Source organism: Panthera tigris, chromosome D3 (genome assembly GCF_018350195.1).
Source record: "Panthera tigris isolate Pti1 chromosome D3, P.tigris_Pti1_mat1.1, whole genome shotgun sequence".
Taxonomy (NCBI): domain Eukaryota; kingdom Metazoa; phylum Chordata; class Mammalia; order Carnivora; family Felidae; genus Panthera; species Panthera tigris.
The window spans coordinates 23,445,316-23,588,379 of NC_056671.1; the positions used below are offsets into that span (position 1 = coordinate 23,445,316).

The 143,064-nt window shown below is 46.5% G+C and overlaps 3 protein-coding genes across 11 annotated transcripts in view; 2 read left to right on the top strand and 1 right to left on the bottom strand.

Annotated features, from left to right (window-relative positions):
- Positions 1 to 12,032: 12,032 nt before the first annotated feature.
- On the bottom strand, positions 12,033 to 91,917 carry NF2 (neurofibromin 2). 5 transcript variants are annotated; one of them, XM_042961584.1, is made up of 17 exons: positions 91,337 to 91,899; positions 64,033 to 64,158; positions 61,978 to 62,100; positions 59,901 to 59,984; positions 51,738 to 51,806; positions 50,808 to 50,890; positions 48,882 to 48,957; positions 44,183 to 44,317; positions 41,055 to 41,129; positions 38,219 to 38,332; positions 35,579 to 35,701; positions 34,694 to 34,911; positions 33,254 to 33,359; positions 29,232 to 29,359; positions 26,840 to 27,005; positions 25,377 to 25,421; positions 12,033 to 14,987 (listed from the first exon to the last, which is right to left on the bottom strand). In XM_042961584.1, exons 1-16 carry the CDS (start codon positions 91,448 to 91,450, stop codon positions 25,386 to 25,388), a joined length of 1,776 nt encoding a protein of 591 aa, XP_042817518.1. In that variant the 5' UTR covers positions 91,451 to 91,899; the 3' UTR covers positions 12,033 to 14,987; positions 25,377 to 25,385. The 5 variants fall into 5 exon arrangements, 4 of the variants coding, with proteins under 4 accessions (XP_042817518.1, XP_042817520.1, XP_042817517.1 ...); XM_042961586.1 differs by lacking the exon at positions 64,033 to 64,158 and having other exon boundaries at positions 91,337 to 91,898; XM_042961583.1 differs by lacking the exon at positions 25,377 to 25,421 and having other exon boundaries at positions 91,337 to 91,896.
- Positions 91,918 to 110,734: 18,817 nt separating this feature from the next.
- On the top strand, positions 110,735 to 127,326 carry NIPSNAP1 (nipsnap homolog 1). The gene is made up of 10 exons (XM_042962748.1): positions 110,735 to 110,858; positions 117,445 to 117,572; positions 117,770 to 117,815; positions 118,076 to 118,170; positions 122,068 to 122,138; positions 122,286 to 122,426; positions 122,747 to 122,778; positions 123,120 to 123,214; positions 124,367 to 124,450; positions 126,158 to 127,326. Exons 1-10 carry the CDS (start codon positions 110,767 to 110,769, stop codon positions 126,220 to 126,222), a joined length of 849 nt encoding a protein of 282 aa, XP_042818682.1. The 5' UTR covers positions 110,735 to 110,766; the 3' UTR covers positions 126,223 to 127,326.
- Positions 127,327 to 128,193: 867 nt separating this feature from the next.
- Positions 128,194 to 143,064, top strand: part of THOC5 (THO complex 5) — a 31,308-nt gene continuing 16,437 nt past the window's right edge. The window contains exons 1-9 of one of the 5 annotated variants that reach the window (XM_042962322.1): positions 128,194 to 128,250; positions 130,408 to 130,536; positions 132,258 to 132,401; positions 133,436 to 133,549; positions 133,688 to 133,785; positions 135,795 to 135,941; positions 137,312 to 137,426; positions 141,129 to 141,261; positions 141,983 to 142,015. In XM_042962322.1, the coding sequence (XP_042818256.1) occupies positions 130,441 to 130,536; positions 132,258 to 132,401; positions 133,436 to 133,549; positions 133,688 to 133,785; positions 135,795 to 135,941; positions 137,312 to 137,426; positions 141,129 to 141,261; positions 141,983 to 142,015 (880 nt within the window). In that variant the 5' untranslated portion in view covers positions 128,194 to 128,250; positions 130,408 to 130,440. The other 4 variants (XM_042962320.1, XM_015537667.2, XM_042962321.1 and 1 more) reach the window with 4 other exon arrangements.

A 143,064-nucleotide genomic window follows, 5' to 3' on the forward strand; every position in this document is an offset into this window, starting at 1 on the left:
CTGGGCCTGCCAGGAAGTGACAGCAGATGGATGGGCAGTGCCGAAGGGTGGGCTCAGAGCCAGGAGCAGAGAGCAGAGAGGGGGGAGGTGCCTGGCTCCAGAGAAAGCCATTCCCGGAATGCCACCCTCCCTGACCGAGGGCAGGACGGGGAGTACCAGAGTAGTCTCAGACATGGCTCCCACACAATGGCCCTGAGTGTGAGGAAGTGGAGGGAGCTGGGGGGCTCTTGGCTCCTCAGGGCATCTCTCCAGGCCTCAACTTCCTCATCTGTAAAATGGCAATGATGCACCCACTGGGAGGTGGCAGGAAGGGTCAACTGAGAGAATGCACAGCAAGCAGAGTCCCCAGACTCAGGGGTGCTCGAATCACCAACCTTCAGCCTTGTTAGGCTTGGTGCTGGCCAGGGAGGGGTGGTCCCTAAAATTCTGCTTCCTTCTTCCTGTATCTCCCCACCTGACCCCCTCCCCCATCTTCCCTCTCCTGGCCTTTGGGAGAATCGCACATCCAGCGATCGACCGGCAAAATTCTGTTTGACCTCACTCCCATTTTCCAGAGGGGAAAACTGAGGTCTTGAGAGAAGAACCTGCTCAAGGTTAGTTAGGAGGACTTGTAAGACCCCTCGTGGTGATTGTTGAAAGAAGTGCCTTCCCCACTGTGGACCCGGGAGGGTGGGGAGTGGGGGACCCATGCAGCTGCCTAGCAGGGGGACAGTGCTGGGCACGGGGAAGGGGACTGGGGGACAGGGGTGCAATGCGGTTGCTTCGGCCAAGTCAGGATGCGCCAGACACCGCCATGGGCTCTGTCTGCGTCCAAGGAGACCAGGACACCAGGCGGGCGGACGGCATGTCCTTGCTGGCTGGTCCTGGAGGAGGGATGGGGAGTAGGGGGGAGGGTCATTCTGGGAACCGGGGCTGCCTGCAGGGCCAGGCGGCGTCTCCTGGCATCTGTTCACCTGCCCTGCTCCCCAGAGGAGCACGGACTTCACGTGGGTCTCCCAACGGCTATGGGCATGTGACGCAGATGTACACAGACAGGCCTGGTGGATGTGTGAGGGGGTGTGGGCGTGCACGGGTGCATGTGGGCATGTCAGACCTGGTGTGTGCACATGTGTGGAGGCTGATATGCACATGTAGAGGTCTTAACGCCTGGGCCCCAAGAACCCAGGGCCAGGGCAGAGCAGTGTGGGCACTGCACTCATCTATGTGGGCAGTGCACTTTGCACATGTGGGCCTCTCTGTACACTCGGGCATAGATGAGATGTTGACATATGTCAGTGGGTATGAGGAAAGACATGTGCTCAGTCAACACCCACCAGGTCCTATACAAGCTCGGTCTCAGCTTTAATCAAAAGGAATCGTGTCGGGGCGCCTGGGTGGCTCAGTCAGTTAAGAGTCTGACTTTGGCTCAGGTCATGATCTCACGGTTGGTGAGTTCGAGCTCCGTTGGGCTCTGTCTGTGCTGACAACTCGGAGACTAGAGCCTGCTTCGGATTCTGTGTCTCCCTCTCTTTGTCCTTCCCCAGCTTGTGCTTGTGCTCCCTCTCTGTGTCTCTCTCTCAATAATAAATAAATAAACAAAAAAATTATATATATAAAAAAGGGACAGTGTTGGCCCCCCATTGTCAGTGGGGAAACTGAGGCGGCTGCCTGCCTAAGGCTACCAGGATTCCTGCCTGTAAATCCAAGAGAACACCCCCTGCCCTGTCCACCTCACAAGGTGGGACACGAGTTTGGCCCTGAAGAAAGGCTCTGCCCAGATCACAGGCCCTATTCTGGAATGTTAGGCTTGCTCTGGACTTGTTCTTCTGCGTAGTGACAGGGTGGGATCATGGAATCCCAGGGTTGGATGGGCCTTTAGGGTCACTTGGGGCAGCCCCCTGCTGCTAACTGGGGGACTGATGGCCAGTACCCTTGTGAAGGAGGGAGCCCCAGCTGGAGGGCCTCACTGCCCCCTCCTTGGGGCCTGCTTCCTCACCTATAGAATAGAGCAGCCTCCCCAGCTCCTCTGTGGCCAGGGGACAGGTAAGGGGAGGAGGAAGGGCTGCTGGAGGGCTAAGACCCAAGGTCAGCTCAGGGACGAGGCGGTGGTCCCAGCGTGCTCTCCTGCCAGTCTGGGAGGGGAGATGAGCCGGGGGTTGTGGGGAGAGGGAGGCTGAAGGGATCTGAGGCAGGGAGACGGGCCTTCCAGTTCAGTTAGTGAAGGGATTTGTCATTTTAATGATGTGATATTTCTTGCCTGGCTCCGGTCTGTGGCAGCATGAAGGGGACAGCTGCCTCCCTGAATGAGGTGGTGCCTGTGCTGGTGGAGGGTGTCCTCAGCACCCGGCCAGGCTGAGTCTGGGGACAAGGCCTGGAGGCCGGGGTTTTGGGGACCACTGGCCATCATGCAACTGCATCTCTAGTCCAGCTCTGCCTCTCCCTCCTTGCGTGACCTTGGACGAGTCCTTCCCCAAACTGAGGCTCAGTATCATCTGTGAAGTGGGGCTAATGCCATCACCCTGGCTGTTGGCTCTGGCATCTTTCACATCCTCCCCTTTGCTGTCTCTTCCAGTCCCACCACCGGGACCCTCTCTTCTGCTCCTGAATTTCTGCAGACCCTCAGCAGGCCCCCTCCTTCCAGGCAACAGGGTCTTTTGGAAGTGCTGACCTGACTCTGGCTCCTTATCACTCCGCCTCCCCTGGCCCCCTGCCCCCATCCCAGCTCCAGGCCGTAAGTGTCCTGAACTTGTCCCAGCTGCTTGAGCATGTCTTGCCCTTCCTCGCTTCCAGGACTTTATAGAAGCTGCTGCCTCTGCCATCACCCTGGTCCCTCAGGTCTGGCCAGAGGCCTCCTCTGGCCCTCATAGCCACCCTTTATTTGCCCCCCGACCACATTTTGTTACATTGGAGGGTGACAGCTGGTTTCCCGGTTTGTCTCACTTGCTCTGTGTTCCAGCACATCGTAGGCCCTAGGTGTGTGATTGTTGAATGACCGAACGAGGGGCTGCAGAGCTGCCCTCCTGACCCTGGCGTGCAGCAGCGGGGATGTGGGTGGCGGCTGCAGTTAGGGTGGCCCAGTGGGTGGCCTATCCATCAGCCTGGCGCTGCGCCTGACCAGATGGAGCTAAGCCCCTGGGGAAGGGAGAGGAAGGAAAGATCCATCACCCAACCGGTTGGTCTGCGGGTGTGTGGGTGTGTCGCACCTGCCCCCAACGAGATCCTCATTCATCATGCTGTCCCTGGGATGCTGGGATGGGAAGAGCAGGCGGCAACCCCTCTGGCAGCCCCTGTGGGGCCCGAAACTTCAGGAAGTCTGCAGCTCTCTCATGCTCAGTAGGGGGGGAGGGGGAGGAATTGAAGTCTGGAGGATGGTGGCAGGAATTAAAAGTGGGGACTCTGGGGGTGCCTGGGTGGTTCAGTCGGTTAAGCGGCCGACTTCAGCTCAGGTCATGATCTCGCGGTCCGTGGGTTCGAGCCCCGCGTCGGGCTCTGTGCTGACAGCTCAGAGCCTGGAGCCTGTTTCAGATTCTGTGTCTCCCTCTCTCTGACCCTCCCCTGTTCATGCTCTGTCTCTCCCTGTCTCAAAAATAAATAAAACATTTAAAAAAAAATAAAAAAAAAAAGTGGGGACTTTGGGGCCAGACCAACCAGTGTTTGAGTGACAGCTCTGGGACTCACTTCTGTGACCCTGGGTAAGTCTCTGGCTTCTGGGAGCCAGTGTCTTCATCCATAAAACGGGGACACAGCCGTGCCCTCTCACCCAGAAGAGGATTCATGGAGACGAGGCTCCGTGCGCTCCTTCCGTGGCCCCTGCTCCTCCAGCTGGCAGGGGAGGAGGAGGCAGCAGGGGCTGCCAGTGGTAGGGCCAGCGGATTCAGGGGGTACTGGCTCATTGTCTGGGCATTAGGGGGAAGGAGACGTTGATGGATGCTCCTCTGGGCCAGAGGGGCTGGGGGAGGGTGTGGCTGAGTGATGACCAGGCCCCTGGTGATTACAGCTCAGCTGACCCAACCAGCTGGCGGGGGGGGGGGGGGGGGGTTGGGGGGGGGGTTGGGGGGGTGGTTGGGGGGGGGACATCACACCCCAGACTCTCTCCCAGCAGGAAGTCAAGGCGTCCCCCCTCAGCATTTTAATTATAAAAGCAAACACTTTCTGAGCTAGCATTTCACCCAAATGCTAGCACAATAGCCTAGGGAGTGGAGTAAGATCCTGGGGGCATTAAGATCCTCACGCCACGGAGGGGGAAACAGAGACCCTTTCTTGCATTCAGCAAATACGTACTGAGCACCTACCTACTCAGTGCCAGACTCTGTGCCGGGCATGGGGAAATCAGACAAGAAGGTTTGGGCTGCCTGCTTTCCCCAGATACTCTGGAAGTTGCAGGTGGATCAGGACTGAGTTTTGCACCCAACGTGCTGCATAAACAAGGATATGTCACCATAGCATCCCTTCGGGGAGTGCATGTTCCCTGGCAGTCACGGGGCACACTCGGTGCCAGGCCCAGTGCTGGGCACTGAAGGTGCATTGTCTCATTTACTCATCCAAGGCAGACATCAGTGACTCCATTTTCTAGCTTCAAGAAACGCTAAGCGCTAAGGTGACTGGCTTGGAGACCCCCAGCTGGGAACAGGCCGAGCCCACATGTACGTCCAGGACTTGTGCTCTTTCCACCTTCACAGGGCCACATATCCTGGCTGGGTGTGGTTCAATGAGGAGCTGCCAAGCTGGGGGCTCAGGAATGAATGGGCACATGTACCCCAGCGGAGCTAAGCCCAACCCAGAATCCCCAATTCCTCCTGTGCTGCAGGGGCGAGGGCCAGGGCTAGAGCCTCTCCTCCCAGAATCTGATCCCTTCCTCAGACAGCCCCTCCCACACCTGTCCTGCCCTGGGCTTGGTCCCACTGCGGAGCCCCCTCAGAAGGTCTGTGGCTACCCGCAGGTAATGTAAGGGTGGGGGTGGGGGGGGCTTTGTTTCATCCACTCTGAGCTGGGCCAGAGGGAGAGACTCTCCTCTGAAGCTGAGAAGCAGAACGATCCCAGGCAGAGAGGTAGGATGGGCACTCCTGAGCCTCAGTCTCCCACCAGCTCACATGAGGGCAGTGGGACGGCACGGGGGGGCTCTCGTGGGGCCTCGAGATGCCACCAGATAAGGATCTACCTGGGAGGTGCCGCCACGAATGGGGCCCTGGTGTGTATTGTGGTGAATGCGGCCCTCCTGGGGCCGCTGAGGATCAAAGAGAGAGACCAAGTATGCCAAGGCAAACATCACTGCTATTATTTTCACACTCCTTAGTGCCTGGTCAGAGCAGGAAGTTCAGGGGACTTTGTGGCCCCGACCCCAGGCAGACAGGGTTGGTGCTGGGGTGGGGTGCTAGAGCCTGCTCTCCTGAGCCAGGCCTGGTACTGGACTGGCCAGAGCAAGCTGGGGGGCTCAGGGAGGGGCAGTGCTTGGCCTATGCTGACCTACCCAGTGGAGCAGAGCCGGCTGTAATGAAGTGGGTTAGCCCCAGGCTGGTACTGATTTCATGTTTCAGTGGCCACTTCCCAGCTGGTAAATGTCACTGGAGAGAGTAGCCGTGGCACCTGGCATGGGCCCAGTCGAGGGTAGGGGCGGGCAGGCTGCCAGAGGGGCTGGGGATGCCCATGGAATGCTGACGCTGGCTCAGGGTTCCCAGACCCTCCAGACACTCCCCACCCCCAAGTCCCAAGGGGTTGTGCCAGCCAGCTGCAGCTGTCACCCACTCAGGGACATTTGCAACCACCAGCCCCTCTCCGGCTGTCAATCCACAAAGGCTTGAGCCCCAGTGTTGGGAGGTCTCTGCACACCATGGGCTACATCCCACCCCTCTTTTCATTGGAGTAAGTTCAGGATGGTCTGGAGGGAGGCACAGCTTCCCAGGGCACACAAGTGGGAGGCTGAGCTCTGGGAGATCCCCTCCTGGCCCAGGACAGCCCCTGCTGCCCTGAGCTGTCTCCTTTGATAACTGAGTCAGGAACAAGCTAATAGCTATAACGGCACAGCGGCCGGCCTTGTTTAATAAACTCTCACTGCGGCAGGCTCTGGCTCAGAACCTGGTATCTTGTGACCCCATTCATTCCCCCATGATCACCCTGTGGTCAGTGGGAGCTGATTCCATCATGCAGGAGAGGAGCGTGAGGGTGGAGAGACCAAGCCCTCTCCTCCAGGCAGTACTGGAAGCAGGACGCCCCCACCCCTACTCCAGCTCTGCTGTGCCACCTACAGTCCTCAAGGGACCCTGTCTCTGTTCAGCTCCCCACCCCAGAGGAGATGGGGCCTGGCCCACCTGTCTGCCCTGCATCTGCCTCCCCTTCCCCAACTCCTGGGATTGCCAGGAAGCAGGAGGTGGGGTGGGGGGTAGTCTGGGGGTGTGGCCATTCCTCTGTTCATCTTGGACTCTCAGCAGCCCTCAGCCTTCGAATCTGGGCCCATGAGTGCTGTGGGGAGGGAGACGGGGGGCGCATGTCCATTCTAGGTCTGGACTTGGGTAGGCGCTGGGCCTCCTGAAAGACTAGGAAGCAAGAAGGGCCGAGGGCAGGTGTGTCACTGCTCACTGTTCCCTCCCCTGTGCCCTCTTTCTCTCCTGCAACCTCCTTCTGAAGACCAAGATCTGCCCAACCCACACCCAACCTAGACTCAACATCTCCTAGGTGTAACCACCCTAAGTGGCATGGATGAGCTACTGGCTGACAGGACGTGCGGTGGCTGATGCCAGTCCTGCTGCTGGAGGGTCTGGAGCAGTGCCCCTGGGGCAGACACACAGCAGCCCCTGAGCCAGGCCTGCCTATAATGCTGTGACTCTCACAGAGTGACTGCTGGGGCCCCTCAGCCCTGTGGGAGCCATCCCCGAATTCTCTGCATCTCCTGGCCCCCACGGCTGCCCAAGGAGCTCCCTGAGGTGGGCCGCATCTATGCAACCACTGCCTTACCGGGCCTCTCCACAGCCGGGACAGGCCACAGCAGAGATTGGCAAATGGGGGTCCTGGGTTTGGGCTGGGGAGGGGGCTGTCTCTGGAGCCGGATGGCCTCTAGGAACAGCGGGCAGCTCACAGGCCTGCCTTGTTGGGAAAAGATGCTCCCCCTTCTCGCGTTTGCTGGGATGTTCCTACGTGGGGCGGGGAGCCCTGGCATCCCCAGCCACTCTCCCCCTTCCACAGGAAAGAGGAGGGAGGAGAGAAAAGCCGTATTAATAAAAGAATAGGATACTGCGACTAACTCCGCAGCGTGTGCAGCTCAGAATAGCAATGTGCTTTCTCAAGGCAAACAGAACTCCCCAGGTGTTAATGCAAATTCACTCCAGTTAAGATGAAAGAGGGTTGTTTCCCCCGTTGCTGGCTAATATGAAGGACTTAATAGATTCAGCTTCAGGAACTTCAGGCTGGGAGCAGGAGGCTGGGGGAGGGATGTAGGCGTGGGCAAAGAAGGGAGGTCCCCACGGGGCTTCGGGGCAGAGCAGCCGCCACGGTGCAATGGTGAGGCTCCTGCCACCTCATCCTCTCCCCGGGGCACTGCTCGAGAGGATGCAGCAGGAAAGCCCAGGGTGGCGATGCCAGCCCCGTCCTGGTGCCCACGGCCTGCCCTTCACGTTAACTCATGTGTTGGCACCACCACTGGCCGCTCCATCATTTGTGCCAGAGGAGCGTGGGGGCTAAGAGAAGGGACAGGACGGACCTGGCTGTCTGTGCTGGGCACCTGGTTCACCCAGGTCTTGGCCAGCGGCCCATGGCTGCTGGGCTCCCTGCGGGGTGAAACTGGTTTGACAGGGCGTTGGGGAGACCAGCCTGAGGAATTCCTTTAGAAACATATTCAAGAGGCGCCTGGGTGGCTCAGTCAGCGAAGCATCTGACTCTTAATCTCTGATCAGGTCATGATCTCACAGTTCATGAGTTCAAGCCCTGCATTGGGCTCCACGCTGACACTGTGGAGCCTGCTAGAGATTCTCTCTCTCCCTTTCTCTCTGCCTCTCCCCAACTCGTTCTCCCTCCCTCTCTCTCTGTCTCTAAATAAATAAATAATCTTAAAAAAAATAGAAACAGGATATTCGGAGACGATTGGAACAAGAAAGGGCCTCAGAGTTCCTCTTGTCCAAACCTGACCTTTTATAGCCAAGAACTTGGAAGCCCAGAAAGTGGAGAGACTTACTCAAGGCTGCCCAGCTGCAAGCAGACAACCTCTGAGGGACCAGACTCCAAGGCCTGCTCTCCTGAAGTGCAGGCTGGGAGCCTGAGTGGTCCTCTGTGGGACACAGTCTGGGTGGCTCTGCCAGCCACAGGCCCCTTTATCCCATGGGAGGAGAGGTAGTGCCCTTCTCCAGCCCGGGGTCCCTGGGTTAAGCTGCCTAACCCAGATCAAGCCCAATTGGCTCACCTATTTCCCCCAGAATTATCCTCCTTTGAAAACTGCCCAGGGTCGCAGCTGGGCCAGTCCAGGGAGGATGGGGTGGGGGACATCACGCACTGCACGGGGCTGCCTGCAGCAGGGGTCCTGGGAAGGTGTCTCTGGGCTCAGCTGGGGACAAAGGGAGTCTTCAGGGAGATCCAGGGGGACAGTGGGTGGGAGCGAGGCTACCCCCACGGATCCACTTCTACTTGTCTGAATTTCACTCCAGTCTCTCAGGGCAAATGGCACAGTAGGTGCTCCTAAGGAGACACCTCCGCAGCCTTCTTCCCTTTTGTTTACTGACTTAATTCCTTCAGATCAAAGACTGCCCCTTCCTCCCCTAGCAGGCAGGCGGGGGAATTACATTATTTATATTGGAAATGGGCAAGACTCCATGGGGACTTCTTCCTTATGCCTGATAAGAGAAAATTAGGTCACTGTCATGCCTCCCTGGTGTCTGAGGTTGGGTTTTTACAGCCCAGGCACCCACAGGCTCGGGAAGAGCTCCAGGTGCAGAGCTAGCACTGCCCACCCAGCCCCTCTCCCACCCTGAGCCTCCAGTAAATTATTGACCGGAGCAGCGGGTATTAATGTGACAAATCCAGAACATCCTTTCCATGCAGCCCCAGCCTGGGTTATCTATCATCTCTGGGGCTTTGCAGCTGGCACTGGACAAACACAGCGAGGACAAACAGGCCACATGCAGGTTCATTAAGCTCCCGGTGCAGGTGGAGGGATGGGGCCCACGTGGGGGCCGCCAGTGGGCTTGACCCTTCTGAGCCGGGGCTTCCTCTGGGTCACCACTGCTCTTTTTCTCTGCCTCCTCCCGCGCTGCCCACCCCTACCCCCACAAAGAAGCAGCCAGATAAAGAGCCACCTTCACCAAGTGGCACTGTGCTTAGAGCTCTCTTATCAATCCCCACAAAACCCTTGCCTCAGGTCACAGGGCTGGCAAGTCGCTGAGGAGGGATTTGAACCCAGGTCTGAGTTCCAAGTCAGAAAGGACTGAAGCCTTCAGCTGTGTGGTCTCCTTAGCCTTCTCCACGGCTGGGTGGAAGGAAAAAAATTGGTTTCTTCACGCGTGCCGTTCCTATTGCTCGTGAATAATGGCGATACTGCCACGTCTCCTCACCCCTTTTTTCTTAGAAATCAGAGTACTTTTTGCATCTGTTCCTCGCGTTATTCTGACAACACCCCAGAGGTACCCAGAGACATTCTTGTCCACCCTCTTTTCAGAGAGGGGAGCAAAGCGTCTGGCCCTGCAGGAAAGGGGGAGCCAGGAGCGAGCGTGCGGCTTAGTGGAGGGCGAGGCAGGCTCTTGCTGCTCTGACTGCGGCACTCTTCAAGAGATGTCTTGATTTCTTCGGCTCACAGGCAACATGCCAGGTGCTATTCTGGGGCTATGGCCCCAGTGAGACGGGCATCAAGTGGGAACCGGGAGAGAACACGGCGAGGGTTCCTCTCTGAGTGAGTCAATTCAGGTGCTCGCAGTGCTGATGAAGAGCCCTGAGCCGGCTCCCCGTAAGCGAGCTCCGGACTCCCCACCAGAGCCGGGACTGTGGCCGCAGCAACCTGTCATAATGCAGTAATGACAGGCTGCCAGGGAGCCCCGTCGCGGCCAAGAGGGGAGCGGAGCCCTTGGTATCTCTGGCCTGGGCTGTCTGAGGGGAAGACACCGGATATGCAGATGGCTCAACTTTCTCTTCCTCAGACGTGCAAGAAATTGGATTCGACACAGTTGCACCAATACCTTTCCACCCAGAGTCCTACTGCTAGGATTCATCCTTCTCCGTGGGTGGCTCCCTATCCATTCCTCCAAAGCAAAGGCTTCTGAGGTGGGCAGCCCTGGGAACAGCTGCCAGGCACTCAGCTCTCAGGCGACGACCAAACGCAAAGGACCAAGTGCTGGCAGGGAGGTCAGAAGGAGCCGCTCAGGGACCCCATGGGACCAGGCTGCAAATGCTAACATTAAGCATGCAGGTCTGGCCAGCAGCTTTGGGTTTACAGCACCATCAAAACAAATTTCAAAAAAGCAGAGAACTCAACTGGTCTCCTCGATACCAAAATACCAGGCAACATTATTGGTTCTAACCCCACTTGATGGAGACCTTGGGATCTGTATGAACGTATTCGTATCTTTTGGCAGTCAGTGGTTGGTTTTAAAAAGTCAGGTAAAAATATTGTCTGGGCATCTTCAAGTGATCAGTATTTATGAATTACTTTCTCTGGCTCACACTACATAGGAATTTCCAATCACTGAAGATAACATAATCTACATTTTTTAAAAAAGTTTATTTATTTTGAGAGAGAGCACAAGCACGAGCAGGGGAGGGGCAGAGAGGGAGGAGAGAGAGAGAATCCCAAGCAGGCCCCGCACTGACAGCGCAGAGCCCGATGGAGCTCAAACTCACAGACCGTGAGATCATGACCTGAGCCGAAACCAGGAGTCAGGATGCTTAACCAACTGAGCCACCCAGGCACCCCCATAATCTACATTTTTAAGAAATGAAGCAGCTTCATATTATTTATCTAATAGTCTAATTAGTTACCAATTCTATAAATTGAAAACTAACAAAATATTGCCTATAAAATGTTGCAATTTAAAAAAATTTTTTTTGCTAATGGTTATTTTTTTGAGAGCGAGTTTCGCAAGCAGGGTAGGGGGAGAGAGAGAGGGAGACCCAGAATTCAGAGTAGGCTCCATCCAGGCTCTGAGCTGTCAGCACACAGCCTGATGCGGGACTCGAACCCATAAACTGTGAGATTATGACCTGAGCTGAAGTCAGATGCTTAACTGAGCCACCCAGGTGCCTCAAATTTTGCAATTTTCTAACTTTACAATTTCAAACATATCTTTCCAAAATATATAAAAAAAAAACTGTATTTACCTCCGACTCCTGGAAATTTTTGTGTATTCTGATAGGTTATTTTCGTGATTGGCCTGTACAATGGAGACCTGAAATGTATTCTGACTCGTGGCAGGCAGCACTGTGGTCCCTGAGAAGTCCTGATAACACATTGTGCCACTGGAATCTTTCATTTTGGGCTGCATGATTTGAGATAGAATTATCCTATAGTAGTTGTGGTCTTAAAGGATTTTTATTGATTGAAAAAATAGAAACAGAACAAAAAAACGTAAGCTCCACAGCAATGCTTCCCAACCCCAAGTGTGAGTCGTGTGGCCCTGTGGCAATAGCTGGCCTCATCTGTCCCACAGCCAGTGCCCAGCACCCTGTTGGCTCTGCAAGCCCCCCCCCTTCCAGAGCCCAGAACAGGGACACCTGGAAGCAGAGGCACCTTGAAGGGTTGCCTGGTCCAGCACCCTAGTTTTCTGGTCTGGAATTGAGGACAGGCAGGGGGTGTGGAGAGTAAACTGGCACTGGGACCCTGTCCAGGGACTGCTCCATGACCCTGAGTGCCCACAGGACAAAGGAAGAGCGTTCCCAGGTGAAGGTAGAGTAAGGGGTACTGTCATCGGCCTGGAAAAGGTGATCCTTCTATCACCAGTGACACGGGGCCGGAGTTGGGGTGCTGGGCAGTCAGGGAGGGTGGAGGTCCCGTCTCCTCAGAGCCCCCAAGAGTCGGCCCTACCACCCAGCCCAGCTTGCCGCCTCAGTGACTAGGGCATCAAGCAAACCAAGGAAGCCCAAGACACTTTTGACAGCTTAGAATTTTTATTAAAACAATCATTTAAATTACAACAATCCCCGGAATAGAAAATAGCCTTCCATGGTCTGGCCCTGACAGGAGGCAAGACCCAGGCCCCACTGGAACAAGTGAGGTTTGACATCTTTGAAAACGGATGGAGCTTCTCTGGAAGCCCACGAGGGGCTTGCCTGGCCCCAGGGCAGCTGGAAGAGGCTGTCTCCCCACTGAGGTGGACCCTCCGGGGGCTGCAAGGCCCTAGCCCTGTCAGCGAGCAACACTTAGTCCTGGTTGTCAGACTCTGGATTTGCTGTTTTGATTTGAAAGAGAAAAGAGGGAGAGAGAAGCTTGTCCCCAAGCTTACAAAACAGTCACTTAAGAAGTGTTATGTAATGCCATGGGGTATTGTCTAGCGGGGCCTGGTGGGTACATGAATAACTGAGCTGATGTCACAGGTCAGAGCGCTGCTGGGGCTGAGGTGGGGCCTCGGTCAGGGCGAACGGTCAGGTCTGTCTGTGTAGACAGAACCGCTAAGGGCCAACACCCCAGCCTTACGGAGTGTCACCAGCTGGGCAGCCCAAGAACCATCAGAAGCGCTTGTAATGAAATAATTGTGGCCAGGCCATGCCCTCAGTGGAGGCTTCCTGACTTGATAAGCTCCCATGCCCTAAAAATGTTCGCTTGAAAAGAACACAGTCACCTGAGCCTCGGCACAAGTCCCTGAAAACCAAGCTCCTCTTTTATTCTGTTTCCTTCCACTGTGGCGCAGGACTTTTCTAAAGGCCACCATCCTCTCCGCCTACCCGTCTTTGGGAGGTACGCGCCAGCTCCCGCCTCCAAGGAGAGCTGAAGTGTTCCTGGAGGAGCGAGGCTCTGCTGGCCCTCCTGAGTCGGCTCTCGGGCCCGACGGTGCTCCTGCCACAGCTCAGATGCCAGCTGGCTCCCTCGTGGCCACATGGCTCGGCATTTCCCGGACTTGGAACACACACACAGCAGTTAAATAATAAAAAAAAAACAAAGCCCGACAACATTTATATAAACCACCACCATGCTCCTGTGCCCACAGCCACTGTTACAGATTAAATTTACAGGTCAGGAGGAAAGTAACTCGTCATGGAAATTCAGGGATGGGTGGTGTGCCTGGGGAGACAAAGCCTCAACACAAGAGCCAGGCCCTACATTACAGATGCCTTAGGACTCCCCTCACTGTGACTGCATCTCAGGGGAAGAGGCTTTTGAGGGACAGGGAGACATAAGGAAACTCTCTCAGCCACAGCCATCTACACTGAGCATCCAGATGTGGAGTCCCACCCTGTATATCCTAAGGGGTTTGAGTGACACACAGGGCTGGCTTCCTCAGGGCAAGGGGGCCCAAAAGGGGGTTGGCCAGCCCGGGACACCGTTAGGTCAGCCTGACCGTGGAAAAAAGGCAGGATCTCCGTGAGCTTCTGAGTTTCTCAAAACCACATAGGATTGCCAGAGACACCTCTGCTCTCAGGACATCTCCAGGCCCTCACGTGTCCTCACTTAATAAGCCTCTTTTCACTGGTTCTGACTTTATCTCCTGCTCTGCATAACAGCCCCACTGGAAGGATCCGAATGGCTGGCAGGTCACAGCAGCACCACCAAACCATGGAGAAAAGGAAGGGCAAGAAAGTGGCCCCAAACGAAGGAGCGTGGTGCTATGGGAGTGGCTCCGTGACCCGCTGCCGCCCGAGTGGAAGGGGGCTGTGCACCAGCAGGTGCAGAGCACCAATGGTGAGTGGACACCTGGCTTGTGCATCTGGCTTGTGCTGGGAGGGGCACACGGGACCCCACATGGCCCAAGGGGGAAAAAAAATAAAGGGCTGTCTGCCCCTAAAGGGCAACACCCAAAGGAGGCCCAGTACAGTCAAGGCTAAGGAAGGGCTTGCTGGCATATGGCCCAGGAGGAAAGGTGATTCAGGCAGCAACACAGACTGAGGCCACAGTGAGAAGTACCTGTGGGGCCACAGAGTCCCAGCCAGGCTACCAGGTGCTGACTACAGCGTGACCGGGGAGTCCCCCCGTGGCCCGCCACAGGCAGGAGAGACTAAGGCTGAAGGGCGGGGAGAAAGACACGCAGCTCCTACCTGCCTCTCGAACCCTGGTCTGTGGTGGCAAGAGGAAGACAGCGAGTGTTCTGTATGGAGCAGATTCCTACTCAGTTCTGTTGGGCCCCCGGCCCCTCTGCTGGCAGCTGACCCCTCATCACAGCTCCTGCCTAAAGTCCTCCCCTAGTCACAGCTGCCTTTCCCATTCTCCACCAGCTGGCAGCCAGAGCGCAGCCTCAGGCTGGGGGGGGGGGGTGGGGGTGGGGGTGGGGGTGGTGTGGGCTGAGGACACATCGCGTGGCTTGTCAGGAGCCACAGGCCAGCTCACCGACGATATGTAGCAGGCAGGCTGGCAGGCAGGCCGCTCTGGGCCTGCGCTCGGGTGGGCCACACTTCTTTGCATGCCAGTTCCTCACCAGTGGAGGAGATGAACGTTCTGGAGCCAGGGTGGGGTGGGGGCGGTGGCACCAGGCTCCCTGTCTCCAGGGCTCCTGCACACTTCACTCCCCGGGGCTCGGGAGGTCAGCACTGGACAGTGAGACACAGACCCCAGGGTGCCTTTGACAAAGGAAGTTTGGAACCCCACATTAGATGAGGAAAGACAAATACTTCTTTAAAATGTTTAAAATGAACTAGAACCCCACGAGAGAGCTCTCTGCAGGTCACATTTCAAGGCAATTGCACATGAAGGGGGCTGGGCTCTCCACTCAGCTGGGAAAAGTTCCAGAGCTCCCATGGAAGCCCCCAGCCAGCCCACCTATGATGACTCCCACGGTGTCTGACCCATCCCTCTGGTGCCGGGAGCAGCAGGTGTGGCAGATCCTGGGCTGGCTGGGCACCTGCTAGAGCTCTTCAAAGAAGGCCACTCGGGACTTGGCGCTCTGCAAGGTGAGCTGCAAGGAAGCAGAGAAGAAGTTGAAGGGCGCTGGATTTCTGCTTTTATGACAGGTGCCATCCTGCCTTGGGGACTAACCTCAGGGCTGGTTTGGAGTGGAAGGGAAGGCTGCTCAGATAGATGTTCAAGGAGCTGGCGGCCAATCCCAAATAAGTTTCCAGATTTGCCCAAGAACTCAAATTAGGAAGTGACAAATGAGGACATGCCAGGAGGGATGGCTGGTGGACAGAAGCATGTCAGCAGGAAAATCTCATCAACATCATCTTTTCACAGAGGGCAGGAGCTCCCTGGACACTATAAGAGATTCTCACATTCTCGTCTACGAGAGTGTCTAAGATGCTTCTGTGGGGCTCCGTCTGCAGTGGCGCCAGCCTGGGATGCTCGTCCTCTCCAGGGCTCAGAGGACCGGCTTGGCAACACAAGTCTCAGGCAAGGCAGGCCTGTGTCAGACAAGGAGGGGAGTGTCCCTCCCACTCCTGGCTCCCCAGGTGGCCCTATAGCAGACTTGCCCATGACCTGGCAGCTCACAGGGGGTTTGCATCTACAAGCTGGGAGGCAATGAGCTTTCTGGTTGGGGCTGGTTCGGGCAAGGGGGGCAGTCCCCAAGGGGCAGTCCTCTGTCTGGAAACTTAAGGCCTTCCCAGGAAGGATGCTGCCCTAAGAAGCACAGGGCTGGGAAGATGCAGACAGACAGGATCAGGGGTTGAGCTCTTGGCATGGTAGAAAAGGCACTAGAATCTGTGACCGTCCGGAATTGCTGAACCCTCAGCCCCTGAGACTCTGTAGGCCACTTCCCAGGATCTCCCCAAACAGAAGCATCTGGCACGGACACTTTCCAGCACCTGCTCCCCCTCCGGAAATCACCAGTTTGGGTGAGACTGTGTATTCCACATCCAGCTCCTGGACTTCGTAAAGGAGGGTTTTCAGGGAAGGTGGACACAGAGCACATAGTGTTCATCTTCATATCCCCCAAACCCACTTAGCTTACTGCTTCACACCTAGTAGCAGCTCAAACAATGTTTGTTGAATGAGTAAGATGTAGGCTCTTAAGGAAATGGTGTGATGCATGGGAAAGGCAAGAGCTCCACACGAGGCTAAGAAGGCCCGGACACTAATTCTTTTCTGTCACCAGCTCGCTGTGTGGCCTCAGTGGACACCCTTGACTTCTCTGAGCCTCTTTCCTCTGGAGTTAAACCATGGAAGTGGGTTGGATGGTCTGGCCCATTCCCTGGACCTCTGGCAGTCTCTAAATCTGAAAAGTCCTTGGCACCATCTTGCCTCTCTAAAGGGTGGGGGAGGGAAGCTCAAAACCAATCCCTTCTCCATCAAACACAGGCGGCGTCAGTGTGCTCAAATGAGACAGCTTGAGAGCTGGCTCTTTAAACCCTGCCAAATCTTGTGGCCTTGAAGTTCCTGACTAACAAGCTGAGTGCAGGGACGCGTCTGGGCTGTCAGTGGAACCAATTTCAGAAGCCCTCTGGAAAGCCCAGCTCTAATGGGAATGGAGAGAGCTTTCATTTCTTTGCTTAAATGGAACTCCCTCTAGAAGGGAGCCAAGTCTGGATGGGTTTCTCCCTAAATGCAGTCAGAGGAGAACGGCTGCGGGTTATGTGCTCTGTGATAATGGGACTCATGATGTTAACCAGGAAAGAAAGAGAACCTAAGAATCACTGAGACAAAATCCTCTTGCTGGAGAGTTTAAATCAAAAGGTGTGAAACCCAATGTCTCCACTTAGATTTCTTCCACGCTCTCGGAGAAGACCTCTGGCTGGCTCCTCGGGGGGACGAGGCACCAACAGGGGACAGGGAGATGCCCACAGCCCTTCCACACACTGAGTCACAGACAGCTCCAGCCAGGCTGTCTGACCTAAGGCCGCTGACCAGTTGGATGGTCCTGGGCAGGTCACTCACTCACTGTGGCCTCAGTTCCCTACGGTGAAGCGGGCCAATGGCACCCCTTCCTCACAGGGGGACACGCAGGGTAACTGGGAAGCACTGTGAAGCAGTCAGCACCATGCCTGATGCTCACGGAGAACCCAACAGCTGTTAGCACCAATCGCAGCATCACATTTCTTCCCCTAACCCCAGCTTTGGCTCCTCTCCTTCCAGTGGGGGCGCAGGGCAGAGTGTAGGCTAGAGGGGGTACAGAAGGCAGGGGCATGCACTGTGCTGGCCTTCGTGGCCTCCAAGGCAGGGCGAGAGGATGGCCCCGAGAGGCCTGGCCACTTCCCCAGGCAGGAAGCCCAGGCTGTGGGGGCCTCTGAGAGCCTTCTGCCCATTTGTACAGTGTTGGCTCCAAGAATTCCTGGATCCTCTACCCAAGCTGCGTGCTGGCTGTCCCCTCGAGGTGCCAGGGGAAGGTTTTGGCAGCTCTGGCAGTGCCAGATTCCAGTTATTCAAGCATGTGTTTGTTGGGATGCAAAGCCCTCTTCGGGTGGGCAAGATGCTTCCCTGGATCCCCACCCCACCCCACGCTGCACGACAGGGGCTCAGCCTGACCTCTTATCTCACAAGAGCACAAGTGGTACCCCAGCCCGAGGAAAGGTTTGGAGCAAAGTCAAATACTCTGGCCATGTAGAAGTAGGAAAGCACCGCAGACATGTGGCCTCGGCAAGAGGAAAGAGTACCACAATCCTCCATAAGGCACCAGGCTGCTACAGGAACAGGCAGACCCACCAGACAGAGGTGGATGACGTGACCGTGGACGCTGAGGACACTGGGAGCCTCCCGCTGTGGCTCACAGGCGGATCTGGCTACCACTGCCCCTGCCTTTTACCTTTACTGTGTAATTCCTGGCGGTCCTAATTCCATTAGGGACCCTGCTGTCAGGGGAAATTATTGCACAAGTGCACTGTCTGCGGCTGGAACCCTTCCAGTTCCCACCATGGCCTCTGCCTGCTCCCCCCTTCAGCAGCATCCTTTATCTTAGATATCAAGATGTCCTCCTCTGGAGCCAGCCAGCTCTCCCTGTGCTCGTGCAGGAAGGCGGGTGGGGGAAGCAGGCAGTGAGAGGAGGGTCTGCACTGGGCGAGAACTCAGAAACCCAGGGGCAGAGGTCAGGAGGACCCCCAGGGCACTGCCAATAGCATCTGTCAAGCTGCCTTCAGCCTGGCTCCTCTCACCTGTGGGATCTGTCACCACCTGCTGTTTCTAGAAAGCTCACTAACTGTCACAGTTACAGTACAGCTACAGGCAGGGGTATTCCTAAGAGAGAAGGGGAAGGCTCAGAGGAAATGGCACAAAGCGAGCCCTTCATAAAACAAACTGGCTCTGTGGGTCTTTGTGTGCTCATGAAAATCAGCTAACAAGTGTCCTGGTTTCCCTGCCGCCCTCCCATGCTTTAAGGTGTACGAACCCGTGTCAGTGTTTGGTCTGCCTTCTTGCTCAGCGACAGGCCCGGCTATCTGCTCACAGCACAGCAAAGGTGCCATGGAGATGGCCTGACGAAGGCCCTCACCTCCTGCAGGTCACACTGTGAGAACTGAAGCCAGTCTCCCCAGTCCCCCCCACCCCCCAACCCTGCACTCTGTTTGATGATCGACAATGACAATAACCCTCTGCTCCCTCTGGCCCGACTTGCCGGGTGGGGGAGGCAGCACCTCTGGGAACAAAGGGGAATTCCCTGAGGGCACATGGTGTGGGGTCCTACACTGCCATGGTGGGGGGGGGGGGACTACACTGCCATGGCCTATCTCCAAGCTTGTCGGAGAAAAGGTCTCCTCTGAATTTAAGTAGGTGGTGAAGCGAAAAAGCCTGGGACGTGGAGAGACAAGCAGGGCCTTGCAGACAATGGCTACATCATTCTGGGACCTGCTGAATCTGGTCCACCTTTCTGATTCCTTCTAAGGACAAACAGCTAGAGCTCTGCCTGGACACGACTAGTGACTGTGTCTGCCACGCACCGCTCAAAACTCACACTGAATCCAGACAAGGGCCAACCCTGGGGCTCCCGGCAGTCCCGCCAGCTCCTTCGGGAAGCCATAAACCACAGAGGCCCTGCACAAAGCCTCCATCCTGCAGTGCTCTTGCCAGTTCCCTAAAGATGACTAAAAGAACATGAAGTTTCCTCACCAGGCACTGGGCTGACCCGCTTCTCTCTTCCAGCTGTCTCTTCACATCTGATTAAAATCAGCCGTGTGAATAATACAGGAGGAATTAAGTTCTCTCTTGACTGAACCGGCTGTTCAAGTCTGTCACTAATCCAATTCCTTTCTGAGGAGACAAACTTCCTTTGCTTTCTCTGCTGCAGATCTATACAGCTTGGTCTTTATCTTACGAGGGGCTCCGATCCACCTGTTGGGCCTGGCCCCTTCATCCTGCCCAGCATCAACAGCCACAAGCCTGGCAGTCACCTCTCCTCCTGCGCATTTGTCCATCAAACTGCCAGTTGTCTGTGACAGCCACCAGGCTGTGAAAGGGCAGGAGAGAGAGCTACTTGGCAGAGCTACACCTCTTCGAGCTATCACAACTGTGTGTGGTGTGACCACATGGGCACATCCATCCAATCTCAACCAGTTCAGATCCGGGAGACATATCTGTCTCCTTAAAAAGGCAGGAGGCTGGCTCCTCTCAAGCCTACACAGGACCTAACCCAGGCCTGCACGCCATACGCAGGTTCAACCGGCTCCTGCTCACTGGGCAAGCGTTTCAGGCAGCCCATCAAGACACAACGATCTGGCACCTGCCCAGTCCTAAGAAATGGCTCCAGGGTCTAGAGACAGCAAGCCTGGAAGGCACCTGTGACAAGCACCAGGTTCCCCAATCCCTCCCAGCTGGGGGGCAGTGGGGAATGTGGCCAGCTACAAAGGATCCTCCAGCATCATTCTCAAGAGTGCCCCCTGCTGGAAAAAGACAGCACCAGGCTGGCTGCCAACTCTCCTTCCAGCTCTCCTCTAAAAGTCCTTTTGGGGGAATCATTTCCCAAAGTGATGGGAGGGTAACTAAATGTATTCCGGCACAGAGCCTGCAGCAGCAAGGCTGCTTGATTAAGAATGAATTACACTTTCATCAGCACATAGAGAAAATTGATTCACAAGGCCGCATTGTGATAATCTTGTTCCTAAAGCAAAAAGGGGTGGCGTGGGGGTGGGCAGGACACAGAGCCACTTGGGCTATCAATGACAAGAGAAAGGAAGCTCTACAATTAAGCTGGGAGAACAAAACTAATCAGAGCGCCAGGATTCCTCCAACTAGTCTCTGGGGGCCTTGCCTCAATCCACTCATCCCGAGGGAGGAGAAAGGAAGGTGGGAGGGGGGCCGTCTAATTCATTTTAAACAATAAGACCCACAGTGCTGAACCCATTTTAGATACTAACCTAATAACTCCAGGCGCTGAGACTGCTTGTCCCATAAAAATGCAGCGGAATTGAAATGCAAGCCCTAAAATCATGTTACACCTCCTTTCCGCCACTACATATCAAAAATGAAGGAGCGGGGGAGGGCACGGATTCAAAAGGACATGCGGATTCTCTGGCACTGGGATCCACCAGGAGAAAGCCAACTCTGGAGCAGAAAGGTGACAGCCAAATCAGCAGCAGCAAATTCCAACATAATCTTTGGTTTAGGGTGTGATCAACATCCCCCCTTCCAAATCAGAGCCAAGGAGGGGGCAGGCCAGTGAAGGGGGATAGTTGCTGTACACTGGCCAGATTAAGCCCTTCTGCCGTCTTGCTAGTGACGGCTTGCACCCAAATGCCATCTGGTGATGTGTACGCGGAGAGAGCTGTGCGCACACTTATCCCTAAGCAGGGGTGGGAGGAAAGGCCAAGTCCATCCCAATTAATGAACTCAATTCAGGGAAAGCCCAGAGGGTCTCTTTTGTATATTAATCTTTTAGGGACCTAAAGTAGGAAGATGCCTGGCAACTGGTGTGTGCCTGTGTCTTGAGCTGCCCGTGAGATGCTGGCAGGGGCCTTTGCTACTCCGTCCTTCTACCTGGAAAATGGACTAATCAGTCTGATTCACTTCACTGGGCAGGTAGAGACGAACTCATAGCTACAGAGTTCTCTGAGCACTGAGTACCTTAGCAAAAAGGTGCAGACACGCTGATGTCATTTTCAAATTGCCAATATCAGAAGGGAAATCACAGCAAGGATCATAAGAACAGAACCTCGAGCCCGCAGAATGAGTTTGCATCCCATCTCTTCCCTCCCACTGTTGCAGTAACAAATCAGGTGCCGGAGGAAGGTTGCACTGAAACACATCTTCAGTGCTGAGGGACCAAATGGGATGTTTTACTGCATCAAATAAGGCCCAATAATGTCCCCAGGCACTTCCAAATGGTTGTAAAACATCCTAAGAGGGCAAAGCAGGTTTTGTACGATCTTCAACGCCTCCCCAAAGGGCAACTGCTTGACTGGGTAAAGTCTCCCAACCAAGAAGAGGAACTAGGTCGTGGTCTTTCGGAAAAGAGGCTGGCAGAATCTTCTATCTAGAGAGCTACCAGAAACAAGCAAGAGAATGGTAAGCCCTCCCCAGTTGAGAGGCACCTGGACATCTAGCTGGTGCACGTGTTAAGGTAAGAGTGGCCTTCGGGGATGAGCCCAGGCATCGCATCCAGGAAGAGCAGGCTCCCGGAGACCAGGCTGTGCTTCCCAATGCTTTCGCTGTGCTTCCCACAGAGCAGGGAAGAGTTCGTCATTGCAATCTCTTCCACGAGTTTGCTATCCACACCTGAGTGCTGCTGCTCCTTGCTAATCCTTGCTCCCACCCCACTCCCATTCCCCCGTTCTTCTCCTCCCCCCTCCTGCCTCTGCCACCCTTCAACAGCAACAAAAGAAAGGTTCTGGAGCTGGGAGCCAGTGCACGCTGCCTTTAAGTCAGGGCAGAGGATGCCGCACCAGACGATGCCCAGTTTCCAAAGCAGGCAGAGCCAACTGCCAGCTCAGGTCCAGTGACCAGGGTCATGGAAGGGCTGAACACATTAACCACACACAAGCATCAGAAACTAACCAGAGCCCTCTTTGAGGCGGGCGACCAGAGGTCACCAGGGAGGCTCTGGCCATTGGTTTTAATTGTGGGAGAAGCCTTTCATGCATACTCAATCCTGCCCTGTGATTTATCACTTCCCTGGTGTTCTAAGTGTTCTACTTCACTTCGCCAGCCCTGCATCTCCAAGGGGAGTCAGTGCAAATTGAAGATGACATTGGACTTTTATGTCTTCTGGATCCAAGCGGCAGCTAGAGCTTCAGAGAACTGTCAAGGCTACTCATTCCTGTTCCTCCACCAGCGGAAACCACAGCTGGACCTTGATGGCTCAAACCATTTACTAATAAAATAAACTTTCTAAGCTCCACGATCCTCATGATTTGTCCTCTGTCGATTTCCCTTGAAACCCTGTGCTCCCCTGGAGATCATGGGCACAAAAATGATGACAAGTTTGCTGGCACTCAGACCAGCTCAGGATGGGGGAGTGAAAGCTGTCCCCTGAGAGGGGATGAGAGCAAGACCCCGAAATGTACAAGCTCTGGCACTGCATCTTCACCTCCAAAGTGTGCAGCATAGCCGGCCACAGCTCACCTCCTCGGCACTGTGGCTCTGAAGCCCACGGCACCTGTGTCCCCTTCACTCCAGCCTCACTGCCGGACCTCACTCCCTCACTCAAAAGACTCGGAGGCCAGAAGTATGTGTTGCTGTCGCTCCCCCTGAGAATGAAATGAATCTAGGTTCTTAAGAGCGACTCTTGACAACTAGGTGCCACTCTGAGTCACATGCAAATGCCAAACCAGCTGCACTGATTATCAATGGCGGGGGGGGGGGGGGGTAGCGCAGTGGAAATGTGGGCAGTTAAGATTGGCAGGAGGAACAAAATATACCCTTGCAAACTCAAATCGGATAGCAAAGGAACCAGTGATGTTAATTCTGGCTTTTTCAAAGTTTTTACCTCCAAACTCATGGAAACTCTTTGCTGAGCTCTTCCTGTGTAAAAGAGGTGTGTTACCTCTTTTAATCCTCCTAACAATCCTGGGGGTTAAGAACTGTTTTGTTCACTTTTTACAGGTGAGGACACTGGGCATTAAGAGAAAGTAAGAGTTACAGAGAAAACGAGCAGCAGAGTAGTGGTAACCTCGGTTAGCCAGACGGGACAGCCTCTTGGCATTCCCAAGGGAACATGATAACTAAGCCCTGAACCCAAGGGTAATCCCTGGAATTAGCTTAAGTGACAGTACTGTGGAGAGGACACTGGGACCTCACAGTGAGGCAGGAAAGTACTGAAGGTGAGGAGAAGGAACATGCCTGCGTTGTGGGAGGTAGGTAGAACCATTCTTTTCTTGAAGAAATCTATGATCAGAAAACATTAACAAAACAAAAATCAATGCAGCCTGGTTTGAACCAAGATTAATGGGCTCTCAGGACACTGGAAGCTCTCCAGGTCACCACCAGTCTCTGCATTTCTCGTCCTAGACTTTGTAGATGGAGCTCTGACCTTCACACTCTAGGTGCCCAAACTTCCAAAGCCCACAGTGGTGTTTCTCTTTACTAGGCTTACTTTGGCCCAGACTACAGTAGGCACAGCCCCAGGGCTACCCCAGCACAGGCAGGTGGCTACTCTTCATGCTTAGTCACTAGCTCCAGGGACCAGCAAAGTCCAGAAAATGGAAAGAGAATCAAACGTGAAGTGTAGCAAAAACTGCCACTATTTAATCTAGTAATGCTGAGATAAGTCCAGCTATTATTAAAAGCCAAGCCCATTCTTCTGTTAACCCTTGAGTAATCAGAATTCTTGATTAACTGGAATCTGGCAGCCTGCTTTGAAAACAAGTTCACATCAAGACATTAAAAAAAAAAAAAAAAAAAAAAAAGACTTCTGTAAATGTCCTCGGAACAGTACAAATCTGACTGCAAATCAAACCTCATTTGTCTATAATAAGAGCTCAGTGAGAACTGGCGGTCAAAATCAGGTCCCTGAAGAATCGAAACATTCTGAATCATTACAGAAAAAGACAGATGAAATCGTATCAAGGTGGAATGGTATGGTCATATGCAGGAATGCCTGACAGCACAGGCTGACACAAAAAGGGATTTTTCTGCTGGACCCTGTGCTAGTCACAAAGTCCAGGAAACCAAAGTGGATCCACCCCAGGGTCCTCTGGGCACCGTGGGGTCACCACTTGGACAGATGATCCCCCTGGCCTGCCCAACTCCAGCGTTGGTCATACTGCACTGCTCAGAGCACGCGCTGCTTGGTGTCAGGGCGTTTGATGCCAATGTGTGGTATGAAAGCTGAAGAAATAGGAGCCCGCTAAATAAAAGTGTCACACACAAATTGGGGTTCATGCTATGGGCTCTTGGAACCACTGACAGACAGAATCCATCTTATAATGAGATCCATCTGGGACTTTAATAGCTAACCTCTCTTGCTTGGATAACAACCACAAATAAGGTCTATCTTATGCCAGATCTCACTTTTTGGTAGAAAGCTTCCAGTGAGCTTATTTTATTCTAACAGCAGAAACTGTGGCGAGGACACCAAAGGACACATCCTACGCGACTGTCAGGTGTCGGTGGGCCCACTGGCTGGCATACCGCTAGGGATTAGGTAAGGAGCAGAGGCAGGATGTTATGTTATTACTGGGCATAATAAATTCTCCCTGCTGCCGAGGCATGTTGGGAGGATGATGAACTATCGCAGAAGGAAAGCAGCAATCATTCCATTAATTCACTCAACAACCACTGACTGCTCATCTATTGGGTGCCAGCGACTGTCCCAATGTGAGTTCATGCTGACCACAACTCTGCCCCAGGCTGTGGAGGAGCTGAGCAGAGACAGTCTTCAGAGCACCGACAGACAGATAGATGGTGGTCCACTTAGATGGGCTACAGATCAGACTGCTGTACTGTTGGTTTGCTTGACTTGGAAAGAAAGTGGATGTGTACAGAAAGGGGAGGCTCTAAAGGCAAATGAGTGAGTGAGGACAGCCCCTTCATTCTGCGACCAGGTACGACCATGGGTCTTCAGAAGCTGTCACCACATGAAAGGTCTTGATCTTGAGTTAAAGACACCCAGATCTATCCCATTTCCATGCTAGAGCTATTTATCTAAGGACTATGCCACTGAGACAAAAGATTTTAGACAGACCTCACTGGACGAGAAGCCATGACCATCCCCAGCCCAACGATGACACAAAATGTGATGGACAGCTGGTCCTACAGCCCCATGACATGCTCTTCAGAACGAGGCAGCCTTCTGAACCCCCGGAGGTTGGTCTGGCCCCACAGGGCGGACGCCTGCTCTCAGACTCAAAGCATGCTGCGGCCAGTACCCAGTGCCACCTGCCCTCGGGAGGGCTCAGCATGGCCCAGGGACAGAGACAGGCAAGCTCATGCATGGGTTAGTATCACAGAGGGTAGTACCATCACCACATACAGAGTACCTGGGATAACCTACTTTGAGGGCTCAAATGCAGATAGGTCTTCTGCCTTGGGCTTGAGGCTAAACCAGCAAAATAAAATGAAGAAAAACAAAAACATACCCTGTGATATCAACAAATGCCACATGTGCCATTTGCAAAATGCTCAGACAGGCCTGAAATGGTGACAAGTGACTTCATTTATTTGTTTTTATGGCCTGGAAACAGGTCCCTCCGGCTTTCCTGAGGGCCTGGCTCACGGCAGCAACAGCAAAGACGAGACCTTTCAGTGTGCCCAGATGAGGAGCCTGGGGACAGGAGCGGGGGTTGGGGGTGGGGTGCCTGAGGAAGCTCCTTTGAGGGCTGACTGGCTCCCTGGCCCAGTCATCATTTTGCCTCTCGGCTCACTGGCTGAGGCCTCACTTTAGCTCCCCTTTCACTAACTGTTCAATAATTTAGTTTTGGAAGTGAAACCCAGTAAATAACGGAAGCCAGAGGGAAGAAGAATGTGGAATGGGGAAAGGCCTTTCCTTTTCAGCTATGCTATTAAGAGGAATTCTCTACCCGGTGCCAATACTAACTGGAGTACAGAGAAGGAATTTGAGGCTCCCGACTGTACCCATTAGCACTGGCAAGTAGCTATAGAACCCTTGGAGTTTTCAGATGCAGCTTAACTACTGAAAACAGATATTCCTTAACCTGGGAGACCACGCTAAAGAATAAGGTAAAGAGTAAAAAATTAAACTTAGGTAAACCATCATGATCTAAACTCAATGAACAGTCTCATCTTAATGACACCTCTTTTACAGGTATTAGCCTGATCCTGGGCTATAAGTCAGGAACAAACCAGCAGGAGGGGCCGTTTGTGCTTTGTCTGAGAGAGAAGCACACTCTTGGGCTGATATTTATGGAATTTAACCTTCTCTAAAACCTGAACGCTCAAAATATCAGTAGAGAACAATTTGAAACTGATAGCAACATAAATGAAGTTTCATCTTTTAAAACATTAAGGTTCTTCTAGACACTTCCTTTTAAGTATGAAAAACGTTAAAAATTCAGAATTTGGTTTTTTTAAAGTAAGAACAGGATTTTTTAAATAGTCCTTGCCACTTAATAACCCAAAAAGACTAGAGGGAGAGTCCATTCTCAAAAGCCTCTGTTTCATTTTGCTTTCTCATGAAGTAAGGCAGCTCCCTGGGCAGAACTCCCCTTGGCTTAAAAGACAGAATCGCTTTAATGCTAAATGATGGATCAAAACCTGTCTCGTAACAGTGATTCATTTCATCAGAGCTTTTAACACAGGCTCCCCTTCCATCAAGCCAATGGGTTCACAGTCACTGGCGGATTAAATTCCCTTTCTGGCGTGAGTTAAAAAATTTCCTCAACTAAGTATGTATAAAAAATGATAACAGTCTAATGACTTGGCTACTCAGGAAACCAGATGCCAACCTCCATTTCATTAATGACTGTCCTGATCAGTGAAAGACGGGAGACTCGGTACCTTTTTGATGGTGTTGTGCTTGCTGCTGGTGCCACCCCGGTCAGAGTTCTCGTTGTGCAGAATATCCAAGGCTGTCTCCCTCTCTTTGAGTTTCAAGGCCTCAATCTCAGTCTTGAGTTCATTGAGCTGCTCCTGTAAATGCTTGCTCTTCTCCATGTACTCCACTCTGCCAGCAAGAGGACACGGTATATCATGGCTTTGGCAACAGTGAGACATGGGATCTAGGGTCTGCAGCCTGGATGGAGTTCATCACATCTCTGCTCAGACACTCCCAGGCCGTGGGAGCCTGGGCCAATCACTAAACAGGTCTGAATCTGTTTCCTTGGCCATGAGATTGGGCTAATGATCACAGGGCTGTGGTCAGAATTAAGCAAAATAAAGGGTAGGAAAGCCCTCTGGTAAACTGTCTGAAAGCGCTCTACAAATACCAGTTACAGTAGATAGTTTTTAATTCCGCACAAGCAACAACACATGAATCAAGACTCCTGACATCCAAAACATCTCCTCGTCTTGGCCCTTCTTGGTTAAGTGATTCTATTCAAGTGACCTCTTCTGCTAGGCCGTGGCCACATCCCTACTTGTTTTGGGACATCATCTCCTAAACAGAATGGAAGCTTGCTCAGCCAATATCAGGAAGAAAAAGATTCCCACCACCACCTGCAGGTAGATACACTGTATCTACAATGGTGAAAATCTGGAAATCATTCTCAAAGTGTCCAACTATAATGTCATGGCCAGGCAAATCATGCAATATAAATGCTAATTCTGTAGTGATTCCCATGGCTAGTATATGGAGTCTGTCATGTGATGGTAATGTCACATGCATGGGTGATAAGAAAATACAAACTATAAAAAAGCAGAACACGGAACAGGATGTAGCCTCTTCCTGATCACAACCACGAAATGCTTACTATGCCTGGTCAATGGAGAAAGACTTGAAGATGAACTTGGACAGCAGATACCACGGAGAGGCTCGTGGTTGCTCACCCCAAGCTCCAAAGAGGCACTGTCCCGAGAGAGCTCTTCCAAGGATACTGTACAAGGTGAAAGCACAAACCCTCAGATGGGCTTGGAGCTGAATCCCGGTTCTGTCCCTCATCAGCTGTGTGATGCTGGGTGAGTTCGTTAAACACTCCAGATCTGTGTTCTCATTTATAAATGGCACACTAAAACCTACCTCTGATGTCAGTTTGAGGCTAGTTAGTGGGAATGAAATGAGCCAAAGCTAAAAAGCCCAGACATGGGGCACCTGAGGGGCTCAGTTGGTTAAGCATACGACTTCGGCTCAGGTCATGATCTTGCGGTTCAGGAGTTCGAGCCCTCCATCGGGCTCTGTGCTGACAGCTCAGAGCCTGGAGCCTGCTTCAGGTTCTTTGCCTCCTTCTCTCTCTGCCCCTCCCTGGCTCATGCTCTGTCTCTCTCTCAAAAATAAATAAACATTAAAAAGGCCCAGGGGGGCACCTGGTGGCTCAGTTGGTTAAGTGTGGGATTTCAACTCAGGTCATGATCTCACAGTTTCTGAGTTCAAGCTCTGCATTGGGCTCTGTGCTGACAGCTCAGAGCCTGGAGGCTGCTTCAGATTCTGTGTCTCCCCTTGTCTCTGCCCTTTCCCCACTTGCACTCTGTCTCTGTCTCTCTCTCCCTCTCTCTCTCTCTCTCTCAAAAATAAATAAACATTTAAAAAAAAAAAAAAAAAAAAGACTGGACACCGATGCACCCAGCAGCTTTTGTGATGGTTCTCCAGTAAGCTGTGGCACGAGTGGCCAATTGATCTGTGGTTGGGAATCCGGAGGAACCTCAGTTAGATTTCTTCTTTCCCCCTCAGCTCCACTTCCACCAACCATGAAAGGAAGGAGGAGAGAGCACAGCAGAAGCTGTTGTGAACAGGGCATGTGGGGGTTCAGCTCAGGGCTGCCCCGGACAGCAGGGCCGGCCTGACCTGGATGTTTGCCTTCCTCGGCCTCGAGCCTGAGTTTCTTCTCTGACCCTTGTTCTAGACATGGGAAGTGCCGCAGATCTCAGCTGCCAGAGGACACAACTAGGAAGCATGTTCTGTTACCGTGTTAGAACACTATCACGTGCTCTATCGCCACGTGAACAGCAGTCTGACTGACTCAGAGTTCCCGGAAAACCAGTCTGAGACTGTAGGTGAGGTTTTGAGCCCTGTAAACTCCAGGTCACCAATCAAGTATCATTGTTATCCTGGAAGACTGGACGCTGGTGTGACGTCCTTCAGTTCTGATGAGGAAATTCTTCCTCCAGAGGATGGGAACAGAGCAAATCCTGCAGGGGCTAGTGACAGATGCTTGTGATAACCCTCCACTTTTTCCAAGCCCAGATGGCCCCACTCTAGCTCACTGGCTGGGGTCACGGAAGTCAGGAAACTACGTACTTTTCTTTCTCTATCTCCATGGAAAGCCGCTTCATGTCAGTATCCTTGAAGTCGAAAGACAGGCTGTCACCAATGAGGTTGAAGCTTGGCATGTCAGGAGGCAATGGCGCTGGAATTGGGTTCATGGGCTATGAATGAGAAATGTCTGGTTAGGAGGTTCGGGTTCTATGGGAACAGGGGGCACTGCTGTGTTAACCACTGATCCTCCAGCAGCCACAGAAACGGGCACACAGCTCAGGCCCGGCCTCCCAGCACCACCATGGCCTCATGTTACCCCAGTCTCTCCTGTTCCCCATCTACCCACACTGGCTGCTCCCAGGTGACTGGCTCCAAAGACTACAAATCCAGACAAATCATTCCTCTTCCCTCGAACCTTTGCCAGCTTTTCACGCTCAGCCAAATTAAACACTACTCCCACTCACTTCTCTGTTGAGGAAGCCCTCAAGCCCCAGGCTAGAAGCTGGAGATGCAGAGAACAAGACAGGGTCCCTGGCTCTGAGCAGCTGACAGTATTGTTCAGTAAACAAAGGTGCTTACAGATCATCCCGGTTAAGTAAGGTAGACACTACAGCCAGGGAGTGAACAGAGGCTGGGGAGCTGGAGAAGGTGTGCCAGAAGAGATCCTGCTTCTGTTGGCAGCAGAGGATATGACAGAGGAAAAGACATGCCAGGCAAGAGGCACGGCACTGGGCAGGGCAGAGCATGCTTGGCGAGAAAGCCGAGGGTCTGCGGCACCGGTGTGGTGAGGTGGGTGGGGGGCCGGGACTAGACCATAGAGGGCTGCCCTGCAGGCTGAGGGGTTTGGATTTGGAAGACAGAGCCAGAGCAGGGCTTGAAGCAGACGGCAAAGCAATTAGATTTGAGGACTTTCTCATCCCAGAACAAAGGGTCACCTCAAATATGGCCCCGATCTACTTCTCCTGTGTTTCCTACTGTTTGCCCTATTGGATCGTGAACATCACTGTTTCTGCTCCTTTGCTTAAACTATTCCTTTTGCTACACGCCACCTCACTTTCAAGGCCCTTGTCAAATACTAGGATTTCTCACCAAAGCCTTTCTAGATCCCTCTTGGCCAGATGGCAACTCTTTTCTTTGCTATACATGGTGCTTCTGGTTCTGTGGTGGCACTTCCCTAACTCCACCCTGTAAAAAATCCCTTTTGGCTGTGTCTTCTTCTTTTACTGTTGGCAAGTTTCCTAAGGGCAGGATCTGCCTCTCTTTCACCCTTGGATCCTTGGCTGAGTCTGGGACAGCGTCTGGGAAAGAGCAGAGGCCCAGAGCGCTCATCTGAGACGATGACAGGCTTGAGGCAGACTGTCTGCGTGGGTGTTGAAGGTGGTGCTGAGAGGGGGCTTCTGGGGTACTAGAACATTCTGTTTTCTGATTTGGGTGCTGGGTGCATTGGTGTGTTGAGTTTGCGAGAATGCATCAAGCTGTACAGTTATAATTTGGGGCACTTCCCTGTATGGATGTTATACCTCATCAAAATCTCCAAAAAGACGGGCGCTGAGTGCTGCACTGTGGGTGAGAACAGACACTGGGACAACCTCTGTGGAAAGCATCTCAATGGAAAACCTGACCCCACGGTTCTATTTATGACAATTTATTCTACCAGTACATTCACCGTATGTGCAAAGATTTATGCTCAGGGATATTTTCTGCAGTTTTGTTCACAACTGCAGATGAAAACAAACTAAATACCCATCCATAGGGGATTGCTTAGATGAATTACAATCCATCCATACCATGAAATATGAGTAAAAGGCTGATATGAATGAGCTCCTCCAGGACTTATTTATTTACTGTTTGAAGAGCACATGAAGTTTGCTCCAGTGTCTCTCCTTCCTTCCTTCCTTCCTTCCTTCCTCCCTCCTTCCCTTCCTTCCTCCTTTCCTACCTTCCTTCCTCCCTCCCTTCCTCCTTTCCTTTCCTTCCTTCCCTCCTTCCTCCCTCCTTTCCTTCCTTCCTTCCTCCCTCCTTTCCTTCCTTCCTTTCTTTCCTTCCTTCCTCCCTCCCTCCTTTCCTTCCTTCCTTTATTTTCTTCCTTCCTTTCTCCCTCCCTCCCTCCTATCCATCCATCCTTCCTTCCTTCCTTCCTTCCTTCCTTCCTTCCTTCCTTCCTTCCCTCCCTCCCTCCCTCCCTCCCTCCCTCCCTCCCTTTGTTTCTACCTACCTACATAACTACCTACCCATCTATTTTTAGACCAAGAGTTGCATGCTCTACCTACTGAGCTAGCCAGGCTACCCCATTCCAGTATATATTTTAAAATCACTCGTATCTCAGGTGCCCAGCCCAGATGAGCCCTCAGACGACTCCAGTCCTGGCTGCTGTCTGCGACTGCCTCAGAGATTCTGAGGAAGGACCATCAGCCCAATCAATGCACCAAGCCATGAGAGAGAATAACAAATGGCTGTTTTGAGCTATATGGCTGGCTTGGGGGGTGGCCTGTCACATAGTAATAGATAACCAGAACAGATGACAATAGGAAACCGCTCACGTTTCCCTCCACCTCAAACCCTGGGCAGCTTACGCCGCTGTGCCCTGTGTGCCTCCTGGCTGCATGCCTTGTGAGTGTGCAGTGCACACACTGTGCCATGTGCACATCTGTGCACTGGCTGCGAATACCCTACAGTCTCTTTCTCGCCTGGCTAGCTCCTCCTTACCCTTTGAGAGCCAGCTCAGGCACGATCCTATGCCTCTCCTGCCCCTACAAGCTGGGCTATGTTCCCCTCCAGGCCTCTGTGCACCCTATCTGTATATAGACTCTGCATCTGCCTGGCATTATTATTTTTTTTAAGTTTATTTATTTACTTGGGAGAGACAGAGGCAGTGTGAGTAGGGGAAGGGCAGAGAGATAGAGAAAGGGAGAGAAAGAACCCCAAGCAAGCTCCATGCTGCCAGTGCAGAGCCCAGTGCGGGGCATGAACCCACAAAACTGTGAGATCGTGACCTGAGCTGAAACCAAGAGTTGGACACTTAATCAACTGAACTATCCAGGTGCATGGTATTATATGGAACAGAACAGTTTGCTGAACTGAATGCACAGAGGAAGGGAAGGGAAGAGGCTTGTCTACTCATGGTGTGACCCTGTTTAATTGAAGTCTGCCTCCTTGTCCCAAAATTGAGTTTGGAAAATGGTTCTTACATGGCCATAGTTTACCCTGAGGTATACGGTACTCCTGCCCAGAACTGCAATGATGGTATACGTTACACAAAGGTAGTTGAAGATTACATTCAGCTTGGCATCAAGAAGCTACCGTCTCAGGTGCCTGGGTGGCATCTGTCTACAGCCCAGGTCATGATCTCACAGGTTGTGAGTTCGAGTCCCACATCGGGTGAGCTCGAGCCCCGCTTCAGGTGAGCTCGTGCCCCACTTCGGGTGAACATGAGCCTCACTTTAGGTAAAACATGAGTGCCAAGTGAGCCCCACTTCTCTCTCTCTCTGCCCCCTGCTCACTTGCAACCTTGCTCTCTCAAAAAAAAAAGAAGAAGAAGAAGAAGAAGAAGAAGAAGAAGAAGCCATCACCTCTTAAAAATAATTTGGGACTATATTACTTAGAATAATAAAAACATGGGTGCCTGGGTGGCTCAGTCGGTTAAGCATCCAACTTCGGTTCAGGTCATGATCTCACGGCTCATGAGTTCAAGCCCCAGGTTGGGCTCTGTGCTGACAGCTTAGAGTCTGGAGCCTGCCTCAGATTCTATCTCCCTCTCTCTCTCTCTGCCCCTCCCCTGCTTTTGTTCATTCTCTCTCAGAAATAATAAATGAACTTAAAAAAAAAAAAGACGAAGAAAAACATTTCAGAGCTAGGAAAGGCCCCATTGCCTGCTATCCAGGCAACCAGAGAGGTGACCAGTCCAAGGCCAATGGCAGACCAGGCATTCTGCCCCTTCCCCAGCTGCAGGCCCTCTGCATCATTCATTCTGCTGTGGCACCACCAGCGGAACTGAAGGGCTGGAGGGAAGAGAAAGCTACAAGGTCTGAAGCAGCTGCAGGCTGGCAGCTCCCAGCCAGGCTCACCGGGTATGTGGGCTTGGTGGTGATTTCCAGGAGCTTTTGCTTCGCTCTTCGCTCTGCCTCGCGGGCTTCCTGCAGGTCCTGCTTCAGCTGATCTGCCTCCTTGGCCCTGCAAGGAAAGGAGGAGATGTCAGGTCCATGAAGGTGACAGGTAGAAGAAAGACAGCCCTCTTCCCCACAGTCCCCCTGGAGAGGAGCGACCTGAGTTAACCCTGATGATGGCACCAGATCAGGCAAACAAGGCCAGTGGGGGGTGGGGTGGGGTGGGGGGGACACTGACATGAACATCAGAACTTCCAAAGCAAGGATAACATTCCTGAGTACTGTTCACTGCAATGGTAAATCTAAATGGGAAGGGCAGGGAAGCTGCTGGGAAGGAGTCAAGTTCAAACCTTTGCAATTGGTAGAGGGAGAGGAGAGGGGGAGGGGCCAACAGCTTCCTCTGCTTAACTTGTGGGTGAGAGTGAGCTAGGCAAAGGTACAGTGCATGAATCAAAGATCTTATATCGGATCACGAAGGACAGGATGAGAGAGAATCGATTCTTCACAGCCCCCAAGGAAAACGACTGCAGGCCCAGGGCCAACCTCAGGCAAGGTGAGCAGCAACGCTGAGGTCTTCGTGCCTCACCCTGCAAGACACAGGACCCAGGGACCAGGCCCAACATCGGTCTTGGGGGAAGTGACCCACACACAGAAAGAAAGGGGCCCGAGACAGGGCAGGAAACAAAGATCCATATTCCCAGAACGACATGCAGAAAGCGGAGAGGAAACTGTAGTGAATGCACCTTGGTAGCAAAAAGCCAAATTCAAGTGTTCTAAGTCAATAGAGCCAAATGCTGTGGGGAATGTGCCAGTGTTTATCTGAAGGCTGCAGGACCAGAACAATCCAGAGGCTAGAATACTCTTGGAAAAGTGGAGACTACAGTTCCATCCTGGCCCTCCCCTCCTATCTGCCTCGGGAGCCTTAGCACCAAGAATGGCTGAAGGGAAGCGGGTTCCTCATTACCACGTTAAAGGTAAATAGCTGCTCTCTCCCCACATGTCCCCTAAATGAAAAGGGAAAAGAACCACATTTTTTAAGCTTACGAAGAGCCTCCTTACAGCTCCTCAGCTAAAAGTGGTCTGCAGACGTGCTTGATGGCATTCCTGCAAACATGGCTATCAGAGGGACGGCGGTTTATCACAGACACAAGCATGACCAGAGGTCCACTCGACTAGAGAACCGTGTTCCTGAGCCCTTCCACTAATCCCAGCCCCCAAAGCCCACACCGGCTTAAGTACCAGTCCTCACCAACCTGTCAAGGGAGGAGCCTCCCCCCACCCCACCATCCTAGAAGTTGAAGCAGCTTGTGGACAAGTGCGGTCAAGCTCTGCCTCAGGGCCAGTTTACGACTGAACAGCCCCTCGCCTGGGCCCCAGTGCCCTGGACTCCCCACCTCTAACCTCCTCTCCGATTCCTCAGCCATCTTCAGCGCCAGCACCTCAGCCTCCAGCACCTTCTGCTCCATCAGGCGCTTCTCTTCCTCCGTCCGAATGGCTGTGGCCTTGATGCGCTGCATTTCCTGTTCGGCCTCCGCGGCCTTCTGCGCCAGGAGTTTTGCCTCCTCCTCAGTGATTTGGGCCTTTTCCGCCAACAGGTCAGCCGTTTCCTCGGACCGCATCTGGAGAGAAGGGTGCTATCAGCTGGGATGGGGATCGATCACATGCCTGTCATCCCTCCCAGATGTGGCCTCAGAAATTCAGGTCAGCAGGAACCAGAGCGTCAGACTCCCCGGGGCCCTGCCACTGAATGCCCCATCAGATGACACTTTGGCAAGGGCCAGACGGCCACACCCTCAACTTTTCAGAAAGTCCCACCCATGGGGAACAACAAGAAAGCACCTTTTTGAGTACCACTTGAACCAAGGCTTTTCCCTTTAAATGCGTGGTTCAAACCAGTGGGAGACAGGTAACAATGTTTTTGATTGTCACAAATCAAGGGTAAGGTGGTGCTAGTGGCATCTAGTGGGTAGGGGTCAGGGACACTGCTAACCATCCTACGAGGCACAGGACAACTTTCATCACAGAGGGTGATCTGACCCCCGGGGCAGGCAGAGAGGCCCTGCTTTAAAGGCGCCCCGGGGAAAATGGGGCTTGGCCACACATGATCTCCTGCCAACATGGGTGGAAAGAAAAGGCACCGGTTTTTTTTTTGTTTTTTTGTTTTTTTTAGCTGAAATGTCAAAGCAAATGTTACTTATCTGTGGTCCTCAGGAGGCCTACCTAATTCCCAAAACCCAAGGGAATCCCCGTGTAGCCTCCTGGGACCCAGACTCCCCCAGAAATCACCAGTGCTTCGTTGGCCATTGTTGCTTCTTCTTTCATCTGCAGCAGCCTCCTCTCCAACTCATCCCTTGTGCGCTCAGCCTCCTCCCTCATCTGCTTCTCTCGAGCGAGGCGCTGCCGCTCCATCTGGGGGGTGGGGGAGGGGGAACAAGAGTCATGGGGCTCACGACCTACACTGCCACAAGGGTCCTAGAACGCCCAGTGTCCAGAGATGCCCAGGGAGACCCTCTTCGTCCCTTTACTTTAGAGGTTGGCAGTGTCATTCTTGTCACCTACCACCCTCTGTCCTTCAAAACCAGCTGGAGAATCAAAAGCTGTGTCCCTTGAAAAACCATCTAGGGGTGAGGGAACAAACAAAACAACAAAAAAGCCAGCCCTGCCAAGTCTACCTGGATCGAAGGAGGCATTCTTACACAGTGTGCTGAAATGGCTACCCTGCCGATATCCCTTTTTGTTGGAAGACCTCACGTGGCTCCGCCCAGCAGCGGACAGGATGCAATGCAGATTCCTTCTCCCTGAGATGGAGCCCCAGAAACAGACAGCTTTCTTCTGGTTGGACGAGCCACCTCACCATTTCTCACCCACACGACCCCTCCCACATCTCTAATTTCATCCACAATCACTCCTGCCTCTGACCCACAGGGAAGATGGAATCGTGTAGTTCACACATTGTGTTTCACAGGGGGAAGCCACAGCCCCACGGTACAGGCTCCCAGACTCACGCAGAGGCAGCTCCCGGCCAGGCCTGCAACAGGAGGGAGCCGAGCGGGGAACACAGCCCCCTGTCCTTAAGGCACTGGTACAAAGCTGCCGCCACCTCCCATGCCTTCTGGATCACTGTGTTAATTGGGCCACATGCAGAGCTTAATAAGGGGAACAAGCACAGGACAAGTGCTATTCTCTGTGATCCTAGGGTATTAACTGAGTTCAGAAAGCAGAAGCCAGAAGTGACCACTGCACTATTTTCTTCCTTAAATAGAGCACATTTAATTACTTCTTGCTTCAATTTTCTCCCAAACCCAAGATTTTTAAGATTGCTGCCTTTTGTAAATACTGAGCCAAAAAAAAAAGGCATTGGGCCTCGAAGGAATAATGCAAAGACAAGCAATAAAATACTGTAAATTCTTCTCTAATTTTTCCCTTGCAGGTCAGTGAAAAGCTTGGCCAGTTTGTTCTCTAATTTCCACTGCATTACAAATTTCCATTAGGTGGATTACTGTATCTCTATTATTCTCCCCTTGACAAAAGCCCAGGCAACCACCTTCCATTCCCAGCACTGCACTTCCCCCTAGACCTCCACCCAATAATAAGGGACCTCTTGTTTGCAAGGTGGTTTAAGTTCACAAAGGCTTTCAGGTGCAATGTGTCCTTTGATCTGAGACAGAGAAGGCATACCATTAGCTCCACTTAACAGATGAGAAAACTGAGATCTGGAAGATAAGTCAGCTACTAATGTCACATACTAACTTTCACATCTGGTTCCAAGGTCAGTGTCTATACTACTGGGCCATGGAGCCCGCCTGCAGGTGCCAGGCCCCTGCCTCTGCTGTTCCACAGACAGTGCAGGTGTGGGGTGTATGCACGCTCTTCTCTGCCACAATCTCGAGGCCTACACACTCATTGCCGTCTTCAGATCTCTCACTTCTAAGCTTTGCTCAGCTGAAAAGAGGTCAAAGAAGGCTCTTCCTGAAGTTGCCACTTAGACCGTGCTGGCTCAGGAGCATTTCTTTGTCCAACAAAACCCATTCCACCAGCCTGGCCGCCAAAGCATCCCAAATAGCACATCTATAGTATGCCATCTCAGAGAGCAAAGAGATGGGAGCCCTAAAAGCATGCTGGATCAAACTGGGCATTTCATTGTAAATCTCAGGGCAGGGAGCCAGCCTCGCCAGACTACCCACATCAGAGAGCTGCGCACAGACTAATGATTACTGCTCCGAGCCTGTGAGTCCTGCGGGCAGCTGACTGCAGCTGCTGCTACTCTGTCTAGGAGTTAGTCCAAAGCCACAGTGGATATTCTCAGCAGCGAGGCTCAGATTAGTTGTGTGGATTTTGGTGAGCCGAGATAGTTTATGAGTAGAAAACAATGATGCGGACTGTCCAGTCTGCTGATAAGCTCTCCTGGCACCTCCCACCACAGGCAATATGCCGCCTGGGCTGACCCGTGGTGGGGAAATGTGGCCGAAGTCTAATTAGCATTCCCACGGTAAGCATGAGATGCTGTCATGCATTCTATCACCTTCTAATTAGAAAAGGACAAGGCTGGGCAAAGGAGACCGGCAGGCAAAAAAAAAAAAAAAAAAAAAGCGAGTTAGCTAGGTGGATGGATGGATGGATGGATGGATGGACAGACAGACAGACCCAGGCTTGACTATCTCTTCCCAAACCTGCATTACTCCCACTTCACTTAAGTGGGGAAATAACTAGAGATGTTTCTTTTGTATATGCTTTTAGAATTTATTCCTCATTTCCAGAGCAGACACCACACCAGCTGGGCATTGGCCAGTAAAGATCCAACAGGGATAAAATAAAAGAAGGTATGTCCATTGCCAAATGACACCTGTCAGCCTACGACTGCTCCTTACCTCCCAAGCCAAGACCAAGAAGCAGTGACAACAGTGGTTCAGACATGGTCTTTCTCACCTGTTTTCTAGCCTTCTCCTCCCTGGCCTGGGCTTTCATCTGCTGAACTTCCAAAGAATCAGCCTTCCTTCTCCTCATAAAAAGGTCATGGTTCCCAATACAGAGCTGGAGAATCTGTGGCCATGGAAGCAGGAGAAATGTTAAACCCCCAAATGTACTTCACTGCCTACCAGCTCACCAGGGCTACAGCATCTTTGTCTAAGGGCTCTTGGGGGCAGCAGGAAACCTAAAGAGCAAAGCACAGAGTGAAACAGCAAGGCCTTCCCTGCTAATGGCCTCCAGTATGCCAGGGGGCAAAAGTCACAGGTGAAGGGAGGTGCGTCTTCTGGATGCATCTTATTCTCCTAGGATGTGGCACTATAGGGGCACCTGGGTGGCTCAGTTGGTTAAGTGTCCAACTCTTGGTTTCAGCTCAGGTCATGATCTCATGAATCAAGTGATCAAGCCCTGCATCAGGCTCTGCGCTGACAGTGCTGAGTCTGCTTGGGATTCTCTCTGCCCCTCTCTCTAAATAAGTAAATAAATAGATAAATAAATAAATAAGAATTTAAGATGTGGCACTACAGATGAGGGAGGATAGGAAAGTTCATTCAATAGGGATAACAGGTTATTCACGTGAAAAAACTATAAGCTGAGGGCAGCTGGCTGGCTCAGTAGGTGGAGCATGCTACTCTTGATCTTGGGGTCATGAATTTGAGCCCCATGTTAGGTGTAGAGATTACTTTAAAAAACAAACAAAAAAAACAACAAAAAACACAAGAAGCTGAAGAAGCTGGATCCCTCCTTTACACCACACACAAAATCAACACCAGAAGGATTAAAGACTTAAATACGAAGATTGAACCCTTGAAATCTCTAGAAAAGAATATAGAAGAATATCTTTTTTTAAGTTTATTTATTTTGAGAGAGAGAGAACCGCAAGCAGGCCCCATGCTGTCAGCACAGAGCCCGACACAGGGCTCGAACTCAGGAACCATGAGATCATGACCTGAGCCGAAATCAAGCCTAGAAGAATATCTTTATGATCAGAGGATAAGGAAAGATGTCAAACAAAACACAAAGAGCACAAATGATTAAGGAAAAGATGTATACATTTGTCTATGTTAAAATCCAGCATTCTTTGTTTGTTAAGACATTAAAAAGGAGGAAAAATAAGCCACAAGCTGAGAGATGATATAATCAATAAAGAATACAAACAACCCAGAGAAAAATGGCCAAAGGACATGAAATAAGTATTTGACAAAAGAGACAAAAAGCCTGGCCAAAAAATATACAAAAAGATGTTCAACTTCATTAGTAAATATAAAGATGCTCATTAATATAATACTGAGAAACCATTTCATATGCACAACATATGTCAAACAAATTTTAAAGGCTGATATTATAAGTGCAGAAGACATAAAGCAAAAGGAAGTCACACCCACTGCACTGCATCTGTAAATTAATTCATCTCCTTTGGAAAACAACATGGCTTAATCTTGAATTTGGACATACACTACAGCCCTGCACTTGTACTCTTAAGTAGATACTCTCTAGAGAAACTATTGCCCATGTGCAGCAGGACGCAGGTACAAGAATGTTTCTAACAGCTTTGTTAAAATGGCAGAGAAGTAGAAAGCACTTCATTATTCACTAATAGGAAAATGACATATATATGGGGTATATGGGGGGGGGGGGAAGAGAGGGGGAGGGAGACATATATATGTATCATTGTGTGGATATATGTATATATGTGTACATTTATCTGCACACAATGGAATACTATACAGCAGTGAAAATAAAGGGATCATCTCTTTAAGCATCAAACATAGACACATCTCAGAAAATAATGTACAAAAAAAGTGACAAAAGAGCATAGACAGTTGACAGCACTTATGTCAAAAGTACACAAAATTTAACAGTACATTCATTTTTCTGTATAGGAAATAAAGTTCTGAGGAAAAGCGAGCGAATAATGAGCACCCAGCTCAGAATGGTGATTTCCCTCAGGGAGGAGGATGGGGGAAACCAGCAGGGTGCTAACATGGGGGGGTTTAATAGTATCGGAGTGTGTGGTTTCTTAAAGCTGGGTAGTGGGTGTGTAGTTTTTTTTTTTTTTTAATGTTTATTTATTTTTGAGAGAGAGCACAGCAGGGGAAGGGTATAGAGAGAGGGGGACAGAGGATCCAAAGCAGGCTCTGCACTGACAGCAGTGAGCCCGATGTGGGGGTTTTGAACTCATGAACTGTGAGATCATGATCTAAGCCACTGAGCCACCCAGACACCAACTGAGCCACCCAGACACCCCACATAGCTATTTATTTTTGTCACTCTTTATATTTTATTTTTTTTAATGTTTATTTTTGAGAGAAAGAAAGAGACAGAGTGTGAGCCAGAGAGGGGCAGAGAGACAGGGAGACACAGAATCCAAAGCAGGCTCCAGGCTCCAGGCTCCAGGCTCCAGGCTCCAAGCTGTCAGCACAGAGCCCAACATGGGGCTCGAACTCACAAACTGCGAGATCACAACCTGAGCCAAAGTCGGACGCTTAACTGACTGAGCCACCCAGGTGCCCCTTTTTGTCACTCTTTATACCTTCTATACACATTATACTTATCCTTTTATATATATTAGTTATCTCCATAAAAATACTTTTTAAAAATTCCACATCACAAAATTTAGGTTTGACTTGTTAGGTTAAGCTAAAGAGAAGAGTCTTTCAAGTCTATCGGCAAAGTGTGTAGCAAGTGAGCTACCTATCATTCTATACCTCACAAGAGGTCACTCTCTCAAAAAAAGGCGCTCAGTTTCTTAGAAAAACTACAGTTATTAGTAACAAAAACTAGGATCTCAACTTACCAGCTTATTAACACGAAGCTTTGAGGAGTTAAATTTAAAGACATCGATTTTCTTATCCAGTGGTTTAATAGTAAACTGAAAGAAAGAAGCAGAAAAAGTTTCAGTCTGACAACATAAAGTGTTAGCACCAACCAGGAAATTCCACAAAAGCAGCAACCACACTGTCAAAGATCCAGCACAAGATCCAGCCTTGTCCTGGCTTCTGGCGCCCGGGGACTAACCCACTGTGATTTAGAAACAGCTGAGGGCATGGAGTCTGGGGCTGTGGAAGGTCAGGATCCTGGAAGGGGTGCTGTCGGCACCATCTCAGGCTTGGAAACCTGAACTATGGACCCCTGATGGGCCCGACCATGAGGCCAACGCTGGGAAGCCCACTGCAGCATCCCAGGCCCAGTTCTGCCTTCAGGAAGCTCACAACCTAGCTGGAACTAGACTCATGACTCAACTGCTACTTAAGAAATTACATCATCTCTTAGCGCCTCATCGGGTGGCAAAAATCACAAATGTCGTGGGGATTCAGAGTAGATCTACCATAAGTAGGCGGGAACTTCAGTTGGTCATAGACAAAGAGAATATGATAGAGGATCTAAAAGATTGGGTGGAGGGCTATTTAGGACAGGGCAAGCGACAGAAATGAGGCAGAGATAGAGAAATGAGCAGACTGTGTGTGTGTGTGTGTGTGTGTGTGTGTGTGTGTGTGTGTGTGTGTGTGCGTTTGACGCGCGTTTGACGTTATTAGCTCTCTGATGACTAAGATGATATCACGGGCTCATACTGGGAGGAAGGCAGGGGTGGGCTGGGGGTGGACAGTTGGAGGGGTTTGGGTTTGATGTGACAGCATACAGGTCGTCACCACAGGTTTCTGAACGTGGGGATTATCAGATGAAAGCTGTTAATAAAAGGAATAAAGTGCGAAGAAGAGACCGTGGTAGCAGAGGGAAACTGCTCTCGAAATCAAAGGGGAGTGATAAGGACAGGGTGGTAGCTAAGTAGGAGATCCCAGGGCCAGACCACAGGCAGGGAAGCATATAAAGGACAAATGGCAATTGCTGTTCTCAACCACTCCTGATTAGACCGGACAGATCCTCCATTTCAAAGAAGCACTTAAAAAATGGATATCTATTCCCGAGAAAGCCGTGCTAAGCAGATAAATACATCTGGGAAGATGTATTTTTGGGTATTTCTTTTGCATATTATACTGTCCAAGGAAGGAGGGGTTAGCATACTGAGGACAGAAAACGATCCTTTGGTTAGCTTTTGGTCAAGCTAACTTAGAAGCACTATTGCTCTTGTGTAGGCTGCTATTCGTGAATTTCTTGAGCTTATTTTTGGCTTTGAAGTCAAACCCCGGAGCCGTCAGTGGGAAACCACAAACAGTGGGGAAACCACAGGCTTTGCCGGGACGCGCGCAAAGAATCAATGGATCACTTAAAATAAACCAACATTTCTGTTTTGACAGCACGGCTGTCATGCATAACTACTAAGACTACTTCCTATTATGTCAAGTCAGCTTGAGGTCCTCTTACTGCACGAAGTTATTGACATGATGGAACATGATGGTGCCCTGCCCCCGGAGAGGGTATATTAGAGTTTATTGTGTCAGGCTATACTAGGGGAGACTTTAATCCTGGGTTCTGTGAAGAACGAGTGTTTTGGGAGCCTTTAGCACACAAATGTGTGGATATGCAGTAAACAGACTTTATGAAATTAGAGATGAAAAACCACCGTGCCGTAGCATACCTACTACTTTAAGTCATGTGGGGCTTTCAATTTAAGTATTTTAAAAAAGCAATAGTTAAATGCTCCTTTTCTGAGCTACTTAACAAAAAATTTCAGAGCCAGAATGTTTTGAATTAAGAAGCTCAATCTGTCTCATCAAGCATGGCCGAGTAGATCTCAACCACGTATTGGAAACCAGGAGCCTGGTGTTCCCTTTCTCAAGTTGCTACGAGGGAAGGGAAAACAGGAAATCTGCTCAGGGTGGGGGCTCTGCAGGCAGCAACACGAGCCGTCACTGTTCCTCATTCCACACTCAGCGTCCCAGCTGTGTGTCACTGAGCACCATCCAGGCCTACTGCCCTCTGCCCAGTACCCTGTGCTCTCAGGACTCCTACTCAGCGCCCTGCATCGGAAAAGTGCCCCCAGGGCTATGGCTTTGGTGAACATGGAGCTCAGCCCCTGCTATTCCCTTCACCAATCACCAAGTCGCCTGATCCCTCCACATCTTCACTTCCTGATGTGACACAGATACCCCAAACCCGGCCCCTACTCTTGCAGCATGTTCTTAGGAGGAGAAATCAGAGTCGGGCTGAGAGCGCTTATGAAAGCAGAAAAGCACCGGATCATTATCACGTGTGTCATCAGTCCCTTGCGCTACAGGCCTGTCTCACAGCAGTCCGGTCCTTGCTGGACTGTAACTTCCCTGAAGGTCGAGACTGGCTTTTCTACATCTTTGTTTCCCCTACGAAAACTAACACAAAGCAGATGCTTGATAATGCCTTTAAAATTAACAGAGAACAAACGAGTGAATGAACAAACCTAAGATTACAGTGTTTGGGAAAGATCACCATCCGGTATAGGAACATCTGACTTCTAACTTAAGTGCTCAGCCAAGTTATTCAAACTTAATTACTTTTGAATTCTCATAAGCAGTTAGCCTGATATTCTTATTTATATCCTCACAGAGAGACAGAAAGAGGTACACATACGTATATATACATGTGGGGATAAATACTTAGATAGATATCCCCACCCTACGTATCAAGCACTAGACACCGAGAGAGGGTTTAATGTATACCACACTGAAAAACACAAACAGAATTTCTCACCAGAAATGGAAAGGCAAGTAATAAGACAAGGTTACTTTCTGGTTGGTTTACTGTTCTTTGGGGTTTAGTCTTGACAAGTTGAGCTTCCCAGCCTCTTGTTGGTCAGCAGGGGGGGTTTAGTGATGCTACTTGAAAATAGGATGCCAATACTGCTCTGTAAACAGGAAACAACAACCAAAAACGCAAAGCCTGGGGAGTAAAGGATTTTACTGATAGCAAGGAGAAGTCCAGGGAGGAGGAGAGATGGGGACAGGCTGGCAGCTGGGCTGCTGGCATGTCTGCATGCGGGGCCTGTCCTACCTCCTTGTCGCTGTACGAGATGTTTCTGATTTCATTCCACGGGAAGGAGATCTTGGGGGTCAGCCTGTTCTCAGGGTCATAGATGTGAAGCCCCAGAGCATCCACTCCAAGCAGCAACTCTGTGCCCTTTTTATTCTGTGGAGTCAACAAAGATCAGCCACCGTCAGCTCCAGCAGACGTGTGAGATTTTATTCAACTTCCCAAAGAACCTGGCACATGCTGTTACATCTGACGAGTTCCAACAGGTCCCAACAGAAGTCACAGCTGCTGTGTAACCCAGGGGGCTCCAGCTTCCTGAATTGGGGCAGGCAGAGGCAAAATACCATCCTCATGACTCAGTGTCCCCCAGAGGGATCACTGGGGGCTTCTGTCACTGGCTTGATGGCTAAAGTAGCAGCAATCTAAGCACTGTTACCTCCAATTAAATACAGTAGTAGCCCCACACCCACCCCTTATCTGTGGTTTTGCTTTCCACAGTTTCAGTTACCCCAGTCTAGAAGCAGATGATCCTCCTTCTGAACTACTGTCAGGTCAACAGGAGCCTAACGCTACATAATAACACCTACGTGATCCACCTCACTTCATCTCATCATGCAGACATTTAAGCCTCTCGCATCATCACCAGAAGGGTGAGCACAGTCCAATAAGATGTTCTGAGAGAGAACACATTCAAATAACTTTTATTATAGTATATTGTTATAACTGTTCTTTTTTATTGTTAGTGTTGTTAATCTCTTACACCTTGAGCCTAATTTATAAGTTAAAATTATCATAGGTATGTCTATACAAGAAAAAAATATAGTATAGATAGGGTTTGGTACTATCCATGGTTTTAGGCATCCACGGGGGCTTTTGGAAAAGTACTCCTATGGATAATGGGGAACTACTAGAACTAGGTTATCACAGAGGTAGAATAAAAACCCATAGGATTAAACATTAAAAGAAAAGGTAGGGGGCGCCTGGGTGGCTCAGTCGGTTGAGCATCCGACTTTGGCTCAGGTCATGATCTCACGGTCTGTGAGTTCGAGCCCCGCGTCGGGCTCTGTGCTGACAGCTCAGAGCCTGCAGCCTGCTTGGGATTCTGTGTCTTCCTCTCTCTCTGCCCCTCCCCTGCTCATGCTCTCTCTCTGTCAAAAATAAATAAACATTTAAAAAAAAATTTTAAAGAAAGAAAAGGTAGTTGTACTCCCAGAAAGAAAATTCTAAGTGCTAGGATCAAATGGTTTTATTTTATGTTAAAATGTAGTCTCAACATGATAAAGCAAATATAGTCAAATGTTATAGAATCTAGACAGTGGGTATCTATGGGTATTTGTTATAAAATTTTTTCAATTTTCTTATATGTCTGAAAATTTTTATAATAGAACACTGGAAAAAAATACTCCAAAGTGAACTATATATAAATTATACCTCAATAAAGCTGTTTGAAAATGTGATGGTACATATGTTGGTTGGCAGGCAGAGCAGACAGAAGGCAAGTGTCCTGGGCCTCCATGTCACTGACCCAGCAGTGGGCCTGGGGTTACATCTTCAGGCTGCAGATCCATCCACCTGTGCTGTGTGGTCTGGCCCTTGTGTGGTGGTGGAAGGAAGCTCCCTGCACAAGGACCTAAAGCACCTGACCCCTTGCTGACAAGAAGGAAATTGAACCAGACTCAAAGGCAGGAAAACAGATCTGCAGAGTGAGAAGGTGCTCGGACTGTGATGAGAAGGACCAATCTAACAGCAGGTGTCAGATGGACAAGTGAGCTCTCCAAGATAAATCTTTTTACTCCTTCTAACACCCCAAAGTCAGGAGCTGTCACTAAACCAGGAGAGAGATCCCTCGTCTGCAAAGCTATTAAAACTACTACATTAACACAGTGAGGCTTTGTACTTTTAAGAGCTGTAGTACATTCTGGAAAACGAGATACTTCATTATATTTGTGACTTTTAAGTTTATTTTTGAGATAGAGATAGCGCACACACATGAGCAGGGGAGGGGCGGCGGGGGGTGGCGGACAGAGGATCCAAAGCGAGCTCCGTGCTGACAGCAGAGATGCAGGGCTTGAACTCATGAACCATGAGCTCATGACCTGAACTGAAGCCAGATGCTCAACCAACTGAACCACACAGGTGCCCCTGTGACTATTTCCTTTAAATTAAATTAAATTAAAAAAAAAAAAGGATTCTACCCTCTGCTTCCTATCATGATGCCAACATTCCTAGGGAAAAAAACAGAGAGGTGCGACTCAAGCAGTCCCTTTTAAATTGTTTTAAGCACATATCTTCCTTAGTTGATGGTGAAATTACAAAAACTTGGACACAAATAATACTAACATATCCATTAGCTTTGTCTACTGCATTATACAAAACATATACACATACAAAATAGTGTATTTTGGTCTGATTGCTACAGAAATATTCCCGGGCACCTGGGTGGCTCAGTGGATTAAGCATCTGACTTTGGCTCAGGTCATGATCTCACAGTTCATGACTTTGAGTCCTGCAATGGGTGAGCTCGAGCCCCACTCTGGGTGAGCCCTGCTTCTCTCTCACCTTTCTCTCAATGCTGCTGGTGGGATTCTCTCTCTCCCCTCTCTCTCTCTCCGCCCCTCACTCACTTACACACTCTCTCTCTCAAAAAAAAAAAAAAAAAAAAAAGAGAAGAGAGAAAGAAAAAAGAAATATTCCCTAATGAGAAACTAGTTTTTAAGGATTGTAAAACACTACTTTTTTAGAATCTAGATGGTGGGCATATGGGGCAAGAGGAAAGATGTTGCCAAAACCACAGAAATGTGTTAAATTAGTCTGACCTTAAAGAAACCAGACAATTGGGGCACTTGGGTAGTGCAGTGGGTTAGGCATCTGACTCTTGACCTTGGCTCAGGTCATGATCTCATGGCTCATGAGTTCAAGCCCCACAGTGGGCTCTGTACTGATGGTACAGAGCCTGCTTGGCGTTCTGTCTCTCCTCCCTGTGCCCCGCCTCCCCGTTGCTTGCACACACACAATCTCTCTCTCTCTCTCTCTCTCTCTCTCTCTCTCTCAATAAATAAAATTAAAAATTAAAAAAAGAAAGGAACCAGACAGTTAGCAAATACAAATTAATAAAACTTTAGAAAATAACCTCGGGGCACCTGGCTAGTTCAGTCAGGAGAGCATGTGACTCCTGAGCCCAGGATAGTGAGTTCAAGCTTCATGTTGGGTATAGAGCTTACTTAAAAAACATATATATATAGGGTGCCTACATGGCTCAGTTGGTTAAGTGTCAGGCTCTTGACTTTGGCTCAGGTCATGATCTCACAGTTCATGAGTTCAATTCCCACATCGAGCTCTGCACCGACAGCAAAGAGCCTGTTTGGGATTCTCTCTCTCTCCCTCTCTCTCATGTGCTCTGTTTCTCTCTCTCTCTCAAAATAAATAAACTTAAAAAAGAAAAAGAAAATAACCTTTTGCATGATTATAGAAAATCTTTTAGGTACTTGTTTGCTATACGAAATAACATAACTTGCCAGTGTAATTTTATGTAGTGAAATCCATTAAAAATCAGTATTTAGAAAACAAATCAGGTAGAAAGCTATCCTAAATTACTTAAAGATTTTATTTTTAAGTACTCTCTATGCCCAATGTGGGGCTCAAACTCACAACCCCAAGATCAAGAGCCACATGCTCTGCTGACTGAGCCAGCCAGGCCACCCCATATCCTAAATTACTTAAAATATAATACAGTTTACCCAAATTTCATATAAAATTTATAAGAACCCTGAAAAGGAAAGCAAACCATAACTCCAATAAGGGACGCCTAAGTGGCTCAGTCAGTTAAGGGCTCTTGATTTCAGCTCAGGTCACGATCTTGCGGTTCATGAGTTCAAGCCCCTCAAGCCCCTCGTTGAGTTGTTGAGTCGAGTCTCGGGATTCTCTGTCCCAGTCTGCCTGCCCCTCCCCTGCTTGCGTTCGCTCACGCTCTTGCTCTCTCTCTCACTCTCTCTCTCAAAAGGAATAAATACAGATTTAAAAAACACCATAACTATAATAATAAAGGTGGACCACTATGGATGGTTATTTTAACATCTACTTATCTGTAGTTTGGAACCAGCAATGGAATACTAGAGCCAATCGCATGAATTCCTTTGGAAGGAGCTCCTAGATGCTGCACCAGCAGCAGAACCTTGGGAGAAAGATGCTCAAGAGGCCCACCCAGCCAGGACTGAAAACAAAAGCCTCTGGTGCAGAAGCAGTGGGTTCCCAGGGGACAGCAGTGGGACTATTAATGGTCTGAAGAGAAAACCAATTAGCCTGCTAGAGAGAACAAGAGTCCCACCCAAACAAATCAGTAATCTATAAAAGCAGCTTTACTCTCCTTGTGCCTTGGGGGAAGAAAGTATTTACAGGTGCTCCCTGTGGGCCAGATCTCACAGAGCCAGAAATAATCAAACATTACACTCAGAGCATTCAAACAGGTTTCTGCTGAGCAGAGCCCAGGACCAGGCCCAAGTCCCCCGGGGGCTCAACTGACACTTAACTACGGAGGATCTAATTGAAGTCCAGAAATAGAAAATGAGGCTATAAGACCCTCTCCTCTTCCTCTTCCCTTCTCCTCCAGTGAACCATTAAAGAGTCTGCTATCCTGGAATAAGGAAATAACCCATTTTCGAAAGCAGTCTGCCCCTGATTCAGCCTGTTTATACACAGGGAAGTCAAAGAGGATTCAACACACCCGGATTGCAAAGTAGTTCACACCGTACATCTCCAGGTCCTGAGCTATCTTCAAATATTCCATTTCAGCTTCATCCCTGTGAAGAGAATGAGAGACACTGTCACCGGAACTAAGTGAGAAAACAGAGGGCGGGCACACGCCACCCTGAGCATTGGAACCTGCCAGAAGATGTCAGTCAGAGCAGATACCAGCAAGGCTCTTCCCAGCCCTGAGTCTATTAAACGCACCGAGGTCAAGCAGAATTTCCCGGCCTCATAAAAGCCAGAGAACAGATTCATTACAGTGTCTCTTGGCTTCAATTTCACGCTTTGCCCTTGATAAATAATGATACCCGTCTCAAGGAATTCAAGAAAAGCATGTGGTATGTTATCTTCTTCCCTCAAATGGATTTGGATATGCAAATTTGATTTAAGTTGTTGCTTTATCTGGTTGTGAACTTTTTTCACCTACAAGGTTTTGGTATTGAAACAATTCTCTCGGCAACCTACCGGAGAGCTACCTTCCTGATTTTATTTCTGTGGGTGTTGTCAGAGATTAGGTCAAGAGCTATCGGGGCTGTAAAACCCAACCAAGGTCACCTACTTCTAAGCTAGGAGTCAGATTAAGATCTTAAAGCAATGACTTGCAGGAAACTCCCAAATAGGTACGATATTGAAATATTTTAACTAGGTCTCCCTATGACCTTGCCTCTTCCCTCTCTCCAATCTCAAAATGCTCTCAAATGGAATTTTAAAAATTCAACCTGAGAGAACACACAGTGTTGGCAAGCACGTGGAACAACTAGAAACACACACACTGCTGATGTAAATTGGTACAAACAATTACCTTGGAAAATCGTTTGATGTCATTTGTAATAGCGAAAAACCAAGAGACAGCCCAACATACCCAACATCCACCAATAGTGCAATGGGGAATTCATGCTTTAATAACATAGTGGAGTTCTGCACAGCAATGAAAATGAAACTGTTACTGCTATTACACACCACAAACCAATTCTCACCATATGATTCTGGGTAAAAGAAGTGAGACACAAAAAATAGGGACTCTCCGATTGCATGCAAGTAAAATTTAAAACATGCACTGCTACTCCATCGTCAGGAGAGTGGTTAGCTGTGGGGAGGAAGGATGGGGAGTGATGGGGGGGTGGTCACGTGCTATCTCATCACCTGGTATTACACAGTGTTTTCACTTTGTGGTAATTCATTGAGTGGTACGTTTAAGACTTGCCCACTTTTCAGTATACATGGTATTAAAAAAAGAGCACGCTAGGAAGTTGATTTGAAGAGGACAATATTTTAAAGACTAATGAAAAGATGATCAATTCCTACAGTGATCAGGGAAATGCTAATGAGTACTTAAGATACATGTCTCCTCTTTTAGATTACAAAAATTAGATGGATAAAAATGAGTGGTGGGGAGAGAAACGAGGCGGGGAGAGACGTGCACACACTGCTGGTAGGCAGGTAAACAGGTCCGGCCTTTGCGGAGGGCGATTTAGCGGCACCTGTCAGAACACAAAATGCTCATATCCTTGGACTCAGCAACTCTTGCAAAGAATGTATCCTCAGAACTGCTCATATAATTATATAACAACATTAGGCTGTACATTGCAGAAAGTGAAAATCTATAGCCACTCCAAATGTCATCAGTAGGGAAATGGACACAAAAGCTACAGAATATCCATACATTATAATCCTTAACGTGAAACCTAAATTGCCAATGAGTGCAGTGGGCCTGTACATCTGGACAGGCTGTATTCATGCACTAGAAGAAGCACACACAACACTGAAGACCAGCTACTCCCAGCGCTCCCTTTTTCTATATACCTCAGTACTGGATTTTGTTCAACGAGCGTGTCCTAATTTCATAGTTCTTAAAAAAAAAAAGTCCATACGGAAATGTAAACCGATAATGAAGCAGCCTCACCTGGCTCGGCCTCGGTGCTCCGCGTACCAGGCTGTAATTCTCTCCTCCCACATTTCTGGAGTCATTTGATACAGATTTATTACCTACCAAAAAGTAGAGCAAAATAAAAAACCCACATACAAAGAAAGTTTTGGTATTGTATGCCATTTTCATAATTGTGCATCATTTTTACAAAATAGCAAAGCTATTTTTAAAAAGCCACATACAGGGAGCCAGTCACACGGCACAGAGGTGGTGCGCACAGACAAGCACCATTCAGTTTGAGTCACAACTCAGAAGGGTGCACCATTACTCAGGCGTAGGTGCACCCCTCACCCAGCTGCCGTCCCTCTTTCCTGGGCTGCACGTCCCAGAGGGAGGAGCTCAGTTGGGTCGGCCAGGGCTAAGCTGTGTGTGCTGCTGCCTCTGCCTGCACAAAAGCCATCAAAGGAGCAGGGAAAGTCAGGTAAAGGTGAGAATCGGGCCTTTATTACACATGACAAATGAGTGGAGCTATAAAGCCGGGAGCAGCAAAAGGGAGGGAGGGCCTGCTTCCGTGGCTAATGAACAAGATGAACAACACTGAGGATTAAAAACTACAATGTCCACCCCAATTCATCTCTATCCACCCTGCCCAGCTGCAAATAGCTCAGCTCCCTGAGCTGAACACACACTGCTCCACACACCTCCCTGGGAATCGCTGGTGCTCACCCACCTTGAAGGAAACAAACACTTACAGCCCTGGCAACCGCAAATGAATTCCACGAACCTTGGCTTTTTAATATTCTTAACAGAGATTCAACATTCTTTACTCATCAAGATTGATCACAAAATATTTATTTAAATGTTTTTGTCATGTACTTCCAATATTCCTTCAAGCCTCCCAGTTGGCTTTATCACAGAGCACATCTCTGCTGTGTCTTCCCAAATAGGGGATTGATTTCTTCTTACCCTTTTTGGAAGCAATTCTTCTTGGGCCAAAAATCCCCGCTTGTGAACAGAGGGGTCATAGTCACCATACTGGAAGAAGAAGAAAGGAGAGCAAGCGATTGAGATTCTAGAGACAACTGCCATTTCTGAATGGAGCCTGACTCTGTCTTATCCCCTCCCAGCTCCGGGAGCAATTCAGTTTCAATTCAGTTCTGATGCCAAGTCAAGATTTCTACCTTGCTAGTTTGTTACCCTTGAATGAAAATACAAAGCTGATTATATCTATGAACAGAGTTGTATAATCCCGTGAGGGATGGATGGGTAATGTGCTAATAAGAATGTGACATTTGTATGGAAATGTAGCCGTGTTTTCTAACCCAAAGAAAGCAGTCACTACCAAACATTAGCTTTTGAAAGGAAACAACAAAACACAACTGTGAAAGTTGTAATTAACAACGTGTGATAAGAGTCTTACCTACAAATCCTTCTAAGTGGCTGGTAATTGGAGACAATTGCTAGGTTGGGAGCTGGGAATAACGCAGGCAATAGTTCCAATACCTTTCATTCAAGGCTCTGAAAAGTGCTTTGGAGAAATCTGATGCCAAGGCTGTCATTCCCATTGTACAGACAAAGAAATGAGTAATAGGTTAACTGATTTTCTTAAAGCTGCAGAGCAAGTCATTAATGGGGCCAGAAATGCATTTTAATGTATTTATTTAGGGACAATAACTTGGAAATTTATGTTCTGATTTAAGAATGAATATCCCTTTCTTTCCAATGTTCATCAGCAACTTTAAGTTGTATCTCATCCCATGCCTGCTAAAAAAGCACCATGAATTGGGGCTCACTCAGTTAAACATCTGACTCTTGATTTCAGCTCAGGTCATGATCTCGTGGTTCATGAGTTGGAACCCCACGATGGGCTCCGTACTGACAGTGTGGAGCCTGCTTGGGATACTCACTCTCTCTCTCTCTCTCTCTCTCTCAAAATAAAATAAACTTTATTTTTAAAAAACACCATAAATTAATGTCTTTTAAGAATCTCATCATTATCTTGCAAATAGTAGAATTGTACTGAGTTTTTTGAGCGTTTTTAAAGGAATTAATTTGTCAAATTAAACATTTAAAATATGCCAGTTTTTGTACCCCTGTCTTCATTTAAAAAAAACTTAAAGGAACCTGGCTTCTCTCGATCTCCTAAAGGCCTGAGGATGTGATGAGTGAGTAACTGGACTGAGTTTTAAGGGCACTCTCTCGGGAGGCAGCCGCAGAGCACAGGTAAGAGCCTGGCTCTGGAAGCAAGCAGCTAAAAATTCAAACCCAGCTCTTCCACTTATTAGCCGTGACCTTGGGAATTTTGTGTCTTGGTTTTCTCATCTGTTAAATAGGGATAATAGCAGTATTTGTCTTATAGGACTTTTATGGGGATTAAATGAAATAATACCCATACAAAATTTTTTAATGTTTATATATTTTTGAAGGAGAGAGAGACAAGAGTGTGAGCAGGGGAGTGGCAGAGAGAGAGAGGGAGACACAGAATCCAAAGCAGGCTCCAGGCTCTGTGCTGTCAGAGCCCAACTCGGGGCTTGAACTCACGAACTACGAGATCAGAACCTCAGCCTAAGTGGGATGCTTAACCAAATGAGCCACCCAGGCGCCCCACCTCTCTGATTTTTGAAGGGGTTGGATGCTAAAGCAAGCCCTGTTAGTCGCATTTGCAGACCTCTTAATGGTGCTGACCAAACTCTAAATGCCGAAGTAAGCAGATATGCAAAGTTAAAGTTGTAAATTCAGGTTCCAAAGGCTTGTAAGATTAACGACCCACATTACCATACTGAGCTCCCAGCTACTTCAGTGATCAAATATGTTACACATTTGAGCAATGCAGAGGCAGCAAAGACCCTGCTTAAAGAACTTCACCGCTGGACTAACTCCACCTACAACATTAAAGCCACCTTGATACGTGTGCCTGCTCTTAAATGTCTCTTCAAAAAACAAAAGAAGAAGAAAACCCTTAAGTTGTGGCAGTTAGTGAATATAAAGGAAAGTCATACCACTCCATAGATGGAGATGGCTGTTCCTCATCCTTTTATGTACGGATGCATTCTGGTAACAAAACCAGGAGTGGATTTACTTTGAAACTAATGAATATTGGGTTCAGGTCTCTCTGCACCTGTGTGGGCCTGAACTAATTTTGTACTCAAAATTTGGTATTCTAGCATTAAAAAGAAGCCCCTAAATTATATAAACTTCAGGCTCCACAAAACCTGGATCCACCCCTGATATGAACCAACTGAATTTAAATACAAGAAGGGAATTCACCATTTAGAGGACTCTTGAAGTCAATCCTTAGGTTAAACAGAGGCTCTTTCTGGATATGAAATACTAGCCTCTGCCTATATACATGGGAAATTCGACCAAATGCTCTGAACAGGATTTCACAAAACAGATTTGGTCAATACATACACAGAATGAATAGATTCCTTACCAAAACATCGGTCACTATATTCAAGGTGGATTAAAGGCTCAAACCCATAAATGAAAATCCATAAAAATACCAGAATAAAATGTAGGACATGTGCAGAACAACAGTTGGTGAGGCCATTCTAAAAGTCACCCAAAACATAAAAAGATTGACAAGTCTGATAGATTAAAAAAAAAAAAAAAAAGATAAAAGGTCAACACCCATAATATATGGAGCTCCTATAAATCAATTAGAAAAAGATAAACAATACAGTAGAAAAATGGGCAAGCTGTAAACACTTGATTCACAGAGGAAAGAAATACAAATGGCCAATAAATCTATGAAAAGATTCTCAGCTCCATGGTAATCAGGAAACAAAAACTTAAAAACAAAAAACACCTATTTTTCTGTCAGATTAGCAAAAAATTAAAAGACTGATAGCATCCACTATTGATGAGGATGTTGAAAAACAGGTATTCTCACACACTGTTCTTTTTCTTAAAAAATTTTGTAATGTTTGTTTATTTTTGAGAGAGAGTGCATGTAAGTGGGGCAGGGGCAGAGAGAGAGGAGGACAGAGGATCCAAAGCAGGCTCTGTGCTGACAGCAGTGAGCCCAAGGCAGGGCTCAAACTCCAGAACCATGAGATTGTGACCTGAACTGAAGTCAGATGTTCGACCTACTGAGTCATCCAGATGCCCCTCACACACTGTTCTTAAAAGTTAAATTAGGACAAGACTTTTGGAGGACAATTTGGCCATACATATTTAATGTTTTTTATTCTGATAGATTTATATACCTAAAATTCACCATCTTAAGCATACAATTCAGTGGTTTTTAGTATATTCAGAATGTTGTACACCCATCACCACAATCTAATTCCAGAATATTTCCATCATCCCAAAAAGAAATCCATACCCATTAGCAGTTAAGTCCTAATTTCCTCTTCCTTCTAGCCCCTAGCAACCACTAAATCTACTTTCTGTCTCTATGGATTTGCCTATTCTGGACATTTCATATAAGTGGAATCACACAATAGGCAGGCTTTTGTGTCCAGCTTCTTTCACTTGGCATTATTTAAATTTTAAAGATTCTTATCCTTCAGCCCAGTTATGCCATTTCTTGGTATTTATCCTAGTGAAAGATTGTTCATATGTGCCCAAAGAGGCATATTCAAAGATGTTCACTGCATTCGTTTAAATAATAGAAAAACAAACCTACATATCTACCAATAAAGACATATTGAAGTAATCCACAGTCCCTCCTTTTCAGGAAATACTGTTCAGTAGTTTAAAAATGAAGCGGGAAGGGGTGAGTGGGTGGCAGTCGGTGGAGCATCTGACTTCGGCTCAGGTCATGATCTCACAGTTCATGAGTTCAAGCCCCACGTCACACTCTGTGCTGACAGCTCAGAGTCTGAAGGCTGCTTTGGATTCTGTTTCTCCCTCTTTCTGCCCCTCCCCTGCTGGCACTCTGCCTTTCTGTGTCTCTCAAAAATGAATAAACATTAAAAATCAGGTGGGACGAGGGGTGCCTGGGTGGCTCAGTCGGTTAAGCATCTGACTTCAGGTCATGATCTCACACCTTGTGAATTCGAGCCTCACATCAGACTCTGTGTGGACAGCTCAGAGCCTGGAGCCTGCTTCAGATTCTGTGTCTCCCTCTCTCTCTGCCCTTCCCCTGCTCATGCTCTGTCTCTCAAAAAAATTTTTTTTTAATTAAAAAAAAAATGAAGTGGGACGATCTGTTCTGATAGTTTTAAGTAAAAAGGGCATGGTGTACAGGAGGTCCTCTGGGGTAGCCACCTAGAAGGGGAATTTCGGGGAAGGGGTACCCCCTCACCTGATGGGCTCCTATCACATCCATTGCTCTACAGAGGTCATTCCAATTCACAGTCCCTTTCTGCCCGTATGTGAGCTCAGACAACACTTCTCTCCTATTTACTAATCGTTGTCAACCTTCTGGGTTTGAAATGGCATGTTAGCGTTGCTTTTTTTTCTTGATTACTACTGAGATTGAACATCTTTTTCTATTTACTGACCATTCTCATGTTCTCCTCCATAAAGTATGTATGCCCTTTGTATCTATTTTTCTGCTATCTTTTTCTCATACACTCAAGAGTTCTTTATGTTCAGGGATAGATCTACAATTCTGCTTGTAGAAATCTACCTTAAGAGGTGGAAACTTTAAAAAAAAAAAGAGGTGGAAACTTTTGCACATGTACATGAAGATTCATATAAAAGGATCTTCAGTAAAACACTATTGATAACGAACGGAAGGGGGAAAAGAGAAACTAAACCTACCTCTCCCTTAGAAGGGGGATGGATCAATGAATTAGGTTTACTCATCAATGGCCACCATACAGCAATTAGGACCAACAAGCTACATCTACACATACAACATGATACATCTCAAAATCAATGTTGAGTGGGGAAAAAACATCAATGTGTAAAAGTATAAGCCACAAAAGGGGGGCGGTGTGTGAAGGACAACATCATTTATATTCACCTTTTGCCTCTTTGACATTTTCAAGTTGGTCTCCTCCCATCCAACTGACTACTGCCCCAGGTGTGAGCCTCAGAGCCTCTCCCCAGGATGACCACCACAGCCTTCTAACAGGTCTCCCTGCTTCCAAGCCTGCCTCACTCCAATATGGCCTTCACATAGCCACCAAAGGATCTATCTAAAATATAAACCCTTCACTGGCTCTGTACCACCCACACAATAAAGTCAAGACCCTTTCTGATCTGGCATCCTACAGACATACCCCTCCAGCGTCAACTCTTGCTACTTTCCACCTACACTGTACATATACCCAACTCAATTGCCTTTTGGCACTCTTTTTCCCTAACTGACATCAAAGAGTACCAAGAAACGGTAAGCCTCCTCTCCCACCATCCATTTCTCTTTCTGAACACTAGGAGTCTGCAGGCCAGCACTGCAAGACTGGTAAATTACATACCACGATCTCCCAAAGTCATTTTTAATAAGAACACATTTCAAACACCAAGTTGTCAGTATAGAATCCAACAGGTGGCTTAAAACATTGCAAGATGGTTTGGTATGTCATGTGACTGGACTGAACAAAACAAAACAAAACAACAACGACAAAAAAAAAAAAAACAAAAAAAAAAACCCAGACTTTCGATTCAAACATAACTCAAACTCTAACCAAGAAATATGGTTCTTGTTAACTGAACCATGTGATTAATATTTGTATTTATACTTTGAGGGTAATTGTTTCTTGATGCTGTGGAATTAGCTCTGTCTATATCATTCCAACAGCTGAAATACCATAATGAATGCATTTGTGCATAATTACATTCCATGTGTTAATGAGCCTGATTCGTTTTCCGCACCATACTTCTAAGGTTCCTTTCTGTTTCAGAAAGGTTGAGGATGAAAACAAACTGAATATGATGGAGGGAACCAGTGTGGTTTACTGAGAAGTTTGGACTAAATTAGACCCTATAAATGAATCTTGAATTTGGTGAAAGGCAGTGCGTGCTACCCAGAGACATCCCTCACACGCTACAAGGGGAGGGCAAGAGTGGAGTGCTGAGCTAAGCGTCCCGGACGGTAGGGTTCTCAACCCGGCTCTAGTCTCCAGTTCCACTCTGCTTCAAATCTTGTCCATCAAGAAGTGGGCTATAAATTCCATTGAAAAAGAATTAACATAAAGTATTAGGACTTCAGACAAATTATTAATCCTTTCTGAGCCTTAAATTCCTCATCTGCAAACCAGGCATAATCCTCTCAAGCTGTGGCTCATGGAAAAGACTACACTGAGTATTGCACGAAATATTCGTGTGTAACACTTTGTAGAACTGTAAAACATTACAGGCATGTAAGATCCTATTAATACTGTAATCAGAGATATCTTTTTTAATATTAACCAACAGTCCTAGAAACTGGAAGCATGTGATAATAATCCTTAGTTTCTCGAATGCAGACTTGAAGCCACAGATTACCTTTATTTGTAAGATCCTGAAAATTTACACCGGAAAAAACAGTTAGAACATCCTCCTCCATATGAACCACATATGCTGTCTGTGAATCACTTTCATCTCTAAATTAGTAGGATCCAAATTAGTAGGGCTTTCCTACAGTGAAATCTGTTTAAGCAAACATCTGCTGGTTCCCTGAAAAGTTATTTTTTTCCACAGGTGGCCTTTGAATTTGTGGCCCAAAATCCATGTAAAGGAAATGTAGCCTTTGAGACTGAAGCCCTTCAAAGAGAGGTAGTGTCCTTGAGAGCTTGGGTCTCCTCTCAGCTGGAGAGAAAGCGTGCTAAAAAGGAACTCGGTTCTGGGCCAGGAAGTGCTCACATTTGATGAGAGTGACAATGACTGCTTCATCACTGTCAGGGCAATACTGATTGAAAGGACACATTTTTCCTGTTATTAATATTCTTAATCAAAGCATAAAAGGAAGCATATGTTTTAGTTGAATCAAGGCCCATTTTCTGCTTTTTTCAATTACTCATTTTTCTGGGCAGTGGAATAGGGGAGGCACAAAACACAATCCCAAAGCCATGAATTCTGCCCTTAGCTTTACCCAAGATTGTCCGAATGCCCTTGGGCAAATCGCTAAAGGGCAGATACTCGCTGTAGTGTCTGTATCTGTGACAGAGTCAACAACCCACTCCTCAGGCCTGGCGAACACTCAGCAAATATTAGCCGAGGCATCAAATGATTGAATTGATTCTTGTACTTCTGTTAGTCTGACCAGCATGAACAGACTTTTTTTTCCTCCCAAATGATAGGCCAGTCATTTCCCAGCTTTGATCTGAAATTGTATTAAACTACCCCCCAAAAAAGTGGGCTAAGAAGTTAAGAGTATCTTACTAATTTTCTTAACACTACAGGGAAATGGCTTTATGGACACCTCTAACGAAAAAGGAAAATAAAAACTGAAAAGATTATGCAAAATCACAAAAGTAATGAAGATGCCCCAATTCTGGGGCCTCTTCTTACACTGCAGGGGAGGGGTAGGAAGCAGTAGGACCAAGAAAAGAAGCTATGTGATTGAAGTGGGGTATCTGAGGGACATGAAGCACTCCTGACTGACCCTGTAGTTAGTCTTATGAAAACAGAGAGGTCAAAACACAAGAGCGGTGGTCTCCTCCACCCCCCTCCCAATCCGCAGTGATTCCTCTAGGAATGATTCACTCACAGCTCAACTGGGCTTGGAGTGCCAAACAGCCTGCAGTACCAGCCATGAGCAAAGCTAGCATGCCCATCAGGGGTGAAGGAAGTAGGGCATTCTCTAGGCTATAGCAGGGTCCCCACACACAGGGCTGCTGGTCCTCAGAGGATGAGTCTGGAATAAGGACCTGGGCCTTTCTGACCTAAATGCTATAGTTTGGCCCAAACTGGAGACAGTAAGTTCATTTTCCTTGGTTCATAAAAAGAAAGGTTGGTCCAGTGATTGCAATAAACCACATGTGTGTAATGAGATTACACAGACAATTCATCATAAGCGTACACTTAACACTTGTACACACACACACACACACACACACACACACACACACATTCTCACAAGATTATACAGAACCTGGGACAGTGACAGTGGTTTCCCCAGCCCAAGTCCTAAACACTTCCTTTCTGGGGAAAGTCTCTCTGAAGCCTAGAAAACCTGAAGAAACAAAAGACTGGAGTGATCCTGTGACACACATTAATGCCAAGGAGGAAGGCACTTTTCTTCTTTGAGCCTACCTTGGCCTGGACGGCATAAGAAGCCAGGAGCACAGAAGCCTCGGGAGGGCAGTAGATCTTTTCATCTAAAATCTGCTTCTTTACCTGAAAGGGGCAACAAGGGAGACATGACGCTGTGTGCGTGAAAGTGAGCTGTGCAGGCTGGTCACAGCAGATGGCTGCAGGGTGTTCTAATGAGGCCTGCCAAACCAGCCTGTTAATGATTTTCTGACAAAGGGTACAATTTTTTTTATTGCTGCAGACAGGTTGGGAGTTCAGTCACTGAGAAGTTATTGGTAAGATGACTACAAAAAAAAAAAAAATGCTGAAGAGGAAAAATACTTCCATGGTTAAAACAGAGACTGATATCTGGACCGTGACAGAGGGGAGCTGTGAATTCCAGAAGTGTCAGGGGCAGCTCTGGTGGTGATTGTGGCCTCGGCCACTTGCTGAGCACACGCAGCACCAGAGGAAATGGGAGTCTACTTTAAAGTCTTAACACAAGACAAAAGTCAGCAAGGCCACTGAGTTATGACTGCAGGAAAAAAACCCATCACTTTCCAAATGCCTGCTCTAAGGAAAAAGGAAGCAATAAAGTTTGATCGATTAAACTTTTAAGCACATGTGAGGTCCAGGAAATATAATTCTTAAGCCATAATGTTGAATTAACGGATCTCATTGCATTTAATTTCTTAGAATGGTGCAGCGTGTGATGTTCCAGACATAGAGGCAAGAGAGCCTCACTGAAATAAACACAACAGGAAAGCCAACTCTCTTTTCACAGATGTCAACAGTCACCAGATTCATAAAAGTAGTAAATTTTGCCTTGCTCAGCCACGAAAACACTCCAACATTTCAATATGAGGAAAAATGAAGCTAAAGTCACAAGAGGGATGGGCACTTCTTCTAAATGCTAACAAGAAAGTCATCTCTGTAACACTAGGACATTCTGGGGCCTAGGAGATCATTATGTGGTTTTATTCAAAGCAGTGTAACTTTCTAATCCCTGATTTATTTTCAAAGGAAAAAAAAAAAGCCATACTACAGAAAAACTGAAAGGGTTTCCCTTTGAAGGAAAGTGTTAGGGATGGGGGAGTGTGTGTGTACATCTATATACACTTTTTTTGGCAAACCTTTCTTGGAAAATAAATTATTTGGGGGTTTTATTACATTTAACTTAATATTAACTGAACATAACAATCTGAGGCTCAAACTAATTACAGGAGGACTATGTGACAGCCCATACATACGTCTACTTCTGGGAAATCCTGTAATTAACGCCCCTGTGCGATCTACCGACAGCGGGCATCTCTGGGCACACAAGCAGCTCCACCACCAATCACTGCAACTAACCATGAAACTGGGGCAGCACTCTGATCAAGCGGTAAGAACACAAGCAAAACTGACAGGGTTTTCATCCTCACACAAACCCCCACTCATCGCGCCCCTAGATGGTCAGTCTTAGCAGTCTTTGAACCCATAATCATGGAGCTCCTCATCTCTTCAATTCGGTTGAGCAATTACGGAATGCCTCCTGCATATTCAGTGAGCTTTGCCTTTAAAGGGCTTATACTCTAATGAAGGAGTAGGGATAAGACATTCACATACAATGGGCAGCATGAAGCATGATGCCTGGAGTTCCACACGTGTGGGATTAGTCACGTGGAGTCAAACTCCAACTCACTGGAGTTCTGAAGTCCTGTCTTAATGACAGCAAATTTTGAACTTTTGGAAAAATTACTCTTTCCAAGACTTTCTCTTTGGACTTCCTTTGTAACTATTAAGTACTTTTCACTTAGAAGAAAATAGGATCCATCTTCAAAGAGACTTCAAGCCAGGTAGCTACTTGTACCCTTTCTTTCACTACCCTATTTTTGCAATCTTCTCTGACACCAATTCTCCTTACTCAAGTACAAGTTCTATTCTGAAGACTTTTCCCCCCATTATGGAACCAAAGGGACTGACTTCCCAGAGGCAGGACATTTTCACGATGCCAAGGCCTCTGTGGTCAACACCGTGGGGGCCATCCAGGCTGCCTCGGCAACTACCCCTGGGTGAGTTCTCTCAGAATAAACGGGGCTAGCACAGACTGGTGTACCTGCAAGAAGAATAAATGTTGCGTGATCTCCTGAACCAGCTCCTCCTCGGCATTCTCGGGATAAAATTTGGCCAGGAAGTGAAAGGTGACTGGCTCTTCCTTTGAAACATCATGATCCAGCACCTGCACAATTACAGAGCAAAAGAAGAACAAGGTATGTTGGCACCTGTTCCTCCCCTGCCACCATCCTTTTGCAGGGAGCGTATAAATATTTTTCCCTCTCTAAATTCATCACATTTCCCAAAGGCTATGATCCTACAGTTTGAAGCATTCATGAAGCCATCTATAACAAGAGGTAATATTCACCTCACATGGCGTTTCTGAACCAAATTAATCAATATCCCCAGTGGGTGAGAGGAGCTGAGATTATTAAGGCACAGATGTTCTCAAGGCCACAGAGATAGTTAAAAAGTAGAAATTTATAACTCAAAGGTCTTGGGCACTATCTTTTACAGTAGGCTGAAGGCTTTTTAATTTTCTAAACTGGTGGATTCTTCCTATATTCTTTTTGTTACTGCTAACCCCCAACATTTAGGTCCAGATCAGGATGGACCTTAGAGATGATGAACTCTATTTTCGTGAAATCCTCTGAACATTAACTGAGCAACAAAAGTGAAATGTGTCCATTGTGGCAACCCTTGTTTCAAGGAACCTCTAGAGATGCCCTACAAAATACTTGAGTGCAGCCAGTAAACCACACTGCCTTTAATCTTCTAACAATTTCATCCACCCACTGAAAAGCTTGAACCATCTGCTCTCCAGAATGAATTTCATTTCAGGACATAAACATGCCATGTGACAGGCTACAAGGCTCCATTAACATGTGTCATAATTTATTTCCTTTGAGCAGCAGGTTCCATGGCTCCTGATGCCCCCAATCTAATATCCATTTGGCCAACACTCAGATATGATTTAAAACTTATTTTGCTGAGAATCACAAAAAGATACACAAAGTTCTGCTGTCTTTGATAGATAATTCTTCATGCTCCTGTCCAAATTCCAGGTGGCAGTGCCCAGGAGATCCAAAATAAACCAGATCTAGGACACTCACTGACACTGGCATGTGGGGGCCCTTCAATGCTCATGATCATGGGAATTACCATATGAAATTTATAACCAGCAGAGATCCCAACAACGAAGATTCAGATTACTGTGTACATATGGAAACACAATTTGAACACTTGAGCTTAGAGTCAAACTTGTAAAAAACAGGAGGCGTTCATTGTTTATCATGCCATGCAGCAGATGATAAAATCAATTGCAAGGGGTACCATTTGGAGTAAGAATTAGACATTGACTTATTTTGAGATCTAGGGGTCTTTTAGGAGTTAATAACAAAAGCAGATGGCCCTGTTCCCAAATGTCTTCATGGTTAGATAGGCAGGTAAGTAGGTAAGTGTGGCTTTGTGTGCACATGTGAATCCACGCAGAAGGCAGTTTCCCTAGGCAATATCCATTTCTAAGCCACATTAGAACTGCCGGGAGCCCCAACTCATCATCCAGGCCTCAGAAGCCCCAGAGAATCATAAAGACTTAAGACAAAACGGTCATTCTGTCTTCACCACAGGGACCAGGGCACTCTTTATTCTTTAGATCGTGTTAATGATTAAATTGAGTTGGGCCACAGTGTTTCTTGAAAAGACATTCCCTAAAGAACATGAGTCCCAAGCAAATCTTTCAAAGACATAAACTGTATTTAAAAAAAAAAAAGGGCATAATAATATAATAGTAATTTTTATTCATAAAGCCTGACTAGTGGTTCAGTAAGTTGAATAGCATAAAGCCAGAAGCAATCAGCCTGGTGACAATGAATAAAGAAGCCAGGGATGGCAACAGTTTTATGCTCATTGGTTCTGCTCACCTAGGAGAGCGTGTGAGGGGCAGTAAGCCTGTGGCATCTCCAGAACCTGTTTTCTACATGACTTACTCAGGACTTGCCCCTTTCTCTACTGTGCATCCATAATGCCCCATGATGAGTAAAGAAGCTAGGCACATGCTCAGGGAAAAACCAGAGCACACACCAGCCTCACTGGTTTCATCAAGTTCCAGCCCAACCTTCTTGTCCATTTTGAGCCAGGCCACGGTGTCCTTGATTGTGTACTGCAGTCCAAAGAACCAAGTTTCCCGAAGCCCCAGGGTCCGGCACACCAAATCAAAGAGGTCCTTCCCTTTCCACTTCATCTGCAATATAACAGACCAATAGGGAAGGGCAGCGTGAGCAAAAAGTCATAATCCACTTGAACAAAAACCTTTTCTCTGTACTCCCTACTCTCAGGTGCCAAAATGTGGGGATGGCACTAAGATGGCTGATGAGCACAGAATTCCTAAATAATTTTAAAGCTTCCTACACAAAACCATGAGTGGGAAAATACCAATTAGAGCTTAATGGCTTAATCACTGCAAAGCATACACAATACCTCCCTTGGACAGTTCCTTACAGATCTTAATATCCCCAAAGCTGCTAATTTAGGAAAGCTGGTAAATAAGCATCCTCATTTAGGAGAGTCTAGCCTCTTCAGTTAACCCAGGGAGATGGCTAGCTTCTAGGGACATTGATTTCTTTGAGACTTTGTCACTGATTTAAAGAAAATTTTTTTAATGTTTATTTCTTTTTGAGGGGTGGGGTGGGGGTGGGAGGAGACCCAGAATCCTAAAGGGGCTCCAGGCTCTGAGCTGTCCGCACGGAGCCCGATGCAGGGCTTGAACTCACAAATGACGAGATCATGACCTGAGCTGAAGTCAGAAGCCACCCAGGCACCCCAGTCGTTGATTTTTTTTTTTTTAAATCATGACAGTGTCCTTTGATAAAAAGCTAGTGTTTTCTTGTTTTTGTTTTATAAAGACTAGTTTTACTGAAAGTTTTTTTTTAAAGCAATACAGGGGAGGAAGTTAAAACCCAAGCCATAAATCACGTACAGTCAGCCCAACTACACATCCTTCCTATTCCGATGCATAACTGAGGCCAAAGGAGAGGTGACTCACCCATGGTCACACGGAGCAATTTCAAATTCTCGGTATCTAAACCCAGGGAATGAACAGACACCAATAAACTGCAGCATGCTTAACCTACAGCTTCACTTTCAAAAGGATCTAAAGCAATGGCTGCTAAACCCTTCTCTCAGCTTTTCAATCTCAGAAAATGGAAAAGCAAGTTCAACATCTTAATAGGGGAAAAAATGCCCAGCCGCTTGGTAAATGTTGCCACCTTGTGGCTTCCAAGTTAAATCACCCAGGGTGTTCCCTTACAAGCCCCTCAGCTGCTGCTTGCCCCCAAGCCCCACCCCTGCTGGCCCCCAGGTATCAGGTGGACATTCAACTGTACACCAGGGACAGTTGTGAGCACACGAGACACATCACAGACATGGAGGTCACAGTAAGAATAATCTTGGGATTCAAATGCAAAGTCGCCAGACACCCGAAGGACAAGACCACTGGACTGCAGAAGCATCTGTCCTTCTCCAGCCCTCATTAGAAATCTTCTCCCAGTGTCCTGGCACATGGAAGATGCATAATGAAAAGGAATGGGAGAAGAAGTTAGGGTTTAGAGACAGGTTATAAAAGCAAGAAGGAAAAAAATAAATTAGACCTCTAATATCTGATTGGCTCTTGCTAAAACCTGATTGTACAGAGCATTTTTCAAGTAGGTCTTCTATTTTTAATATATATGAATGAACAGTGTGTTCTCTGGGAGGTACTCAGCAGGAAAGCCCATCCATTCTCCGTGTTTACAGTCAAAGAGCAAAGTAGCGACCCAGATGGAAGGGCACCAAAACTGCAGCAGACAAGTGGCTGAGGTATGAAATGGCTTTTGTCCTTCACGGGGGCCACTTCTCCTGTATGTCCTTCTAGCTCTGCCCCATCTCCTCTCTGTGACTTTAGTGAGACCCCTGTAACACTACAAAGGATGAGGTCTTTAGAAATTATTTTGAGTAGAATAAAATAAAATGACAAGTTTTATTAAAAAAAAAAAAAATGATGGCCTTCCCCTTCTGCAAGGCTTGCTAAACGCTTGCGGGCACACCCATTCCCCAGTCTGACAACAGCACAAAGGATTTTTTAATTCAAGGCAGGTTTTAATTCCTACAGGCAGACTTCACTGAAGAAATGTTATTTTGGAAAACTAGGAGCTTCGGGATGCTGATTATCCTCTTGTCTCTATTTTAAGCCGGTACATAGTATATAAATTATAAATGACTACCTTTCTAGGAGATAATGTAAGGCTAAAGAACAGACATTAACTTGGAGAAGTTGAACACCCAAGGGCCAGGAAGATCACAGTATGGATTCCTAGGCTGCCGTAACTCACAGCCACGGAGGGGCCGGGCTCTGCCACGGAGGACCCGGGCGCAATTGGGACGTGCAGCACATCTCAACCAAAGCTGAGAATAGTGAATTTCTTGACTGGGGGGAGAGGGGGTGGAGTTTAAATTCTCAAACATAGTATCATATTAAAGCAGTTTTCCTGCATTCCTTTCTACTTCTTTGTTTTTAAAATGCAAAACGACCCCTGTTGAATGCAAATAGACGTCTTTGTTTCCAGGAAGCTTGCAAGAAAGTGAGGAGAGGGGGGGAAAAATCTCACACCAATTCACGGTGTCTTATTTAGATTCTTAACTTTGACTCTAAGGATCATAGAATGTCAGTGTTGGATGTGAGCCGGAGTCATTAGCTACTGTAGACCCCTCCCCTTTAAGTATAAATAAGGAAACCGAGTCACAGATTCTTTGGCAGCCTTCTGAAGCAGACACTGGCCTTTTTCCTGGCGATCTAAGGTAGGCAACCCCCTCAGCTTCTCAACGGCCTCTTTTTCTGCTAGGAGCCTTTCCATTTGTCTTGCCTTCCACCAGCACTCCCCAACCACCTTTTCCAGTAAGAAACGTGTCTTAACACTCTTCTCCCATCCTGAAACCAAACCCATTCTTGGGAAGAGCCAGACATTGCTCCTTTACAGCTCAGTGTGAATTAAAGCCTCTGCTACAGCTCATTCTTTGAACAAGCACTGCAGAGCACATCCTATATGCCCCAAAATGCCAGACACTGAGGACGCAAAATGGTGGATGCATGGGCCCTATGGGAGACACAAGCAATGACCTAAGTCAGAAAGGGCTTTAGAGAACAAATGAGGGTTAGACGAAAGAGAGAAAGAATTCATAAAAAGAAAATCATGATAATCTCAGTGAAATGCAAGTCATCTGGTAGAGCTGAGACAGCCTGAACTCAAGAGGGGGCATGGTGAGAATGGGGCGCCATGTGGGGCCAGGTGGCTCGTCTTGGGAGTCACTGAAGGCTCTTGGGCAGAGGAGTAATGGGATCAGATCAGCATTCCAGAATGCACTGGACAGGGCGGACAATAAGTTGGAGGAAAGGAGCCTAGAATCAAGAAGGGCAGAAAGGAGGCCAACTCCCGCCTTGATTAAGGCAGTGGGAGGGAGAGAAGACAGCCTGAGAATTGGAAAGAAGGCAGTCCCAGAGCTGGCACCTGAGTGCTGGCAGGGACTGAGGGATCAAGAATGAAGAGGGACACCTGCATTTCTGGCTTGAACAGTAGATGGTTCCACTAGAGGAGAGATGGCATACAGGAGGAGCAGCATGTTTCAGAGGGAATAGATGAACAATTGTTAGGATAAGTTACCATGTCAGAGGAAACCAGGTAGAGATGTCCTAAATACATTTGATTTAAAGTCTTATTAGCTCAGGGGCGCCTGGGTGGTTCAGAGGGTTAAACGTCCGACTTCGGCTCAGGTCATGATTTCATGGTTCGTGAGTTTAAGCCCTGCATCAGCCTCACTGCTGTCAGCACAGGGCCCTCTTCAGATCCTCTGTCCCCCTCTCTCTCTGTCCCTCCCCAGCTCACGCATACGCATGCTCTCTTTCTCTCTCAAAAATTAATAAATATTTTTGAGCTCAATTTATTAGCTCTATTTATAAAATCAAATGTTCTATCATAAAGTAATTAAGAAGTTTTTCTTTTGGAGGTGCCTGGGTAGCTCAGTCAGTTAAACCTCTGACTCCTGATTTCGGCTCAGGTCATGATCTCACAGTTCCGGAGTTCGAGCCCTACATCAGACTCTGTGCTGACAGTGGAAGCCTGCTCAGGATTCTCTCTCTTCTCTCTCTGCCCTACCCCCCCCACCTCAAAAATAAATAAACATTTCGTTAAAAAAAGAAGAAGGGGCGCCTGGGTGGCTTAGTCGGTTGGGCGGCCGACTTCAGCTCAGGTCATGATCTCACGGTCCGTGAGTTCGAGCCCCGCGTCAGGCTCTGTGCTGACAGCTCAGAGCCCGGAGCCTGCTTTGGATTCTGTGTCTCCCTCTCTCTGACCCTCCCCCGTTCATGCTCTGTCTCTCTCTGTCTCAAAAATAAATAAACGTTAAAAAAAGAAGAAGAAAAGGTTTTTCTTTTGGGTTCAATCTAACCTCCAACACATTGTGTACCTACATGAGGTTCCACTTTTCAACAAGCCCTTCCCTAAGTGTATGCAGACTTGTTTAGTCCTCTTAATTTGGGTTTCTTTTATTTTACTTATTTTGAGAAAGAGAGAAGAGTGTGTGAGCATGCAAGCAGGGGAGGAGCAGAAAGAGAAGGAGAGAGAGAATCCCAAGCAGTCTCCCTATGGTCAGCACAGAGCCTGACGCAAAGCTTGATTGAACCCATGGAACGTAAGATTATGACCTGAGCTAAAATCAGTAGTTGGATGCTTAACCAACTAAGCCACCCAGAAACCCTGGGTTTCTACTGCTTTACAAACAAGAACCACTGGTCACAGTTGTTCCAGGTGATTCCCATGGCACTCTGTAAAAGGAGGTCTTGGGTTGTGAATGGGCTTCCTTGGTGCCAGATGACTCACCAGAATGTGACCGTGTCCCTTTTTACAGTTTTATCAGTGATCCACTGCATTGTGCTGATGCTGTGACGTGATCTGAACATCTGAGTGTCTCCTAAGATTGGAGGTGCCTCAGAGCAATAGTGACATCAGTCATCTCTCTGTTGCCCACAGTGCCCAGTCGACTTTGTACATAAAAGACACAGCAGGGGCACCTGGGTGGCTCGGTCAGTGGGGCATCTGACTTCGGCTCAGGTCATGATCTGACGGCTTGTGAGTTCAAGCCCCACATCGGGCTCTGGGCTGACAGCTCGGAGCCTGGAACCTGCTTCGGATTCTGTGTCTCCCTCCCTCTCTGACCCTTCCCCACTCACACTCTGTCTCTCTCTCAAAAGTAAATAAACATTAAAAAAATTAAAAAAAAAAAAAAAAGACACAGCAAACAGGGCACCTGGGTGGCTCAGTTAGTTAAGCTTCTGACTTCGGCTCAGGTCCTGATCTCACGATTCGTGAGTTCAAGCCCCATGTTGGGCTCTGTACTGACAAGCTCGGAGCCTGGAGCCTGCTTTGGATTCTGTGTCTCCCTCGCTCCCTGCCCCTCCCCCACTCTGTCTCTGTCTCTCTCTCAAAAATAAACAAACATTAAAAAAAATAATAAAAATTTTAAAAAGATACAGTAAACAATGGTGTCAAACAGAAGACTCGCCTACTTCAAAAACCCAAGGCTCGGGGCACGTGGGTGTCTCAGTCGGTTAAACATCTGGCTCTTGATTTCACCTCAGGTCATGATCTCATGGTTCATGAGATCAAGCCCCACGCTGGACTCTGTACTGACAAGCACAGAGCCTGCTTGGGATTCTTCCCCACCCCACCCCCACTCCTCCCCAGCTCATTCTCTCCCTCTCTCTCAAAATGAATAAATATTAAAAAAAAACAAAAAACAAAAAACAAGGTTCAAAACGTAAAGCAAAATTAGCTGCCATGCATCCACTCCTCCAACAAATATTTCATGAACACACCCTGTGTCCAAGCACCACTCAAGGTACAGAAGATAATAAGGAACAAAAGAGACAGTCTCTGCTCTTACAAAATGAGCTTAGGACATGAGCCAGTCACCTCCCTCACCCTACACACAATAATCAACTCCAAGCGTGGTTTCTAGCACTACAACACTTGTGAGTGCCACAATAGGGACCCCCAGGAAGGGACACTGTCTTCGAGGGCAGGGAAGAATGGCATCTAAATTAACTCTCATGGTGGGAGAGGGGAGCCAAGTGAAGACTGGGCTTGAGGAAGAAACAGTGAACAGGGTAGTGTGATCCAAGCACGGGAACAGCATATGTAAAGGTCTAGAGGCAAAAAAGCTTAGATGGTCCGTGTAGGAAATGAAAGCACCGTAGTTCAGTTTGACTGGAGAATTACTGCTGTGCTTCTGCAAGGACCCAAACTGCCACCTAACACCAATTCTTTGTCAACTAACTCCACCTCTCTCACTTTCACCACAGAACCCAAAAAGTTATCCGGGTGACTGTCTTCTCCCTTTTCCCCAAGGAGAAAACATAACCATATCATTCCAGATATACAGAAGTCAAATCATTACCTAAGATGGATGCCTCTGTACATTAGGGCTTAATTCTTTCCAGGAACCAGTCTAAGAGGCACAGATAGATAGCTGTCTAACATCAGTATGAATCTCCGTGCTGTCACTGTGTGACCTCGGGCAGGTTATTGAACTTCCTTGTGCTTCGCGATGGGGATAATAAACAGACCCTGTCTTAGCAGATTAATCTAAGGATTAAGTACATTAATATATGTTAAAAGCCTAAATACTTAGTAAATATAGTGCCCAGCTCATGGTAAATACTCAATAAAGGGTGGTCATTATTCATTCTAATCCCACCTCCTCTCCTTACATTCTCAAATGGTGCCATGTAAAGCCTCCTGGTCCTGTTTCACTCCATGGATGATGGATGACAGATCAGAAAGGGCACCATCAATTCTCATCGAGCTAACCATGCTATCACTCATTTGACAAACACTTATTGAGCACCCATTACATCCTAGTCATTATGTTCGGCACAAGAGATAAATGATGAATTCAGGACAAGACACTGTCCGCATTCATGTCTGACAGGGAAGACAGGTAGGTAAATAGATAACAAAAATGCAACCTGGTAAAGGCTAACAGACCACGGTGCTGTGGAAACACAGCTCGGGCCTGGGGGCCTGGGGTGAGGGGCTTCCCTGAGGAGACACGGTCTGAGCTGGGTCTTGGAAGCCAGGCAGTAGTTGATACTCTGGTGAAGGGGCTGAAGAAAGGGAGGTCATGCCAGCCAGAGGGAACAGCATGTCTGCCGCTTGGGTCCAAGCTGTTGCAAAGTGAAGGAATGTTCTTTGCACTTTTCTAGTTAGTATCTATCTGACAAGCAGCATAATTACACTATCTGCAGTACTGAATGTTCAATGCGGTACTGAATAGGCAGCTTCCGCCCGATGCATGTGACACTTCGGACTCTCCACAAGTTGATTAGGAAGCAGGTTGCTCAGTCATGGGTTCCAAGCAGCCACGCATCCCATAATGACACCTGCCAGATCTCTAAGAAGATCCCACGGCCAGTGGGATGAGTCTCATATTTATTTTTTTATTAAAATATTTCCTTTTCTGATACCTGATAGCACATAAGCCTTCCAGGCTTTGCCCTTACACTACTTAAAGGTCTTTTTGTTAGGGTCTGTTCTTTTTCCAGAACAGATGCTTTAGTGTTCACTGAGGCCCATGTCTCTCCACCTGGCCTAAGTGTTCAAACTCCTCCCCACACATCGGCACAGCTGTGCCTCATCTCGGCCTAATGAAGAGCAGGGACGCTAACAGGCAGACAATCATTTTGCAGACAGGAAAAGGGAGGCGGCAGGAGTGAGAGAGGTGATCTGCAGGGAGAAGGCAGGAAGAAGCACAAATCTGGACTCCATGGTGTGCAAGCAAGCTCCTGCTCTGCAAGCCTTGTCCTCGAGGTGCCCTTCAAGCAGAGGGGCTGATGGTAGTGAGCCTGGAAGGACAATGCTGCTGGCTCTGTGGCTGTGCTCTCCCATTACTTTAACAGGCTGCAGTGCTATTTCATAGATATATACTTGTGCCTGCATCAAAGATAGATGCGTATGAACTTTATAAACGGGACTAAGTGCTGTCAGCTTGTTATTTTTCGTAGGGGCGGGATTTATGAGCTTTACCCAAAGTGAAGTGCTTGTAATTTATCAACCTAGAATGTTTTAAGTAAATAGCACTAAGCACTCACCCTCCACAGCAGGAACATAGCACTTCTCTGTTGTAGGAAGCAACTGGCACCAATAACCTACAGCGCTGATTGGGGTCTATTAACCGGGGAAATGTTATGAATAGCATCTCTTGGCCAGGTTTAGACTCACAACCCTAAAACTACCATTTGTTTTTTACTTTCGACACTTCACATTGCATTTCTCCCACTGCTTTCTCTGGGTCATGCAGCCACCAACAATCACACTTACTCACTGATAAACCCGGGGAGGGTCAGTAGGAAACCAGCTCCATGATGGGAAACGGCCACAGTTAGAAGATGACAACTTTCTTAAAGAAAGAGAACTGAATTTGGCCACCATCTGTGAAGTGTTGAAGAATTAAGACAACAGAGAAACTTCGGCTTTATAAAGAAGACTCAAATCTGGAAAAAGCAACCAGGGAAAACAACATTCCATTTCATAGAGGTCTGGGGGACTAGCCACACAAGGCATGCTATTTGATTAGCTGTCTCTTCCAGAAGATGAAAGAGAAGTGACAAACCCAGCATTTGCTTATTAGGGTTTAACTCACAAGCTGCCCTAGTATTTGCCATAAAAACTGTCAAAAGGTTAGCCCCCTTACAGATAGAGCAATGAAGGAACTGTGCCTCCCCAGGCTCAGGACATGGGCCATGTGTTTACCACTATTTCAGAAATGGAAAACCAAGGATAACTGTGATTTCCTCCCTTAACATTTACCCCTAACTGACTTCTGCAGTCATCGCTGGCCTACAAGAACCAGTTTGTAAGTCTAGAGGGACGCCTGGGTGGCTCAGTTGGTAAAGCGTCTAACTCTTGATTTTGGCTTAGGTCATGATCTCAAGGTTGGTGAGACGGAGCCCCACGTTGGCCTCTGCAGTGACAGCATGGTGCCTGCTTGGGATTCTCTCTCCCCTCACTGTCTGCCCCTCTCACGGTCATGCATGTGCAGGCACACGCTCTCGTTTTCTCTCAAAATAAATAAACATTTATTTTTTAAAAAGTCTAAAAAATTTAAGATGCTAATCTAAATATAACTTCTATTTGTCCATTTTGAAAAAAAATAGATACCAAATACTTCCATTTACAAGATAAACACAATGGAAAAAGTGGTAACAATGGTTTTCCTGTGCAGTAAGTGAATAATGGGCTCCATTAAAATCTATTCTGGTTGGGGTGTCTGGGCGGCTCAGGTGGTTAAGTGTCCAACTTCGGCTCAGGTTGTGATCTCATGGTTTGTGGGTTTGAGCCCTGCATAGGGCTCTGTGCTGACAGCTCAGCCTGCTTTGGAATCCGCGTCTCCCTATCTCTGTCCCTCCCCCGCTTGCACTCTGTCTCTCTCTCTCAAAAATAAACAAACATCAAAAAAAAAATTTTTTTTTAAATCTATTCTGGTTAATCAAAGAGGATAAACAAGTATAGTAATGAAGGTGTAAAACTGACATGCCCAGACTCAAGGTGTGGTATCATCCATCACACCACAGAAGTGGGCTCTTGTGTCTCATGAACCGAAATTGCAAAACTATTGAGCCGTTTCCTGTCACGATTAAAGGACACCTCACACCTAATCAGCCATTATTTCCCAACACAAGGGAAAAGGGAACACTCCAAAAAAGAGATCAACTTCTCTGTTCTACCAAACACAACCCCTATATTTCTCATCTAAATCTGGGCAAAAACCTCTTCGCAAAAAAGACCACCTCCAATCTCTTGCCTGTCAGTTTCTGCCATAATCAAACGCAGCCAGTAATTTTCCTCTCCTAATCCCCCAATCATCTGTTAGTATGCCAAATATATTTAAATTAATGGTTTCAAGGGATGCCTGGGTGGATCAGTTGGTTGAGTGTCTGACTTCGGCTCAGACCATGACCTCATGGTTCATGGGTTCGAGCTCTGCATCGGGCTCTGCACTGGCAGTATGGAGCCTGCCTGGGATTCTCTTTTTCCTTCTCTTTCTTTGCCCCTTCCCCACTTGTGCTCTCAATCTCTGTCTCTCTCAAAAATAAATAAACCTTTAAAAAAAAGTTTAAATTAATGGTTTAAAGGCCCTCCACCAATTACTTCCTCTCTCCAACCAATTACCCTGTTACAACCCAGCCTGTGCCCTCCCAAGTCAGCAAACCTATTGCTTCCATTTATCCAGAACCAGACCTTACTAAGGTCCATTCCTTTATCTCACCATTGTCCCCTTCCCCCATACAACGCCAGGTACATGAGTCAGTATGTACTTTATATACACGGGGAAAATGAGGTGTTTGTCTTTCTCCAAGATCCCTGTCTTTCCTCCAGTCTTACAGATCACAAACTCCTTGAATGCAAGGTTTACTATGCACACCATACACACACACACAGACACACACACACAGACACACACACCATACTGTAAGTATCCCAGAACACAAGCAAGTACTGCATAACCTGTGGCCACTCCATAAGTGCTTGTGGTTGGCTGATGATGTGGATGATGATGATGATAAGTAGATGAGGCTTCTGAGTAGAACAGTCTTCTAAGTAATGATTGCAATGAAGCAAGAATTTATGATACTCCTTATTAAAATTCTAATTGCATAATTGGGCCTTAAGGTATACATTTTCCCCCTTTGGTGACACACTGATTTCTTTTCTCTAAAAATACCTTAGCAAAGAAATCCAAATCTTGGAGAGCCAACCAAGAAAAATTTCCATAGAACAAAAGAAGCTACTAAGAAACAAATCACAGCACCTTGGGAAGCCACAAAATGGAGGTTTTAAACTCTAAGTCTTTCAAAACTAAGTGAATTATAGTTTTCTGGGGGAAAAAAGTCCTTATGTTTGTAGCTTCTGGCATGTTTCCCGCTACAGTGGAAAGAAGGTATGGGAGCAGCAGTGAACCCAGAGAAGGGATCTGTATCCTAAACTCTACTTCTACCATACACAAGCCTATATATAACCTTGAGTGAGCCATGCAACTCCACTGGGCCTCAGTTTCTTCCTCTGTCAATCTCCTATGACCTCTGTGCAAGGTCCCGATTTTATGATGCTATGAAAAAAGATGAGGCATTTCAAAGTCAGCTGACAGAGCAAAAAGAAACAATACAGTTATGGTGCTATAAAAGCAATACAGTCCCCCAAAAGCAAAGGAGACAATCTCTATCTTTGGAATTTAGCTCACAACATGAGAGCAATCATAGCCTTGTCAAATAGCTATAAAACACCCAAACCTGCTGTGTTGGGAAAGTCACTTAACCTCTTTGGGTCTCAGCTTCCACAATCATCAAGTGGTCTTTGAGGATTAACACCCTCTGAGTCTATGAGCTTGAGATGGTTTTGTATAAACCATGTAGCACTTTTTCCACTGTTATAATAATTTTCTTTTAATCCTTTAACATTCCATTCTATATCTTAAAATCATTTTCAGGGATGTAAATGACACTTAACATTTAATTTATGTGTGCTTTCTACATTCTTTCTCCTTACTCAGGGTTTGCCATTGCTACTGTGCTCCTTACTCTTAATAATCAAGAGCTGTATTAATAATAAACTCTCTAATGTAACAAAAATGGTCATTGTAATGTGACTGAAAAGTAACTTTTTTAGCACCTAGCACCCTGTTGATACGCAGCAATTATCAATAATCACAAAATGTTGAAATACTGAGAATAATAATTCTGCAGAGAGCTACAAACAGGAAACACTTGGTGCAGGTAGACACAGAGCTAAATTTTAAATGTCTAAACGTGAGGTAAAACTAGTAGACTGAGGGATGCCTGGGTGGCTCAGTCAGTTAAGCATCCGACTCTTGAATTCAGCTCAGGTCATGATCTCACAGTTTGTGGGTTCAAGCCCCACATCGGGCTCTGCACTCACCGCATGGAGCTTGCTTGGGTTTCTCTTTCTCTCTCTGCCCCTCCCCCACATTCGCTCATGTGCGCGCTGTCTCTCAAAATAAATAAATAAATATCAAAAAACAAACAAACTAGAAGACCGAAACACAACCCATGGCTAAGTATTATCCAGCCGATTAACTCCTCCTGCCCCAGGATATCACAAAAATTACAGTTTGTATTTAAAAGCACACTCTTTCAAAAAAGCTCCTGGCAAAACAGCTGGAGCATAATCCATCCGTGTAAATGAGCTCATGGAGAACCCCAATTCTAGCCTAGAAAGAAATTGTAAACATTCGGGTTCTGTTTCTAGCTTGACCTGTCACAGTGGTCAGTGATTAGGACACTGATTTAACAACACTGGAAGGTATAGGTAGGAGCATACAGGGCTGGTAAAAATGTCTGCAGGTGGATGAGGACGACTGTGGGTTGAAGACTTCTTTAACATATTTATGAGACTGATTTAATCTCCAGTCAATATGAGTAGGACACTAGATAAAGACACTGTTGCTGAATTTAAAACTACAGATCAGTTCAGATAAGTTCAGTAATTACTCTGGGCTTCAGTTTTAAGTTTTATCTGAAAGTCAAATTATCAAAACGCCTAAAGATTGAAACTGGGAAGGTGGATGGGGGAACCATAAGTAATGTAACTCACAGGGAGCTTTTGTGACTTTTCCAAAGCTCAGTCTTTTCTTTTCTTTTCTTTCTTTTTTTTTTTTTTTTGCAAAGAAGCAAAAAGTCAAATAGTGTTGAGGGCTGGAAGAGAAAAAGGACCCGATGCCTTTAGAAATGATGTTCTCTGACCCCACCTAGTGGTGGCCGGAGTGATTTCTAGGCTGGGATAAGCACCTTGAGTCTCCGCACTGGTGACTGAAGATTTGATTAAAGATTTTTTTTCCCCTGAGATCAGCACCAGTTTGGTAATAAATTTTTATGTGCTAAAAATGTACTAAAACATGTGGATTTAGAATCTAAATTAGACAAAGCAAAGACAGGAGGATGGCACACATCATCCTGTAACAAACCAGAGAAGCCTCATCACCAGCTGGCTAAAAAGATTAGCAGCTCTGAGAAAATTCAACTCTGGGTTTTTAAGACCTCAAATGCCTTTAACTTCTGAAATTAAAAATAAACAAGCACCAAAAATGTTCTTGGACAAAATGCAAAACTAGCATGAATAATTGGAGAAGTCGTCAAAAACAAAGAACAGAGAAAAATGACACACTGGGGACAAAAGAACAGAAAACAAATATGGCAGAAATCAGAAAAGAATCCTGTTATCACAGTGGGCATCAAGAGATCAATCATATAGCACATTACAAAAAAAAAGATCCTTAAACAGAAATATGTTGTAGGATAAAGCTCATTATATTTAGACTAATTCTGGAGTCGAGAGAGCCTACATTTACAAAGGTGTGGATAACCTGAAGAAGATTCAAAGAAAATAAAAATGATTAAAGGAGAAAATCTGTAGTGCCTCCAGCGTGGGACCCTTCCTCTTTACTCCCACACCCCCAACTCGTGATCACATGAGAAGCTAATGTCTACCAAGTGCTTACTACAGTCAGGCCCTGGGCTAAGTGTCTATAAAGGTCCACTGCACTCATGCCTTCAAACAATCCTGTAAGTAAAATACTATTATTCTCCTCATATTACAGATGTGGAAATTGAGGCTTAGAGAAGGGAGTTCAAGATCACTCAGGCAGCAGGTGGCAGTGGCAGGGCTTTCACCCACACCAACTTACCCCTTCTATCGGGATGTCAGCTCTTGTTCCCTAAGCAATATTGTTCCTGTCCTCCAGCAGATTTTTCTCACACCTACATGCTCAAATCCTGAGATGGCTTCCTACCTAAGAAGGAAATATGAAAGGGGGAGGTGTGCAATGAGCTGCTTCTGCCCAGATCACCTAAAATAGGATGTTAAAGCAGAGGGCCTTTGAAATCAAATTCTTTCCTCTCATTTTTCACCCTAAGAACTGAGGCCTGGGTTGGGGGAAAGAAGAGACATGCCCAAGATCACACAGAGCAGCTCTGCCTAGAAGCCAAGGGTTCAAGCACCAGTTTCAGGGCTCTCCCTGGTGTTATACAAGTAACACACTGACTACAGCCCCGGACCAGACAGAGGAAAGTGAGCTGACCTCCTGAACCCAAGGCTGGCCATGTCTCACCCAAGAACTGCCTCCTGCTTGGCTGGCCTTGACAACTAAGGACTGGCTCTAGACCTCAGTACCTCCTGAATCTTGGGCCTAATAGGTCTCCTGCTCACTCTTTGTCACAGAAGACCCTGAGCCCTGGCCTCATCCTCCTGGTGCCCACGCCTTTGGATTCAGCCTAGTTTTGTCCCAGGCTCCAGCTAGTTCAGGTTTCCATGTGACACCCAGCCCAGAGAGGTTGTCTTCTAACCGGGCTCCTTATTGCCAAACTCTTCCCAACCCCACCCCCAAATACTTCAAATCATTCTGCGTGGAGACCACTTTATTTATTTTTTTATTTTTTTAAGTGTTTGTTTATTTTTGAGAGAGAGAGACAGAATGCGAGTGGGGGAGGGGCAGAGAGAGAGGGAGACAAATCCAAAACAGGCTTCAGGCTCTGAGCTGTCAGCACAGAGCCTGACACGGGGCTTGAACCCACAAGCAGTGAGATCATGACCGGAGCCGAAGTCGGATGCTTAACCAACTGAGCCACCCAGGTGCCCTAAGACCACTTTAAATCACTCTCCTAGTAAAAACCTCAAAGCTCCCCCACTGCATTTGATGAATACAAGCTCCTTAATCTGGCCTTCAAAGGCTTCTAGTATCTGTCCTGAACCTAGGAATTTAAACACATCTCTCTTCTCTTCTACCTCAAACCACAGGATTGTATCTTATAACAATTGCAATAAACAAAACAATACTATTGCCTTTGCTCAGGTCACATCCACTGATCCGTACACTCTTCCCCTTTATCTGTGGACACAAACCTGCCTTCAATCCCTGGGGGCAGTTGTTCCCCTATTTACCCCCACTGCAGGGTTTTTCTTCTCTCTCTCTCTCAACAGGAACACATCCTCATCTGATAGATAGATAGATAGATAGATAGACAGACAGACAGATAGACAGACTCCTTTGCATTATCTTTTCATGTGTATCCTGTTTCTCTAACTCGATTATGAGCACCCTGGAAATCTGGGACCTTCCCTCTTAAATATCTTTCTATGTGCTCCAATGCCCTAAATATTAGGTACTCCAAAACTGAGCTGCACAGGGGAAAGGGGATGGAGAAGGAGGTGGACTTCAAAGAAGTTAAATAACTGACTTTTCAAAGTACATGAAAAGGCCTCAGAATAGAAGGGTTAACCAATTGTTATTCATGTGGACACACCAAATATTAAGAGAAGACATCAGGCTGAATATAGGGAAGAACATTCTGACCACAAAGCTTGTTAAATATGCAACTAGAAAATATTTAACTGTTGCAAAATAAGCTTCATCTTAAGCCAAAGGCAAGGAATTCCAAGTAGATCATGGCAAGTGAAAAGGATTCACTTATGGAAAATGTACATTTGATTCAAAGACAAACCAGACACTGAGGCAATTTAGCAGAGGCTGTCAGTCACATCATCTACCAGCCAAAAACTTAAGCCCACTGGCAAGTTTACAAAATGGTTTTGAAATGGTATCTTACACCAATTGCAATAAATAAAATAATACCATAGACAAATAGTTGAGTTAGGAAGTTCTTTGTAAAATCTCTTATTTCTACTTTCTTTTTCCTGTTTACCAAATATCAAAGTTCTCTCCAGGTTTCTAATGGTTTCTTTCCTTTTTCTACTTGGAGCTTCCTATGTGGGTAGCATAGCTTAACAGAAAAAGAGCCAGCCAGCCTGGAAGAGAGATGACCTGGGTTTGAATCTCAGCCCCATCACTGGTAACTATGTGGTGGTCTTGGGCACAAAGAGGGGGGAACACTCGGGTGCCTGGGTGGCTCAGTTGGTTAAGCTTCCGACTTCAACTCAGGTCATGATCTCACGGTTCGTGAGTTTGAGCCCCCAGCACAGAGCCTGAAGCCTGCTTCAGATTTTGTGTCCCCCTCTCTCTCTGCCCCTTCCCCACTTGTACTCTGTCTGTCTCTCTCTCAAAAATAAACATTTAAAAAAGGGGGGGGGGGCACTTGAGCAGAACCTAGAAGGAGAATGAGAACATCTGTGCCAGCAGACAAGTGAGAAGGACATTCTATGCAAAGGCACAGCAGTATGAAAAGAGGTACTTTCCAGAAACAGCAACCAGGACAACAGGCCAAGAGCAAAAAGGGTAAGTGAGGAAGTGTGGGAGAGCCTGGGAAAGGGAGCCAAATGCTGAGAGGCCCTGGATTTACTTCCTTTTATGTAATAACCTGTATATGGAACTTACCTGTGCCAGGTGCTAGTCTAAGCACTTTACCAATAATGACTCGGTTTTAATCCCAGTACCAATACCCCATACAGGAAGAATTATTATGCTCTCCATTTTACAGATGAGAAAACAGGCATCTGAAAGGATTAAGGAACCTGTCTAAGGGTGCTGAACTGGTTAGGGCAGAACCAGGGATCAGGATCCTAAGACCATGCTCTCCCCAGACAACACTCATAACCTCTAGGCTGTGCTGCTTCAGAGCCCTGACAGGAAACTGGAACTTGAGCTAAGACCTTCCCAACTGACTTGAAAACCTAGTTGTGAGGTTCAAATAAGTGACTGCTAGCCTCTTGGTCATTATTTTTTTTAATGTTCATTTATTTTGAGAGAGAGACAGCCCACGCATGAGCAGGGGAGGGGTAGGGAGAGAGGGAGAGAGAAAATCCCAAGTAGGCTCCTAAGCCCAACATGGGGCTCAAACTCATGAACTGTGAGATCATGACCTGAGCTGAAATTAAAAGACGATGCTTAACCCACTGAACCACCCACGTGCCCCTCATCGGTCATTATTGAGATTCTCCCACTGTCCTCTTCTTTCTCTCTCAGAACAAACGGTGGCTCTGCTGGGACTTTATGCAGGCTATTTGCCCTGTTGGAGCCTCCAATTCCCACTCTGAAAATGAAGCCAATGACAGGATCTCCATCCTAAGCAGGTCTTGATCACCACTAGGTCCACACTGGTACTCAGTAAATATCTGTTGAGTGAGTAAGTGAATCTATTCCAAGTATCAAGTGAGATAGTACATTGTAAAGCATTTAGCACAGCACCTGGCACACAGTAGCTGCTATTCCCTAGTCCTTCCTCCTACAAAAGAGCAGATATGGGCTCCAGCAGATGGCAGCACCAGCCAGTATATATACCCTGCTTCTTTCACCCTTCACCAGCACAACTGCATCCATCATTCACCTCGGACTGCCCATGTCCTAGATGTGCGGCACCCATGCCATCCATGGGGACTGCTTAACCCCCATGGAAGAACCCACAGATAAGGCAGAAACCCTTCTTCTGAAATAAGAAGTTTCTCAGTGCCCTCATATAGAGTCCCATTACTATCTACAACTAAGCAATGAAATGACCACCACTGCCCTTTGGGGATTTGCATCCTAGAAGAGAAGCATTTACCTATATCTTGGGGTGTCTGGGATGTAACATCTTACTGAAAACACCAGAGTTCTTTCTGTTTTCCTCTTTCCAAAGTTTCTACTTTATGTCCATTCGTATGTTGGAATGATCTGTAATGTTGGTGTTTAATCCAATCACAATCCCACTGGGGTATGTGAAAACATCTGGGATATCAACAACCAACAGGAGAAGGCGGCTTTGTTTCCAATGTAAGATGGTATTAGAATCTCTCACAACTCAATTTTGAGAAATTTTTCATATTTGGCTCTTCTTACTGATAGATTGAATTATTAGAGTAAAATTCCAGCCTAGATAAGAAATAACACAACCGTTTAGCCTCCTGGCAAATTACGTTCAGCACCCACTTTCTCAAAATGACAAATATCAAATATTTCAAGTGGAAAAATCCTCTAAAACATCAAGCCAATTGTGCAATGCAGCAAGTAGTGCAAGAGATTTATTTCCTACCTCTGCGGCAAAAAAGTCTGAACTTATTAGCATAAGGTAACATGATTCATATGTTAACTAACACTGGTTCTGAAATTGAGTCCTCCTTGGACCACCACCTACCTGTATGCCTCAATGAAGAATTCCTCAAGTACCATCTCTCCGCTTCTTTTTTTTTTTTTCAAAATGCATCTGCCATCTCCTGGTATCGGCACCTTGCTCAGTTAATGTACAACATAAAAATAGGGCAGGAGAAAGTCTAATAGTTTCTCAGAGCTCTATCATCATAAGTCAAACTACCATAACTTTCAACAGAATATCTGAACATCTTCATTTACAAACAGGTATTTCCACTGGCAAGTCAATGAGATGCAACTATTTGACAAATTGCAACAGGGCAGTGACCACAGTGACCTGCACCTCCTACTGTAGGCCAATTATACTCCCTTCTAAGTTCTTCCTTTCTGCCTGGCACTATGTATTCCAGGAATCCCTATAAAACCTTGCAGGGTCAATAGTATTAGTTCCATTTTACTGATGTGGAAACTGAGGTCCAAAGAGCTTCAGTATCTTACCCAAGCTAGAAGTTCAGCTGGAATTCAAGTCCAGGTCTAACTTATTTCAAAGACTATGCACTTTCCACTAATGCTTTGCAACTCTCTGGACTAGCAGCACCATCACTGTTTGAGAGTTGAGAATGTGTTAGAAATGCAGAATTCTCAGTCCTACTGCATAAGTACAGAATGAGAATTCTCATTTCACCAAGATGCTAGGCCGTTTGCTGGCATATATAAGTTTGACAGACTATACTATACCATTATGCCTCTCTGAATATCACTACTCTTATCTTCTTCTATAGACCAGTGGTTCTCAATATGGTGGCAGGGAGAAAAGAAGGGTGTCCTCCTCCCCCTCCGCACCCCCGCCGGGACACTTAACAATGTCTGAAGACATTTTTGGTTGACATGACGGGGAGCACGGGGAGGTGCTACTGGCATCTAGTGGATAGAGTCCAGAGATGCTTCTAAACATCTTACAATGCACAGGACAGCCCCCACCACAACAAAGAATTATCCAGCCAAAATGTCAACAGTGCCAGTGTTTAGAACACTGCTATAGTTGATAATATTGTACATCCTCTTTGGGTCGGGGTCTGTTTAAAAAAAACAGAAGAGATTTTCATGGTAAAACTATGGCTGAAGAAAGCTCATACAAAATCCCTTTCCTTACTGGTCAGTCTCTCACAATCTCTTACAACATTTATCTCTTTTTTTTTAAGTTTATTTATTTTTGAGACAGATAACTCGCACTAGAGTGAGGGAAGGGCAGAGAGGGAGAGAGAGAACCCCAAGAGAGAATCTTTGTACTGACAGCACAGAGCCAGATGCGGGGCTCAAACCCACGAACCGCGAGATCATGACCTGAGCCAAAATCAAGAATCAGATGCTTAACCAACTAAGCCACCCAGGCACCCCTCTCACAACATTTGTCAACGAGCAACTTAGATCAGGGGTTGCCTGGCTGGCCCTGTCAGTAGAGCATGTGACACTTGATCTCAGGGTTGTGTGTTTGAGCCCCACACTGGGTGTAGAAATTACTTAAAAAGTTTTTAAATTAAAAAAAATTAAAGAAAAAAAAGAAACTTAGATTAGGGATCAGCAAACTGCGGTCCACAACACAAACCTAATTCACCACCTATTATTGTGCAATCTGAGAGCTAAGAGTAATTTTTACATTTTTAACAAAATGTAAGTTTTTAAATAACATTTCATTACTTGTGAAAGTTATATGAAATTCAAATTTCAATGTTCACAAATAGTTTTATTGGAATAAAGTCATGTCTTTTGTTTCCATTTTGCCAAAGGCTGCATTTTCTTTAACATAGCCTGAGATATAATTCATGTACCTTAACATTCACCTATTTAAAGTGCACAAGTCAATGGTTTCTAGCATATTCATAGAGTTGGGCAACCATCACCACTGTAAATTTTAGAATATTTTCATCACCTCAAAAAGAAACCTTGTACTCCTTGGCTATCATTTCTGTATTCCTGCACTTTTCCCAGCCCTAGGCAACCACAAAACTACTTTCTATTTCCCTAGATATCCTTCCAAGGGAATAATTATGTGAAATATATGAAACAATATGTGTTCTTTTGTGACCGCTTCTTTTACTTAGCATGTTTTCAAGGTTCATCCATATTGTAGCATGTATTGGTATTTCATCCCTTCTTAGTGCCAAATAACATTCCATTATATTGATATACCACCTTTTGTTTACCTTTTCATCAGTTGAGGGACATTTGGGTTGTTTCCACCTTTTAGCAATTATGAATAATGTCACTACGGGCATTTGTGTCCAAGTTTTTCTGTAGGCATATGTTTTCATTTCTCTTGAGTAGATACCTAGTAGTGAATTGCTGAGTCATATGGTACTCTATATTCAACAGTTTGAGGAACTGCCAGACTGTTTCCCAAAGTGGCTGCACCATTTTACATTCCCACCAGCAGTGTATGAGGGTTCCAATTTCTCCATATTCTCGCCAACATTTGTTATTATATGCCTTTTTTTGATTCTAGTCATCCTAGTGGTTGGCTCTCATTGTGGTAAAGTGGTATCTCATTGTGTTTTTTATTTTCATTTCCCTGATGACTAACGAGGGTATTTTTTCATGTGCTTATTAGCCATTTGTGTATCTTCCTTGGAGAAATGTCTATTCAGATCCTTTGCCCATCTTTTTAAGTAAACTCTATGCCCAACGTGGGGCTTGAACTCACAATCCCAAGATCAAGAGTCACATGCTCTACCGAATGAGTCAACCAGACGCTCCTCCTTTGCCCACTTTTGAATTATTTGCTTCTCATTACTGATCAATAAGAGTTCTTTATATGTGTTAGATGTAAGACCCTTATGAGATCTATGATTTGCTAATATTTTTTCTTTTCATGTTCTTGATGGTGTCTTTCAAAGCACAAATGTTTTTAATCTCAATGAAGTTTATCTACTTTTTCTTTTGTTGCCCATGCTTTTGTTGTCATATCTAAGAATCATATGCCAAATCCAAAGTCATGAAGATTTATCCCCATTTTCTTCTACGAGTATTACAGTTTTAGTTCTTACGTTTAGGTCTTTGGAGTTAATTTTTGTATGTGGTGCAGAATAAGGGTTCAACTTCAATCTTTTGCATGTGGCTGTCCAGTTTTCAGCACTGTTTGTTGGTAAGTCTATTCATTCCTCCACTGAATAGTCTTAGCACCCTTGTCAAAACTCAGGCAACCATAGAGTATGGGTCTATTTCTGGACCCGCAGTTCTACCCCATTGATCAATATCTCTCTATCTTTATGTGAGTACTACACTGTTATGTACTATTATGTTATGGTTGTTTTGTAGTAAGTTTTGAAATAAGGAAGTATGAGTCCTCCTACTTTGCTCTTCTGTTTCAAGATATTTTTAGCTATTCTGGATCCCTTGCAATTTCATATAAACTTTAGAATATTTACCAATTTCTACAAAGTAGTAAATGGAAATTCTGATGAGGATGGTGTTGAATGAGTAGATTAGTTTGGAGAATACTGCCATTTTAACAATGTTAAATCTTGTGATCTATGAACAAAGGATGTCTTTCCATTTATTTAGATCATCTTTAATTTCCATCAACAATGTTTTACAACTTTCAGAGTATAAGTTTTATACTTCTTTTGTTAAATTTGCTCCTAAGTATTTTATACTTTCTGGTGCTATTATAAATAGAATTTTCTTAATTTTCATATTGTTCATTGCAAGTATATAGAATTACAAGTGATTTTTGTACATTGCTCTTATATCCTGCAATCTTGCTGAACTTGTTTATTAGGTCAAATAGTTTTTTTAGGGGATTCCTTAGAGTTTATATACATGCTCATGTTATCTGTGAATATATTTTTATTTCTTCCTTTCCAATATGGACACCTTTTATTTCATTTTCTTGCCGAATAGTCCTGGCTAGAACCTCCAAAACAATATTGAAGTGACAAGATATCCTTGTCTTGTTCCTGATCTTAGCAAGTAAACATCCTTCTTTCACTAAGTTAGCTGTGGGTTCTTTACAGATACTCTTTATCAGGTTAAGGAAGCTCCCTTCTAATCCTATTTTGTTGAGTGTTTTTTATCATGAAATGCTGCTGAATTTTGTCAATGCTCTTTCTGCATCCATTGAGATGATCATATGATTTTTGTTTTTTGTTCTATTGATATGATGTATCACATTAATTCATTTTCAGATGTTAAACCAACCTTGAATTCCTGGAATAAATCTCCCTTGTTATGATGTAGGATTCTTTTTATTTGTTGTTGGATTCAGTTTGTTAATAGTTTTGTTAAGAATTTTTGCTTCCATATATATATATATATATGTATATGTGTATATATATATATGTATATATATGTATATATATATATATATTTTTTTTTTTTGAGAAAGACAGAGAGAGAGCCAGCAAGGGGAAGGGGAGAGAGAGACAGAGAAAGACAGAGAGAGACAGACAGACAGACAGAGGGAGTCCCAAGCAGGCTCCACAATTCCAGTGCAGAGCCCCCCATGAAATGTGAGATCATGACCTGAGCCGAGATCAAGAGTTGGACACTTAAACAACTGAGTCACCCAGGTACCCCATTCCATGTATTTTTTAAAGTAATTTCTGAGCTAGCCAGGTGCCCCATTTTGCTTCCATATTCATAAGAGATCTTGTCTCTAGTTCTCCTGTGATAGCTTTGTTGGGTTCTGGTATTAGGGTAATGCCAGCCTCATAAAATGAGTTGGGAAGTATTCCCTCCTCTTTTTTTTTTTTTTTTTTTTTGGAAGAGTATGTTAAGAATTGGTATTAATTGTTCTTGAAATGTTTGGTGGAATTCAGTAGTGAAGCCATTTGCGCCTCTACTACCTAGAGCCTGGACCTTTGTGGGTATTTTTATTACTGATTTAATCTCTTCACTTGTTATAGGTCTATTCAGATTGTCTGTTTCTTCTTGAGTCAATTTTGGTAGATAGCATCTTTTAAGGAAATTGTCCATTTCATTAAGTTATCTAATTATTTGGTGTACAATTGCCATTTTAGTTTAGTTTTCTATGTGTTTCATGTGTTTTTTGTTTCTCTATTCCTCCTTTACTACTTGCTTTTTCATTAAGTGAATATTTTTTAATGAAGGATTTAAATTTATTTAATGTTTCCTTCACTATACTTTTTAGGTGTTTGGGGTTTGCTTTGTTTTTAGTGGTTGTTCTAGGGTTTACCAGATAATCTTGACTTAACCAAAATCAGCTTCAGATTATACTATCTTTTTTTAAAAATTTTTTTAATGTTTATTTATTTTTGAAGGAGAGAGAGACAGAGTGTGAGTGGGGGAGGGGCAGAAAGAGAGGGAGACACAGAATCCAAAGCAGGTTCCAGGCTCCAAGCTGTCAGCACAGAGCCCGACGCGGGGCTCAAACTCACAAACCGTGAGATCATGACCTGAGCCGAAATCAGACGCTCAACTGACTGAGCCACCAGGAGCCCCCAGACTATTCTATCTTAATTCCAGTGATATATAGAAATATTATTCCTATATAGGTCCTTTCCCTCTTTTTTGTAAACTATTGTTCATATATATATATATATATATATATATATATATATATATGTGGGGGGGGTGTATGACATCTACTAAAATTATATATATAGTTACATATATAAAATATATACACATTGTTGCATATATATAAATATACATATTGTTCACACACACACACACACACACACACACACACACACGTGACATCTATTAAAATTATAAACCCAACACCCAACAATGCATTGCTATAGTTATTACTTTACCATTTGTGGCCATTTCCTTAGCCCATTACAGCTTTGCTCCAATCCACCTCCTTTGTGCTGTTATTGGCAAGTATACCACCCATAAATTACGTTTGTAGTAATAGGCCCAACAGCACATTATATAGGTATTATTTCATACAATTGCTCTTTAAGTCAGTTAGAAGAAGGGGTGCCTGGGTGGTTCAGTTGGTTGAGCATCCAACTCTTGATTTTGAGTCAGGTTATGACCATAAGGTCGTAGGATCAAGCCTTGCATTGGGCTCCATCCTGAGTGTGGAGCCTGCTTGGGATTCTCTCTCCCTCTGCTCCTCTCCCCCACTTGCACATGCACTCATTCTAAAATTGAAATAAATAAATCAGAAGAGAAAAATATGCATTTCTACTGTCTTTTGTAATTATATAATTACCTTTCCTGGTGCTCTTTTTTTTTTTTTTTCATGTAAACTTGAGTTATTATCTAAAGGCACTTGTTTTCAGCCTGAAGAACTTCCTTTCATATTTCTTGTAAGACAGGTCTTTGAGCGACATCTCCAGTTTGTCTTTATCTGAGAAAGTATTTCACCTTCATATTTGAAATAGCCATTTTGAAATATCCAGCTGTGCTGGATATAGGATTCTAAGTTGACAGGTTTTTTTCTTTGAGCACTTTGAATATTCTGGACTCCACAGTTTCTGCAGATAAGATAGTTGTTAATCTTATTGGGGTTTTCTTGTATGTGACAAGTCATTTTTCTCTTACTGCTTTCAAGATTTTTTGTCTTTGACTTTCAGTATTTTTACTATGATGTTTCTGTTTGTGGATCTCTTTGCATTTATCCTCTTTGGAGTTTATTGAGCTTCCTGGATGTCAAGACTATTGTTTTTCCATAAATTCAGAAAGTTTCTGCCATTATTTTTTAAAATATTTTTTTTTCTCTTTCCTCTTGTGGTATTCCTCTTCCACATATGCTCTTAATGATTTCTCTGAGGCTCTGTACATTTTCTTCATTTTTTTCTCTCTGTTCTTCAGCTTGCATAATCTTTACAATTTTCTCTTCAAACAGGGTAATTTCTCTACTTTGAGCCCCTCTAATGAATTTTTTAGTTCAGTTATGGTACTTTTCAACTCCATGATTTTCATTTGCTTCTTTTCTATAATTCCTGTCACTTTACTGATATTCTCTACTTGATGCAAAAAATGTCATTAGATCTTCCTTCTTTAATCATGTTTTCCTTTAGTTCTGTGAACATACTTGTAACGGCTATTTGAAATCTTTTCAGCTAAATCTGACATCTGGTCACTCTTACAGGCAATTTCTGTTGCTAATCTTCCACTGTATGGGTCATATTTCCCTGTTTCTTTGTATGCCTCATAATTTTTTGTTAGAAATCAGACATCTTAGATAATATATTATCTAAATAATATAGATACTGGACTGTTTCTCCCCAACCCAGCCCTAAGGCTTATTATTGTTATTTGTTTGTTTCTTTAGTGATGGGCTGGAATATTTTAGTGAAATCTATTTCCTTCACATAGTATTAAGACCTATGATGTTGTTCCTCAGGAAGGCACAAATTTGGTTATGGCCACAGTCATCCTGCAGTGACAGTGTATAGTAGGACTCCTTCTCCTTCCCCTGATCGCACCCAGCTGTTAAACTCCATTAATAGTGTTTTACTATTCTATTATTTCATTATGCCCTGGGGCATAATTTGCTCTACAAAGTAATTCAATCAAAGGCTGCTCTTCTGAGGGAACAGTTTATTCAATCCCATGTGGGTTCTTTCCAGCTGTCTTATTCTGATTTTCTCCTGCAAACTAGCTGGCCTACAGTTTAGGTAGCATCTTCATTAAATCTACAATCTCCTCCCAATTGCCCTTCACCAAAACCTCTACTGCTTGTAAGGGTTCCCTTAGGCATAAACCTCTCCACTTTTGTTGCAAATGAACTAACTACCTTTGGGAAGAGAGCAGGAGCTACAGGTTTTAAAGACTTCTCCCAACAGGTAAAATCTCTAAAGGAGGGGGGGGGGGGAGGGGGGGCGGCGGGGGAGGGATACCAGCCAGAGGTTTTCTCAGTTTGCCTCTCCTGGCACAGAACCACCACTGCACAAGCTGGGGCTGGGAAAAGAGCAACTGGGTCCCAGTAGTCTCAGTATGCCATGCCCAAGGCACAGCTCCCATTCTGTAAGTAGGAGCTGGATAAAAGACAGAAGCCCCATCTTTCAACTATTCACACCTGGGACTTAGTCTCAGCAGCAAGAAGCCTTGCACAGGATAAGAAGCACTTCAGTCCTGCTCCTCCTGGGAAGAAAGTGGTTTGACAGGGACCCAGGGGAAGAGGGAGCCCTGTGTTCTGTATTGCAGCAGTCTGGAGTGGATCTTCCCCTTGGTATGTTGGAAGTGAGAGGGAGGTAGTAGCCTTGGTTCAAACACCATAGACTCTCACCTTTCTTAGCAAATTTTCATAGATTTCCTTGAATAGATTTTTCTTCATTTGATGAATGTTTGCACTTAAAACCATTTCCAGAGGGTTTAAATAGTTGAGTTTTTTTAAGTGATTTTCACCAGTCTTATCGGGGAGTTCAATGGAGCTCCTCACGCTGTCAGGCTGGAAGTCGATCCTAAGGCTGCTTTTGTACTACACTAGTAGAGCTGAAGGGCTTAGTAGTTGTAACAGAGATCCCATGGCTTGCAATGCTGAAAATATTTACTATGTGGCCCTTTACAGAAAAAGTTCCCAACTCCTGACTTAGGTCGCAGTTGCCAATGCTGTTGGTTCATAGAACACACTTTGGACTAGCAAGGACTTGCATTTCTTGAAAGGCAGTATTGTTTTGGCTAAAAGTTTGACCTAAAATCCCACTCTGCCACTTACTAGATACATGGCTTGGAGTACCTACCTCATTGGGTTGTTGTGAGAATTAAATGTATGAACGTCTGACATTTAGAATGTATTCAACAAATGGTTAACTGTTATCATCATGATGTAAAATAAACTGCACGAAAAATAAGTATTAGACATCAACTCTTTCCTTAAAGAGTTTGTTTCCCAGAAAATGGTAGCTTTGTAAAAGAGAAATAGGTATAGAGTTTCCACTCTACAAAACGCAACTTTTAATACCTGGGGCACATAATAATATCTAATGAAGTAAAAAAGACCATAAAGCTGGAGCTTAAGCCTGACAATGAAAACCAGAATTCTCCACTACGGATGGTTCCAGCCTCTTGCAGTAACAATGAATGAGAACCGTCAGGAAGTGCTTCCAAACCCAAAAACCCTGGGGGGGGCGGGGGGGGGGGGAAGCAGCAATCATCCTTAACATGAAGATTTGGGCCTAGATGGCTCCTTCCGGTTCTGGTCGACTCTGTCTACGCTCAGAGATGATACAAGCTGAATCCCTCAAGCTTCCACCTGGACTGTCACCGCCGCAGGGGCGCCCCGATCGGTGCCAGACCCGTGGCAGGGCCCGGCGAGCGGGGATTCCACCGGATTCCGCCCGGCTCCCCCTTACCGCAGCCCGTCGGGGCTGCCAGCCGGTTACCTCGCAATTGAACTCCATCTCGGCGTCCATGGTGACGATCCGCACGGTGAACGTCTTGGGCTGCTTCCTCTTGAGCGAGCTGAAGCTCATACGGGAAGCGATGGCCCCAGCCATGGCGCGGGGCTCAGGCCTGGGACCCTCGCGCCCCGAGACCTGCGCTCTGGACCGGTTAGCCCCCCTGGAGGAGCCGCACAGGCCTCAGGGCCACCATGGTGGCCGGCTGGCCGGCCGAGGAACTGTCTGGGCGGCGCGGGCCCCCAGCGGCCAGCATGGGCCGTGAGGACCCTGCCCCGGGAGCGTAAAGGGGAGTCGGGGGGCGGGCCCTTACGGCCACGGGGACGAAACACGAGCCAGGACCGACGGGGTGGGCACGGCCCGGCGCTCAGGGACTCGGGCCGGGGACGCTGGGGACGCCCCGGCACGGGGCCCCTAGACGGCAGCCGGCCAGCCCCCGCGCGCCTCTCAGCGGCCAACAGAGGCCTCGGGGCCGCGCTGCGGCCGGGCGCGCACGTGCGCGCGTGGCTGTCACCGTCCTCGCTCCGCGCGCCTGCGGGAAGCGTCCCCTCCCCGCAGACCCCCGCCTGCTCCCCGCCCCGCCCTCAGGCCCCCAGATCATTACACACAGCGCAACCGAACCCCGCGGCTACCGCCCGGACTCCGCAGTTGGCTGAGCTCTCCTAGGGAGGCAGGACTTCTCCTCCGTTCTCCCGGCTTCAGAACGACTCCACCAATTGGAAGTTCCGCTGTGATTGGAGGCGCGGGCTTGGGCTCGGCGTTGAGTGGCCATAGCGGCAGTCACTCCAAGCGCTTTTGTTCGAAAGGAGTACGCCTACTCTAGCAAGACTGGTTGAGGAACCGGAGTCCGGCGCGCCTTTCCCCGGGAACCACGTAGAGGCTGGTCGCCGGGTGCGGTTGGTCGGTAAGGGACTGCACTTTGAACCAAATGCGCTCCCAGTGTGGCGCCCCAGGGAATCGTGTTTCTCGGACACCCGACGGATAATCCAGCTTGGCACTTAATTGCATATACTGACCTCTGTGTTTCTCAAACTTTTAAATCACGTGGAGGCCGCTTAGATCGCCGGCATTCCCCCAGACCCTTGTGCTTCTCTTTAGGAGAAATAGCGTTATTACCAAGGAAGGGTAATAAGTGTATCTGCCTCGTGGGGTTGTTGAGGAATTTAAGGAAGTTAATACATATAAACTAGGGTAAATACTAGGACATAGTAGACAGGGCGCATACTAGGTTGAATCTTATGGAATTGCTATTTTTGTAGATACAAAATGGTCGAAACATGAAAGCATTTCTCACTTTGTACTCTGATTTACATTTTCGAGCCACATACATGTTTTTATTTTTTAGATGTCATCAAGTTATAATGGGTGTACTGTGAGGCGGGGGAATATAGCTTTCTGTATTTAAAAAATAAACCATGCTTTTAAATAATAATTGAGTAGAGACAATTTTCTCTTTTGACTGAACAGGAAGCAGTCCACAAATATTAACCATCATTAGCATCACCTCCCCTACAGATGGGAAAGAGGTGCCGCATGACAGAGACACCTGCTATTACCTAGATAGAAGAAGCAAAGATGGGAATCAAATCCAGATTTCTCCCACCCAGAGCCTGATGGCATTACCATTGTGCTGCCCTGCTTCCCTGATTGTGGCTGCCAAGCTGCTGCCTGTTGTAGCCCCAAGTACCATGAACCACAGTTCCCTAGCACTCAGCAGACACTGTTGCTGTAACTATACAATAGCATAAATCTCCCGCTTCCCCACAGGCCCCTGTGGTGCCATGAATCACCAGCATTTGCTAGCACGCCCAGGAAAGCTGCTGTGGGGGAACTTTATGTCCTGTCTACTGCAAGCAAATTCTCCCCACCAAAATGATTGTTCAGGGCAGTGTGGGCTTGGAGTGAGAGTGTCTTCATTTTTATTGCTTCAGTTCTCTGCAGGTGGGAGAACTAGGGTGGATTCTCCTAAGAGCTCCCCACAGGTGCAACAAATCAGGGCTTTAACCCAGAGCCAAGACTGCTGACAGAAAATAGGTGATTCTGGGATCCTACTGAGGAGTAGAAAGAGGATGTAGATCAGACAGCAGGGGTCAAAATGACATTGATGGCCAGTAATAGCTCGTTTTTATGGAAGGCTTACTAGGTGCTAGGCACTGGGCTAATTGGCCAAAGATGCCAAATTTAAACATTCTTGGGGAGACACCCAGGTAGACACATGGGTCTGGATCTCAGAAGGGAGGCCAGGACCTGGAATAAAAATAGATGTAATGAAATATTATTCTGGCATTAAAAGTGCCATTCACAAAGAATAAACACAGATGATAACAGTACCTACCTGATAAGAGTATGAGAAGGAATAATTCAAGCAGAGCTCATTAAGAAAGATGTGGGGGGGGGCCTGGGTGGCTCAGTCGGTTGGGCGTCCGACTTCGGCTCAGGTCATGATCTCGCGGTCCGTGAGTTCGAGCCCCGCGTCGGGCTCTGTGCTGACAGCTCAGAGCCTGGAGCCTGCTTCAGATTCTGTGTCTCCCTCTCTCTCTGACCCTCCCCTGTTCATGCTGTCTCTCTCTGTCTCAAAAATGAATAAACGTTAAAAAAAAAAAATTAAAAAAAAAAAAAAAGAAAGATGTGGGGGTGCCTGGCCGACTCAGTTGGTATAGCATGCAACTCTTTTTTTTTTTTTAATTTTTTTAATGTTTGTTTATTTTTGAGAGAGAGAGACAGAGCATGAGCGGAGGAGGGGCAGAGAGAGAGGGAGACACAGAATCTGAAGCAGGCTCTAGGCTTTGAGCTGTCAGCACAGAGCCCGATGTGGGGCTCGAACTCACAAGCGCTGTGAGATCATGACCTGAGCCAAAGTCGGACGCTCAACTGACTGAGCCACCTAGGTGCCCCACAACTTTTTTTTTTAAGTTTATTTATTATCTTGAAAGAGAGAGAGAAAATGAGTGGGGGAGGGGTAGAGAGAGAGGGAGGCAGAGGATCCGAAGTGGGTTCTGTGCTGATAGCAGAGAACCTGATAATAGGGCTTGAACTCATGAACTGTGAGATCATGACCTGAGCCAAAGTCAGACATTTAACCAGCTGAGCCACCCAGGCACCCCAGCATGTAACTCTTGATCTTGGGGTAATGAGTTCAAGCCCCACATTGGGAGGTAGATTGTACTAACAACATCAACAACTACATATATATGTATACATATATAGTTTTGTTTTTTTTTAATAATTAAGGGGCGCCTGGATGGCTCAGTCAGTATAACATGTGACTCTTGATCTCAGGGTTGTGACTTTGAGCCCTATGTTGGGGGTAGAGATTACATTAAAAGAAAGAAAGAAAGATCTGGCACATTGACACTGGTTTATAAATACCTGTTGAATGACAGGGTAATAGGACACAGGGAAATACTGAATGGTCTCAACTATGGGAACAATATTAATTACTACAACATATTAAGTGCTTACCATATAAGATGCCCCACAAAGGGCTTTGCATGCTTTATTTCCTTTGATCTTTGTTGAAACCCTATTTGGTAGGTACTATATCCCCAGTTTACACATGAGGAAACCGGCTAAGGCTGAAATGAGCTAATTTACCCAAGATCCTAACAGCAGTGGTTCAATTTGCATTTAGGACTGTTTTAAACTAGATGTCACCTTAGTTATATTTCGTTCCTCCATTCTTCCAGAAGAACAGTGGCTCCTCTCAAAGTGAAGTCCATTCCCTTCAGGAGACATTTAGCAAGGTCTAAAGATTTTTTGTTGTTGTTCCTGTATTTTTGGTTATTGCAACTAGGGGATGTTCCTGTACACTATAGCAGAGGCTAAGGATTCTGTTAAACATCTCACAGTGCACAGGACAACCTCCCACAACAAAGAAACATGCAGCCCAAAGTATCAATAGTGCCACGCTAAAGAAATCCTGCTCTAGAATAATGATCCTTTTAATTGTTTTTGTTTTGTTTCGTTTTGTTCATACTCTTTCAAGAATCTGATGAAACCAGTGGATTTTCTCCACAGAGGAATACACACAACCCCAGGCGCCTGGGTGGCTTGGTTGGGTGTCCGACTTCGGCTCAGTTCATGATCTCACAGTTCATGAGTTCGAGCCCCGCGTCGGGCTCTGTACTGACAGCTCAGAGCCTGGAGCCTGCTTCGGATTCTGTGTCTCCCTCTCTCTCTGCTCCTCCCCCACTCACACTATCTCTTTCTCTCTCATTCAAAAATAAAGATTAAAAAAAAAAGGAACACACACGCGCATGCACAAAATTTTGCACGTGGTTTTAGAAGGTTCATGGAAAGAGTCCTCCAAAGCATATCTATGAGCCCCAGATTAAATGAAGTCATTGCCAAGATTTGAATCGACCTGTACCAGATGCTGCATGTGAATTCTAGATTGGAACCTGTCTGCCAAAAACTGGACTTTGTTGGTTTTGGAATTACTTTTACTATATGTTGGCATGAAGCCAATATCCCACACCATGAATGTGATAAGAAACAACCATGTGGAACTCTGTCTTTACAGTAGAGATTTAGCTGACTAAGGGATACACAGCTCTCTTTCTATGAAGACCCACAAAAGAAATATCCTTTAAACTCTAGCACCTATACTTCTCATGGGAGACTGGTTTGCTTTCTCTTTTTTAATAAGTTTTATTGTGTTTTCCTTATCTTATAAGTAATCCATATGCATTATAAAAAAGAAATGGAGGGGGGCGCCTGGGTGGCTCAGTCGGTTAGGCGTCCGACTTCGGCTCAGGTCACGATCTCGCGGTCCGTGAGTTCGAGCCCCGCGTCAGGCTCTGGGCTGATGGCTCGGAGCCTGGAGCCTGCTTCCGATTCTGTGTCTCCTTCTCTCTCTGCCCCTCCCCCGTTCATGCTCTGTCTCTCTCTGTCTCAAAAATAAATAAATGTTAAAAAAAAAAATTAAAAAAAAAAAAAAAGAAAGAAATGGAGGGACACCTAGGTGGCTCAGTCAGTTAAGCTTCTGACTCTTGCTTTCGGCTCAGGTCATGATCTCACAGCTTATGGGATCAAGCCCTGTGTCAGGCCTTGCTCTGAGAAGGCAGAGCCTGCTTGTGATTCTCTCTCTCCCTTTCTCTCTCTCTCTCTCTCTCATAGAATAAACTTAAAAAAAAGAAAAGAAATGGAAACTGCATAAGCAGTATGTAGGCATAATTCTAAAATACCCCTCATTCATCTACAGCCTTGTATAATCCTCCCTCTTGGGCATTGGCAAGATCAATAGATATGATGGGATATTATTCCTGTGATTATGTTGCTTTATATGGCAAAAGGGATTGTTTGCAAATATAATGCCCTAATCAGTTGTGTTCATCAAAATGGAGATTATGCCGGGTAGACACTGACCCAATGAGGTGTACTCTTTTTTTTTTTAATTCCAGTATAGTTAACATACAGTGTTCTATTAATTTCAGATGTACAATGTAGTGTCGGGTGAACTCTTTTTAAGTTTTATTTATTTATTTTGAGACAGAGCGAGTGATGGAGCAAAGAGAGAGGGAGAAATTCCCAAGCAGACTCCAATGTGGGGTTCAACCCATGAGATCATGACCCAAGCCAAAATCAAGAGATTGAAGCTGAAGCAACTTAGCCACCCAGGTGTACCCACATGAATGCTTTTAAAATGTTTTTATTTTTATGTATTTATTTTGAGAGAGAGAGAAAGAGAAAGCACTAGCAGGGGAGGGTTAGAGAGAAAGAGAGAGAGAATCCCACACAGGGATCGGCACTGTCAGTGCAGAACCTAAGGTGTGGCTCAATCTCATAGTCTGTGAGATCATGACATGAGCCAAGATCAAAAGTTGGATGCTTAACCGACTGAGCCCCCGAGGCACCCCCCAGGTGAACTCTTAAAAGGAGATTTAGGGTTCAGAGATAAAGGAAGTCCAGGAAATGAACTCCTTCTGACTTGGAAGAAAGCAAACATCCATGTGGTGAGCTGCCTATACAGCCTCAGAGCAAGGAACTCTCAGTGGCCTCTGGAGTGGAGAGTGGTCCCCATCTGAAAGCTAGCAAGAAATCAGGGATTTCAGTCCCACGACCACAGGGAGCTAAGTTCTGCCGACAACCTGAGTGAGCTGAGTATACTGACCTCCAGGGGAGAACCATGCAAATGGCTGACAATTTGATTGCAGTCTTGTGAAACCCTAAGCAGAAGATCATACTAAGCCATGCCTGGATTCCAGAACCATGAACACTGTCAGATAATAAATGTAATTGCCACTAAATTTGTGGTAATTTGCAAACACAACAATAGAAAACTGATACCAACAGAGAGAAACAAAAAAAAAAAAATTATCTTTTTTTTTTAATGTTTTATTTATTTTTGAGACAGAGAGACTAAGTGTGAACAGGGGAGGGGCAGAGAGAGAGGGAGACACAGATCCAAAGCAGGCTCCAGGCTCTGAGCTGTCAGCACAGAGCCCGACGCAGGGCTTGAACTCAACGAACTGTGAGATCATGACCTGAGCTGAAGTTGGATGCTTAACCGACTGAGCCACCCAGGTGCCTCTGACAAAAAAATTTTTTAATAAAATGTTTTATTTTGAAATAATCAGCCCCCTCCCCACACACACCTTCTACCCAGTTTCCTCGATGGCACTGCAACCAAGGACATTAGAAATAGAGCCAAGGCTGCAACCAGGATCAAAGGGTTTTTTTTGAGGCATCTTGGTGGCTCAGTCAGTCAAGTCTCTTGATTTTGGCTTGGGGCTCAGGGCTTGAGCCCGAATCAGAGCCTGCTTAGGATTCTCTTCCTCTCTCTCTCCCCCTCCCCCACTCGAACTTTCTTGATCTCTCCCAAAATAAATAAATAAACTTAAAAAAAAAAAAAACGGGGGGTGCCTGGGTGGCTTGGTTGGTTAAGCATCCGACTTTGGCTCAGGTCATGATCTCACGGCCCGTGAGTTCGAGCCCCGCGTCGGGCTCTGTGCTGACCGCTCAGAGCCTGCAGCCTGTTTCAGATTCTGTGTCTCCCTCTCTGCCCCTCCCCTGTTCATGCTCTGTCTCTCTCTGTCTCAAAAATAAACGTTAAAAAAATTTTTTTTTAAAAAATGGGCTTTTTCAATGCTCAGAAACCCATAGCAACACCCAGCAGAATTAAGTTACAGTTAATGATATAAAATGTGCTAGTACAAACTGCTAAATCTTATAAAGGCGAATTTACCCCAAACTCCCTCTCACTGCCCCAAAAATGTTTGGCTAAACTAACAAGTGAATGATAGTTACTCCTTTGCTACTGCATGAATGGAACGATTTCCCCTTTCATTTTGTTTGCAGTATTTGATTAAAACTGAAATAATTTCAGGGGCTCCTGGGCGGCTCAGTTAAGCATCCGACTTCGGCTCAGGTCCTGATATTGTGGTTCATGAGTTTGAGCCCTGTGTTGCGTGCTCTCTCTCCCTCTCTCTCAAAAATAAAGATTAAAAAAACTAAATTTCAGAAAATGTGCATGTCAATACCTCAGGAAGCTGCTGTTTTGGTAAACTGCATAGCTGCTATGAAAACACAGCCAAGTTGGGCGCCTGGGTGGCTCCATGGTTAAGCATCTGACTTGCTTAACCTCTCTCTCTGTCAAAAAAAAAAAAAATTAAACTAAAAAAAAAAAAAAACAAACAAACTCAAAAGAAAACCACAGCTAAGTCTCCACCAGGTGGGAGACACTGTAGTCACTGTAGTCCTGCCTGCATGGTTGACAGGACACCCTCAGGGGTCCTGGGCTGGTGCTGAGAGCAGGCAGATGCAGAAAGAAATTTTAACTTGAATAATCTACTGACTTACTGTTTTCATATAGCCTGTATTGTTTTGTGATTTGCTGATTGTTGTTAATATGTTATGAATATTTTTCCATATCATCACATATTCTATAATAAAATCTTCTAGGGGCTGCATAGGATCCTGTGTATTGATATAATTTTGCCTTTCTCTATTACACACATTGTGAATCATGTAACCAATCATGTTTTCTTCTTGGAGTTTGCTGTTAGGAAGCCCAGAGCCAAATTTGCAGTCTGTTTCTGGCAACTGTACCAGGGCTTGCTTGTCTGTGGCTTCATCTTATTTTTCCTGCTCTTATTCCTTACTCCGCAGTAACTTTTTTCCCACCCACTTTTTTTTTTCTCACTCTTTATTGTATTTTTATTCAGTTATGGATCCTTTACCTAAAGGCTCTTTTGGTTATTCTTCTTAGGTCAGTATATATATGACCAAAGTATTGTTTACATGTATCTAATTCTTTTTGATATTCATTTATTTTTGAGAGAGAGGAAGAGAGCATGAGTGGGGGAGGGGCAGAGAGAGGGAGACAGAGGATATGAAAGGGGCTCTGCATTGCCAGCAGAAAGCCCGATGTGGGTCTCACAAACTTAGAGATCATGACCTGAGCCGAAGTCTGATGCCCAACCAACTGAGCCACCCAGGCGTTCCACATGAATCTAATTTTTTACAGTAGGCTCCATGCCCAACGTGGGGTTGGAACTCAAGACCTCGAGATTAAGTTGCATGCTCCACCCACCAAGTTGGCCAGGTGCCCCAACATGCATCTAATTTTTTAACTTTTATTATTATTTTTAAATGCTTACTTATTTTTGAGAGACATTGGGGAGGGACAGAGAGAGAGGGGGACAGAAGATCTGAAGCAGGCTCTGCACTGACAGCAGCCAGCCCAATGCAGGGTTCTAACTCACAAACCAGTGAGATCATGACCTGAGCTGAAATCAAGACTAGGACGCTTAACTGACTGAACCACACAGGGGCCCCTTAGTGTTTATTATTTTAAACAATTTTTTTAAGATTTTGTTTTTAAGTAATCTCTACAACCAATGTGGGGCTTGAATTTACAACCCTGAGATCAAGGGTTGCAAGCTCTGCCAGGTGCCCCTTAACTTTTTAAAAACTAGCATCAGACTTAAAGTTTGCAAAGATAGTTTCTCCATATCCTTCATTCAGCTTTTCCTAATGTCAACATATCATTTAGTCATAGTATATTGATCAGAATCAAGAAATTAACACTGATGTACTACTATTAACTACAGACCATATTTGAATTTTACAATTTTTCTACTATTGCCCTTTTCTGTTCAGAAATCCAGGATTCCAGATAACATTTGGTTATTTCTCTGATTTTCCTGCAGCCGGGACTAAGTTCAACGGCTTTTCTTTGTCCTTCACTACATTGACCCCCTTTTTTTTTTTTTTTAACATTTATTTATTTTTGAGAGAAAGAGAGAGAGAGTGGGAGACACAGAATCCAAAGCAGGCTCCAGGCTCTGAGCTGTCAGCACAGAGCCTGCCACGGGGCTTGAGCTCACAAACCACGAGATCATGACCTGAGCTGAAGCCCAACGCTTAACTGACTGAGCCACCCAGGAACCTTGACCTTTTAAAGAGTATTGGCCAAGTATCTGTTGAATGTCTTCCAATTCGGGTTTGTCTCAAGTTTTCTCACGATCGGACTGATGTTCCGGATGTATTTTTGTAAGCTACACCACATTATTTTGGGAGCAGGGTGGGGATTAAAAGCCAAACAAAGAGGTTCTGGCCTGTCTGCAGCCTGAGGCTGAGGGAGGTGATTTGATTCATTAATATCACCTGGCCCAGGTGATCTGGGACCTAAGACTTCTTTTTTTTTTTAATTTTTTTTAATGTTTTTATTTATTTTTGAGACAGAGAGAGACAGATCATGAGCAGGGGAGTGGCAGAGAGAGAGGGAGACACAGAATCTGAAGCAGGCTCCAGGCTCCGAGCTGTCAGCACAGAGCCTGACGCGGGGCTCGAACCCACAGACCATGAGATCATGACCCGAGCTGAAGCAGACGCCCAACCGACTGAGCCACCCAGGTGCCCCTGGGACCTAAGACTTCTGAGGCCGTGGCCAGGAACCAGTGTTCCAAGGATCCAAGGAAGCAGTTCCTGAGGCACTGACCCTGAAGGAAGGCAGCCTGCAGGTAACAGCTATCTGAAATAAGTTACCTGAAATAACAGTAGTAAAGGAACCTAGAACACCTTAGGAAATCACTAGTACTCACCCCGTTCCCGTTGGGCCAGGATGTCCCTCACGGTGTTAGAGGCAGGCAGACCTGAGTTGGAATTTCTACTTTCCTGTAACCTTGCTCAACTTAGCTTCTCTGAGCTTCAGTTACTTCATCTGTAAAAATGGGCATTAATAATAAATTACGTGACATGTTTAGGAGCCCTTATTAAAATAAGAATTGATACTTATTGAACACCCTCTATGTCTAAGGTGCTGTGTGACCTCACAAAGGTTTTTGTTACCTCTGGGTCTCCCATCTCATCATCGCTTAAATTGGGGGTGGGGGATAGGAAATGGAATTGCAAATAGCACCTAAAAGTACACATTTATTTCACTTGTACTGAGCGATGATTTTCATACACATGCATTCTCACTGAATTCTCATGATTAAGTAGATTATGCCCATTAGGCAGTTAAAACTAAAGCGCCCAAAGTGAACTTACTGGCCAAAGACCACAGAGCCTAACAGATATTGAGGCTGGATCCTCAACCCACATTTCTAGCTCTAGGCCCATGGTTTTCCAAAGACAGCATGCCTACAGTAGCAGGCACGCCTTTGTCTACAGCAGGAACTGAAAAATAACTTTTCTGGGCTAAAATGTATACTCTGGCCTAATTTGCAATTTGATACTGTTTCTGTGTCCTTTACTGTGGTATGTACTTTTGAATCTCAAGCAACATTCTGTATTAGCTTCCTTAGGCTGTTGTAACAAAGTGACAACAAACTGGGTGACTGGGAACAATAGAAATGTATTGTCTCACAGCTTTGGAGGCTGAAAGTCCAAGATCCAGAAGTCAGCAGTGCCGTGCTCCCTCGGAAACCTGGAGGGAAGGCTCCTTCTTTGCCTCTCCCAGCTCCCGGTGTCCCCAGATGTTCGCTGGCTTGTGGCATCATTGCAGCCTCCACATTGTGTCTCCCTGTGTCTTCACACGGTCTTCCCTCTGTGCGTGCCTGTCCTGTTTCTAGATTTCCTTTTTCCACAAGGACGCCAGTCATGCTGGATTGGAACCCACCCCAATGACCTCATTTTAACCTGATTACCTCTGTAAAGAAGACCCTGTTTCCAAGTAGGTCACATTCTGAGGGACTGGGATTGGGACTTCAGTATCTCTTGTTTAGGGGACTGAATGAGCCTCTCCTGTCACACTCCCTGTACTTCTGACACAAAGCCTGTGGCTTTTTTTACACCAAGCAATTCTCTGAGACACCAGCTGGATGTCCTACAATTCAATTCAATTCTGACACCAACTAGAGTTAATGTAGACCCTGCAGGTTAAGGACACAGTCCCATGAGACTGCTTCTCCTTCAGATGCCAATTATAAGTACTGGTTGTCTTCTGTACTTCTGACCTACTGGCTACAAATTGGGATTCCTGTGACCTCCTCCTTGGACTTAATAATTTGCTAGAACTCTTGCAGAATTCAGGGAAACACTTGGGTTTACTGGCTTTTATAATAAATAGCAAAATGAAGAGGTAAATAGGGCGAGGTCAGGAAGGGTCCAGGGAGCAAGAGTTTTTGTCTTCATAGAGTCGGGGATACACCACTTTCCAAACATATGGATGTGTTCACCAACATACAGCCTCTCCTAACCCCCTACTTTTGGGACTTTTATGGTGGCTTCACCTTGTTGGTAGACGTGATCGGTCATTAACTCAACCTCCAGTCCCTCTCCCCTTCCAGGAAGAAGGGGGTTTGGGCTCAAAGTTCCAAGCTTCTAATGATGGTTTCATCTTTCTGATGACCCCACCCACTCCCTTCCAGGATCTCACCAGGCATTACCTCCTCAGAACAAAAGATGTTCCTATCACCCAGGAAATACCAAGGGATTTTTGGAGCTCTGTGTCAGCAACCAGGGTCAAAGATCAAATATTTGAACAAAAGGTGCTGGTAGCACTCTCTTATCACTTAAAAAATGACAAGGGTTCTAGGAGCTGTGCCAGAAACTGAGGGCATAGATGAAATATATATTTTCTATTAATTCACAGGACACAATTCAGCTCATAACATTCTCTTTCCAAAAGCAAACTCCAGGTGCTGTATTTATGCCAGTATAGCTGGGGAGGTCCAGGAAAGTCACATTTTCCAGGAAGGATGCCTTCTGTAAACTTTGAATCATTCAAAACTTTGTATTCCAAGATTCATTTTTCCCCCTAGGAATGAATGTAAAGTAGGTGATGAAATGCACTCGCACAGCTCATAAATCTATGACTGTCTTACCCCATTTTTGCTTTTGGTGCTGCTTTGTATCTTTGCAGCATTATCTCTACCCACGGACACTCTCCTAAATTGACAGCACTACCTGTTGAGGAGGTGATTCAGTCCTCTTCGTGGTGTCTTATCACATCCAGTATTTACTCCAAAGGTATTGATTTGGGGGTGTGTTTTTCAGCCCTAGCGTCTCTACTTTGTAAATGTTTGAATGATGTTGTTACAGCTTTTTTAAGTGGTTTGTAATGTCAGTGAACGACAAAATAACAGCTTAATGGGCACAGAAAGCTGTTGCTAGAGTCCAAAGGACGTTAACAACAGTGTGATTTGTTGGGGTGCCTGGGTGGCTCAGTCGGTAAGCATCCAACTTTGGCTCAGGTCATGATATCATGGTTCTTGAGTTCAAGCCTCACGTCGGGCTCTGTGCTGACAGCTCGGAGCCTGGAGCCTGTTTCTGATTGTGTGTCTCCCTCTCCCTCTGCTCCTACCCCACTCACACTCTGTCTTCTCTCAAAAACAAATAAACATTAAAAAAATTAAAAACAAAAAACAAAAAAACGACAGTGTGATTTGCTCAACAATGACACCGGTGGTCATTTGTTTTCCCCGCTACAGTGGCGCCGCCTTGTGGCAGTAGCATAAACACTTTTTAATCCATTGCATCTCCGTGGCTTTGAAGTTGTTCAATACCTAAGGAGTAGAATTGTTTTCTTTTCCTGGTGTTTGTGTGATTTCCAGTGTACACACAGAGTGTCACTTTGTTAACATTTTTGTGGCACTACATCAAAGTCGCATAAGTCATATCTGCATATAATGCATACTGCAGAAAGACTGGAACTTGGCAGTGTGGCTCATGCCCTAGCCAAAACATAAAAGCTTTCTTGTCCCTGTCACTCCTGTTTGGGGTCCTGTAGGAGCCAGGGGATGCAATTCTCAGAGAGCAGCTGGGCCTGAGCATAAAAGCCCATCAATAAGGAGCAGGTGACGCTGCCACAGCTGGGTAATTTGTCTCTTTGCTCTTCTGCAGCCTATTTGGTGATGATGTATTTGTCCCAGAGAATAGATGATGGCAGGTTTGTTCATATTTTACACTTATGAACCTGCCTCTTCCTCTCCTCCTGGCTCTGCCCATCTGTCTTTGTCCCTGGCTCCTCTCATTTCATTTCACAGATCGGGCAGCAGGCCTTGGCCATGAGTTATGAAGGTGGATTCTGTGAGGGCAGCTTTGGGAAGGGAGGGAGGGAGAAGAGATGGGTCAGCTCCCTGGAGAGAAGGGATGGATGGACAGGTTCAGGAGAAAGAGATGTCACAGACTCAGTAGTGAGTGGGAAGGGACCTGAGAGAGGAAGGGGAGGGAAAGATCCTGGGGCAGAAGACAATGATGCTGGGGAGGCCTGCTCACAGAAGATGGCTTGGAATGCTGGGTCCAACCCCAATAATTAAGTTGGGCCTAGTGTAAAACCTAATTGTTGTAGCCATCCTCCCAGGTGGCCCCCATGACTCATGTTGGTATTCACACCCTTGTGAAGCCCCCTCCCACACTGATCAGGACCAACGTGTATAACCAATGGGACGTGCAGAAATGATGAAGTGTGATTTCCGAGGCCAGGTCATGAAAGTCCTTGGAGATTCCACTTTACTCTCTCTTGGATCACTTGCTCTGGGGTAATCCCACTGCTATGTGGTAAAGACACCCAAGAAGTGCCTGGAAAAGTCCATGGGGCAAGGAACTGAGGTCCCAAGCCAACACAGAGCAATCACTTGTCAGGCGTGTGAGCAATCTACCTTGGAAGTAGATCCAACAGCCCCAGTCAAGCCTTCAGATGACCACAGCCCAAGCTGACATCTTTTTTATTTTTAATTTGTTTGTTTATTTATTTAATCTCTACAGCCAACATGGGGCTCGAACTCATAACCTCATGATCAAGAGTTGCATGCTCTAGTGACTGAGTCAGCCAGGAGCCCCCCAAAGTGGACATTTTGACTGCAGCATTGTGGGAGACCCTGAGCCAGAACCAGTCCAGCTGACCACTCACTCCTGAATTTCTGACCTGTTTGGACATGTGAGATGATAATTGTTTATTGTTCCAAGTTGCTAGATTTTGAGGGTAATTTATTCCACAGTAATTGGAAACGGTCTAATTCCTTATTTGTAGAACTGTCATTCAGCATCTCTCTGGTTTGCTGCTCAGAATGCACAGTCATGGGACAGGGACCCATTCATGACAGGTGCTCAGTTAACCATCATTGCATGTTACTGAGTGTCACAAAGAGAACCCCTGTCCCTTACTTATTCAAGCAGGGTAAATGGAGTTAGTTAAGCAAGGAGAAGGTTCTGGGATGGAGTAGGTATGTATTGTGAGGAGAGGGATAGGGCCACAATTAGGATGATCAAATCTCCTGGTTTCCCTGGGACAGAGGGGTTTTCTGATTGGAGGACTTTCGGTGCTAAAACTGGGTAAGTCTAGGGGAAGCTGAAATGAGTTGGTCACCCTAGCTGGGGTTGGGATGGGGTTAGGGTTTCAAAGCTGCACTTCCAGTAAGCTGCCACACTGTGGTTCATATGACATGGGAAGGGAGATCTGTCTGACCAGGAGAGATGGTCAGGGGTGGGAGCTTGCTCCTGGAGCTGCCTGGTTTCATCCTCTTGCCCCACTTAAGTGGAGGGAGATGGGAAAACCCTCTTACAAGTGTCAGACCAGTGTAAGGAGGCTGCAGATCAGCCCTCCCTTATTCTCCTCAGCAGAGGGGGCCAGAAACATCTAGAATTTGGTGAAGATTCTCACCCTAGACCAGGAAGGCCAGCCCCTTTCTGTCCATGGGTCCTGGCTTCCTGTGGTTTCATTACCAAATGCCTTCTACCACACAGCCAAAAAAAAAATCAGTGACCGGTCACCAAGGCTGCCTGCTCCATTGTTAGAGAGGTATTTCCTTGTACTGACTGAGGAGCTGCTACCAAATAACCTCCACCCTTTGATTGTATTTGATTCTGCTTGCTTTTTTTTTTTTTTTTTTTTTTTTTTTTTTTTTAATTTTAGAGAGGGGAGAGGGGCAGAGGGAGAGGGAGAGAATCTCAAGCAGGATCCACGCTTAGCGAGGAGCCTGATGCAAGGCTCGATTTCATGATCACAAGATCACGACCTGAGCCAAAATCAAGAGTCAATTGCTCAACTGAGTGAGCCACCCAGGCACCCCATGTGCTAAAATTTCTAACTTGTTTCTTCATGGCAGCCTTTTCACATACTATGCAACATTGCTTTCTCTGCCTCAGGTTCCCTTTGCCCTGCTCCCTTCTCCTGGCAAACTCTCTCTGTGTATTGTTTCAAGCTTAGGTCCAAAGTCATAACTCCTGGGAGGTCTGATGGAGCCAGTCGCTTCCGCCTCTCCAGGTCTGCCACACTCAGAGTCTAAGGGAAGGGCAGCTCTATGGCATGACACCAGTGACATCTCCATCTACCCATCTGGGCTTGTCCTGAGTGGCTGTGACTGGGGAGCCTCTGATCACACCAACTTCCAGAAGGGGGAGCTTATTCCCTGTTAGTCCCTCTGATAACCCCAAGGAGCCACTGGGCCCAGATGTGTCTCCAACACCTCTCTTTGTTCTTCTTTGTTAACACTAAGATCTGGCCTCAGGCTCACAGTGTTCTGCCTTAGCTACAAGGCAGTGGCTGCAGTGTTATTTCCACTGTATTTATTTGGATGATTCTGCCTGTTTATGAACAATTGATCCAGGTTTTCCATTTATAATGAGGATATGGCTTCCTTTTTATCTATCTATCTATCTATCTATCTATCTATCTATGTATCTATGTATCTATCTATCTATCTATATTTTAGAGAGAGAGAGCACGTACAAGTGGGGGAGAGGAGCAGAGGAAGAGAGAGAGAGAATCTTAGGCAGGCTCCACACTCAGCGCAGAGCCTGCCGAAGGGCTCAATCATACTGGGATCATGACCTGAGCCAAAATCAAGAGTCAGATGTTCAACCAACTGAGCCACCCAGGTGCCCCTATCGTTTCCTTTTTAAAATAAGCTACACATATAATACATGTTAAGTTAGAAAACACAGGGAAAAAAAAAAAAAAAGAAAACACAGGGAAAAAAAATCATAGTGCAAGACTCATTTTTTTATAGAAGTCATTACTGACCCTCAAGTCTATATGGGACCTCCCTTTTTCTCTTCCCCACACATTGTAAGTCCTTACAGCTCCTTGTACTTCTTCATAGTCTGTATTGCAATTGACAAAAATACTTTTGTGTGTATTTTTCACTTATTCAGTAAATATTTAATGTATCATGCAAGAGAAATGAGAGGAGAGCAGCTTAAGGCATCTGCCGTAAAGGGGCTCAAAGTCAGTGCTGATTTGATTTTGTCTCTCCTACCAGACTTCAAGTCCCAAAAGGGCTGGGGGCTTGTTGTCCTGTCTACCTTTAGTGTTTCAGAGCTTAGCACAGCCAGTAGCCAGGTAGACGTAGTATTTGCTGAATGATTAACAAAATTAATGCCTGCGCTCCACTCCCCCTTGCCAAGAACACCAGGAGGGAGACACTGGTCTGCAGCCAGTGGGTGGATATTCTTTGAGGAGGTGTACATGCAAACATCCATGTCCCTTTCGGCCCCTGGGCCCCTCGTGGGGTCTGCAGGCTCTCCCCTCCTGCTGAGGTCTGTGACCTGGGGGATTGTGGACCGAGAAGGGATTAGTTTGGAAAGCAGACAAAAGAGCTGGGCAGGGCCAGAAGAGGGCATGGGGCCCCAGAATGTCCAGGCAGAGATGGTAAAATGGGATGAAAATAGAAAAGGAGATGGAGAGAAAATGTACCTATGGCCTAGAGCCTTGTCCAACTGTCTGCAATTGTTGGGGTTTGCTCCTTTGATAAATGTGCTAAATACAGCCTGTGGATCCCTCCTCCCCAGAAAAAAAAAAAGACGCACAATTTCAGGGGGCCTACTGACCCTCTGCCACTAGTCCTTGAGTGCCCAATTAAGAATCCCTAGTATCAGAAAAAGATTCCATGCTCCTGGATAGGAAGAACAAATATTGTTAAAATGTCAATACTACCCAAAGCAATCTACATATTCAATGCAACACCTATCAAAATAACACCACCATTCTTCACAGAGCTAGAACAAACAATCCTAAAATTTGTATGGAACCAGAAAAGACCCCAAATAGCCAAAGCAATCTTGAAAAAGAAAATCAAAGCAGGAGGCATCACAATCCAGGACTTCAAGCTGTATTACAAAGTTGTAATCATCAAGACAGTGCAGAACTGGCACAAAAACAGACATTCAGATCAATGGAACAGAATAGAAAACCCAGAAATGGACCCACAAATGGATGACTAACTAATCCTTGACAAAGCAGGAAAGAATATCCAATGGAATAAAGACAGTCTCTTCAGCAAGTGGTGCTAGGAAAACTGGACAGCAGAGTGCAGAAAAATGAACCTGGACCACTTTCTTACAGCATACACAAAAATAAACTCAAAATGGATGAAAGATCTAAACATAAGACAGGAAACCATCAAAATCCTCGAGGAGAAAAGCAGGCAAAAACCTCTTTGATCCTCTTACTCAACCTCTTCTTACTCAATATGTCTCCAGAAGCAAGGGAAACAAAAGCAAAAATGAACTATTGGGACCTCGTCAAAATAAAAAGCTTCTGCACAGTGAAGGAAACAATCAGCAAAACTAAAAGGCAAGCTACAGAATGGGAGAAGATATTTGCAAACAACATATCAGATAAAGGGTTAGTATCCAAAATCTATAAAGAACTTATCAAACTCCACACCCAAAAAACAAATAATCTAGTGAAGAAATGGGCAAAAGACATGAATAGACACTTCTCCAAAGAAGACATCCAGATGGTCTACTGACACATGAAAAAATGCTCAACATCACTCAGCATCAGGGAAATACAAATCAAAACCACAATAAGATACCACCTCACACCTGTCAGAATGGCTAACCTTAACAACTCAGGCAACAACAGATGTTGGCGAGGATGTGGAGAAAGGGGATCTCTTTTGCACTGTTGGTGGGAATGCAAGCTGGTGCAGCCACTCTGGAAAACAGTATGGAAGTTCCTCAAAAAAAAAAAAAAAAAAAAAAAAATAGAACTATCCTACAATGCAGCAATTGCATACTAGGTATTTATCCAAGGGATACAGGTATGCTGTTTCGAAGGGACACATGCACCCCAATGTTTATAGCAGCACTATCAACAATAGCCAAAGTATGGAAAGAGCCCAAATGTCCATCAACAGATGAGTGGATAAAGAAGATGTGGTATACATATACAATGGAGTATTACTCAGCAATCAAAAAGAATGAAATTTGCCATTTGCTGCTATGTGGATGGAACTAGAGGGTATTATGCTAAGCGAAATTAGTAGGAGAAAGAAAAATATCATATGACTTCATTCATATGTGGACTTTAAGATACAAAACAGACGAACATAAGGGAAGGGAAGCAAAAATAATATAAAAACAGGGAGGGGGACAAAACATAAGAGACTTTTTTTTTTTTAAACGTTTATTCATTTTTGAAAGAGAGAGAGAGAGACACAGAATTCGAAGCAGGCTCCAGGCTCCAAGCTGTCAGCACAGAGCCCAATGCGGGGCTCGAACTCACAGACTACAAGATCAGAACCTGAGCCGGAGTCGGCCGCCCAACCGACTGAGCCACCCAGGCACCCCAAGAGACTGTTAAATATGGAGAACAAACAGAGGGTTGCCAAAGGGGTTGTGAGATGGGGGGATGGGCTAAATGGGTAAGGGGCATTAAGGAATCTACTGAAATCATTGTTGCACTATGTGATAACTTGAATATAAATTTAAAAAAAACAAAAACAAGAATCCCTAGTGCCATTGTTCCATGCTCCCATTTTACCGAGGTGGACACTGAGGCCCAGAGTGGGCAAAGGCCTTGGTCAAGGTCACAGAGCAAGTCAATACCAGAGCTGCAGGAGTTCTGAAAACAAAAGTCTGACTTCAGCTCTAACTCTGTGGAGTTGGGGGACGCCCGGCGGAAACGCCCACCTGGCTGCTTGCAGAAGGAAGCGGTCTACGCGGTGGGGCGGGGCTTACTCACGCCCCGCCCCGTCGCCGGTTTCGGGGCGGGGGCTTCCTTCAACCTGCGCCGCTCCAACATGGCTCCGCGGCTGTGCAGCATCTCTGCGGCGACGCGACGGTTGATGGGGCGCCCGAAGCCCGGAGCAGGGGACCTTGCGGCTGCCGCGCGGTGAGAGCCGGGGCAGGGATGGGGGAGCGCTTCGCGCGCGCGGGGAGTGCTGGGGAGGGGACCAGGGTCTTGGTCAGAGGAATGGACAGACTCCGGCTTGGAATCTATATGGGTTAGAGGCGGGAGCAAGATCTAGGCCTAGGGAAGAGCTCTCAGCAAAGAATGGGGGAAATGGTAAAGGTAGGCGCAGGGTCTTTGTCCTAATGGATACCTGGCTCTGGGCACAGGATGAAAGATGGGGTGAATGAGAGGGACATGCCTTGGGCCCTGGAGAGTGGGAGCCGGGCAGAGGGCAGGAGTGGCTTCTTTTCTAGGCCTTTGAGATGATTGTGAAATAACACCTACTGGGGCCTTCTAGGAGAGGCAGCTCCTCCCTCGGAAGTTCTGGGGGGAAGAGATACGGATAGCAATAGGGGACCCCCAAGGGCCATGGCTACACAGACCCTTTGCTCCCCAATCCTGAACAGTACAGGTGGGGCAAAGGAGGCCTGGGAAGGGATGGGAGTTGCCCAAGGTCACTCCCTCTGGTGTCCGGAGGTGGCATTGGGTCCGGACCCAGGTCTCCTGACAGTGCTCTTTGCACCACAACTGGTGGCCTCCTGGGAGAGGCAGTTCTCTCAGCCTGGGCTTTTCTTTGGGCCCTGCTCTGGACTGAGGCAGGGCTTGGCCTCCTTGAACAGCCCTGGGCGGCCCCTCCCTCCTGCGTCTCCAGCGGCCTGTACTTTCCCCATCCCCTCATCACCCTCTATACACACTTGCTTGTCTGCCCGACTAGCCTGTCATGTCATTTTTCTGTTAATCCAGCCCCCAGCACAGGGTTCAGGACAGTGTGTGCTCAAGAAGTGAAGACACCTGTCTCCCCACCTGTGTGCGAAAAAGAAGCACGGGACCTCCTCTCCAGCAGCCTAGGCTTGAAGCTTCAGAGTTCTGTGAGACCTTGCCATGAGATCTTAGAGCACTGTGCACTGTGGCTCATGGGTCATTGGGAAAGAGGAGCTGAGTGTGTTCCCCCCACCCTGTCCGCCCAATAATTGGGGAGAAAGCTGGTATCATGGAAAGAGCCTGGAGTTTAGCGCCAGCATATCTAACTCAGCCTTTCTTAGTGGGGTGAGTCGTTTGGCCTCTTGAAGTCTCAGATTCCTCATCTGCAAAAGGGGTGATAAAATAGTCTGTATCTCATAGAGCTGTTGAGGTTGAAAAAGGCCATGTATGTGAGGCTTCTAGCCCCTGGTAAACATGCAACAGATATTGCCCTTGTTCTAACAGTTTCTGCACGAACTCCTCATAATATCAGGGCTGAAATGGCCTTGGGGAGATCATCTTCTGTGAGCTCCTTGTTTTCCAGATGAGGAAATCGAGGCTGGGATTGGGACCTCACTTCCCCAGGGTACCAGAATCGGTAGGTGGTAGAGCCATTTGTGTGGCAAATATCCAGAGACCACAAAAGGAGCGTGGAACATAAGGCAGCCTGCTGCTCCTCACTTACTCACTTGACTTGGGCACTAGAACCTCGGTTTCCTTCTCTGTAAAGTGGTGATGATGATCTGCTGGGCGTTTTTGCAGGCTTGCTGTGAAGGCTCTTGGACTAATGCTTCCCACGTCGCTCAGGGACTGCTTTACAGTTACTTATGCCTTTTAGATACCTGGGAACATCCCCTCCTGTTGACCTTTAGGCCACCCCATATCTCTCTGGAGTCACTAGAGGGACAGGTAGCAGCCTTTCTGACCTCCGAGGTTTGGGGACTGCTGGGATGGAGATAAGAGTGTGGGCTTTAAAGTCAGATGGATGTGGGTTGGAATCCTCTCGGCCGTTAACCATCCTTGAGCTTCATTTTTCTCAAATACGTGTCATGCAGATTAGCACATAGTAATTGCTTAATAAACAGCGGTTGTTACTACTGCTGTACCAGTAATCCTGTTAACAGAACTTTAGTTCTCTTATTTTTATTACTGTTATTATTATGCTTTATTTAAGTAAGCTCTACACTCAATATGGGGCACTTGAACTCACTATCCCAAGATCAAGAGTCACATGCTCTACTGACTGAGCCAGCCAGGTGCTCCAGAACTTCAGTTCTTTTATTTATTTATTTATTTATTTATTTGTTTGTTTATTTATTTATCTAATGTTTATTTATTTTTGAGAGAGAGAGCATGTGCACGCAAGTGGGAGAGGCAGAGAGAGTGGGAGACAGAGGATCTGAATCAGGCTCTGCGCTGACAGCAGAGAGCCTTACATGAGGCTCAGTCTCACAAACCGTGAGATCATGACCTAAGCTGAAGTTGGCCGCTTAACCGACTGAGTCACCCAGGCACCCCCAGAACTTCAGTTCTTTTAGCTCTTATGTATGTCTTCTAAACATACACTTCTGGAATAATCAAGCAGATACATGGTCCTTTCTAAAGTCAGCCAACTCAGGGGTGCCTGGGTGGCTCAGGCGGTTGAGTGTCCAACTTCGGCTCAGGTCATGATCTTGCGGTTCTGGAGTTCAAGCCATGCGTCAGGCTTCGTGCTGACAGCTCAGAGCTTAGAGCCTGCCTCGGATTCTGTGTGTGTCTTTCTGTCCCTCCCCTGCTTGCATGTGCGCTCTCTCTCACTCTCTCTCTCTCTCTCTCAAAAATAAATAAACATTAATAAAATAAATAAATAAATAAATAAATAAATAAAATCAGCCAACTCAAAACACAAGAGTGTTTCAGAGTGTGCATAGAGCTGAGAACATTCTGGAGCAATTTCATTTTGCAGGGTGTCGGATTGTTGATCACTATTGAGAGTGCAAATGTGACATCTACCGAAAAGTTCTCATCTGAGACAAATATTTGTTGAGCAACTCCCAAGCCAAAAGCACTGTGCTTTGTACCCTGGGGGGGATGGGAGGACATTAGTGGCTTCCAGTGTGGCTGGGGAGATAAGACATACTTCTATGAAAAGGATGAAAGGGCCCATGGAGAAATAAGAGAGGTGTTTTTATGGAAATCCGGGCAGATCTTTCCTGCAGAGTATACAAAGCTGCTTTGTGTTTTTCTAGGCCTAAGAGGCATTCTTAATATAGTTTAGATACCAAAATCTTTGGCATTTCTGAGATTACATGGGGGGGGAGGGGGGGTTGTGGGGAGGGAAAGAAATTAGGACTGCTCTAGAGCACTGATCCTTAAAGTTGAGCAGTCCCCTGGTGGGCTTGTTAAAACCCAGATTGCTAGGCCCACCCCCAGAGTTTTTGCTGCTGTATGTCTAGGATGGGCCCTGAGAATTTCTCAGATGACATTATTAGTGGTGGGTTTCAGAACCACTGGGATAGGGAATCTTGGATCTGTGGAAAGCTTGGCAAAGTACATGAGAGCTAGAATTCCAAGTGGAGACATCCAGCCTTTGTTTTGTACACAGTGGGGAGCCACAGAAGACTTTAGAGCAGAACAATAGCATCATCCAAATGGTGCTTTACAAAGATGGATGGGCAGATTAGGAAAAGTGGGGAAAGAGTGGGAGCTGGGAGATGAGTTAGGAAGTTTGGTAGGAACAGTGATGTTAGTTGCACTACCTTGTCAGGACCTTTCTCTAAAAGATCCATCCTAACGCCCCTATTTTACAGATGAGGAATATAAAGCTCAAAGAGATGAAGCTGAGCTGAGATTAGAACCTGGATTGATTCATCCAGAACCTGTGCTCTTAAGCACTAATTCTGCTGGTGGTGGTGGGGAGGGAAAGGGACCCTGAGTCCTGCGTCCACACTCTGAACCACCCTTCCTTTAATTTATTTCCTTCCAACTTTCATCATCTTCAAGCGGCTCTGTCTTAGTGTCCCCTCACTCCTTCATTTGTTTTCCAGACACAGACTGAGCACGTGCCAGGTGCCCAGCACCATTCCAGGCAGTGGGGATACAAGGGACAGATAAGATCCCTGTCCATCTGGGGCTGCTTCTACTGGAGCAGACAACAAACAAGGCATATAATAAGGGGGAAAAAAGTATAATGTGATAGAAGGAGCTACAGAAACAGAGAGCAGGGTGAGAGGGGTCGGGGCGTTCAGGGGCAGGAGAATGTTATGATTTCACTGAGAAAATGAAATTTGAATTCTTGAAAATGTGAACCTATGGACACTGGCTTGGAGTTCAGACCCTGTCCTGGGATCTTGGACAGGTCCCATCTTGGGTTTTGCCTGAGAAAAGATCTTTAGAGATAGGTTGCTTTAGCCTGCTCATTTGACACACGGGGAAACTGAGGCCCATAGGCATAAAAGATGAGAGAGTTGTGGGAAGAGATGGGAGCCCATCAGAGCTCCTGGATTCCCCTGCCATTCCCCTGGAGTGAAGAGCATTCTAGCCCCCAGGCTCTGTCTCCAAGGGCTGACCTCCTGGCTGTTTATCTTGGTCAGTACTGATGTTAATAAATTACTCAAAGCCCAGTCCTGGAGCAAAGGTCTTGGTTGACAGTGAGTAGGAGCCATTGTTTTCCCTGCCACCACCCCTTCCAAGGGAAGCATCCCCTCTATATTCAAATCAAAGTTCGGATCTCTCTGCCAGTGGCTTTGTTGAAAGTCCTGGTTCTTCACAGTATCTGCCTGATGCTCCCCAAGTCAGTGCTCAAACTGGAGGTGGGAGCCAACTTTGGAGGAAAGAGTTCTGGGTTTCTTCTTGTCTCAGCTCTGCCCCTGATTTACCATAAGACCTTGGGCAAGTTCCTTAAACCCCCTGACTATTTTCACATCTTAAAAATGGGGACCCTAATAGTATCAACCCTATGTCAACATTACGTAGATGCAGCAGGATCATGCTTCTGACAAGTTGATCACAGATCCCTGACACAGACGATGTCCTCAGCTAAAGTATCTATAGCGAAGCTATATTCTGGTCCCCAAATTTCATAGAACCACACTGCCCATCTTTTTTTTTTAATGTTTATTTATTTTGAGAGTGCACGCACAAGCGGGGGGGTGGGGCGCAGAGAGAGGGAGAGAGATCTGAATCAGGCTCCACTCTCAGCGCAGAACTGAACATGGGGCTCCATCTCACAACCATGAGATGAGATCATGACCTGAGCTGAAATCAAGAGTTGGGCACTCAACTGACTGAGCTACCCAGGCGCCCCGATGATAATCATCTTTTTTGTTCTTTGTTAATGAAACAAATACATGCACAATGACAGAAAGCCTGTGAATTCAGAAACACTTTAAACAATTTTATTTTTTTAGCTTTCCAAAAAGCTTTAGTGAGTAAAGAAAAATTTAACCATCTTCTCCCCTCTCCCAGGTAAGCAGTATTTGGTTTGGGACAAATCCTCATTCATCTTTCTCTGTGTTCATATAAATGGTTTACTACTTTAAGATGCTTTTTTAATTTCATCAGTCTCAGTGGCTGCTCCATATTTTGGAAAAAAATAATACTTTGATTTGCCAAGACATTTATTCTAGCCACAGAAAAAGATCGAAAAAGTACACTTGCTGGCACTTAAGGGCCAGGCTCTCTGGCTAGAAATCATCCAACATGAGAATTGCTTTTCAGGCCTGACTACAAGTTGTACCACTGCTATTAAGCAAAAAGATTTATAGCCTCTGGCCACCTAAAAAAAAAAAAAAAGCCCGCCCCTGCTGGGACCTTGTGTGGGAAGTATAGTTAGGGTATGGCAGGACCAGGTGGCAGGTCCCCTGCTCTGAACAGAGTACTTCATTCCTTTGTTCATTTTTCAAGGCACCTTAGCCAAGCACACAGGGTGGATAATGTCAATTAAATGTTGCCTGGATGAATGAATGAGTCTTGCCTTGCAATGCCTTTTTACCCTATCTGCTGTTATCTGCCAAATCAGCCCTGGAGATTCAGAGATTGGTCAGATCACCTCCTCTGGAGGGTTTGCCCAGACTGCCAGAGGCTTGCTCACCTAGGCTCTCCCAGATACCTCTGGCTATAATTATGTTCCAAAGCCTGTTTTTTCCAGTGGACTGTGACTTCTTCAAGGACAAAGCTTAATTTTCTTTGGCTCTCCATTTATGGGGACTGGGAAGAGGCACAGGCCAAGTGTAGTGTGGGTACTGGGGAGCACAATGAGTGTAACCTTCTGTCAGAGGGGACAGAAATTGCAAAGAAAGCACTGAGTAAAAGAGCCTGGTATGTTCAGGGAGGAGCACATCTGGAGAGTGGAGTACACAGGTTGGAGGGAGGGGACAGCAAGGAAGGCTGGTAAGATACATTGCACTGTCAGGTTTTGGACATCAGGCAAGGTGGTTTTAGGGTTGATTTTCTTGGCAAGAGGCTGCAGATGTGTGCCCCAAGGAACCTCTTGGAAAGGGAAAAGTGGAGGGAGGGAGGAGAGAGGTGGGAGGTGGGGCTCTTCCCCTGGCCTCCTGAGGCCTTGCAAAACTTTAAGAAGCAAAGTGGGTAGCCATGACCTCTGTAAAAGGGACCAGGTCTGCTCAGCTGACTCCAGTGACATTTTAAACTCTGGGTCTGCCACTGGATTCTTTGGCTCCATTCCTAGAAATATGGGTTCCTCAGGACATCTGAGGGATGGGGGAACAGGATATCGGAGCCGATGGAAAAGCCAGGGCTCCCCCCCCCCCCTCCGCTTGCCCCCTTGAACTCCTCTGTCCTACAGCTTCTATTCCAAGGACAATGAAGGTAGCTGGTTCCGCTCCCTCTTTGTGCACAAGGTGGATCCCCGGAAGGATGCCCACTCCACCCTGCTGTCCAAGAAGGAAACAAGCAACCTCTACAAGATCCAGTGTGAGTGGCTGCTGAGCCAGCCCGCCAGCCCTCCTGGGGCCTCTGGGGGCCCGCAAGGCTTCAACTGGGACAGGAGAGGGGCTGGGACATCCTGAGCTATCCTGGGAGCCCTGGCCCTGTGGGACGTCCCCCACCCCAGTTCCCCACAGACACACACACACCCTGCTTCACCTTCCATTTTCTGTCCTCTGTTGCAGTTCACAATGTGAAGCCCGAGTGTCTGGATGCCTACAACAGCCTGACGTGAGCATCCTCCTCCATCTGCTCATCCCTCCCTGCTTGGGTTGGAGACTCCATCCCAGCCCCGTTCTCCCTGCAGAGATCTAGGAGATGTAGATGTCAGAGCCAGAAGTCCTAAAGATGTATTGTCCAGACTCTGCATCTTAGAGATGGGGACACTCAGGCTCAGCCCTGAGGGCCTGAGTTGGAACCCTTATCTCAGGGACCCTGGTGGCTGATGTGAGCCCTCCTCCCTCTCTCTGTCCCCCTCCCCTCCACCCCAGGGAAGCTGTGCTGCCCAAGCTGCACCTGGATGAGGACTACCCCTGCTCACTCGTGGGCAACTGGAACACATGGTACGGGGAGCAGGACCAGGCAGGTGAGGTGCCCACCTCCCCAGTGCTACTGCCGCCCAGCCCGGGTCTCTGACACCTGTCATGCCTAGCCACCTTCCACACCCTCCACAGTGGCACCCAGAGGGATCTTTCATAATGCAGTCCTCCTCAGCTCACTCTACTGCTTAGACACCTGTTGTGGCTCCTGTCTGCCCTCAGGGTGGCCCACGAGGCTCTGTGAGCCCTTCTGTGCCACATCCTCTTTGCTTTGCTTCCTGTGCTCTCCCACTCAGGACTTCTTGCAGTTCTCCAGATTGACCATTTCACCCTCCACTTCCAGACTCTTGTTCCTGCTGTTTCTTCTGCTGGAAACATCCTTTTTCCCTTGCCTGCTTTACCTGGCTCACCCCTCTGCTCAACCTTTGTTTTGGTGTAGACCTCACCTCCTCCTAGAAGCCTTCCCTGATCCTCTCCACCTAAGCGGGGTCAGGCACCTCCCCTGACTTCCCTCTTCACAGCCCCAATCGTGCACCCCATATTGTGCTTGCTTGTTTCCCCATATAGGTGGTGAGTTCTGGGATGGAGGGGTCCCTGTCTGTCTTTACTACCGAATCCCCTATATGTAGCACATACTTATGGAATTCACAGAGGCTCTTGTCTGAGCTGGTTCCTTATAGCCTCCCGGAGGTCCCCATAGCATGCACTATCCCTCCCCCAGAGACCCACCCTGCCCTTGGCACCAGCTGCTAGGCTGGCACACATAAATTTGACTCACAGCATCTCATTCACTCAAAGGGTCCCTGGTATTTAGACTGCACTGTCAGGGCAGTAGCCACTAACCACATGTAGCTATTTAAATTTAAATTAGTTAAAATTAGGGGCACCTGGGCGGCTCAGTTGGTTAAGTATCTGACTTCAGCTCGGCTCATGATCTTGCAGTTCGTGGGTTCAAGCCCCATGTCAGACTCTGTGCTGACAGCTCAGAGCCTGGAGCCTGCTTCAGATTCTGTGTCTGTGTCTCTGTCTCTCTCTGCCCCTCCCCCACTTGTGCCCCTTCCTTGGCTTGGAGATGCATCACCCCAGTCTCTGCCTCCGTTACCACATAGCATTCTCCCTGTGTACCTCCATCTTCACATGGTGCCCTTTTTGTGTCTCTTTGTCTCTCAAAAATGAATAAACATTAAATTTTTTTTAATTAGTTAAAATTAAAGAAAAGGAAAAATTCAGTTCCTCAGTCACACTAGCCACCTTTCAAGTGTCCACTGATAGACCCGTGTGGCTCGTGGCTACTGTGTTAGATAGCACACCCATAAGACATTTCTATTGTAGCAAAAAGTCCTTTGGACATGCTGATTTAGACTCTGTATAGCACAGGGAGCTCTTCTGCAACAGTCCTGATAAAGGTCTTCTAAGTGTCCCTTGAACACTCCTAGTAATGGGGAACTCACTCCATAATAAGCAAACCTCTCTCATCCTTCCACAGCCCTGATAATTGTATGTGTCTAAAAAAAAAAAAAAAAAAAAAAAATCAGTGTCTTACAGACAGATTCCCTTGATCATGTATTCTGTTTCTGTAACAGACATTTGACACATTGTTAGGTGGATAAGAGAAGAGCAAACTGTCTTGAGCTTTAGCCCCTACCATTTTCCCATATTAGGAACAACTTAATCAGCTCTAGCTATAGTCCTTGGATTCTCTTAATTATTTGCTAGTTGGGAAATGAACTTTGAGGGATGGGATCCTGAACTTTTAAAGCATGTCCTAAATTTTGTGTATCTTGAGGTGTTGTCCCTTGTGTAGAATCAGCTAGGGAGCAGAGACCCCCACCCCACCCCAAGCCATCCCCTAGAAGTAGGGCTCAAGAATCTACATTTTTTTTTTAATTTTTTTTTTTAACGTTTATTTATTTTTGAGACAGAGAGAGACAGAGCATGAATGGGGGAGGGTCAGAGAGAGGGAGACACAGAATCTGAAACAGGCTCCAGGCTCTAAGCTGTCAGCACAGAGCCCGACGCAGAGCTCGAACTCACGGACTGTGAGATCATGACCTGAGCCGAAGCCGGCCGCTCAACCGACTGAGCTACCCAGGCGCCCCAAGAATCTACATTTTAATGAACATAGAAGAACCGTTGATCTATCTCCTAGAGGAAGCACTGCAATTGTTAGAAAACTGTCTTTCGGTGGACCTAGGATTCCCTTCCTGTAACTTTTCCCTATTGGTCCCCAGTATGATGTTTATCCCTCTTCTACTGGTCAGCATTCCTTTTTTTTTTTTTTTTTTTTTTTTTTTATTTTATTTTTGGGACAGAGAGAGACAGAGCATGAACGGGGGAGGGTCAGAGAGAGAGGGAGACACAGAATCGGAAACAGGCTCCAGGCTCTGAGCCATCAGCCCAGAGCCTGACGCGGGGCTCGAACTCACGGACCGCGAGATCGTGACCTGGCTGAAGTCGGACGCTTAACCGACTGCGCCACCCAGGCGCCCCTACTGGTCAGCATTCCTGAGCTTGGTAGACTTCCATCCATATAGTATTTTTGCTGTTTCCCTTGGGAAAGAGGCCTTTAAACTCTCAGGTCAGACCATTTTGCAGATAGGAGAATCAAGGTATACAGATGGGGTCAGAAGGCAGGTAAGGGATAGGCTGGGGATGGGAAGGAACAAAAGTCTGTGTTTCCAAACCACTGGTCAGCCAACTGCCCTCAGCTCTAGTCTCCCTTTGGAGACCTTCCTCTCTCAACCTCAGCCATGCTCCCAAGGGTGACAAGACTGTTTCCTTTTTTCTCTTCCACCTTTATTATTGGAAGGTGTAGTAGTTTCCTACGGCTGCCATAACAAAGTGCCAACTACTAGGTGGCTTAAGACAACAAATTTATTCTCTCAAGTTCTGGAGCTCAGAGGTCTGAAATCTAGGTGTTGGCAGGGCCGCGCTCTCTCTAAAGGCTTTTCTTGCCTTTTCCACCTTCTGGTTTTTGCTGGAAATCCTTGGCTTTCCTTGGCTTGTAGATGCATCACACCAGTCTCTGCCTCCGTTACCACATAGCATTCTCCCTGTGTACCTCCATCTTCACATGGTGTCCTTTTTGTGTCTGTGTCCAAGTCTCCCTCTTCATATGAGGACACCAGTCTTTGAATTTAGGTCCCACCAATATGACAGCATCTTAGCTTGGTTATATCTACAAAGACCCTATTTCCAAATAAGGTCCTATTCTGAGGTTCTGGGTAGGCATGAACATAAGGGGCAGGGGAATACTATTTGACCCAGCAGAGGGGCTATGATAGAAAATTCAAACAGTACACAAGAGTTTTCAATAAAAAGCAAGCCTCCCTCCCGCCCACAATACCTGGGCCTCAATTCTCTGCCCCAGGGGCATCTTCTGTCACAATCTCTTGGGTCTCCAGTGAGAGATGGTATAAAGACCAGCATCTCTGGATATGTCTCCCCACCGCTAAACACATGTGCTAGCATACTGTGCATGCTGTTCTGTTCCTTGGTTTCTTTCTTTCTTTTTTTTTTTAATTCACTAAGAATGTTCCATCTCAGCCCATCAGGCCTACTCTCCCTGTTTGTCCATCCTGTCCCTCACAGGCCTGGTGTGCTGTTGCACCTTGGGTACAAGGACACACCTGATCCTTTTGTGCTATTTAAGGAAGATTGGGTGGAAACATTATTCCCATTTTCAAGATGAGGACGTCAAGGGCTGGGGGCGGGGGGGGGGGGGGGGTGGTCAAAGGCCACCTGGCAGACCTGGAGTTCAAACCTAGGCCTACTGGGCTTGTGTCTGGGGAAATCCCCTGTCTAGCACTGTCCCTTACCAGGGCAAAGGGAACTCAGCTGGAGACTGCCCCATCTCATACACACTTAGCCAGCCTTAGGGTAAGCAGGGCAGGGTCCCAGCAGCCCCCTGACCTGTACCTCCTATTTTCCTCACCCCCCAACAGTACACCTGTGGCGATTCTCAGGTGGCTACCCAGCCCTCATGGACTGCATGAACAAACTCAAAAACAACAAGGTATGTCGGCATCTGTTCCACAAACCTCTCTGGAATATTGGCTCTGGCTCAGCCCTGTGCTGGGGGCTGCTACCACTACCCCATGAGATACACCGCCAGGGTGGGGGGCTCTTCGTGGCTGCCATGCCCAGACTGCCACACCCACAGGAGTACCTGGAGTTCCGAAAGGAGCGGAGCCAGATGCTGCTGTCCAGGAGAAACCAGATGCTCCTTGAATTCAGCTTCTGGAATGAGCCACAGCCCAGAGCAGGCCCCAACATCTATGAGCTGAGGACATACAAACTCAAGGTGCCTCCTCCCAACCAGATCCCTGCCTGCCTCCCACCTTCCCTGCTGTGGTAGTGCTTTACAGATACACCAACGTGGGTGGGTCCTGTGCCCCAGCACCCAGACTGGGGCTTCTGGCCTCTCCCTCCCTATGGGTTCAGAATAGAGGTATGTACACACGTGTGCACACATGCACACCCAGGTACAAGTCAGGACCCTTGAATGAGGCCAAGTGGCCCCTGGGGTTGGGGAGACATAACAGTTTCCCCCCTCTACCCAGCCGTGACATTTGGAATCTGAGATGGGGCTCATTTCCACTCTTTCCCCTGGTTCTCTTTCAGCCAGGAACCATGATTGAGTGGGGGAACAACTGGTGAGTGGCAGTGCCTGAGGTTGGGGGGACCTTGCCTACCTATCCTGTTTAGTTCCCTGGCATCCCACCTTTCCCAGGGCCATATGTCAGGAAACCCGGCATCCTCTGCTCCTTGTGGATCCAGGAGAAGGATCCAACCAGGATGTGAACCCTCTTCTAGCAGAATACCCAGCCCACGGCTGTACCTCTGTCACCCCCTTCCCTGATCATCTCTGAGAACTGGGGGGTCCTACCCTCAGGTTCCTCCCTTGAGGTGTGGCTAAGAAATCAGCCTGGTGACACCTCATAGGGCCCTTTGCACTCGCCCTGGTCCCTGCTCCACACTCTTCTGCTGTCCCTAGGGCGCGGGCCATCAAGTACCGGCAAGAGAACCAGGAGGCAGTGGGCGGCTTCTTCTCGCAGATAGGCGAGCTCTACGTTGTGCACCATCTCTGGGGTAGGCTGGGAACCCTCCAGGGGCCCTCTGCTTGTCCCGTTTCTCCATTGTCACTCTATATAGACAACGCAAATATATTAGTGCCCTTTTGAGCTTATGTTCCAACAGAGGGGGACACCACCTCAGACATAAACTAACACAAAAACATCATTTTGGGTTATTACAAATAATGAAGACGCAGGGAAAAATGATGAAACAAACGGGAATGACTTGGATAGACAAAGAAGGCCTCTCTGAGGAGGTAAAATGTTAGCTCTGCTAAAGGATGAGAAGGAGCCAGCTTGTGAATTGCCAGGGAAAGGCATTCTAGGTAGAGGGAACAACATGTGCAAAGGCCCTGTGGTGGAGAAAACCCCTTCAGGGTTTTGAAGAGTGCAGAGGAGGCCAGTGTGGAGATAGGGATGGGTGTGAGGAGATAGGGACAGACCAGATCAGGCTGGGCCTTGCAGGTTGTGGAGACAAGTGGGATTTATTCTAAATGCAGTGGGAGGCTGCTGCAGCATTTTAAGCACATGACCTGATTTGTATTCCACTATGATTGCTCTGGTTGCCATGTGCTTTGCTGGAGAGAGTTTGTAGGGGAACAAGAGAGGCAGTGGGGCATCAGGAGATGGTTATACTAGTTCAGGCGGATGGGCTCAGGAGGATGGTGGCCTGGCCTAATGTGGTGGCAGTGAGGATGCTGAAAAGGCCACAGATTCATTAGTCTAGAGGTGAGGCCAGTGGGCTTTGTGGATGAATTGTCTGTGTGGGGTGAGGCAGGGAGAGAACTCCAGATTCCTGCTTCAGCAGCTAACTGTGTGTCTCTTACTGAGACCCTAGGAAGGGCAGGTTGAGGGAGTCAAGAGTGTAATCTTGGCCCTTGGAAATGTTGCCTTTAAGGTGCTGTCACATCCAAGTGGAGACACAAGTGGGCACCAGATATATGGCTCTGGAGCCCGAGGGAGAGTTCTGGGCTGGAAATAGAAAGGTGGATGTTGTCAACAAATGTACAATTGGATGAGATCGTCAGAGCAGACAGTGTGTGGTAACAGTCTGAGGCACTGGGGAGAGACAGCAGGACAGGGTTTGGGGCAATGGGAAGAGGGCTCTGTGCTAGGTATAGAACCAGATCCTCTATGCCCACGGAATGAGCCAATGCCTTTCCTACAGCCTATAAAGACCTACAGTCTCGGGAGGAGACTCGAAATGCTGCCTGGAGGAAGAGGGGCTGGGACCAAAATGTCTACTACACAGGTGAGTGCTTCTGCTGGGGCATCAGCCTAGCCCTTGGAGGTCATCTGCCAAGAGCCCAATCTGAGGATAGAATCCCCTCTGCAAGGAAATCAAGCCTCACTTGATTACCTCTAGTGCTAGGAAGCTTTTAAGACAGTGAGTAGGTTTCGATCTTGGTGGCACACTCCATGTGATTTAGGCAGTGGGTCTAGGTGAGTGCCTCAGGGGACGAAAACACAGGTGGTCCCAATGCACTGTGGCCTCAGGCATGGTTCTTCACACTGAGGGCTCATCTGTAAGATGGTGATGGTGCCTCCCTTGGAGGGCTGGATGGAAGATTCTAGGAGCTAATTTCTGGAAAGTGCTTCCAGACTGGCACAGAGGAAGTGCAAATTTTTTGAGCAAATTTTTTATTCTCCATGTTTGCTACCTTGCGGGGACCCCAGAGAACCACATGAAGTCAGCAAGTGTTGATTGTGTGCCAGGAACTGCGGTGGGTGGCTGGCTGGGGGACACAGAATGAACAGAAGAAGCCTGTCCCTCCCCTTGAGCTTACACTTAAGGATCCACACTTACCAGCTGGTGTGGGGGAAAATGCATCTCCCGAAGTAATTAGCAGGAGCCTCAGTCTTGAAAGTGTGGTGCTGAATGGCAGTATCAGTATCTCCTGGAAGCTTGTTAAAAATGCCAAATCTCAACCCCCACCCCCAGCTGCTGAATCAGAATCTGCACTTTAACAAGAACTGGAGGTAATTGGTAAAGTTTGAACAATTCTGAGCAAGAGGAGTCTGACCTCCTGGGTGACCTTGTGCTGACCTATGGACTGCAGCCTCCCCATCTATAAAATGAATCTGTTGAACCAAATCAGTGTTTTGCAAACATTAGCCACTTGAGGACACCCTCATAGCTTTTATCCTCCTTGTATACTATGGCAATAATTATTTTCTTGATAATGAAAAAAAATTTTTTTTAATGTTTATTTATTTCTGAGAGAGAGAAACACAGAGCATGAGCAGGGAAGGGGCAGAGAGAGAGAGGGAGACACAGGCTCCAGGCTCTGAGCTGTCAGCACAGCACAGAGCCTGACGTGGGACTCGAACCCACAAACCATGAGATCAAGACCTGAGCCGAAGTCAGACGCTTAACTGACTGAGCCACCCAGGTGCCCCTGATATTTTTCTTTAAATCCCCCTACTTCTACACCTAGCTTTTGTTCTAAGCAATATCTGCGAAATCACTTTTTGCTTATTCTCTCACCTATACAGGAACATAAAAATATAATTATGAAACTTTAAGAATGTTGCATTTCAGCACCCCCCAAGTCCCCTCTTATCCCACAATTGGGCGCTCTCTGTTCTAGGAAGGCAGTGGGGCTTTCCCTGTCTCAGCATCCTAGGCCGCCTCCTCTTTTTTTTTTTTTAATTTAATTTATTTTTTAATTTTTTTATGTTTTTATTTATTTTTGAGACAGAGAGAGACAGAGCATGAGCAGGGGAGGGGCAGAGAGAGAGGGAGACACAGAATCCGAAGCAGGCTCCAGGCTCTGAGCTGTCAGCACAGAGCTCGACAAGGGGCTCAAACCCACGGACTGTGAGATCGTGACCTGAGCTGAAGTCGGACGCCTAACCGACTGAACGACCCAGGCGCCCCCTCCTCCTCCTTCAAAGTCCAGTTTTGGGGGTTGGTTTGCCTCTGCCCCCTCTGTGACCTCTGTTTCTCTCTCCGCAGTCCCACTGGTGCGACACATGGAGTCTCGGATCATGATCCCTTTGAAGATCTCGCCTCTCCAGTGATGCTGCCGCTGCCTCTGCCTCCTTCCCCTTCTCCCTCAGGGCAGCCAATGGACAGAGGAGATCACAGTCCTGCTGTCTTGGTTTTCTTTCGGATGTGGGATGACTCTGGGGGTTCGTGCTCAGCTCAGACAAAGGGGAAGCTGAAGGATGACAGGGTTCTGAGGACTTGCAGCTCTGCCCAGGCCCTTCCCACCTTCCCTGCCCACCCCTTCCCCTGTGCTGGAAGCAGTTTTTAGTTTCTCTGATGAAAAACAGCAACCTTTTATGTATTCTCACATTGCTCCCTAAGATTCCTCATCTCAAGGCCACCAGTCCCTAGTTATCACCATGGAAGCCCTCAGTTTAGCTTTACTTACACAAAAGGTAGTGTGTCCAGTGGTTAGAGGTGGGGTGGGGAGGAAGGAAGTCAGACCAGGCCTGGTTGTCTGGAATTCCCTGGCCTCCACTGGGCCACCCACTTGCTGGATAGTCTGAGCCAAGTCCCTCTTGTCAGGGAAAAGCCTAAAACTGCCTCAAGAAGTAAAGGGGAAGAAAACCCTAAAGTTAGCAAAATCAGCGTGAGATCCTACATATTCCATTGAGAAAGGCTGGGAAAAAGGGTGGAGCTGGGAAAGATCTGGGTCACAGAATGGAACATGAACTTAGAAGGTAGAACATAGAATTCAGACCTTGGATTTGAACTGCAGAATTTGGAATACAGAATCGGGAAGATAGAACAGAGGTTACAGAGCACCTGGGAAGGGGTTCCCAGTACAAGACAGAAAGAGGCTCATCTCTTTCTCCCTACATAATGAGATGGAGAACTTGACTGTGTAGCTCCAGCACTGCTGTGTAGGGAGAGTCTCCTCCCCTTTTTCACTCTTGCAGGCTAAGGAGAGGGCCAGGGCCTGTATTTCCCTCACCCTGCAATTCCTTTTCTCTCTTCATATTCTATTAGCCCGACCCTCATTCTACTGGGCTACTGGGCTACTGGGTATGTGGAGTGGGGTCAGGGACTTCAGTGATCCCCACACCTCATCAACCTCTAGGTAGCTTGATTCTGTCTCCCTTTCAGGAAAACTTATGCTGGAGTCACTGATGGAACCAATTAAAAATTTACTATAACCCGTGGTGTGTGTGTGTGTGTGTGTTTCATCTGCAAGGAACTTTGGCAGGTGCTAAGGGCAGGGCCAGTTTCCTAGTTCCATCTGGCTGATTTACGCGCCCCCCCCCCCCCAACTCTGTTACCTGAGCTATACTCAGGAAGGGCCTCTGCACCCTCCCAAACCCCAATGGCAGAAGGGACAGCCCTTCATAACCAGGCACTCAGGACATTAGTGTTTCTACCTCTGGATGAGTAGGATTTACACCAAAAGCCCTTAACCCTGTCCTTACAATTCATACAAGGGGCAGAAAACACTTGATACTGTCAAATGCTGCATGAGAGTTGTGACTGCCCTAGACAAACCAGGCCTAAAATGAGGAAACTACTGATGCACCCTTGGGGGAAAAAAGTGTCAGAGAATGAATGCCTTCCCTGGCTTGCAGCCCTCACTAGTGTGGGATGTTTGGGTGTATGTGACAGTGGTTAAGAATCCAGGTCATGGAGGCATATCCGCAGTTTCAAATCTTGCCACTACCACGCTTTCGCGTTATCTTGGATCTACGACGAACTCATTCACTCAACTAGTCGGAAGCAGAGCGCGCACTAGCTGGGGGCCGTTGCTTCAGGCTCTGGGCAAAGAGTAAGCAGGGCACCTAAGAATCTGCCCTTGCAGCATCAGTTTCCCCGTTTTGGAGGACAGCGTGAGGGTGTTGGTGACCCTTCCTGACAAACACCGCTCTCAAAGCCGCTTGCTTCCACGCCGCCCAGGACCTACTTTCGCCGGGAGCCGGCGGCCGGCCGGGGCCTCAGCGCTTCGCTTCCGGCCTCCGCGCCTCGCTTCCGGCAGACCGCTCTTTCCTTCCGTTTCTCTATGGTGCCTGGGAAGCCCTCTCTCCGCCGCCGGAAGTGGCTCGCTGGCCGCGACAGGCTCGGGGCTGCACGCGGTGAGAACTGGAGCGGGACAGCGGGGCCTGTCGGAGGGGCGGGGCAGGGCGCTCCGGGACCGAGGTGCGGACTTCCCGGAGGGCGTCCCCAGGCTGGAGTCCGACCCGAGTTCTCCGTGCTCACTCTTCGGGGTCCCCCGCCGCTCGGCGCCGCGCGCTCAGTCTCTTCAGGTGAAAATGTTGGCAGCAGCAGCTTCGGGCCCCGCTATGCAGCTCTAGGTGACGACGACGTTGTCGATGTCTATGGTGGTGGTGATAACAACTCACATTTATTGTGTGCTTACGTGTGCCTGGGTCTCTTTGCTGTGTAGCCAAGTCAGGATTTCTCACATTTCAGCCTTTCGCGTCCGACCTTTTTGGGTTTTGCCCAATTTACCTTTAAGACTGTTTGCTAAGGTTTTTAATCGAGTCACTTTTTACTTCGCAAACGTAAATTGGTTTTAGGAGAAAATTTCGATGGTCTCCCATAAACGGAGACTTGGCAGTATGCAGAAAGTAATGATAAAAGTTAATATAATTAACATGAAAACAGACTAATTCTGGCTAGATTGCATTGTCTAAAGCTCCGAGACAGAATCCTTTTGGAACATTGATGTTCACAGATGCTAAAGAAAGGAACATTGATGTTCACAGATGCTAAAGACAAATTAGGAAAATGAGATGTTCTCCTCGAAGCAATCGGAAGTTTCTAAAAAGAATTGAAAAGGGATTGACCTCCTTAGATGTTCAGCATTATTTCAGATCATCCATGTGCCATTTACAGTCCCACTGCTAGGTCATCTTCATCACCTTCCCCAGAGGAATGCCTCCTGTGTCAATGTCCACAACAACCCCTGAGGTAGGGACTGTTATTCTCATTTCCTCTGAGGAAACAGGCCCAGAGAACAGTGAAGTGACTTGTCTCAGGACTCATAGCCGTTAAATAGAGTGGAGAGGGGGGCGCCTGGGTGGCTCAGTCGGTTGAACGTCCGACTTCGGCTCAGGTCATGATCTCGCGGTCCGTGAGTTCAAGCCCCGCGTCAGGCTCTGTGCTGACAGCTCAGAGCCTGGAGCCTGTTTCAGATTGTGTCTCCCTCTCTCTCTGACCCTCCCCCGTTCATGCTCTGTCTCTCTCTGTCTCAAAAATAAATAAACGTTAAAAAAAAAAAAATTAAAAAAAAAATAAATAAATAAATAGAGTGGAGACTCCAACTCAGGGCTTCTCTGACTCACTACCATCAGCCATTGGCTCCTTCAGTAAATGCTGGTGGCAGATTTTTTGGGCTAAGGGAGATGGTGCTGCCCACCTCAAGGGGCTGTGGTGACAACCAGGAAAGGTAGCAGAGGGGGAGGATGCTTTGTGACCCTAGAGCCCCACAAAATGTAGGTTCTATTCTTTTAAATTTTAGGGTCAACCAAAGAGTTGATGGCATTGCCAGCTGAGTTACAAGAATGTAGTTAAGAGCACTGATGTGGCGTCAGATGGAACCAACTTTAGCAAACTAGCCGTGTAACCTTGGGCAGCTCGTTCGGCTTTCCGAGCCTCGGTGTTCTCATCTACAAAATGGTACTTGTTCTTACCTGAAAAGTTTGCTATAAGGATCAAATGAGTATATATCCGTAAAGTGCTTAGATCGGGTCCAGCACACGGTGATCAATCGATAGTATTGGGAATGGGTATATATGCTAAGCTTCGGAGTTTAGTCAGTGATGTGGTTATGGTGCCTTTAAATTTTTTTTTTTTAAACGTTTATTTATTTTTGAGACAGAGAGAGACCGAGCATGAATGGGGGAGGGTCAGAGAGAGGGAGACACAGAATGTGAAACAGGCTCCAGGCTCTGAGCAGTCAGCACAGAGCCCGACATGGGGCTCGAACTCACGGACCGCGAGATCGTGACCTGAGCCGAAATCGGACGTTCAACCAACTGAGCCACCCAGGCGCCCCAGTTATGGCGCCTTTAAAGGAGGTGAAGATGAATTCATTTTGGATAGGCTGAGGACCAATTCCCCTTTTTACACAGGATTAAACTGAAGCTTTGGAGGGTTGAGTGACCCTTTTTTTGAGTTACCAAAGTTGTTAGTGGCCAGCACTACTAGTTAGACTTAAGTATTCTGACTCCAGGAAAATCTCCCAATTCCAACTCTGGAAAATTGCAAAAGTTTTCTCCTTTTAACAGGTCTCTATCTCCTCTTGACATTACCAAACAACCATGTCATCAGAATCAAGCAAGAAACGGAAGCCCAAAGTGATCCGAAGTGATGGAGCTCCATCTGAAGGCAAGCGTAACCGTTCTGACACAGAACAGGTGAGATCAGCCAGTGCTGCCATGCTGCTGAGAAATTACAGCTTGTGGCGAATCACCTGGCTGTGGGTTTGCAGCAGCTGAGGGTCACAGTGATGGCCTCCCAGGTGGGCCTCTGCTTGGCCAGGTGCCTGGAATTCCCCTGGTTCTACAAAACCTGAGTATTCACATTTGGTTTAGCGGCAGCATTCCAAGAACCAACCAGCCTATATCAGATATGAATAGTGCCTGAACAGACAATGCATTCTAGTATGGTGTGTGTCTCCCAAGTTTCCAGAGTCAGAAGAAGCCAGTATCTGCAGCATACCACCAGAAACTGGAGATGTGGCATTTTTGGTCAGCTACTGAGAAAGTACCAGAACAACATCTCCGCAGAATCTCTTCTGTGGCCTAAGAGCTCATGCTGTCAGCAGGTTCTTCCTTTTATTATTTCCCTGTCTTTAAATCTCTCAAGCTAATTTTTCTTAAAGATTATTTATTTATCTTGAGAGAGGGAGAGCACCTGCCCACGTGTGCGAGTGGGGGAGAGGCAGAGAGAGAGGGGTAGGAGAGAAAATCCCAAGCAGGCTTTGCACTGTTAGCTCGGGGCTCAGTCCCATGAACCAAGAGATCACGACCTGAGCCGAAATCAACAGTCGGACGCTTAACTGACTGAGCCACCTGGGTGCTCCTGTCAAGCTAATTTGTGACCTAATTGTTTTGATTGGTTGGTTACTTTTTTTTTTTTAACTGGATTAGAGAAGCATAGGAGCTTGAATTTAAGTAGAAAATGATCTTTTTCTCAGATTTAGGAAATCTAGAGTAAGAAAAAACCTTATCCGTTGTGTAGGCATTAATTCTTTTTTATTGAGATGTAATTGACATATAACATATTAATTTAAAGTGTATAATGATTTGAAATCTGTGTATGTTGTAAAATGATCACTACAAAAATCTAATTAACTGTATGTAGTTACAGTTTTTTTTTTCTTGTGGTAACTTTTAAGACCTACTGTCTTAGCAACTTTCAAATATGCAATATAGTATCATTAGCTAACTCTCTTCAAGAGATGTGTTCCATTTACTCCAAAGGCTGGGTGACCAATTACGATATTTTAATCTCTGCTAAAGCTTGATTTGACCATCTAAACACCCATCAGTAGGAATTTGGTTAAATGCATTCTGGTTCATCTATACAGTGGATTCTCACACACCATTTTGATGGATATTTAATTTATTGGGATGAGAAACTGCACTAAATAGCATGGACAGTGTGATTCCATTTTGTTTAAAAATAAAATTTGTGTTTATCCACAGTATTAAAAATAGTTGTTTCAGTTTGGAGGTGAGATTACAGGCAACTTTTCATTTTGTTTTTGATACTGCTCACTATATTCTGAGTCTCTGACACCAAGCATGCATTACTTTATAATTAGAAAGAAGAAAAGAGGGATTCTTTTCCATTTTGAGAAGAAGGAAAACATTTGACTTGAGGACCAAATTTTTTTTTCTTAAGATTTTATTTTTAAGTAATCTCCACACCCAACATGGGGGCTCGAACTCACAACTCTGATATCAAGAGTCGCATGCTCTACCAACTGAGCCAGCCAGGCGCACCTTGAGGACCAGATTTTTTTTAGAGACATGATTTGGGGTTTCATTGTTACTGATTTCAGCCAAGTGTCCCTGGTCCCAACAGGGAGGCTTTTATTCCCCACCCAAGGCATGTATCCGTGCTTCCACAGGAAGGTAAATACTACAGCGAGGAGGCTGAGGTGGACCTGCGGGACCCTGGCAGAGACTATGAGCTGTACAAGTACACGTGCCAGGAGTTGCAGAGGCTCATGGCTGAGATCCAGGACCTGAAGAGCCGAGGAGGCAAGGATGTGGTAAGGAGTAGCAGTGGTTTGGGGCAGACATGAAACTGGTGGGTTTGCATGGATGGACTTGTTTTGCACCCACCAGAGCCCTTCCTGATCTTGGTCTTCTGGCCTAACCATGATCAGGCAGTTGGAGTCTGCGGGCTCCAGAGATGGTGCTTATTAATTTATTGAAACATTTCATCGCTCCCCAATCATCAATTAGAGTAACAAAAGTACAGGATAATTAATTTTTCTCCTAAGTGTAATTTGACAGTTCATCCAATTAATACTTATTACATGTCAGGCATTTTGTAGGTGTTGGGAAATGATGATATGTGTAAATTCCTTTGCTGTTGTAAGGATGGATAGGTACAGGTATGTTATAGAGACCAAAAATGAAATTGTTAGTATTAAATGAATGAACCAGACTTTGAGGCAAAGAAACTAAACAGTGTAACTAAAAACAAAACATGTATTGCCAAGAATCTCACTTATTTGTGCTTATCCTGGCCCAATATTGTTATGATTATTACATCATATTTTACTGTTGCCAAGCTTTATAGGTATAATTCTGGTATGTTCATTTAAGTTATTCTGTAAGGTTATTCATAGAGCTCAAATTGTATGGCGGGATGTTGCTATTGTTAGGATCTCTGTAGACAATATGCAGGAACAGATATTAATTGGTTTTATTTTTTAATGTTTATTAAAGTTTATTTTGAGAGAGAGAGTGGGGGAGGGCAAAGAGTGACAGGGAGAGAGAGAATCCCAAGCAGGCTGTACTCTGTCAGTAAAGAGCCCAACATGGGGCGTGAGATCATGATCTGAGCCAAGATCAAGAGTCAGACACTTAACCGACTAAGCCACCCAGGTGCCCTGGGACAGATATTAATTGTGCATTGGCTATACTTGCTCCATTTTCCATCGACAGTTCTCATCGTTCTGAGCTCCTTCCAGTGTCTGTTTTTGGCCCTGGGTGGGGATGGGTCAGCAGTGAGGGGCTGAAGGAAGCTGAGCCATCACCTGTTGTCAAGGTCTTCACCAGTTTTCTTTGCCTGCAGGCAGTTGAGATAGAAGATCGGAGGATCCAGAGCTGTGTGCATTTCATGACTCTAAAGAAGCTTAATCGATTAGCCCATATCAGGTTGAAGAAAGGAAGAGATCAGACCCATGAGGTAGGAATTGAGAGGTTTAATCCTCCTCCTCCCTCTTCCCCATCCACTTCTTAATCCCCTTTACCTCTTCCCTGAGTTTGTTGCTGCTCTGTTTGACCTGACTTGCCCCACTCACCTCTGACCTTGTCCTCCTTTCAGGCCAAGCAGAAAGTAGATGCCTATCACCTGCAGCTCCAGAACCTGTTGTATGAGGTGATGCACCTGCAGAAAGAGATCACCAAATGTCTGGAGTTTAAGTGAGTTTTGGAGAACAAACTTTGTCAAAATTGCCTACTGGTAACTACTTTCTCCTTCATAGCTCAGGGTTAGCTAGTCTCCTTAAAAAGAAATCAGATGAACTTAGAGACTGCAGGATCTGGGACAAAAGTGAATAGATCACTTTGGGAGAATTGGAAAGCAGTGTTTTCAAGCTGCACAAAGAACCTTAGAAGCTTGTCTGACTTTTTCAAGTTTTGAGCTCTGTACCTGGCCAAAAACAGTTGTCTATCTCCAGCAGCGGCCTTTATGTTACCAGTTTGATTCTTGGGCACCTTGCATGGGAGCAACTCCCTTCCAGTCAAATCCTTTTAACCTTTTGGCCCACTTTTCCTCTTTAAAGTTCCAGCCATTCATTTTTGTAACTGGATTTTATTCTTTGGAACCTGAACTTCTTGCCACTAAGTTGCTCTCAGGTAAACAAACTATAGTTTGTCAGTGTCCATTTTAAAATGTAATGCCTCTTGGCAAATCCAAGTTGAGAGATGAGAAGGAGGAAAGAGTAGACAGAGGAAGAGAAGAGAATGTATTCTTGTTTGGTCAGACCTATTTGTGCAAACTGGAAAGAGGCAGGTTTTATTGTAATAAACTTGTGATAGAGGGGCACATCAGTCATTGGGTCTGGTGTATTTCTGATAGTTATGCTAATTTTTTAAAGTTATTTTTAAGGAGAGAGAGCTCACAAGCGAGCAGGGGAGAGGCAGAGAGAGAGAGAGACAGAATCCCAAGCAGGCTCTGTGCTGTCAGTGCAGAGCCCAACATGGAGCTCGAACTCACAAACCATGAGATCATGACCTGAGCTGAGACCAAGAGTTGGACACTTAACCTGCTAAGCCACCCAGGCACCCCAATAATTATGCTGATTTTTGAGAGACATATTTATTTGCTTTATACATTCATCACGTAATGATAGTTAAATACTAATAGAGGCAAAATTCACATCAGGTTTTTCTCTGAGTTAATAGTATTGAGTCATTGTCAGTTTTGACTATGTACTATGCATAGATCAGATATTATTGGGGGAACCAGGGGAAGGTAAACTGTCAGTACTGTTTTTGAAACTTCTTATGTATCTTAAACTGCTTACAAATAAAAGATACTAAAAACAGAAGAATGGGATGCCTCAAGCTGTAACTGTCACTCAGATGAAAGCTGACAAATTCAGAATACAATAGAACTCTAGTCTCTGGAGAGGCAGGTGACCACCATTGGCCCTGGTCAGATAAACCTGGGTTCAAATCCCAGCTCTGCCACTCACTAGCTATGTGACTTTAGGCAAGCTGCTCATCTGTAGGAGTCTCCATCTCATTTGAAACATGGAGATAGAAATCCCCATTTGATAGAGATGTCCTGAGAATTAGGTGAGGCTGTCATACAGTGGGTGTTTAATACCTGGTAGCTGCCATTATTACCATCATCTGTCCATGACCTGTGCACTATGTTAATGCAGGAAAGAGTATGGGATTTCTTTAGTATATGGGAATCACTAAACATAACAATTGAAGCCTCTAGATCGTTTTCACACCTGGTTATGCCATCCTGAATCTTCCCCATCCCTTGTTTATGTGATTAATGTTTTAAACTTAAGAACAGACCCTTAGGTTTTTTTCTGTTAAACGTAATTTATTGGTTTCAACCTGTCAATGTAGGCCTAGACTGTAGTGTTTTTATTGACTTTTTCAGCTCTTAGCTCTCTTGCTAAGCTTGGAGATAATCTGTAAATTTGATAAGCATCCCTTCCAAGTCTTTAATTCATGGATAAAAAGGTTGAGCACCATGGATAAGGATCCTGTGGTATGTAATCATCTACTTCTCTTCCAAGTGAGGTATTTACTAACGAGCATTTGCTGAGAAGACTTGATGGATTCCAGGTTCCTGGGTAGTTGTAGACCAGGGCTAAATGGGCATCTATGGAGGGAACTGTGGGCTTGCTTATTCCATGGTTTGGAGTCTTGAGAACAGCAACTTAACATCTAGTATTTGCCTGCAGGTCGAAGCATGAAGAAATTGATCTGGTCAGTTTAGAGGAGTTTTATAAGGAGGCTCCTCCAGATATTAGCAAGGCTGAAGTCACCATGGGAGACCCTCACCAGCAAACCCTGGCACGTCTGGACTGGGAGCTGGAGCAGCGAAAAAGGTTGTGTTTCTCCCTTCCTGACCTTGTTAACCTGTGCAACACAGACCTTTACCCATGGGGACAACGCTTTGTCATGACCCACAGTCAGACAGTGCAGTTCTGTGGAACCAGCAGAATGATTTCTTAAGACCAAATCTCATTTTGTGATTCATTCACATCTGATAATTCAGACTTGGAATTAATTAAGGCTGTTAATAGACAATTGGAGTAACATTTTCTTTAAAATTTTAATACCTGAGACCTAAATATCTTTTGTACTGTTAAGTCCAATTTTGTTTTTTGCTTGTTCCTCCTGCCTCTAAGACTACCCCTATGGTACTTTAAAATTGTGCAAACATTATTTTAGAAGGTTATACAATATCTTGTATGTAGACAAATTATAATTTATATAGTTTTTTCTTTATTGGGTTAGACTTTTATCATTTTTTGCTATCATAAATTATGCTTTCAGGAACCCCTTTACACATAAAAATTTCCCATACTAATAAAGGTCTTTTACTTATTAAAAAGAACATTTCTACTGTGTAACTTAATCTAGGTATTTTTAAGAATATAGCATTTTTTTTTCATACTGGATTTTTCGTGGCTGCATCCTTTTCATTATGGTGACTTTCTTCCTCTGTATTTGTACAAGAATTCTAGGGCATTTGGTTGACACAGCTCTGTTTTCCATTGGAGAAGTAGGTGTTTTATTTCCTTTTTTTTTTTTCTTTTCTGTTATAGAATGTATTCTATTCAGTCTATGTTAATGAATTTAGTAAGCACTAAGTTTGACTCTTATGGAATTGGTGCCAGATTTTAGCAGATCGGACTGGCCCATCACTCCTCTGTCCAGTACACTGCTTGCCTTGGGCATAGGTTAAACCATGAGTGTTGTATTGCTGTGGTCCATATCCATCCCTACCCTGCCCCATTCAGTCCAGTCTGTGGACCTCATTTGGGTCCTATAGTTGCTAGATCCACATGTTTGTGAAAGTTTGGGGTCTAGACCCTAGAGGCAAGAAATGGAGCAGGAAATGACACAGGGATATCCCCTAGTGGTTAATGGGCAGAGCCTCTGGAGCCAGACAGGCATGGATTCAAAGCCCAGCTTTGTACTTACTCTTAGCTGAGTGACCTTGGGTAAATTACCTACCTCCTTGAGCCTTTGTTTCCTTCTTTGGGGAAAAGAAGAGTCCCTATCTTCCAGGATTTTTATAAGATTAAATGCAATAATGCTTATAGTTCTCCAAGTGCCTGGCACATAGTAAGTACTAGGTAAACATTAGTTAATCACGACTGCTGTCATTAGGTGGCTTGTGACAGTGAGTAGATGTATCGGGAGATCTCTGAGCAGCTTCAAGTGACAGTGGTCTGTCCTCTCCCCATAGGCTGGCAGAGAAGTACCGAGAGTGCCTGTCCAACAAGGAGAAGATCCTCAAGGAGATTGAGGTGAAGAAGGAATACCTGAGCAGCCTCCAGCCTCGTCTCAATAGCATTATGCAGGTGAGGCTTTCCCCCACATACTCCCCTACCTTGGCCTTTTGCTTTGCCTTCAGCACCCAGCAAGACCTTGCTGACCTGAGGCCTCCAGCAGCCACATCCCCTTTGGGTTTTGCCAGGTCTGTTACCCTAACGGATGTCAGAGCCCATTGCAAGGATGGTCTTGTCTCTAGTTTCTACCCAGCCAGTGCAGTAAGGTTGTGTCCTGGGTGGAAGAGATGCTGCCCGGTGAGCTCAGGAACATGTACACACATTTATGTGAGATGTTTTCTTTTCACCCAGAGCTTCTTCCAGGTAAAATACTTTTGCAAACTCTAGGTTTAATTTACCCCAGAATAGTTTCCATCAGCCTCACAGTTTCCAGGCATGCTTAGATGTGGATGTCTGTTAGACTCCCTGACTGTACCTTGGGGGTAGATGTTTAGCAGAGGTACTCTCTCTGAAAAGAACTTTACTCCTATTTGAAAGCCATCAGGTACCTTAGGAGGATAAGTCCCCACTTTAGATTGTAATGTAAAATGTAATGTCTTTCTTTTTTTTTTTTTTTTTAATGTTATTTATTTTTGAGAGAGAGCACAGTGGGAGAGGAGCAGAGAGAGAGGGAGACACAGTATCAAAAGCAGGCTCCAGGCTCTGAGCTGTCAGCACAGAGCCCAACGTGGGGCTCGAACTCACGAGCCATGAGATCATGACCTGAGCCGAAGTTGGATGCTTAACTGACTGAGCTGCCCAGACGCCCCTGTAATGTCTTTCTATATAGGTGACCTGATTTTTGTTTGCTCTGTGAAGCAGATTGCTCTAAATCCTTATAGTTTTTTTAAACTTTTTTTTTCTTAACTCTTTTTTAAGTAAACTCTGCCCAACGTGGGGCTTGAATTCACAACCCCAAGATTAAGAGTTGCATGCTCTACAACTGAGTCAGTCAGGTGCCCCTGGGAGTTTTTGCTTTATAAACTAAAACACGAGTGTTTATTTTTTATTATTATTTTTTTTTATTTATTTTTGAGACAGGGATAGACAGAGCATGAACAGGGGAGGGTCAGAGAGAGGGAAACACAGAATCCGAAACAGGCTCCAGGCTCTGAGCTGTCAGCACAGAGCCCGACGCGGGGCTCGAACTCACGGACCGCGAGATCATGACCTGAGCCGAAGTCAGACGCTTAACCGACTGAGCCACCCAGGCACCCCAAAGCACGACTGTTTAAAAAAAAAATTTTTTTTAATGTTTATTTTTTGAGAGAGCACAAGTAGGGAAGGAGCAGAAAGAGAGGGAGACACAGAATCCAAAGCAGGTTCCAGGCTCCGAGCTGTCAGCACGGAGTCCAGTGTGGGGCTCAGACCCACTAACTGTGAGATCATGACCTCAGCTGAAGTCAGATGCTTAACCAACTGAGCCACCCCAGCGCCCCTAAAACACAACTGTTTAAAACAGCGTACATATATTACATTTAAAAACATAATTTTTATGGGGCGCCTGGGGGACTCAGTCGGTTAAGCGTCCGACTTCGGCTCAGGTCATGATCTCACAGTTTGTGAGTTTGAGTCCTGCGTCGGGCTCTGTGCTGACAGCTCAGAGCCTGGAGCCTGCTTCTGATTCTGTGTCTCCCTCTCTCTCTCTGCCCCTCCCCTGCTCATGCTCTGTCTCTGTCTCTCAAAAATAAATAAATGTAAAAAAAAAAAAAAAAATTTTTTAACACAATTTTTACAAAAGAAAAGCATACAGTTCCTAAGTGTATAGCTCAGTGAATATTCTCTAGTGAACACATCTATGTAACCTGCACGCAAATCAAGAAAGAGAACATTACCAATTTTCCAAAAGATATTTTATTCCCCCTCTCAGTTACTATCTCCTCTCACCCTTCAGTAACTATTATCTTGATACCTAATGTCATAGGTTAGTTTGGCCTGTTTTTGAGTTTATACAAACAGAATTGTATATATACTCTTGTGTCTGATTTCTTTTGCTTAACATTATGTTTGTGAGATTCATCTGTACTGTTGTGAGCACCAGGAGTTCATTTATTTTCATTAATACTTAGTATTTGATTGTGGGTACTTCCAGTTTGGGGCTATTATGAATAATAATGTTATAAGCATTCTTTGTCGTTTGGTGTCGTATGTACATATTTCTGTTGAATATATACCCAGGAATGACATTGCTGGGTCGTAGAGTATGCTAGGCATATATTTAGCTTGGCAGACACTGAAACAGTTTTCTAATGTGATTGCACTGATGTACAAAATTCCCCCCAGCACCATATGAAAGTTCTAACTGCTCCACATCCTCACAAGTGCTTGGTATTGTCAGCCTCCTTGATTTTAGCCATTCTGAAGGGTATTGCCTTTCTCTGGGGACCAGTGATGTTGAGCACAACCCCTTTTTATACTTCTTTGCTTTTGGATTACCTCATTTGCAAAAGGCTTATTCTAGTCTCCTGTTCATTTTTCTATTGGATTGCTTGGACTTCTTTATATATTCTGGAGATGAGTCTTTTGCAGATATTTTTCCCATTTTATGACTTTCTTTTTCACTCTCATAATGGTATCTTTTAATGAGCAGATGTTCTTAAATTTTATATGATCTAATCAGTGTTTTCCTCTGTGGTTAGGATGTCCTGTTTAAAAATCTCTCTCTCTGTCCCAGGGTCATGGAGATATTCTCGCATTTTCTTATAGAAGCTCTATTGTTTATCTTTCACACTTAGTATCTAGGATACCTGGAAGGGAACGTTGTACATAGTGTGATGTAGGGTCAGTTTCATTTTTTTTTCATGTAGGTATTCAGCTGGGTCATTTATTGAAAAGGCCATGCTTTCCCCACTGTTCTCCAGTGCCACTTTTGTCATAAATCAAATGTCCATGTAGGTTTGTGTGTCCTCTATTTGTCTTTCCATGCACCAGTATCACACTGGCTTATTTATGGTAGCTTTGTCAGAAGCCTTGATGCCCAGGGGCGCCTGGGTGGCTCAGTCAGTTAAGCAACCGACTTTGGCTCAGGTCATGATCTCACAATTTGTGGGTTCAAGCCCCTCATCAGGCTTTGTGCTGACAGCTCAGAGCCTGGAGCCTGCTTTGCATTCTGTGTCTCCCTCTCTTTCTGTGCCCCTCCCCCACTCATGCTCTGTCACTGTCCTTCAAAAATAAATGTTAAAAGAACTTATTAAGAAAAAAAATAGTTTAAGAGAAGTCTGATGCCCAGTAGTGTGTGCTCTAGCTTAATTTTTCAGGATTGTCTTGATTGTTCTTGGCCCTTTGCATTTAACATATAAATTTTAGAATCAGCTAGTCTATTTTCACCTGCTGGGATATAGACTGGGGTTGCATTGAATCTGTAGATCAGTTTGGAGTGAACTGATTTCAGGGCAGTGTTGAGTCTTCCAGGCCATTAACGTGGCCTTTCATTTCTCAAACCTTTGTGTAGAGGCTTACACACCTTTCACTTACTTATTCTTAGGTAGTTTAAGTCTTCTTGATGCTCTTGGAAATGCTTCTTCTTTTTTTTTTTTTTTTTTTTTTTCCATTTTCATACTGTTTGTTGCTTGTGTAAATTGATTTTTTTGTATTGACCTCTTATCTACCTATTCTGTTAACTTATCATGTATTTTTAATAGATAAAAAAAACTATTATAGTAACTCAGCAGCCACCTCTTCACATGTGGACTGCCTACAAAGGGAAAATAAAAATCCTTCTTTTGTTGCATGCAGGCTTCCCTCCCAGTGCAAGAGTACCTATTCATGCCGTTCGACCAGGCTCACAAGCAGTATGAGACAGCTAGACATCTGCCACCGCCTCTCTATGTCCTCTTTGTCCAGGCCACTGCGTATGGGCAGGCCTGTGGTGAGTATGGGGGCTGGGTGAGGAAGAGGGGCTGTGGGAGCAACAGCCATGGCCGATTGAGTCATTTGGAAGCCCTGCCTGCTGAGGAAAGCTCCCTGGTCCTGCTCAGAAGTTCCCAGGTGACAGACGCTGCCTCCCCTCTGCACCGCCCAGCATGGCTGCTCTGACCAGCTGGCCTGAGGCTAGACTAACCTGGTGGGCATTTCAGAATGGATGGCTTTGAATCTTCAATGAGCCTGGCTGGTCGGCTAGTGGGTGTAGTGCCCTGGCAGCCTGCCTGCCTGGGCTCCCAGACACTCACCCCATCAAGGCATGCTTGGCAGGTGGATCAGCACTTCTTCTTCCGCTTCAGAGAGAGGACTTGGTGAACACAGGTCCCAGGCAGCTTTCCCAGACTTTCATGACGCCCAAACAGGCTGCATGTCGTTAAAGTGAATTACCAAGTGGGAAGACGTGTCTGCTTTAAGCTTATGGGCGACCCTTTACTCCATAGAGTTTTGAAAAGGTTTTGGAGACCTTACCTTTTGCCCTACTGCAGCTTTCACCCAGCACCTAAACTTTTCTTCTTCACCCCACCGCATCAAACAGACCTGTACAGCATCAGTGCATGCCTGTCCTCCCAGCCATGGGCACCGACACATTACTGTCTCTCTTCTTGTGTCTTCCTGGTCCTCCTGGTCCTCTCCTTCCCTTTTGTTCTCCTTCTTGTTTCCATCATCAGCTCATATGAAATCCTCCCAGCCCCCTAGACAGGGTGAGTAATTTTCTTTTCTTTTGTGTTTAAACCCAACCTGTTTCCTTTCCCATTTTACTATAGAATTTCAGAATTAAGCTACCCAAAAGAACAGTTTGGCATTTGCCAGTGGTTGGTGGGGGCATCTAGCTTGTTTGGGTGAGGTATGTTGGTTCATGCAGGGCTGTCAGAGAGCAGTGGCCGATCACCTGGAAGTATTATCTCAGCGGCCTTGCCAGGTAGAGGAAGTTTGTCATTCCTCTTTAATGCAGTTGGGCAAGCCATTTCAGTCTCCTATGACTGTCTGTGACCCGTATACCATTTTGGTTTTTTTTTTAATGTTTATTTTTGACAGAGCGCCCATGCGCATGAGTTGGGGAGGAACAGAGAGAGAGGGAGACACAGAATCTGAAACAGGCTCCAGGCTCTGAGCTGTCAGCACAGAGTCCAATGCGGGGCTCGAACTCATGGACAGTGAGATCATGACCTGAGCCAAAATTGGACACTCAACCAACTGAGCCACCCATGTGTCCCCCTTATACCTTTTTGAATGGAGCAAGAGAGGTGGTGGCTTGTCTGACCTCCCAGTAGACCTACAAAGTTCCACAAAGGCAGGCCAGGTGTCTCCTGGGGAAAGTGTTAGTCCTGGTACATGGAACAGCCCTCTTATCTTCCTGTTTAAGACACCAAGCTCAAGTTGAATAGACCTAGTCTTGAATCCTAGCTTAGCTACTTCCTGGCTAATGTGTCTAACTTCTCCGAGCCTTGATTTTCTCATCTCGTGGCTATAGTAATAGTATGGTTCTCATAGAGTTGTGAAGGTTAAACATTAATTTGAAAAACATAATGTTATAAGTACAATTACAAGCATCAGCTCATTTGGTCTTTGCCACCCAACCAGGCAGTTACCATTTGTCAAGACAGGATTTCTTTCATAGATGCAGAAAGTGGGGCTCAGAGCAGTGAAATAACTTTCTAGGTGTTTAGGAATTGGTGGGGCAGGGACTCAGATCTGGGACTAAACTGCAGGGTCCAAGCTCCTGTGCACTGTCCTGCCTCCCAGTTAAATG

What these genes read in the sequence shown, in the direction of transcription:
- NF2 (XM_042961583.1), bottom strand. Translation starts at nt 91,450, where the DNA reads ATGGCTGGGGCCATCGCTTCCCGTATGAGCTTCAGCTCGCTCAAGAGG. An exon ending in TCTCGTACAGCGACAAGGAG is followed by an intron (nt 41,130 to 44,182) that starts GTAGGACAGGCC and finishes TCTTTCTTTCAG; the next exon opens with TTTACTATTAAACCACTGGA. An exon ending in ATGGAGATAGAGAAAGAAAA is followed by an intron (nt 27,006 to 29,231) that starts GTACGTAGTTTC and finishes TCTTGCTGGCAG; the next exon opens with AGTGGAGTACATGGAGAAGA.
- NIPSNAP1 (XM_042962748.1), top strand. Translation starts at nt 110,767, where the DNA reads ATGGCTCCGCGGCTGTGCAGCATCTCTGCGGCGACGCGACGGTTGATG. An exon ending in CGGGGAGCAGGACCAGGCAG is followed by an intron (nt 118,171 to 122,067) that starts GTGAGGTGCCCA and finishes ACCCCCCAACAG; the next exon opens with TACACCTGTGGCGATTCTCA. An exon ending in TGAGGACATACAAACTCAAG is followed by an intron (nt 122,427 to 122,746) that starts GTGCCTCCTCCC and finishes GTTCTCTTTCAG; the next exon opens with CCAGGAACCATGATTGAGTG.